Below are 102,902 nucleotides of genomic sequence, written 5' to 3'. Positions count from 1 at the left end.
GCATAGACATGAATTTTACACACACTCAACCAGACTGTTCAACAAACCGTACTGAGAGTGTCGAACATTGAAAGTGCAGTGACTCAGTTATCTGTTAAAGTAGATAACTGACTGGAGGGTAAACTTTATGACTGTCATCAGGAGATTGATTATCTGTATGGTAGACTACATTAAGCGTTTGATCAGAACTATTGAATAAAGGAGCAGTTACTTGAATTGCAGTGTAGAAATATGCAAATCAATCTGAAATTTATTGGAATAAAAGAGAAAGATGAGGAAAATGTTCAGGGGAAAGTACAAGATGAGATGGAGAATAATTTACAAATGAAAAAAAAAACAGTTGACTTTGAAAAAGTTCACAGAACAGGAAAGAAGAGGAATGATCAAACCAACTGTAGACCGATTCTTGTTGTGTTTAGCTCCAGATAAATTGTTAAAAGTAAATGTTATAAACTGAAAGGCACAGCAATGTCAATAAATGAACATTTTCCCTATGAAATTCAACAAAGGAGAAAACAGCTCTGGCATAGATGCAAGCAAGCTAAGAGTAATGGCCACAAAACCGTTTGTCAGAGATAGATTATACATTGATGAAAAGAGAATCTTCCCTGATTTCACCCCTGACATAGATCCTACCGGAGATTTCCCTCCCCCTACTTCTAACAGAGATCCCCTTCATCCCTCACCCCTACCAACAACGGACAACCAGAGAAGAAAGTAAGGTACAGTGACAATCCCCCCTCTCACTACGGGTGTCAAAGAAGATATACAGCTATGAACACCCTGACATTTTTCTTCATAAATGTCTGTGGGCTTTTAAGCAAACTCATACATCCTGACTTTCATGCTTTTGTCAACAATCATGATTTCATATTATTTGCAGAAACTTGGAGATGTTGAAGATATTGACATGCCAGGGTATGATGTACAGGTTCCACTACACTATATCAACATCACATGTTCCCTGAGCGAGGACCGTATGAAACAATTCAAACGGACAGAGGCCTGTGACAGCTGTGATTGGATGAAATAGTGTAAGATGTTTATGTGTTTTAAAAGCACATCCACCCTGTTATTAAAACTGACCACAATTTTAAGCATTTAGTGCTGTCATTTTTATGACCATGGGTTATGCTTATGTGTGTACATATATTTTGAAGTAGGTAACATTTGGTGCGGAGATGGGGCTTGATGTGTTCCGCTTCCTGTGCTTGGAAAATACGGCGGACAAGTTGGCCACAACTTGTGTTTTATTGTAGCTTAGAGGCCAGACTGTGCCCATGTGTACATGGAATGGCTGTTGATAGCCTGTATGATTTTTAAGAAAATATAACGTTACTGTAGAAGTCTATGGGAAAACATTTGGTGTCGTGTAACCAAATTCCAGAGTACGATCAGGAGGCATTTAGTTAAGTGCTCATTGAATAAATGTGTAAAAGTTATTCAAACAAATACATAATGTGTTCTGTGGATAAGAGTTTCACATCATGTATTGAATCTAGATAAGGATTTGTTCATAGGTGCAGTATATATTCCACCAGAGAGTGCCCACTATTTCAAATGTCCCATTTTATTCACATAGATATTGATATAAATAAATTTGCAAATGATTGTGAAATACTGCTACTGAGTGATTTTAATGCTAGAACAAAGACCCTTACTGATTTTATTCAACTTTCACGTTCTATATGTAACAACATTGGTATTCCAGAAGATGTAATAGATGTAATATATATATTGGTATTCCAGAAGATGTAATATCTAGGTTCTCTTCAAGTGGATTGGATATTAACAGATTTTCTACTGACACTGGTAGAATAAATAACCATGGGCATAAGCTAATTGATATTTGTAGAAATAATGATCTGTTTATTTTAAGGGCCGTTTTGGCGTTGATAAAGATATTGGTGAAACTACTTGTAAAGAATGCAGCTTAGTTGATTACTGTATCTGCTCATTTAATATGTTGAAAACAATAACACATTTCAGTGTACTGGATTTTGACCCTGTACTCTCAGATGCTCACTGTGCATTGAAACTGAGTATTAATACGTGTTATAATATATGTACGAACTGTCAATCACTACCGGAAATTGACAAGAACACAGACGCTACGTGCTCCCACCGCCGCTGGGACAAACCACAAGTCTCTCAATTTCATGGTGTAATTGACTCTCGTCAAGGTGAAATCGACAAGATTGTATCTGGCATTGATAACTGTGCAACAGATGATCATGTATCTTGTTTCTGACATCAACAATGTTTTTACTGACTGTGATAAGCATGGTTTTGGTCCTAGGAAACCTAACAACGTCACCCATACGCACAATAAGCGACGACACAGGCCTTGGTTTGGTCGCGATTGTAAAGTCAGTAGAGGAAAATATCACCAGGCTAAATCTACTTTTCGAAAACATAAAACTATGGAAAATAAAAGAAGACTTATCAACGCAAGTAAATCATACAAACCACATTGACAAAATTTCATAACCTTCACAGAAATAACGTGCAGGGCAAACTGTCAAAATTATGAAAATATGATTCAAAATCGTTTTGGAAACTATTGCGAATAATCAACAACGATAAAGACGTACCTGCACTTGAGAAACGTTATTCATATTTCAAAGAGTTAAATTCTGACTTGCCTACTGAAACACCTGATGATATAGCTGATGACTTTGATGTCAACACTGAAGAATGTAATTCATTTCTTAACAGTGCAATTTCATGTGAAGAAATTCTGTTTGCTATTTCCAATCTGAAAAATAATAAAGCCCGTGGTCACGATGATATAATTAACGAATACATTAAAACCACTCAAGGTGTATTATTACCTGTTTACGTCAAATTGTTTAATAAGATTTTAAATGATGGTGTCTACCCTGAGCAGTGGCTCAGTGGAATAATTCGCTAAATTCTATAAAGGTAAAGACGATAAAGATAATCCAGAAAATTACAGACCAATTAGTCTCATAAGTTGTCTTGGTAAATTATTTACAAGCATCCTTAGTAACAGAATTCAAAACATTATAGAAGATCAAAATATCTTATGACAGGCACAAGCTGGATTTCGAAAATCGTATTGGACAAATGATCATATATTTACTCGCTATTGTTTAATAGATTTATTTCGATATAGAAAGAAGAACTCTTTTGTTGTTTTATTGATTTTAAAAAGGCCTTCGACAGTGTATGGAGAGCAGCACTCTGGAGTAAATTACTTGATCCAGGTATTGACGGCAAATGTTTACAAATTATAAAATTTATGCACAATGTTATAAAATCATGCGTTAGTGTACAAGGTGCGGAATCGGATTTTTTCCATGTTTAGTTGGCGTTAGGCAGGGTGAAAATTTATCTCATGTTTTATTTTCATTGTTCCTAAATGATTTATGAGGTTTTTTCAATGTCCAGTGAATGCCCGAGTGTAATTATCAACTCAGAAACATTCAGTACCATGTTAGACTTCTCCCTCAAATGTTTTGTTCTTCTATTTGCCGTCGACACCGTCCTCCTAGCTTCTTCAAGGGATGATCTCCAAAAAGCTATTAATCATTTTGAAGTTTATTGCAAAACCAGGAAATGAACTATAAATATAAAAAATCTTGTATTTGGTGGTAATAAAAATGATACGCGTAAAGATATTTTTCTACACAAAGTACCTTTAGAATTTGTCAATGAATATAAATATCTTGGAGTTATTTTTGATAAAAACTGTTCTTTTAAATCAGCTATATCAAATCTCTGCCAACAAACTACTAAAGCCATGCATTGATTCGATGGTGAAACCAGTGTTAATGTACGGTTGTGAAATCTGGGGATATGTTAATTTAAAACAACTTCAAAATGTACACATATATTTCATGAGAAAACTACTACCTGTTAAAAAAACGTTCGCCATTGTTCATGCTTTACGGTGAATTAGGTAGAATCCCACTTTCTGCTGATGTTAAAACCCGCATGGAAACGTTTGGTCTAAATTATGTACAAACAATCCACCTAAGTTGTCTTCAACCCTATATTCTGTCGTGTATAATCTCCACAATGAAGGTACCCATGGTTATAGCTGGGTTTCATGTATAGAGAACATTTTAAATAACATTGGTTTGAGCTATGTATGACTCTCACAGTCTCCTATTTCATCTTCCTGGATCAAAAATACAGCTCACTCAATCTTAAGTGACAAAGCTATTCAACGTTGGAGCTCAGAGGTTGACAGTTCCCCCAAAGGCCAAACATACTCTCTCTTGAAATCTCAGTTTGAATTTGAAAGTTACCTTACGTCCCTGCCCTTTAACAAAGTTATCCCCTTACTCCACTTTCGTAGTTCTTACCACCATTTACCAGTTGAAAAGGGAAGGTGGAATAGGATTCCAAGAGACGAGAGAAAATGTAAATTATGTTGTTTAAATGACATTGGTGATGATTTTCATTATATCTTTAAATGTATACATTTTAGAAAAGAAAAATTAATGTATGTACCAAGTCACTTTGTAAAGAGACCAAATATGTTAAAATTTAGATCACTATTTACGTGTAAAAAGATCTGTCCTGCAAAATATCAGCAAATTCTGTAAATGTATCATGCAAACTGTAAAAACTTCTGGCTAACCACTATCCTGCTATATATTCACATCTAACTGCCATTTGCACCTCATATGCCGAGGATATCGGCCTAAGTGTAATAAAGTTCTGTTCTGTTCTATTATCAGCAAAAAAGTGAGCGAGTTCAAATATATTGTCACATCAGCAATATGTCAGCCATATCGTGGCGAAAGAATCGTATACAACAGCCGAAAAGTGTGCAATGCATTTAAAGGTTACAAAATCTGATCACCAAAGGACACTACAACAACTAGTGCAACACATTTAATTTATGACTAGTTAATGTTAAAGACATCACAATATCAACAGTAACTGAAGGTAGATCTCCATGTCAGGGACCATGGGGACTTTAAGTGCAAGAACATTAGTGTTTAATCGACAAGAATTCTACCACAAGCAGACAAGCAGACAGTTGGTGAGAGCATGACTAAATTAGCCTCTTAGTATAATCTAATGATCATTAAACAAAAATAGCAAAGATTGTCACATATAAGTTACCCGCTTAAAGTAATGCTAAAGCTTTTTGCATCATGATTGCAGATGAACTTTGAATGCAAGTTTCCATAATACAATCACAATAAGATAATTAGCAGAACTATATGGTTGTACTAATGCAGTGACCATACTCCGGAAAATGCATCTTCAATTACTTTAACTTCGTGTCCCCCGATGTGTTTCATATCGATATTACATTCTTGCATAGACAATCAGTTAACATTATGGAATTCTATCAGATGAGGTCAAGGTTCTCAATGGATATCAAAGTGCTATAATGACAAAATATAAGCTAACTTCTGTTTTCTAATTTCACTGTTCAGTTCAAAAGAGACGTGCAGTGGTGTTTGAGAATACTGGTCTGATACATCTGCGACATAACCATTACAAAAGTGCTATATCTTTCCAAAACATCATCTTTGTGAGATTGTAACCAGTTTCAGCACCATCACAGGGCAATTTTATCTTTCTGTCCTTATTTTACAAGCTTTTGAAGAAATATATACTGTTCAAAATAAGTAGGGGATATTGAAATATGATTTTGAATAACATCGTGGGAAAATGGTGACAAATATGAAGCTTCATCTTTATTGTGTGTGCTTATGTTTTAAGTCCACATGTCAGCTCATGTCACCTGTGCATGTCACATGACAGTGTGTTGCACATGGTAGGGGTGCAACTGGTGATTTTACACTTTACATTAGCATGCATTTCTTGAGTAATGTGACCCCAAGAAAAACATCCGATGACGATTGTTTGTCGTCTTTACAACACATTGTTGTCTTTGTTTAATTTTTGCGACACAATGCGACGTCTGCAGCGAGCGGAACGTCTAAGGGCCGTTGGCATGTTACAGATCGGAACAAAACAGAGAATAAATGTCTAAATGTCTAAATGTTTCCCAATCTGTCATCAGTAGATTGTGGGCACGGTATCGTCGAGCCCAAAATGTTGATGATCTTCCTCGTTCTGGTCGCCCAAGGTCAACAACTGCGGCACAAGACAGACTTGTCAGCACTTGTGCTCTTCGGAATCGAACCAAAACAGCTCGTCAGATCGCCTCCCATCTTGAAACTGCAGCTGGAGTTCGAGTCTCGGGTCAGAAAATTCGAAACAGATTACATGCACGTGGGATTAGGGCTCGTCGACCGTACGTTACGCCAGTATTGACGGCCAGACACATCAGAGACAGACGTCAACGGTGTGAACAACATCACCGCTGGGGGAATCGTCGATGGGCAAGGGTTATGTTCTCTGATGAGTCGAGGTTCACTATAGACTTCCGGGATAGGCGTTCTCGGGTCTGGCGGCGACAGGATGAGCGTTACGCTAATCCCAACGTTTATCAACATGACCGATTTGGTGGTGGTTCTGTTATGATGTGGGGAGGAATCACTGTGAATGGCAGAACAGCACTTCACATCTTCCAAGGGAGAGTCACAGGCCAGTACTATCGTGACAACATCCTTGACGCCATTGTTATCCCCTTTGCGCGCCAAGCTGGTCGACATTTTGTTTACCAAGATGACAACGCCCGAGCACATGGTGCCAGAATCGTCACTGACTACATGCAGAGGCAAAACATCCTTACCCTACCACGGCCGGCTCTCAGCCCCGACCTTTCCTCCATAGAACACGTTTGGGACATGCTCGGGGGACGTGGAAGACAGCGTCAACGTCATCCAGCTACGGTTCAAGAACTGGGCGCAGTGCTGCAAGAGGAATGGAATGCTATATCCCAATTCATGCTTGGTCGGCTGGTAAGGCATATGCCAAGGAGGATTCGTGTTTGTTTGGTCAATCGTGGAGGTTTCACACGTTTTTGACTTAACTGTAAAAAACGTCAAATTCAGTTTATGGACCCATCTAACCTCTTCATACCGTTTGTGGAAATGGCGCGTACATGAGACCGTTATTCACCCTGTCATCTAGTTCTAGACTTGTCTATTACTGGTCCCGACCTATTAGTAATAAAATATATTCGCCACAATTTTGGTTACTTCAATTTTTTTCCGAATATCCCCTACTTAATTTGAAGTAAAAGACATAATCATCATGCCCCCACTGAGTGCCCCCAATCGAAACATCGCCATAAGCCGCCTTGAAGCTGGGGAGTCACATTCTGCAGTGACCTGACATTTCAGCGTTCATAGGAGTAACACGTGTCGCCGCTTGAATCGTTTCCTGTAGATCAGTTCCACCCAATATCACCTGCGGCCGTCGACGAGTTACCAGCTAAGTTCCATCCGGGCTGCTTACATGCGTCATTATCTTGCCATGGCCTTGGACACGGCACAACGAACACCCGGTTTGAGAAGTAATTTCAGTTCAAAGCAGTAGGTCCTGGTCCATTTTGTGGGACTCTTTTGAAATGTCTCCAGTCCACCTTCATGACACAAAAGTGTTCCTCAAATGAATGGCTTCATGGGATGTGGTTAATGCACAGACACGAATGTCAACAATTAATAATAATGTATCTCACACAAGAGCTAAGTCAATATTGACTGATGGGCTTATCAGTGAGATATGAATAAAAAACCCAATATGCTCAAAACAACACTCTCTATACTTCGAAACGTACACATTTGTTTATTTGCGTCGGAAACTGTTGTTTTTTTATAACTTCATCCACCATTAATTCTGACAAATACGTTCGAACAGTGGTGTCATGTTATATATCTGTAGGATACGTATCGTGTACTTTTGTTTCTATATCAGTGCAAGTAATGATATATTTAAGATTCCCCAAACAATCAGACAATGCCAGATCCGGGTGAACACGAGGGTGATGTCATCTGAACACACGGGGAGTTTAAACTTGAATCCCTGACCGTTTGCCAACACAAAATAGCGAACTATGCAAAAATCCATGCCATTTGTGAGAAAGTACAAATGCGCGATATGTGTAGCAATGAATAACATGAATTGATTATAGTTGAGGAGACCTTTGTCCAAAGTACATGTCGATACAATCTTTTCAGTACTACGATGTTACTTGTTCCAAATCAATCGATAGCATTACTCTATGGTATCTTTCAAAATATTCAACTGTGTTTGTTGTCAAGTCTGATACTATTGTTATTCTTTTGTCAGAAGAATAAGAAATACTCGTAAAGCAAATCGCGACAAACGAAGTACTACCCACCAACACGCTTAGCTGAGAAAACACTCCAATCTGTGATAAAGGAAAACCACATTGTATAGATAGTTAACTTCTTTAATACAATGAGTGCAGCGTTTCTGTGTAGGTACCTACACCGTTATCAAGCATGTGATCACATAGTGTATGTAGGTAGAAGCAGGAAGTGTTGACTATCTATAGAATTTGGTTTCCCCATTCAATCACATGCTTGATATCGGTGTTATTTCCATATTCGTGACCCATGACGGTCCAAGGTAAAATATGCTTTCAGTAACCCATGCTTGCCATAAAAGGCGACTATGCTTGCCGTAAGAGGCGACTAACGGGATCGAGTGGTCAGACTTGCTGACTTGGTTGACACATGTTATCAGTTCCCAATTGCGCAGTTCGTTGCTCGTGCTGTTGATAACTGGATTGTCTTACAGACCGCCGCTTTATTGCTGGAATATTGTCGAGTGCGGCGTAAAACTAAACTCTCTCACTCACTCACTTGATAATGGTGCTATTACCTACACCGAAACGTCGCAATTAAGAAGTGCACAATCCACAGAACCTGATTTTCCTTCATTTTACACAACTTCTGAAGTACCTCTCAAAGAAACAATCTGAGATATATGAACCCTGTAATGGCAGCTGTTATGACAGTCAGTAGTAGTCTTTAATTAGCCACTCTTATCAACAGATAATGAATGATATGATTGACCTTTTACACTGTATACCGTGTGTTTTTATTACTTATCTTGAAGGCCTAGTAAATTACATATAACCAGAGCTAATAGTGAGTGAGTGAGTTACTATTTAGCGTCTTATCGGCAATATCTCAGCCATATCGTGACGAAAACAATTCATATGATAGAAATGAAAACATTTTGAATATTAAACCTCTCGACAATGGGCAGAACAAATACCAGAGGATCACAGATATGAACATAAAACTAGCATGAAACCTAAAACACTATAATTAAAGAAGACAATACGATATAAAACACGGGCCATAGATCACCAACAACTAAAGGTAGATCACTATACCTGTGTCCATCAGGAATTAATATCTGGAAACTCGTACATATAGATATAAATACACGTCCATTTGTCAGTGAACACTGAGAACCCTGAACACTGAACACAGCCCGGGGGACATATCTAAGGATTGTAATTCTTGTTTACTTCGTGATAAAAGAATCATACACATAGAACACCCGATAATCCATGTGTAGATAATGAATAAATAACAGTATTGTTTACATTCTCCAGCTTCAGAGTGATGTACGTATTAACAGTGCTGAGTATACCCCGTGGCATTTGTTCAGTCCCAGTTAAACATTGTGGTATAATTACGTACAACACATCCACTTCATCTGGAATCAATACATTAGAAACCGCCAGCCACACATACAAACCAAGATCATTACTGTATTTTCAATCTGATTAAATGAAACACGACTTGTTATGGCTGATAAACACGAATCATTGCGTTCAACCACCAAAGAGTTAAAAATAACGCATAAAGTCTTTTGTCTACGAAATGCATTTGAATGAATCTCATACGAATATTAAAATAGTTTCTTTTTAATTTTTAAAATAAAACACTTAGTGTGGGCAACACCAGCTCTTTGTTGATCCTAACATTGTAATGTTGTTTTGTTGTTTTGTTTTTTCTAATTTCCTGACTCCTGACTACATCGACTTTGCCTTATTGCAGTGTTGCAATGAAATGAGAATAATTTGCTGATAATGCACACAGACATGTGTGCTGTTTTTCTTTTATTCAGTCCGTGTCATAGTTAATTATTATTCATTTATTTCTTCATTTATAAACATTAAAATCGTTTCTGGATATTTTTGTACTTTTCTTAATGGACAACAACAGCCTTTTGAAGAACCTGACATTTTAGTGGTGTGGTTTTATGTTGTGCTATTGTAATTTACATGTATGTTTGTGTGTGTACACAATGAACTATGTTTGTAACCAAAGCGTATCATGTGTTAAGATATGTGACTGATCATATGACGTCTTACACGGACTGGGGCCGCTCATTATCAGATAGATACTGCTTTGTTAGAAGTGTTAACTGCCTTAAAATGTCAGACTGGACAATCGGTGTCTAAATATTCATTGGAAAGTGTATCATCTGAAGTGCATAGTCTGAAGTGTATCATCTGAACAGTGCATCATCTGAACAGTGTATCATCTGAACAGTGTATCATCTGAAGTGTATCATCTGAAGTGTATCATATGAACAGTGTATCATCTGAAGTGTATCATCTGAACAGTGTATCATCTGAAGTGTATCATCTACACAGCGTATCATCTGAAGTGTATCATCTGAACAGTGTATCAGCTGAAGCGTATCATCTGAACAGTGTACCATCTGAAGTGTATCATCTGAACAGTGTACCATCTGAAGTGTATCATCTGAATATGGATAGAGAATGAAGTACATAAGTCGTCATTAGGTATTTAATCAATATACAAACTGTGATGTGATCAAAATAGTAACTGTGAAGTGAATTGTTAAAGTAATTCGGATCGATTTTATTGAGCGGTCATACAAGAGTTTCCAATTAAGAGATGAATAAAATATGCATTGAGATTTGAAGTAGTGTAGCTGTAGATTACATTAAAACCTAATCTTGCGAACGCTCTACCTCGGGACAATGAGCACCATGACAGCACATTACCGCGTTTACCGCATAATACGTATGTACAAGGCGCACGTAAAACTTTGTGGCAAAAACTTTGTGTCATTATAGGTACAAAGTTCTTCCCTTCTAATCAGAACATACGCTGGAACTCGCAAAGTCAAAACAACCATTCTGGCTGAGAAAGGTACCGTAACTGAAACAAAATATCAATTGCTGATATCGTCTGACAACCATCAAGCAACCAGTTGCTTTCCACAGAAAGAAGGCCACTGAGGCCATAAGATATTTAAAACTAGTAGGGGATCATGGGGATATACCATTTTTGGGTGATAATATTTACGAACACAAGTGTAGAAACTTATTATTTATTCGCCCCGCTTCCTGAATTTCGAGCAAACGTTTGAATTATAATGTACATGTGAACATGGTTTCAATGTTTGAAATTTACAGGAAAAGTGTTACTGTACATCTCAGAGATAAAAGAGGCTGTGGGGTTCAAGTCCCCACATGGCCATAATGTGTGAAGCCAATTTCTGGTGTCCCCCGCCTTGATATTTCTGGAACATTGCTTAAACGGTGCAAAACTAAAAACTCACTCACTCACTCAGTGATAACATCAGACGGGAAATTGTTCTGATATGTCATTCAAATGTCTTAAATGTCTTAAGGCACCTCCACGCTTACTTCGAACACTCAGGAATCAAGGAGAATCAGCCAGAAAACCCCCCAAATTCCAACCGGATGCGGGGGAAAAAGTCAAACAAAACAATTTTTTCAAGCTTTGTAAGAATGCGACTCTCAAATGCTATGTGACGTTTCATTAACAGGTGGCCACGTTTTTATTAGATTCGTTGGTGTTTTGATGACGTGAGGGCTCATTTGAAGAGCATTCGGGACGTTCTGACTGTATTCGGGGTGCGTTTGAGGTACATTCAAGCTGTATTTCACTTTCGATCGAAATATTCCGATACATTTGAAGAATACCACCTGAAGTCCAGCAGTAATCGAGATACATTCCGACTCATTCGAGTCTCATTCGAGTAATCCTGACAGAAATTGAAGTGGTTTCTTTTCTATTCCCCTTCGTATATGATCAGAATACTTAGAATGCAGTAAGAATATTTAGAGTGCAGGAAAAAATACTTAGAATGCAGTTCGAATGGACCTCAAATTCGTTCTATATGTTTCAACTTCGAGTGAGTGAGTGAGTGAGTTTGGTTTTACGCCGCTTTTAGCAATATTTCAGCGATATCACGGCGGGGGACACCAGAAAATGGACCTCACACATTGTACCCATGTGGGGAATCGAACCCGGGTCTTCGGCGTGACGAGCGAACGCTGTAACCACTAGGCTACCCCACCGCCCCTTTCAACTTCGAATGAACCTACAAAGTTTTGTACATGTTCAAAACATTCGGACATGTTACAGTAATTGACTCGAATAGTTGGAATTCATTCGGAATGCAGGATGAAGTTTCAGAATTCAGTTAGAATGTCCAGGAATCGCCAGAAAATTTCATTCCGACAGCATTCTATTTACAACTAATTACTGACCGACATCGCCGAATATAGTTAAGTTTATCGTAAACAGTAAACAAACAAATACAACAGCACAAAACTGATTCATATGTGCATATGACATTAACACATCTGATTAGCACCATCCGGGACTCCAAACATCTCCAAACTTTCTGGGATCAGATGCGGGGTCAGGATCGGGGAAGTTGGCTGGCACCATCGTCTTCTTGTACTCTTCAAACCGGGCTCGCAGCTTTGCCACCATGTCTGGCATCTTCTGTGCAAGGTCGTTGTGCTCAGTCGGATCCACTGGAGGTTCATAAGATCATTTGTGAATATTTTGGGGAAATATGTTATCTTCACACATAATATACATCCACCGTGATGCTGCCTCTGTATTTACGTGCTATGTGGTTTAAAGTCATTACTAACAGTATTCAATGTGATGATTATGCAGCTAAACGTAGTCAAGTGTTGTCGGGGCCTGAAAACCTACATTATCCCGCATCAAAGACACCAGAATGGCTACAACTCAGGCTAAAAAAGTGAAATGTGAAATCGGTATCGGCGCATCAATTCTTATTGCCATACAAAAAAAAATAATTTGACTTGGCCGCGTCACGATCATCCATTTGTAAATTGTAAATTTGATTGTCCGTAAAAACAAGTGTGACTCAACTACAACTCATTGACACGTGCTAAGCCTCCCATGATGTATTTCTCAGAGAAAAAGAAAAAAACGTGTTCCTGCCTTGTCATTATCTTCTTTCAAAAATTAAAAAAAATATCCTACCATCCTCCTCAAGTTTTGAATAAAAATGTGCCCGAGAAACAGTTAATTTTTGTAGGCAGCCTAAAGGTTTTTACTGACAAGGAACGGCGGAAGTTGACGCGAGGAACATATGATCGAGATGGTACTGCAGCAGGGCATAACATAGCTGCTGTACCTGCAGCAGAATTTGGAAGGTTATGAAGGTAAATAAAAATAAGCAGGCCTGTGTACCTCGAATGTTGAAGAGGTGGACAGGGCTATCTCCTTTGAGGTAAACCGTCTGTTCATATGTTTCATAATGGGTTGAGTTCATGGGTCTGTGCCAGCCATCAGGACCTCCAGGGTACCCGAGAATCAGCTTGTAGTCTCCTACTCTGAAACACCAGGAGGCAGCCATGAAGCGGATAATGGTTGGTGTGATTATGAATGCATTCCGAGCAACTCTAATGCCATTGCGTAGGAACAAGGCCGCCCAATACGGAATAGGCCCAGGATAGGCTGGTTTGATGTTTTACGTCACAGATATATTTTCCAGCTGCGGTCTGTAAATAATCAAGTCGGGACGAGACAATCCAGTGAACAATTCAGCATGAACATCGATGTACGTAATTGGGATACGATGTGTCATCCAATCGCCAATTCTAACCTGGATGTTCCCGGGTTCAGAATAGGTGAGCAAACATTTACAGTTACACAACATGATTACGACAACCCATTAACCATGTCCTTCTAGATTTCGATATGCTTGGAATTGAAATAAAATACCTTATACCAGCATGTCCTTCGATTGGAACTTCAAAGTCGTCGATGTTGTAGATGAACTCTGTCCTTGATGAGGGAAGGCCGTTTCGAATAGAATCCCAGTGACTCATTCCATCAATGGTACTTTCTGGACTCAAGATACAATGCCACGCAGTGAGCATATTTTGTACTATACTACTTTTCAGTTGACTGTTTTACCTTTTAAAACAGTTTATCAAGTCAGAGCGTTAACAATCATCTGGCTATTGTTGTGGTCACGAAAATATTTCCTCGTTGGTGTAGAGCAAATATAGAAAACGTGATACCTGGAATTCCTCCGGCTGCAGATATTAAAGTGGGCTTCCAGTCGACAGCGTGGATCATCCTGTTTACACGTGGAAGTGATTTGCATTTATTATGCGTGACACTCTTAAACCACCTGACATTGACTACATCTTGACTACAGTTAGGTTAAATATATCTTCCATAAGATCGTTGATCGCCTTCTTTGATTGACATTCTGGGTCGTTGATCGCCTTCTTTGATTGACATTCTAGGTCATTGATCGGCATAACAAGAATTTCACTTTTGAATACCCTGTAGTGAAATCGGTGTCTTAAGATTACAGCAAGATTACAGTATCACAATGAACATGGCTATAGAAACATTAACGTCTATTTACTATTTTCTGGCATTCGAATCTCAATTCGAAAGTATATCGGACTCCTGTCTGACAGTGGGTTAATCACATATTTTTTGCGCACAGTTGGATCAATTATTCTATTTTGCAATAAGTATCAGAGAAACACGTGGAATTTCTGTTAGTATTTCATGATTTGGTGTTACCCATCGTATGTGGTCCTTGTTTTTTGGAGACCTACGCCGTGCATGAAGGATATCCCCCTGGTTCCCCCTTCCCAGATGGTGTGTTTTCCTCCCCTCAGGGGCCAGTTGTTAGCATACCCCTCAATAGGGCCTCCATTCTGAGTTAATGAACACGAATAACAGTTATATGAAACATAAATATTCTAAAAATTTGCTAGGTAACAACATGTATTTAAGAGTATATTCACTACAAAAATTCTGCACATATAGCAGTTCAAAGTATACTTGAATAACATTGCAGTTGAAAAGATAAAGTGTTCTTAATGCACAGATGACCTGGGTTTGGTGTGTACGGTAGTTTAGCCATGTAATTGCACCATCACTATCTGAACTCTTTACAAGAAATAAATATTTAATGTGCCACCTTCGGTTGCAGAATGAGATCAAGCCCTACTGTTACCGGTTGTAGGCAAGCTGTCTGTAGTGTTAATTAGTGAGATTGTGTACAAGATTGGCTGACAATTGCATTGGATGGCGAAAGTACCTACATCTGATGTGAATAGAATGAGAGTATTGTCAAACAAGCCTCGATCTCTCAGTGCCTGGGTAACATTCCCCACTGCTTCATCCAAGGCAGACACCATTCCTGTTGAGGATGAGAGAAGTGGGTCAGAGTCTTAAACAGTTTGAAAGATATGATATGGTGTATGTACTTGAAGCGGGTAGAGCAGACGCTTAATTATCAGGACTTCAAGACTCGAGAGGGTGAGTGAGTTTAGTCAGCAATATTCCAACTATATGGCGGCGGTTTGTAAATAATCGAGTCTGAAGCAGACAATCCAGTGATCAACAACATGAGCATCGATCTGCGCAAGTGGGAAACGATGACATGTGTCAACCAAGTCAGTGAGCCTGACCACCCGATCCCGTTAGTCGCCTTTTACGACAAGCACAGTCGCCTTTTATGGCAAGCATGGGTTGCTGAAGGCCTAATCTATCCCGGGACCTTCACATGTCTTCGAGACTCGAACTTCTGGTCAATGAACAAAAGGTGGCGTGACGTTTGTAATGCAGTTCAACAAAACTAGGTTAAATTCACTGGCGTTCCCATAAGCACGCTTTCCGAGAAACAGAATATACGGATTCTAGAATCAATGGTTTCAGTATAATACATGAAAGACTAATCAGTCCAGAGAGAGAGAGACTGGACCGGTAGGCATAACGTGACATACCACAATACGTCCTTCGCCCATTGTTGTTTACATTCGGGTACATGTCCTCATACCTCTTGGGCACCTGCAGTGTCGAATCATCACATTAATATCTCTGGGATTATACTCATACCATTCATTTTAATCCTCTATTCATTGCCATGAATCACTCATTCCTACAAAGAATAATGGGCCCCTTATTTAGGCTGTTTAAATTACAATGAGTTGAAGTTTGTGCTATGATACCCATAAGTATACATATACATATAAGTCATTCATATACAACCTCCAAAACATGAAAAAACACCTATTTTGAGCCAAAGTATACATTCTCGCCCATGGATTGGCTCATGAGCGAGATAGTTTAAATTTGGAGTTTTTAAGAATTATTTTGGTTTCACATTTTCACCCTTAGCATACATTCATGGTAACTGCACATTGTATTTTGGCAAATCATACATACTGGCCAAAGTGCGGAGAGTGTCTGGACCCTACTGGATACATAATCAGTCAGTATTAGACAGGTGGAAGTGCACATTCTCTCACTATTTATGATGTAACGTACCTGAATAGGAGCATGCACATTCTGATATGGTAGGTACATAAACAGCGGCTGGGATACGTTATGTCGATGGATAATGTCAACAGCTCTCTGAGCGAATGTGAACTGAAAAGATAGTAGGAATGCATGCTAAGATAGGGTCGCCACAAAAGGATCCTCGAAGATTTGGATAAACAAGAGAACACAGTATATTTCTTTGAACAAAAATCGTTAGTGGAATGAAAATTGTAACTAAAGTTAGAAACGAAGTATTTTAGAATGTCAGTAGGCACACTTACAGCAGAATATTCCCCAGAATAGTTTCTTGCCGGAAGCCGATTATCCCTGTAGTCTAGGTATTGACCTGATACAATATGGAACCTTTAGAATGAGTGAGTGAGTGAATTCAAACGTTTAGAATTATCTGGGATATTATAATGGGTATCAGCCAGTACAGGAACTCCCGATTTCTAATACAACCCAACTAGTAAAACATAAAAAAATAATAGAATAGAATAGTGAAATAATAAGCAAGTTTGAGAGCGGACAGTGCTCGAATGGCTGGCCGCTTGACTCCTGAGAGTTTTTAGGATTTAGTCCTGCCCCATAACGAAACACACGAGGCATGTGGTTTTGTCTTAGACAAGTGAATATGTTCAACATTGTCTCTCTTCACCAAGTAGAAAATGGTTATTCGGTGGGATAAGTCAAGTGACTGGGTCATTCGGGGTAATAATAATCAGACTGTATCACGAGAAGCCTACCCCTGTGGTATGGAATTGAGCACATTACAAATGCCATTAACATTAATGTGTTTTACAGATTACAAATAATATGCAGCAAAGAGGTTTCGAGGTGATCCTGACAGTCTGGTAAAGCTCATCATCAGCTCAGAGCCCTTGCGCCCTCTGCACGCAGCCCAAACAGTGAATGGGACCTCGCTAAGGAAACAATGCCCAGTCGAACCCACCAAGAATACGTAGAATCCCCAACATTGCAACCTTCTGCATTACCCAGAGTGTCAGAATGGCTGTGCTCCCAGTGGAGCTGGAACGGTAGATTAATACGCACCAGTTGAATGATTAAAGTGATCTTCAAAGGCAGTATAGTAACCAAAGAAAGTGTCAAAGCCTCGGTACGTTGGGGTGCACTCCCACTTGCAGAAACCTAGGTGCCATCTGAAAATGCACGTAATTCTGGTAAAACCGTGTCTTATAGCCAGTTATTTATCAGCATACCTGCATCTCGGATAATGGCTTCTGTTTCTGTTTTGTACAAAACAAGATTGAGCAAAGAGTTTAAGTCATGCCTGCAGTATATCAGCTGCGTTGTGACTAGAACAATCCCTGCTATATAACAATAAATTATAGGAACAAAACAAGTGAGGAACGAACAAGATAGTAGTGTCAAGGTCGAATGTATTTCCCTCGGTGTCTAAGAATGTCAACTGTTCATGAAAAAAAGGTATCGTTTTAACACTACAATATGAATTCTGTTAAGAACTTATGTGTCTTTGCTTCTTCAGTGTAAAATGTCACCTACTTTCCGATCATGTGTGTAGCGTAGCCGAGTTTCTTTAGTTCCTGGGGCATAAATGTATAGTTGAGGGGCACGCACACCGCTTGGTAAGGGTAAATTGTGCTGTGCTGAATGACAATGGTTCTTTGTGAGATGACCTTAGATACTTGTTCAAAAACTCATGTTACAGGTATGTCGTTATGGCTATGACTTCACGTATACAATTAAAAGTCCTTGAATTTCTCATACATTACAAATTAAACAACATATAGCTTTTGTCGTCCAAACCAAATGTATTTGTGAAATCAATGAAATACATCAGGTGTGAAATCGAACACCTCGAAAAACGAGACATATACAATCACGCAATGTGCTGTGTGTATATATAGAGGATACTAAACGACCTTCCGTGTAATACCATTTTTATTAAACGAGTTAATGATTTGGTAATACTATCAAACGCGCTTTCGCTCGTTTGATAGTAAATCTTTAACGATTTTAATGAAAATGATATTTCGCGGAAGCGAGTTTAGTATTCTGTTTATTACTCGCCAACATAAATTGACAGAAACTGCGGCGAAATTGCCTATAGTGTGAGGACTCTCAGCTGTCAAGTCAAGCAAGGTCTAGTGAAATCGCGACATCAACATTAGCATTGTGACGTCACAACTTTGAAACATTTTGACGTCATACGTCAAGCGGTATTACACTAGCGTAATATTGAAGTGAAAATATTACACTGCATTATCTTCAACGGGCGAGTAATAATTGGTAATAGAATACGCATGGGAAGAGTATCGACGGAAGATAACGAGGAAAGGGTATCGAGTCAAGATAACGAGAAAAGGATATCGAGCCAAGGGTATCGAGGGAAGAATACCGAGGGTAGGGTATCAAGGGGAGAGTATCGAGGGATGGATATCGAGGCAAGAGCTAGGGAACATAAAATAATATGCATCTGACGATTATGCACACCCAACCCATTTTAGCTTCCGTGTATTGTGTGACGCCATGACTATCTCAGATTCTACACTCCTGCTTACAGTTACATTTATAATACATCGTTCGTATCTATTTACACATTTCTCCACGCGAATAATTTCACTTTTGGTATCCTTTCTTTTGGGACTGGACGGGTGGCCAATCAACACAGGTTTCTGTAGTAATAATGGCACAGCACTTCAACACTTCATAGAAGGTTCTTCTGAAAAGGTCAGAAGGGTTGGTGTATATTTTCAGACAATAATATCAATTCATTTCTACATTCTGTTCGGATTACTGGGCACTAACCGTGGTGTAAAACAATTATGTAATTACCTGCATTCCTGTGTGGAATGGATACATTCCACTCATAAAGGCCGCACGGGATCTGAAATAATGAGTGTACTGACAGTTGTGTACTCGAATGACCTCCAGGTGTATTTAACACAAATCTTTTAAAAACTTATCAATACCATCGGCATGTGTTTATGATGAATTGAGAGTAAAGTCACTGGTCAGTGTGCATTTGTTTTGAATTATTAAGTATTGGACGAAAGTCGTAAAGCATGATCCTTGAAGATGCACTGAAATTATTTGTTAAGTCATATAAGTGCTGACATAGGACGGGTCGTGGTTAAAAAATTCCAAAACAGATTTGGTCTTCCATATGTTTGGCGGAGTCCGTTCAATGTAAATGAAACTGGATATTTGTCTGAATTTCAAGAGCGAACTCATTAAATATATACACATGTGAAGAAATCCTCTCACAATATCAGAGCAAATCCAGATTACACTTTTAATATGTATTAATTCCTCATGAGTCATGTGTCGAAATGCATCATAATCCATTGTTTCAATCCAACGTGTTCCAATTTCAGATGACCTGGACTTACGGGCTGCACAGAGGCTGTACATATGCATTCTCGAAGATAATTCCTTCTGTGGCGAGTTGGTCGATGTTTGGGGTCTTCATGTCAGGATTCCGAAATCCAAGATCATTCCAGCCTGAATTAACACACAGACGCAACTGAATACACAGCTATGGAGGATATACACTCCTGGTAACATATCCTAGTTGCAAATAGGGCATGTATAAAGTGACAGTATTTCACATCATATCAAACTGTCTACAATGTCTACACTTACCCAAGTCATCTGCCACAATGAACACGATGTTAGGACGCTGTGCTGAAGTCAGCGATAAGGAAATCACGAACAGAGCAAAGAACAGACGAATTTCCATCGCGTTTGCTTCTACGTCAGCGATAGAATTGTATTATCCCATCTGTCAATATAGAGAACTTTCACTGTCACAGACTAGGCTTGGAAAGATCCTTATCTCCACCTTTTACCCACATGTTAAGGTACATTTTGTGAGCTATGGACGTCTATTGAAAATACTCTAACAACACTGGGACATTTACAGTTGTTTCTGGAAAACTAGGGGTTTGTCGTGTAAATCCAACCATGTACTGTGACATCAGCAACAAACATACTACAATGTTATCAGTGTAGCAAAAGTACTGTAAGTCACCACGTTCCCTCTTATGGTGATCCATCTTCAGTTGCAAGCAATATATGAGCCATCGTTATAATGTGTTTATTGTTTTAAATTCTATCGAAAGGTTTGATAATCTAGTTAGTCTACTGTCCATCGATGACAGCTTTCTTATTTCTAATAAATTTGGTATTTATATTCCAATTCTTGTCACGAAATGATTGAAATATTGCCGATGTGACGCTATTATTTAAGTCAGTCTCATTCATGTATGAGTTCCCTGGGTTTGTCCCATAAAACATGCAACAAATAGGAACCTGTCTGTCTTAAACTTTGAAATAGAATTATGCTGACAGTAAACACGCCGATTCTTAAGACAGTCAGTGTATTTGGTTAATGCACCATGTCAACTTGTTGTTTGCTTATCTTAGCCACATTCAGTCTAGTACAAATGCAGCTGAAAATAAAATAACCAGATACTTCAGTTAATGGTATTATGTGCCAGCTCCCGGTAATCAGGACAAAAACCGAGTCTGGCTACTTAGAAATATGTCGATTCTTATCACAAACACGAGATTCTCCAGTAACCGAAGGGGATATATGTATCGTTTATTCAGCAGCTGTTTCATTTCAAGAGACTCCCGTATCTCCTATAAATAAACGCGACATATGTGTTCCAGTCAAACAACTGTATGGTTCCACTATTTTCATATACATATGTAAATGGAACACGACTGATGTGACCACTTGTCCACAAGAAGGTGAACATACCTTATCCTATCGGATCCCTTTGTCACATACACGTGGAAAACAAGCCTTACGTGTTGCAATGATCAATAATAAAAGTTGCAGGTGATCAAGATGAACTCTACAAAGTCAGCTGTCGTTAATTCCCCAAGGAACATGAATATGTTGCATGCTTACATTGTCAGTCGACAAGAGAACACTATTTGGGTAATTTCCAAAAATAACGCACCTTCGGTAGGTAGCGGCCACAACATTTCCGAGTCTCGTGCTGGGATTCGAACGACGGACCTTCTGATCCGAAGTCGGACACCTTGTCCACATGACGAAAGAGGTTAACCCCGTCAGTAAGTTGACAAGGTAAGGATGTCATCTTAGGGATGACTCCACGCCCTGCTACAGGTATCATCACATGACTTTTGAGACTGATCATGTATCTAGGAAGCGTCTATATGTAGTTTGATGTGATTGATGTACTTAACACATGACGTTCTCAAGAAGCATGGTCTCAAGAAAGGACGGTGGTCACTGACATTGGTCACTAAGAACCATACTATACCCTGGGTGCTATTCCAATTGCTCAGTGTACAGTTTGGAGATTTTAAGGGCGCTTAATTTAGTAATTTAAGGGAAGTTACTCTTATTGTCAGTACCCTACCAAATAGCATGGCCGGGACTTGGAATGGTGAATGAATTATGATTGATTGTTGAAGATGAAGGCTGTAGCGGACACTGTGGGCATACCAAATACTATGGTCTTTCATGCAATGGATCTTGAAGTGTGTGTGTACAGAATGTAACAGCTCTAGGTGGTTCATATTGCTTGTTTCATGGCTGGTGCCCCTCTTCAAACGCTAAAATTGCTTTACTGATGTTGGAGCGTTTCGAGTCAGAGGTCTGTAATTATCTGAGTCTGGACCAGACAATCTGCATCATGAGCACTGATCTACATAGGAGGATACGATGCCATTCATGAGGACTATACCTGAATTACCTGGAGGGTTTACTGAGAATGCCTGGACCATGGGATGTTCATTCAGTGGAGAACGGTCATCACAGCATAGCATAGGTCAAGCTAACAGACAACCATACACACGCCAAAGACAGACTAGAAACACTAAAAGTGAAACACATGAACCAGCCAAAGTCAGGCAAAATGTAAAGTTTTCTTGAGTAACTTGGTCAATACTAGATATGCGGTAATGGATTCTATTGATGATTTGAGATATTTGCAACGCTATGTTGCTTAAAACCATTACAGATCCATTGTGACTTCTATTTTACCCTTTTTTAGCATACGAAAGCATAATAATATACTGCTCTTGTGGGGACCAGAATTAATGGACTTAATGAACAAAACGGGCGAGGATACCTCGCAGTTATGTGGGATATCTGGAGCCATGTAACACGAGGTCTGTGAACGGTGAAGATGACGGATTTCTTTGGGTACAGCAGAGTCCTAGATCATCACCAAAATGCCCAAATGGTGACAGCTTCCTTTGTGCCACCTTAGATAAGACAGCATATATCCTTTTTGTTATCTTAAACTTAGCCAAGAGTCAGTGTTATCTCTGATGTCGCTAGTGAATGCACACTGCTGAACCAGGCGAAAGGTCTCCAACTGACATGCTCTGGATATATACACATGAACATAAATGTAGTACTGATCACCGCAATTCAAACATTGTTCTAAACAGGCGTTCATATCCCAGTGTAAGTGAACTGCATTTGAAAAGTATGCCCCCCCCCCTCCCCCCCCCCCCCCCACACACACACAATATCTTATTTACTTTGTTGTTTTAACGCCCTCATTTGTTTGGTTAGTTGTTGCTTAGTGCCACACGTTCAAAACATTCACATCCTGTTATAGAAAACAACATTTCCGACCTATACAGTCAGATTGATAGGAATGTTTGTATCATTGAAACCAACAAACTATGTATCTGCGAATGCGAAGGGCATATGATTTGTTTGATCATATCAGAGCACAGACAACACTGAAATCAATCTTCTGTCCAAGTCACCTACAGACCTTCAGGAATACCCGCAGGACTAATAAACAGCGAATTAGCCTTGACCTCACGCGATTATACTTCGTAGACAAAATGACAACACGAAACCAATAAAGTGGCGTATTCTCTGGATTTGTGTCCTTGACTTTATCTGAGGGTTTAAATGTCATATGCTCTGTCGAGAACTGGATAAATGGACCAAATAACGATGCAATACTTTCTGATGCAATAAGACCACCTATCATCCAAACAGGTATATTTGGATGGTAATGTTCGGTCGATATGGTGTAGATATAAAATGTAGAAGAAATGATGGGTGTGACAGCGAATGTTTGTAGAAAAAAGACAAACATTATCACATGGTCCATACAATGATATATTAATATAAAATTAACAGGTTAACACCATCCAGGAGTCCAAGCGCCTCCATGGTGTCTCGGGTCAGATGACGGATCTTCATCGGGGAAATTGGCTGGCACCATCGTCTTCTTGTAGTCCTCAAGCCGGGCACGCAACTTGGAAACCACGTCGGGCATCTTCTGTGCAAGGTCGTTGCGCTCTGTTGGATCCTCTGAAAGAGTATCAGAATACTGTAAATTTTGAGGGACCCTTTTGCTGCACAACCAATATTGATTTATCTTGATGATGCGTAGTTTTGAAAACATTTTGGGCCGTGTCATCTGGGTAAATCACTGAAGGTTTCCATTGTGTGGCTGATGGTGTTTGGGGCAGTCATTTTAGTTGTCGTAGCTTACATCATGTTGAAAACATAAGTACAAATGTATATTAACCCACGTCTTGGTAACCATATATAGAGGATCGTGCTGTTAAGTAATCTAATTACGGGGAAAAGTTCAAGTTACAACCACAGTTGGCCATTGCATATTAATAGGTGCTATATACCGTGTGTTTTAGATATATCACGCTCATACATATACACACATTTACACATGTCAATGTGTACCTCGAATGTTGAAGAGGTGAACTGGACGATCTCCTTTAAGATAAACTGTTCGTTCATAATTGTCCTCGGTCCTGTTCATGGGTCTGTGCCAGCCATCATAATCTCCTGGATACCCAAGGATCAGTTTGTAGTCCCCTACTCTGATACAGAAGGAGAGCGACATAGATACTTTGAGTTGGCACTTGCTTTTATGGCGATAACTACATTCGGTACAATTTTAATTGCGTGATACCTCATTGAACGAAGTTGTTATTTCAATATGCAAATCGCCCATCGACTGATTAAATGTTTACAATACCTTATACCAGCATGCCCTTCGTATGGAATTTGAAAGTCGTCAATGTTGTAGATGAACTCTGTCCTTGATGAGGGTTGGCCATTTCGAATAGAATCCCAGTGACTCATTCCATCGATGTCAGTTTCTGCGCCCAACATGCAATAAAGGCTGCACCACATTTCGTACTATTTTTCCGAAGATTTGTAATCATAACATGTATACCATGTTTTAGGGTTTCACCGGGGAAAGAAATACAATTATCAATCTCCTCACCTGGCGTCCCTCCAGCAGCAGATACTAAAGTAGGCTTCCAGTCAACAGCGTGGATCATCCTGTTTAGACAGGGAATAACATCGGAATTACTTTGAACCATTCTAAAATCCAAATAAGTTTGCAGTCATTGCTTGAAAATTTTGGATCATGCAATATTATTACTGGTTGAACCATGTAAATTAATATAGTTGAGTATAAAATGACTTCATCAAGAGATGAACTAAAATCACAAAGTGTGGTCTGCTTATATCCCGGAACACGTACCCGTCGTATGTGGCCCTTGTGTTCTGGAGCCCTGCGCCATACATAAAGGATGCACCCTTCGTTCCTCCCTCCCAGATTGTGTCCTTCCCTCCTCTCAGGGGCCAATTGTTGGCATAGTATTCAATAGGACCTCCATTCTGAATGAAAATATTTTTCTTGTTTCATAACATGGGAGAATGGCACGTCACTTTATGTACTCCGAATGGACTGTATGAAAACGTGGCTTTTTCATTGCTTGAATAGAAATATGGACACAGAGCGGTCCAACATAATTACGGTCGGACGTTCAAGATTAAGTGTTATATGTCTCATAGGTAAAATATCACATTGGGTAACATCGAACCTTGTGTGTATAAAATAATGATCAAGGTATTCAAAAGACGTGATTTTGCATTTTGAGCCAAATTCGACAAATTCACACAAATACCATAGCTTTAAGAAATGTTCATGGGGAGATACGCATTGGAAGCACTCAGTACCATATACCGTAGATGTGAACGTGAATTATCAAGCAAGTTGAAATGAAAAGCTTACATCTGCAGTGAATAGAATGAGAGTATTTTCGAACAAGCCCCGGTCCTTCAGGGCTTGGGTAACATTTCCGACCGCCTCATCGAGGATAGAAACCATTCCTGTTAGAATAATAGTAATAGATCAGGGCTTTAAAACCTTACTTCAGTTGCATTACAATGACCTGTATGGCTACAGCTAACGCTGATGCACTTTGCAGATGGTTTGTCATTTCAGTGAAACACGTTGAGAGCACGGTCAGGCAAACAAAGGGTAGAATCAGTACAGAGATCTAACGGAGGCAAGCCTCCATAACGAATTCCGTCGCTCCAGATAACTACATGTCTGCTGTCTTCGTTGATGTCAATAGTACATTGATATGATACGTTTTGGAACCAAAGATATATTTGTCAAAATGTGTTTTCCCCAGAAATAAATACACGGGTAGCAGATCGAAATTATAGAAAACAATGAATAGAACATAAAGTGATAAAGTGCTTACCACTATATATTCTTCGTCCTTTGTTGACCACGTTTGGATACATGTCCTCATACTTCTTGGGAACCTGTGATGCCAAATATTTGTGCACATTGTTAACAATCGGGACATCAGAATAATCTGTATATTTGATAGTGAAATCCCTCAAATTCCATACATAAATATTTCCTTTCCATTGATATTGTCATATCATGTAGGCCAATGCTGTGACTTGACACAGGTTAATACACGTATATGCATGCACCTCTCTGTCTCTCTGTCCATCTCTCTCTCTGTCTCTCTCTAATACTTGAGACGTATTTTCCCTTGACTATGCCACACGCTCAGCCAGCCTCTAGTCTAGGAGGTCTGAGATTAGCAGGTACAGGTTCTCAATTCTCTTCTCATTACCTGAATAGGTTCATGTACATTCTGATATGGAAGGTACATAAACAGAGGCTGTGAGGCGTCATGTTGATGGATGATGTCAACTGCTCTCTGGGCGAACGTGAACTGAAACGGTAATGGGAATGAATACAAAGAAACAGATGAATGTCAAAATGTTAGATTTGAAGAGAAAAAGGATGCATTTTGAATAAAAGCGCAATTGTAGATAGATAACTGAAACTAAATTGAATACCTACAGCAGAATATACACCAGAATAGGTCCGTGCGTGGAGCAGATTATCATTGTAGTCTAGAGAAGGAAACCACCCTGGTAAAATATGAAACATATGGATATTGAACTATTGTATTTCTTCATGGTTCAAACTGTACAACAATACACGCCACGCATTCACGTGTAAATTATGCTCCCTTAACCCCTAAAAGCGGAATTTTACTCACGAGTAGAATGATTGTAATAGTCTTCCGCCGCATTGTAGTAGCCAAAGTATGTGTCGAAGCCTCGGAATGTTGGTGTGCACTCCCACTTGCAGAAACCCAGGTGCCATCTGCGTAATTTTATACATAAAGCGTGTGTTGTTGCATGTTCATTTCTCCGGACATAAAAAAACCTATTGCCAACCAAGTCAATCATCAACACATTCTGTGATATTTCTTGGTATTAACATTTACATTACATGGTCCCATACTTTCCTTGAAAGGCTCTATGATGAATCTAACAATGACAACTTTATTGCAGTGACTGTCATGCCACGTCTTGACTCCAATTGGACCTGTGTATCTAGAATGACAAATGTTTACTGCCGCTCTAAAACGAAAACAATCTCAAACGATAATGCACATGGTGAATGTACATATCTTGATGCCGCTAGAACGAAATCTGGTCATCTTGAAGATTAAATGTAGGTTTAATTGTGTACGTATATCCTGCAATGTTTTTATTTAACCCATGTATGACAAAGTAGACATGTTTATTTCTGTTGCAAGCAGTTTACTTACTTTCCGATCATGTGTGTTGCGTAGCCGAGTTTTTTCAATTCCTGGGGCAGGAAGGTATAGTTGAGGGGCACACACACGGCTTGACCAGGGAGCAGTACCGCATGCTGAATATTAATGTATGTTTATGAGATGGCAGGAGACATTCAACGGAATGGAGATCATATCCTTACCATTTATATGTCACGTTTGATCAAAGTGACAAGAGGACCTAATTGAAGATGGCAAATGCTTATGAGAAACATAGGGATAATATCGACATATTTTGACCAAAACGCTGTACGATGCAAATTCCCATTTAGACTTTTAAGTACATATTTATATTAATCTTTAAACTAAAGATTTTATAAAGAAACAGAAAATAAGACAATGATAAGAAGAGAGTATTTCAAACCTACAAGATAGCCTAAAATTTAAAACACCCACGATCACAGCGCAGAATGTCTTCTTAGAAACATTAAAACTTCTGGAATTCTTCATGTGGAGATGAACATTTAAGAAATAAATGTTATACCACCTGTAGAGATATCCCACTTGAATCATAATCTGCAGGTGGAACACATTATTTTCCGTTCTTGTTTTGATATTTATGGGTTATATGCTGTATATTCATCATCGTGTTCATGGATTGTATTCTTCACTATTTTGTCAATAGCTGACAAGCCTCTAGAAAAAGTATAAGCTTTGTTTGTTTTCTTGTCACAAATTGTTTCATAATCACGACGGTTGATAGACACTGCTCGAGTAAGTAACATAGAGATTACCTGCATGCCTGCGTGGAATGGATACATTCCACTCATGAAGGCGGTGCGGGATCTGAAAAAAATGAGTGCGTTGTTGCTCTAGCCATATTGTAATGCAACTCTGTTTTCTGTATTTGAACAACTCCACATGATCCATGGACATAAGAAAAGATGGAAGTCATATGGTAATGTTTGTTTTGGCAGAATATTGTAACATTTGCATTTCAGCTTTGACAAACTGTTATTCATGACTAAGCTATTATTTAATGGCCTCGGTATTTCAGGTTTAAACCGTCATTGATCTTTCACGTCACATGCAGAACTGCGTGAGCGTTCATGAGTGATGGGAATCTTTAATATTTGTTTTCAGACAATTAGCTAAAGCAATGTGGATACATCCATATGGTTCATTCATTCTAATCAAGTTGAAGTAAGAAAGAACATATATTTACGGGCTGCACAATGGCTGGACGTATGCATTTTCGAAGATTATTCCTTCTGTGGCCAGTTTGTCGATATTTGGGGTCTTCATGTCTGGATTCCGGAAACCGACATCATTCCAGCCTGTATGCACAAACGCTATCGCCTCAGCGTTCGGATATGTGATCCATATACCTCTATGCAAGGCTCTTTTAGAAGTTTAGAATTAATTGTGAGATTGTATTTCACATTAGGTCACATATATCTACTCTTACCTAAGTCATCTGCTACAATGAACACAATGTTCGGACGCTGTGCTGATGACAATGATAGGAACAGAGCAAGGAACTTCAGACGCACCATCACTGCTGCATGTCCAGGTAAAATTTTGTTCTCGTGTCTGCCTACACGTAGATTTTACTGTGTTATAGACAAGACAGCTATAGCATATCTATGTCTCCAGCTTGACCTTGTTCTAGATTTTATGCGTTTGTTAAAGGTGCAGAAGTAATGACGGTTTACCAGTTTTGTGAATCATGCGATTTTTCATTTGGGAGTAGGACTGTATATGAAACAGTTATAAACATCAGTTCTCTGACCACAAGCCATGGAATATTACAGTATCTGAAACAAAACGTGCTGACACGAGCGCCGTCTGTAGACGTTCACACGAATAGAACACCACAACTAGCATGAAGGTCAAAGCGTGCACACCGTTGTTTAGAATGGCATTCTATACAGAACAGTACACTGGGACGTTACCACCTTTCGACACATTACATGGGAGAAAACATACCTTTTTATCTTAAACTTATACCTGGAGTCAATGTTATCTCAGATAAGTCGTTAGTAAATGCACACTGTGTTGAAACAGGCCAAATGTTGTTCCTATCATCAACCGACAGTGATTCAGAAGCACTTGCTCTTAATATATACATATGAATGTGTACACTGAATCCTAGGGCAATCCAAAGCAGTCTAAATAGTCGAACATGTTCTAGTCACACACCTAAGTGTATTGCACTTGAGTTGCGTAGGCCCTTTGGTGCATAAATGTCATTATGAATGCCAATCTTTTGCCCAAGTCACCTCCAGACCCGCCGGAGCAACCGCAGGGCTAATAAAGAACGCATACGCCTTGACACTTCTTCAAATATATGACAACACAAACAAATAAAGTGGTGCGTTATCTCGAATTGCGTCCTTGACTTAATCTGAAGGTTTAAAAGTGGTACTCTGTGAACGAAACCACACGAATGGTGTATGTCGAGAACTGAATTTTGGGACAAAACAATTATGCAACGACACTAGAATACGTTCAGATGCAAAGAGACTGTCATTCATTCAGACATGTATATCTGGATCGTAATGTTCAGTCAGTATGGTGTAGATAAACATGTGTAGAAGAAATGCAGGGTGTGATTGCTAAATTAATAAATGAAAAATAACAAACATCATCACTGGGTTCATGCATTTCTGTGTTGATATAAAATCATCAGGTTAGCACCATCCAGGAGTCCAAGCGCCTCCATACAATCTGGGGTCAGATGCAGCAGTGGAATCGGGGAAATTGGCTGGCACCATGGTCTTCTTGTAGTCCCCATAACGGGCATACAACTTGGCAACCATGTCAGGCATCTTCTGTACAAGGTCGTTGTGCTCAGTCGGATCCTCTGAATGGGAATCAAAATGCCCTTTTGAGGGATCGTTTTGCGTTATATACAATATACATTATGTTGCTTATTTTTGTAAGCATTTTGGGTCATGCCATCTGTGTACAGTGTGTGGCTGATGGTGTTGGAGCAGTCGTGCACTAAATGTCATGTCCTAATGCAGGTTGAAAACCTCAGTATAGTAACCCATGTCTTGGGAAACACGCATACACGAATCAGGAGGAAAGGTTCAAGGGAAAAATTAGGAACTTGACAGTGCATTATAAACATAGATATAGATCAAGTTGAGACATATTTGCATGTCAATGTGTACCCCGAATGTTGAAGAGGTGCATAGGGCGATCTCCTTTGGTGTAAGGTGTTTGTTCATATTTGTCGTCCTGTGTCCTGTTCATGGGTTTGTGCCAGCCATCAGGGCCTCCAGGGAACCCGAGGACCAGCTTGTAGTCTCCTACTCTGATACACAAGGAGAGACATGTACATACTTTGAACACTTGTTTACTTTTATGACGATAGCTATATTGAGTGCACTTTTAACTGTGTGATACCGCATTTGAACGAAGTTGTTATTTGAATATGCTAATCGCCCATGAACAGCATAATTCATTACGATCCAAATACGCATGCATGAATGAAAGATGGTCTCATTGCATCTAAAATTATTCCTTGATCGTTCTTTAGATTTTGCGTGCATGTGGTGCAATCGATTGATTAAATCTTTACAATACCTTATACCAGCATGCCCTTCGAGTGGAATTTGAAATTCGTCGATGTTGTAGATGAACTCTGTCCTTGATGAGGGTAGGCCACTTCGAATAGAATCCCAGTGACTCATTCCATCGATGTCAGTTTCTACGTCCAACATGCAATAAAGGTTGCAGAAGACGTCGTTTCCGATGATCTTTTAATGATAATATATTGAAACAAAAGGACAAATTCATCTTTCTCGTTTGTAACTTTGACCAACTCCTTATAAATTTTAATGAATCTCCTTACCCGGCGTCCCTCCAGCAGCGGATACTAAAGTAGATTTCCAATCAACAGCATGGATCATCCTGTTTAGACAGGGAATAACATCGCATTTAATCTGCACCATGCTTAAATGCTCGTGTTTGAAAGCAATCATGCGAACATGCGATATTATTACTGAACATTACTGGCTGAAAAGTATAAATTAAAGTAATTTCGTAAAAAGTGACTGGAAGACAATATTGAACTACAATCACAAAGTGTGGTCTGCTTATATCTGGAACAGCTACCCGTCGTATGTAGTCCTTGTCTTTTGGAGCCCCGCACCATACATAAAGGAAGTACCCTTCGTTCCTCCCTCCCAAACAGTGTGCTTTCCTCCTCTCAGTGGCCAGTTGTTGGCATACCATTCAATAGGACCTCCATTCTGAATGAAGATATTTTCGTGTATCATTACATGGAAGAATGGTATTACAGATCATCACCTTGTATGTACTCTAAATAGACTAAAATATGTTTTTGGCATTGCTTGAGCAGAAAATACACACAGGAGCGTTCAACATAATTATGTTAATCCAACATTTTCATGGTTGTGTAAGATATGTCATAGGTAATGTGAAGCTTGAGTGTATCAAATAATGATTAAGGTATTATTTGTGTGAGTGGACATTTTGAACCAGATTCGACAAATTAATACATATGATGGCACAAAGAGATATTCATGGGGATATGCTTAATGGAAAAATATACCATTCGTTATATATTAATTCTTTAAAGATGCTTCCCAATTCTGAAATGAAACAACTCACATCTGCAGTGAATAGAATGAGAGTGTTTTCAAACAAGCCCCGGTCCTTCAGGGCTTGGGTAACATTCCCGACCGCTTCATCGAGAATAGAAACCATTCCTGTTTGGAATAATACTTGTAGATCAGTGTCCCGTTGTTCAAAACAACCTTAGCTAAGATCATCCTTAAACACTAAGGTTAGAGTAACGACCACCTTAAGAAAAAAGATACGCCTGTTGCACAAAACAACCTTAGGGCAACCTTAACTCGGACTCCAACCTTAGCCGTAACCTTAACTAAGTCTGAACTCTTCAGCGCTGGAGTGATGGAAGCGTCCCTAGTTACCGCGTGAGTTAACTCCCCTGCTCGCCATATTCCCTTACCAATCTTAAAGACGCTAACTTGGGTCGGACCAGCCTTAGTTCTCAACCTTAACTTAAAGTTAACCTTAGTTAAGGTTGTTTCGTGCTACGGGAGGCTAACCTTAGTAAAGGTCTAAGGTTGAAATCTTAGAGATAAGGTTGACCTTAAGAGATAAGGTTGTTTTGAATAACGGAGCACTGCTGGTCTTTAAGAATTTATTTCAGATGTATTACAATCACATGCATGTTAAAAGCTTAGGTTGATGTACTTTGCAGATGTCTTCCCAATTCAATGAAACACACAACAAAACCAAACAAAGGAAATAATCAGTACAGGGACGCCAATCATGTGACCCTTGCACACCTAAGAGACAAGTCTGCATAGCAATTTCCACAATATCTGATGACTGCATGCTTGCTGCCTTCATTTATGGCAATAGTAAATTAATATAGAAATCCTTGGACCCTGGACCACGTGGAAGCTGTCTAAACCGGCCCTCATCGGGACTGAAAAAATAATTCAATTTAGACAAGACACCGGATAGTAGAGCTGATAATAAATGTACAACCCATAAACGGGATTTTATGCTGGTGTTGACAATTTGCCGGATTGGACAGATGCCGGTTTTGACAGCTTTCATTGTATACCGCTAGCAGACACAAATTAGGCAAAACAATGAATAGAACATAGAGAGTTAAAGTACATACCACTATATATTCTTCGTCCTTTGTTGACCACGTTTGGATACATATCCTCATACTTCTTGGGAACCTGTGGTATCAAATATTTGTTTACATAATTATTATGTTAACAAATGGATCGTCAGAATAACACTCATCTTTGATTACGAGTGAGTGAGTTTACTTTTTCTCCGTACTCAGCAATATCCCAGCTATATCGCCGCGGTCTGTAAATAATTCTGTCTGGACCAGACAGTCCAGTGATCAACAGCATGACCATCGATCTGCGCAATGGGGTACCGATGACATGTGTCAACCAAGTCAGCGAGCCTGACTTCCCGATCCCGTTAGTTGCCTCTTACGACAAGCATAGTCGTCTTTTATGGCAAGCAAGGGTTGCTGAAGGGCTGTTCTACCCCGAATATCCACGGGTCTTTGGCTATAAAATATCTGGATTACTGCTTTTAGAAACCATTCATTTTCACACATAATTATCTCCCTTCGACTGATACTGTTATAATTATCATGTCAGTAGCCACTAATGATATGACGTGGGGCAGAACAGCGCAAGCTAACTCGCCTGTTGGTAACTCTCCGATTAATGTCTCTCCACTACCCTCTTCTCTGAATCATTACATTTCCTGTATTTGCACATACCCAGCCTCTAATCTAGGTAGTTTGAATTTAACAGTCACACGTTCTAAATGCTGTTTTGATTACCTCAATAGGCTCATGCACACTCTGATATGGAAGGTACATGAACAGAGGCTGTGAAGCATTATGTTGATGGATGATGTCAACTGCTCTCTGGGCGAACGTCAACTGAAACGGTAATCGGAATGTGTATAATGAAACAGGTGAATGTGAGTTTTTGCGTTTGGTGTTTTAGATTCGATAAGAAAAAATGTGCATTTTGCTAAATATTCGTGTTAAAAATATTGAATTATCATTAAATACTTACAGTAGAATATACGCCAGCATAGTTTCGTGCCTGCAGCAGATTATCATGGTAGTCTAGTGAAGGATCCCACCCTAAAGAAATACCAGATGTATGTATTAACAACTATTATACACCTGTGTACCTATCTTCACGGTTCGAACAAGTAAACGTGTATAACATATGCTCACTTAGTCTACTTTGGTTGAATTTTACGCACCAGTAGAGTGATTGTAGTAGTCTTCAGCCGCATTGTAGTAGCCAAAGTATGTGTCGAAGCCTCGGTATGTTGGTGTGCACTCCCACTTGCAGAAACCCAGGTGCCATCTAAATAGTCATTATTAATGATATATTTTTTATAGTTTACATTTTGATAGTTAAACCGAATTTATAACTGGTTCATTAATTTTGTTACTGACATTTCTCGTGGATATATACTCTGAGGGACTAAACGTATTTTCCTCATGAGGAGTCTTATAAAACTTAGTCTTCAAAACATATTTAATCATTTCCGGGTATCAATGGTGGACTATGTTCACTAATAATTCGTCGCCAAATTTGTCATATTCACCAACGGTTGAACATATGTATAACCTGTTTGTATGTTGTACTATATTTTCACTTCTAAAAAACACTGTTTCAGATTTAAATGCTAGTTTTACATCTATGTTTTTATTGTTCTTCGTCCAGGGTTACTATTATCAAACTATATTCATTTGTGAAAAAGTGTTTTAGATTTACAGGCTAGTTTTACTTCTATATTTTTATTGTTCTTTGTCCAGGGTTATTATTATCTAACTTTATGTATCAGGGATGTCTTTCGTGTTTTAACTAATGTATGACTGAAGCTGCTCCGATATGACTAAAAGTCTTTTACTGTCAGACAGTGTTGTTCTTTAATGAAGCGTAATACCTACTTTCCGATCATGTGCGTAGCATAGCCGAGTTTCTTCAGTTCCTGGGGCAGGAAGGTATAGTTGAGGGGCACACACACGGCTTGACCAGGGAGCAGAACCTCATGCTGAATATGATATTATGTTTTTGAGAGATGGCATTATGCATTCAGTGTTCAGGACAACAGTTCTTCTCGTGTTCAAGTTACACCATGGCCTAAGTGAAGCTGTCGAAATGTTTATGATAGACCTTTTGAGGATGTCTACATACTTAACGCATCAGTGATCGAAATGATGTCCAATGCAGATCCTGAGTTAGACCTTTCACATAGAATTTTGAAGTAATGTTACGAAGAAGCAGAAATACGATAAAGATAAGAAGTTTTCAAATCTTTGAGATAGCCTCTCAGTTGGAACAACAACAGGACCGAATACCCCCGAGAAAGATTAAATATTTCAAACCATTCCACATTCAAAGAATAAGCGTGTATTCCACTTGTTGCGATGTCAGACTTGGATCGTACGCTGTAATGTGAATGCATTACTCACTGTTTTTTCGTTTACGCCTGGATGTTTACGGATTGTATGCTATATGTCACACATTCTCTGAGGTTGCGGGATTTTCTTGATCAAACTCAATATAACCGTTTAGATGAGAGGGAATTGGTCTTAGGAACAGATTACTCCCCGACTGGCGATTTCTGTCAGATTTCCCCCTATGTCTGACTGTATATGAATTGATACAATGATTATCGTGCAGGTATACGTCCATTTGGCATTTAGTAACATGCACTTTGTTTAATGAATGTTTTAGAATTATGACTTTACATTACATCAGTTTGCCAATCAATATTACAGTTGATATAATATTGAACCCGGCGATTTATAGACACTGATCGCATACGCCGATCGTGCAAGCTATATAGAAATTACCTGCATGCCTGTGTGGAATGGATACATTCCACTCATGAAAGCGGTACGGGATCTGAAACAATGAGTTTGAAGATGCTCTAGTAACATTGTAATGCAAGTTTGTTTCCTTTGTTTGAACACATCCACAGGGCATAAGAAAAGATGGAAGCCATATGTTAATGTTGGTTTGGGAAGAATATTGTAACATTTAAAATTCAGCTCTGACAAACTATTATTTACGGCCAGGCTCTTATCTAATCACCTCGGTATTATATGTTTAAACCGCAATGGAACCTTCAGGTACATCTACATAACTGTGTTAGTTTTAGTTATATATCTATATGGCCATTTGCATTGTAAACAACAGAACATATATTTACGGGCTGCACAGATTCATCTTTAAACCGTCATTGATCTTTCATGTCATCTGCAGAACTGGGAATCTTTCATATCTCTCTTCACACAATTAGCTAAAGCAGTGTGAATATATCAAATATTGTCCATTCATTCTAAACAAGGTGAGTTTGGAAACAGAACATATATTTACGGGCTGCACAAGGACTGGACGTATGCATTTTCGAAGATAATTCCTTCTGTGGCCAGTTTGTCGATGTTTGGTGTCTTCATGTCAGGATTCCGAAAACCAACATCATACCAACCTGTATAAACACACGATGACGGCTCAGCGGACGGATATGTACGCTATATATAGTCTGGTTCATAATTATTGAGAATTTTTCTTCTTACTTTGAGCTATCCTAACACCTCAACTGATTCACTGATACTTAAAACTAAGTAATGGTATAAGGGAGGTAACTCATTGTGGCCTACTGAGTATAGTACAATTAGAGTTACCTCCCCTGAATTTGTAGCAGACGTCATTTTCCTCAGCACTGTCAACAATGTCTGCTGAAGATAAAGGAAGGTTGATTTTTGAGTTGTGTAATCAAGGAATTGATGATGTAAATACATTGGCAGAGAGAACAGGAACTCCTCTTTCTACTGTGTATAGGATTAGGAAGAATTAGAAGAAATTTGATTGTTCTTGGATGGGAGAAAAAGACTGGAATTACTTCTCCTCTCATGAAACAAGAACATAAAGACAGGCGTGTTGAGTGGTGTTTGACACATGAAAACTTTGACTGGGAAAATGTGATTTTTACTGATGAAAGCTCAGTATGGGTATATCCCAATAATGTGAAAATATGGACAAAGTCTGCGTCAGCACCGTTGTATCGACGACCTAAATACAGCCCAAAGTTTCATGTATGGGGAGGGATATCCTTATTAGGAACGACCCCGCTGTGTGTGTTTGAGGGAAATCTGACAAGTCAGCGCTACACTAACATATTAGATAATTTTCTCCTTCCAAGTGCACATGTGTTTTATGGAAATGACTGGATTTTGCAGCAAGATAATGATCCTAAACACACCGCAATACATGCCAAGCATTGGTTTCAGGAGAAAAATGTGACTGCATTACCATTTCCTGCATATAGTCCTGACTTAAATCCCATTGAGAACATTTGGGGGATGATGAAGGAATGTGTGAATCAAAAGGGGTTGACAAAAATTGAAGACATGAAGAGAGAAGTGGTCCGATACTGGGACAGCATAACTCACGAGACACTAACCTCTCTGATAGGAAGTATGCCTACCCGTCTTAGACTGTGCCGTGAAGCTCAAGGAGACTTGATAAAATATTAAATTGTTACCTACACAACATGAAAAGGTCAGTTCACTATCACAATACATTCAATTTTATCTGATTTGTTCTCGTTTAATAATATGAAATGCTTTAGCTATTCTCAATAATTTTGAACCATACTGTATATGTAAGGCTCTTTTAGAATTTAAAAAAAAATGAGACTGTATTTGTTATTAACTGACACACTATCAGGAGTATATACAATGCCATGTATCTGCAACTTACCCAAGTCATCTGCTACAATGAACACGATGTTCGGACGCTGTGCTGATGACAATGATAACAAAGATAGGAACAGAGCAAGGATCTTCAGACACACCATCACTGCTGCATGTCCACAGAAAATGAGACTCTGGTGTCCTGTCTGCCTATATATAGATCTTTCAGTGTCACAGACAAGACAACTATAGCATATCTATGTCTCCACTTTGACCTATGTTTTATTTTTTATGTTCTCATGTGTTAATACATAACGGCGTTTTACCAGATTTGTGAATTTTGCAATCTTTCATTTGGGAGTAGCAATGTTTGTGAAACTGTTATAAACATCAGTTCTCTGACCACAAGCCATGTAATATGACAATATCTGATACACAAACATGCTGATGCTAGCACTTTAACCATCTGCAGACTTTCACAAGGATAGAAAACTAGCATGAAAACATGCACTCCATTGTTCAGCATTCCAGTTGGAACAAGTCCTGTGAGTCTCCAAGACTGCTCATGTGTATATGTGTGTCACCAATCTAGAGATATACCAGCGACATGTAAGTTGTCAGTCTGGACCAAACTAAATACTGATTGTTCTAGCAGCGAAAAGGCACTGCTGTTCCCTTAGAAACCAACATATGCTGTAGGTACAAACATTGTAACCCACCGCCCAACATCTGGAATCACCACCAAGGCACAACAGAAATGAAGCATATTTGACATCATAACCTAGATATGTTGTCTGGAGACTTTTTGGTTCCCTTTGGGCTTTCCCAGTTACTGCAAACTAGGAGTATGCCAGTTAAAAGGGGCAGCTAATTTTTAGCTCGTTGTCTCAATAGTTCTTTCTTACGCATTTCGACTAAAATATACCAGACACATCGTTATAATTGTAGATTACTGTTTAAGTACATCAAAGGAGCTTTGTTAACAAGGCACCTGACTCTTTGGTATGTGTTAATATGTTTCTTTCATTACTCGCGTATTAAATGTGAATATTAGCAGAATATGACTGCAGATTCAATGACAGGTGAACAGTTAGTATTTTGTCAGGTCACCATGGGCAACAATGCACACTTCAATGCGGCGGGGCATATTACTGATCAAAGAAGTTAGAAAGTCGGGGTCCATGCTGTCCCAATATCGGATAACCCTAACTTTCCCACGTAAGTCTCCAAACCTTTTCTGCTTGATTTAGGTCAGAGTCATAACTTGTCCAATCTAATAATGTCATATTTCGGGTCAGAAAGCAGTCCTGTGAATGCTTTGAACGATGTTGTCCGATGAACGGTCGTTGTCCTGCTGGAAAATCTAAAATAAAATCCATAGAACACGTGAGCAGATTAAGTAAATGTCCCTCGAGAATGTCTGTGTACTGCTCACTGTTTGTGTTCCCTTCAAGTACACAGATGGACGGTGCCCCTAACACAGATATGCATGTTAAATTTCGGACTGTTCTTTGGGCACTTTTTTCAGTTTGTTTGGTCCAGAATTTCAATGTATCAGGAAACAGCCACGCAGACCTTTCATCTGAGAAAATCACATGGTCCCAGTTAAAAGGACAAAGTATGATAAGGGTGGTTTTGGGCCCACTAACAGAATTGGCTGAAAACATGTTATTTGTTTAGAGACAAGTTAGCTTTGCATGAAACTGCTACATTTTTATATGTTCTGAGGTGTAATTTAACTGCAGAGGGGCCAAAATGGGTTATATTGGTTCCCATGAAAAGTAACAAGAAGAAATATCAGTGTGCCATAATGACTTATTTACAACTGTCATTTTATTTACATAAAAAATACATAAATTTTACAACAGGTAGTCATGCTAAAAAACATGTCAGCATCAATCACAACGTTTTCACTTGAAGGGGCCCAGTTAGGGTTGCAAAACATAGTTAACTCAATTACTTGCCAATTGTGTCCCCAAAACTCACTCATTATTCACAACATTCTTTGCAAATGTAATCCATGGGTCAATTTTACAACATGTAAGCATGATAACGAATCATGTTTGACTGAAAATCGCAGGGGCCTGTTTTGTGTAAAACTACATTTGGGGCAAAGCTTCATTTCAAGTAGGGAGTGTTAAAACTCAGTATTTACAACCAGTTTTAGCAAATATACAGTTAACATCTCATTCATCATATGTTATTACAATAACCAATCATGCTGCAATGGAAATCACAGGTCTTGACCTTAATGGGGCCCATTTTGGGTGAAATTACATTGTCGGCACAGCTCGATTTTAACACCATGTATGTGATAAAAGTCAGTAACCTGTTTTAGTACACAGTAAATATCTCATTCCTAATATGTTGTTTCATTATCCAACCATATGTTGCACTAAAAAGTACAGTTCGTGACCTCGAATGGGGCCATTTTGGGTGAAAATACATTCTTGGCACAGTTTCATTATAACACCAAGTTAGGGCGAAAAGACAGCATTCTCAACCATTCTTGCAAATAGACAGTAAATATCTCATTCGCAACCTGATATCGCAGTAAACAATCCTGTTGTGCTACAAATCACAAGTCTTGACCTCAAAGGGGTCCATTTTGGGTAATTTTACATTCTTGGCACAGTTTCATTTAAGTGTTAAAAGTCAGTATTTACAAGCATTCTTGCAAATATTCAGTACATACCTCATTCACAACATGTTAACACAATAATCAATCAAGTTGCACTAAAAATCACAGGTCTTGACTTCAAAGGGGTCCATTTTGGGTGACATTACATTGTCGGCACAGTTTGACTTTAACACCTTACATGTATGTGTTAAAAGTCAGTATTCATAACCAGTTTTAGTATACAGTAAATATCTCATTCCTAACATGTTCTTATAGTAACCATCCATATGTTGCACCAAAAAATACAGTTTGTGACCTCGAATGGGGCCATTTTTGGTGAAAATATTTCCTTGCCATAGCTCAATTTTACCTCCATGTAATGGTTAAAGTCAGTAGTCACAACTAGGTTAAGAATACAGTAAACATCTCATTCACAACACGTATCACAATAACCAATCTTGCTGCACAACAAATCACAAGTCTCATTGTGAAGGGGCCATTTTGGGTGAAAATACATTCTTGGCACAGTTTCATTGTAACACCAGTTTCGGACTGAAAGACAGTATTCTCAACAATTCTTGCAAATAGACAGTAAACATCTCATTCACAACATGATATCACAATAACCAATCATGTTGTGCTAAAAATAACAAGTCTTAACCCCAAAGGGGTCCATTTTGGGTAATTTTACATTTTTGGCACAGTTTCATTTTAACACCACGTAAATGTTAAAAGTCAGTATTTACTAGCATTCTTGCAAATATTCAGTACACATCTCATTCACAACATGTTAACACAATAAACAATCAAGTTGCAATCAAAATCACTGGTCTTGACCTGAAAGGGGTCCATTGTAGGTGAAATTACATTGTTGGCACAGCTCGATTTCAACACCTTGTATGTGTTAAAAGTCAGTATTTACAACCATTAATGCAAATATACAGTAAACTTTCCAATAACCAATTAAGTCGCACTAAAATCCACAGGTCTTGACCCCAAATGGTCCATTGTGGATGAAATCAGATTGTCGGCACAGGTCCATATTAACACCATGCAAGTGTTAAAAGTCAGTATTCAAAAGACTTCACACACTAATTATTCACAACGTATCCACTATAAAGATATAAAATATCATCAATCTCTGATTCACTGTCAAGAACTGCTGCATTCAAGAGTGCATCCCTACTGGAAATCGGCATCTTGGCTTGGTGTCAGCCATACCCAAGGTACCAAATGACACTTGCTATGTGTGCACAGCCTCCAACAACTCTAGCATCCACTTTGCAAGTGCAGTACCATCCCATCACCTTAACTGCAGTGAACTGAACCCACAAAGTGTGCAAGGGAGAGTCAACGTGACGTGACTGGATTTTTACCCGGATCAAATCATCCATTACCTTACAAAGGAAAAGTTGATATGTATTGTCACTATCGACATGATTTGCAACATATGCCGGTGCAAGCTTTAGTTGATAAACACCCATTGTTATTTCCCTAAGTTCATCCAGTGAAAGCACTGGAAAACTGACATCATCTGCTTCAGTGATTGGAATGTATACATTCCTCTTTCTAAGAAGGTTCTCTCTTTCAACCAGTTCTTTGACTGGGTTGTCCTGCCGACTTCTCTCTAGCATCAATGATGCAACTCTCTCACCTTCTGGATCCTGGGATGCCAATGCCGGCCTGTTCGTGTTGCATAGCGCACAAACAAAACGCATAAAATCACCGATATGGAGTACATAATGATTCGAAACAACTTTATCCAAAAATCGCCACTGCTTCATTCTTCCATTACATGATTCGACAAACCACCGCACTTTTGCAATCAGTCTTGATGCATTGGCATCTTCTACTTCATGTTGTCTTTCCCCTTTTCCAGGTATGCTGACATTTCTACATGGAAACCATGACTTTCAAGAAAGGTTATTGAGTCTCTAAAGCCTCTATCCACAATTAAAACATCATCTTCTTCCAACCAGTTAGTAATACCATCAGAATTCGTTGAAAGCATATGTTTAGTTATGGATGCATCATGATTCTTTCCATCAGCTGCATATGGACCAAGCACGCTAAGAATATATCCATCGGTGCCAACTACCATCATGGGTTTAACTAAAGGTCTATGCTTATACATGCTGTAGGATAGCTTCTGAAATTGGTGGTCAGACCCTTTCTGAACGTAGATATATGTTCTGATTGATCTGACACTTGAGCCACGTAAAGACTGTGTATGTAACACAACATCATCAAACTGATCTCTTGTGATGTCGGTAAGTTTAAAATAATCATCATCACTAAGAAATGCAGGGTCATAAAAATTCAAAGTTCCATATCCGATGAGGGTACTTCTGGCAGTAGCAAGGAGGTTAATAATTTCTGTTCTGTTTCCTTCAATCTGAACAAGTGCTTCCCTTGTAAAAAGTCTACATGATAAATGATTTACACAACAATGATTTCCAGCAGGAATAATGACACCTTGAAAGATAAAAACTCTATTTCTTTCATAATTTGGAATAACAATAAATGGATTACGCGATGAACTCACTTTCTTGCAAAAGGTACAAACTCGAAGAGTTCATGAAGTTATGATATTTTTAGTTCAATGTTCTTAGGATATCAATCCGCATCTGTTGATATTATTTTCCTTGTGACACATGTTCTACATTTATCACATATAATACAAGCATTAGTAAATGTCTGTTTCCGTTTTTTCTCTAAGAACTCTCTGAAACAGTCATCTCTTAATTTTCTTCTCACATGTGGCTTGATATTGCACTTTTTACACCAAAGACATTGGTAAAGTTTCATCTTCAGTCTGAAAAAACCCCAAAACAAAACAAATCTAAATGTCTCTCGACTTAACACAAGTTTGCGTCGGTAGAGCAGAATCACAAAGTCAGTGAACATTTTGGTATTTATCATATCATCAGCATATATTGTTTAGTCAATCATTTTCTTCAATTATAATCTACCCTGAGAGAAAAAAGAGATTGTCAAAGCAAATGAGTTTTAACCATACTGGTATTTTAACGATGTGTATGAGTGTACTTACTAGGAAAAACAGATCATTTTATTTCAGCAGAACGTTTTTTTAAAAACCAAAACAAAAAGCTGTGTGATAATTTATTTAAGAGTAAGATTACTAATGTCACTTGTCTAGATTTGAAGGTTTGTACAGCTTTAATAAACCAAGAGGAATTAGGTTTCTTTTCCTGAAATTCTGTCAGATTAAATTAGAAAATCATTTAAAACACCATTTAGAAAATATCTTTTAACTCATATTATACTTACCTTCAACCTGAGGTTCTAAGTTGTAATCTTCATGAAATGACACTGCTGAAAGCAATTCAACACCACTTTTCATATCTGAAACCAAATATTTGAAATTATAGATGAAGTACTTTTATGTGCCAAAAACTGGTGCTTTCTAATTTTTCTAAAGGTACATTATAACATTTATATAGGGATGGGAATTGATCTCCAAAAGCATAAACAATTATTGCGGCCACCTTTTGATCAATTACAGATATAAGATAAAAACTACTAAGGCCGGGCGGGACAACTTAGGAATGGCCAGCGAGTCCTAACTTGACACACAGAAGGGAGCAAGCTACAAAGACATATTTTATATCATTGGAAAGATCTCGAGGAGATGAACACGAAAAGTTATTAACCGCGGTGTCCACTCAAGGACAACCGAACCGAAACGATGACCGCTTACAGAGACAACCTGATAAACCACCAATTAACAGGTGTGAAAATTCGGTGGCCACTTCGGCATAAATCATTGTTTCAACGAGGCAATTACATTTTCGCGGGTATTGTCACTTTGAACACTGATGCATTGTTGCATAGGTATTGTTTATCATCTCATCTGGTACGCTGGTCTTTTCGGGCATGAAAAGATTTACATGATGTTGATTAAAGCTAGTTTCAACAGTGCTGTAGCATAGATTACCAAACGTAAGAAACATAAATACAATATTTGGATTTGATGTAGGTAGATCTAAGCAAGACATTGTAGACTTGATAAAAAAACAACAAACTTTGAAACCTGCATGTTTGATGACACAAAAACAACAGTCCACCATTGCAACCATTAGGCTACATGTTCTTCTGCCTTCCGATGTGAATTTAAGGTTATATACTGAACATCATTGAAAACGCACCACCCCTAAAATTGTGGATTTCTAAGAGCAGAAGTGAGCAATCTATGTAAATTTTACATATTTGTGTAGACCAATGTTTGATAAAGAAAAGAAGCAAAAAACAATCAAGCAAAACAGTGAAGATTTAATGCAGCTGACAATGAAATAAAGATGGGGTCAAAATGGAAAGTCAGTAGCGTGTATGACCCCCGTTAGCAGCAACACAAGCTGTGCAACGTCTCCTCATTGAACGGATAAGTCTCTGAATAAAGTCCTGAGGCACTGCATTCCACTCTTGCTGCAAGGCATTGTCGAGTTCCCCAAGGTTGTTGATCTGCGGACGACGTGCGAGGCGTTGGCCGATGTAATCCCACAAGTGTTCGATGGGTGACAAATCTGGTGACAATGCAGGCCAATGAAGTAGAGGAATGTTGTTGTTAGCCAGATACTGTATCGAAACACGTGCAGTGTGGGCTCGTGCATTGTCATGTTGAAATGTGTGCAGATCTTGATGCTGGTGAAAGAAGGGAACGACGTTGTTCTGAAGAATGTTGTCACGGTAGTAAACGGCATTCACTCTGCCACGACAAACAATCAGAGCGGTTCTGTGGTGATAACTTATCCCTCCCCACACCATAATGCTGCCTCCACCCCACCGATCGGTTTGCACAACACAATCCTGATGATAACGTTCACCCCGTCGACGCCATACCCGTAGACGCCCGTCAGCATTTCGCAAGTGAAAACGCGACTCGTCGGAGAACACCACACCATGCCAACGTCGTAACAACCACACACGATGCTGTTCAGCCCATTGTCGGCGTTCACGGCGATGCCTGTCAGTCAGGATGGGTCCAACGTAAGGGCGTCGACAACGTAACCCTGCCGCACGGAGACGGCGTCGGACGGTGGACAGCGCTGGCGGTTCTGGCAGCGGGCAAGGTTCGATCCCGAATATGGCGCCGTACAATGTCTCGATCTTGACGAGGGGTGGTAACACGTGCCTGACCTGGGCGTTGCCGGTCCCTGCTGGTTCCTGTTTGTTGGTATCTGTTAGCAAGCCTCAGAATGGTCGAATGATGACACCCAAATCGTCGTGCAATGTTTCTGCTTGAAGCGTCGACCTGCAACATACCCAAGGCCTGTTCTCGTTCCTCTGGTGACAATCTTGGCATGGCGAAAAAACTTTACTTACGAAGTACTGCGAAAATGAGAACGGTTTTGTGCCGAAGGTCATTTATACCCCTGAACAGCATGCTTTCTGCATGCAATTTGTGCCCTTCGTGTGTGATGTGCATGAATTTTGTTGTTTTCATGTGATGTGTTCGATGATGTGTTCGAACGATCCGTTTTTTACTGTAGAGCGTTATTTACGATCTAGTGTGTTATTATCAAAATTCCCACCATTAATTTTCCATTTCCAAAAGATTCTATTGCCTTATTTCAAAATTTACAGGTGGTGCGTTTTCAATGATGTTCAGTATATATTACACGTTACAACAATGTATCATTTGACGTCTGCTTGACGTTTGTTTGTGTTCATCATCTGCTAGAACTTGATACAATGTTCTTAGTCTACATATAGTTAAGTGTAGTCATTTTGGAAATTCATGTCATTGGAAACATCAAGGTACATAATTTCTTGGTAAATGTATATGCTTATACATGTCAATCCTGTTGAATGACAGTGTCATTTTGACAGTGACTGGTGACTCAAATGTGTTGATGATGGAACAACTATCATCAAATTCTGACATAATAAAACAGATTCTCACCTTTACAGTGCAGCTTGACCGTATTTAAAAATTCTTCAGATGTCTTCTTACCCTTCTAGCAGAAATCAACACGGTCTCCAAATGTCAATGTTTACTTCACAGAAATCAGCCTTACGAGTGCCTTATGATATTGAAAATTTTAATAAAGATGTTTGATATGTGTATTTTAGAGCACAAAACCATTCAAAATATAATGTGTGATAGCATGAATGTGTAAATGTGATGGATAGTATTTACAGATGTTATCTTATGTCAATGTTATTTTTTTAGATGTTATATGGGGCAATTTCATAAACAAGAAAAAAATCTACTCTTTAAAAGCGTGACCAACCACAATTTTTAGGTGTGCATTCTAATTTACAGCAAATGTAGGTTTTTAGAAGATTTTGTAAAGTTGTTAATTTTGAGGTCTTCAAGGAGGACAAATAACGACACTAAAGGCATTGGAGGTAACTTCAATTTTATGCTAAAATAATTTTAATTAATCATGTTGTAAAAGTTTGATAATCATGACGTGTTGTGGGCCAATAAGGGCCCCTATCACACCTTGTCCTTTCTATGCTGTAAGCACCAGTTCAACCTTTGCTTCTTTTGTTCAGTTTTCATGTTCGGTAATGGAATTCTTCGACTTTTCTGCTAACTCAGAGCCTGCAGCTCAGTTCTAATTGTCTCCTCACAAACCCCCGCAGTTCCCCTATGAATCATATCCAGCCTTAAGTTTTCTAAACTCCTTGGGCTTGTTTTTAGAAACAAGAATACCAAGCTGCTTCCTGTCACCGAGTGTAATTTTTTCTGGACTTACCTTCGCCTCCCTGGTGCCCAGTGCCATATCCATTTGCAGTATTCTTCAAAACACGATAAACAATGCACAAAGGGATTCCTGTTCTACTTGAAATCATTTTAGCTTGTCTGAAGGCCTTGTTATAATAATCTAAAATCAACCTCGTCTACATCATCCATACTGAAGATCACCGAAAATGTCGTCTGCTAGCAGTTAAACAAAGGGGGTACCTCTTCACAAACTAATGAAAATGGATTAACGGAATTGTCCCTCTTGAATGCAAACGAGCCCTTGATAACTGTTCCACGTTGTTTATACTAGAAAGCCAGTTAAACATATTCCTAAAATTCTCAGTAATATCTGGTCATGCTATGTGTATATTTGGATCGTAATGTTCGGTCGATATGGTGTAGATATACTGAAAGGTAGTAGAAATTCCTGGGTTTGATTGCAAATGTTGGTAGAAACATAACAAACATTATCACGTGTTCCATGTATTGCTATATTGACTTATAATCATCAAGTTAGCACCATCCAGGAGTCCAAGCGCCTCCAAACAGTCTGGGGTCAGATGCAGGATCTTCATCGGGGAAATTGGCTGGCACCATGGTCTTTTTGTAGTCCTCAAAACGGGCACGCAACTTGGCAACCATGTCAGGCATCTTCTGTGCAAGGTCGGTGTGCTCAGTCGGATCCTCTGAATGGGAATCAGAATACACGTTTGAGTGAGCCGTTTGCTTTACAAACTGTATAGAATCTTTATGTTGTATATTTTTGACAGCATTGTTGGCCATACCATTTGTGTACATGATTGACCGCCTACAGTGTGTGGTTGATGGTGTTAGAGCAGTTATTAATAAATGTCGTGTCTTATGCAGGTTGCAAACCTCAGTATAGTAACTCATTTCTTTATAAAACATAGTTATTATTAACTATTCTAATCAAGAGGAACTGTTCAAGTTCAAACCAGAAATGGCCATTCGACAGTGCATACTAAAAGGTACTACATACTGTGTGTTGCACACAGATTTTGGAAGATCATAAACTTCAAAAGTTCAGACATATTTGCATGTCAAAGTGTACCCCGAATATTGAAGAGGTGGACTGGACGATCTCCTTTTGTGTAAACTGTTTGTTCATATTTGTCGTCCTCGGTCTTGTTCATGGGTCTGTGCCAGCCATCAGGGCCTCCAGGGAACCCGAGGATCAGCTTGTAGTCTCCTACCCTGATACACAAAGGAGAGAGACATAGATACTATGAGCTGGCACTTCTTTGCCTTTATGACGATAACTATGTAATCGGTATTGTATGCAAAACGCCCACGAATTGAACACTACATTAAGATGACCTTTTCATGGATATTCTGTTAGACCTTCAGGTGCATGTGATGCAATAGATTGACTGAATGTTTACAATACCTTATACCAGCATGTCCTTCGACTGGAATTTGAAAGTCGACAATGTTGTAGATGAACTCTGTCCTTGATGAGGGTAGGCCATTTCGAATAGAATCCCAGTGACTCATTCCATCAATGTCAGTTTCTGCGCCCAACATGCAATAAAGATTGCAATACATTTCGTGCAACCTTTCTCATGACCGTTAGGAATAAAATGAAAACAAAAAGACTGATTATTTATAGCAACAAATTCATCTTTCTCGTGTTTAGATTTGACCAACTCCTTGGAAAGAAATACTAGTATATATGTGAATGTCCCTACCCGGCGTCCCTCCAGCCGCAGATACTAAAGTAGATTTCCAGTCAACAGCATGGATCATCCTGTTAAGACAGGGAATAACGTCTCATTTACTCAGAACCTTGCTTACATCCTTATGTTTGAAAGTAATCATGCAAACATGCGATATTATTACTGACCATTAATGGCTAAGAAAGTATAAATTAAAATAATTTTGTAAACTGTGACTGGAAGAGAATATTGAACTAAAATCACAAAGTGTGGTCTGCTTATATCCGGAACAGCTACCCGTCGTATGTAGTCCTTGTCTTTTGAATGGACAAAGAGAAAAATAAAGTTCAAATATAAATATATGGAATGTGGATTCAGCACTGCTTGAGTAGAAATATGCACACACAACAGTTCACCATAATTACGCTTACACAGTGTTTTGATGGTTGCGTGTAAGATATCTTATATGTGTATAAACCAATGACCAAGGTATTAAAAAAGACGTGATTTTACATTCTGAACCTAATTCGATACATTCACACAGATACAACCGCATAAAGACATCTTCATGTGGAGAAACTTAAAGGATGTATTCCATACCATACACCGTGAATGTGAACACGAATTTGTTTTTCAAGCCTCCCTATGTTGACATGAAACAACTCACATCTGCTGTGAATAGAATGAGAGTATTTTCAAACAAGCCTCGATCCTTCAAGGCCTTGGTAACATTTCCGACCGCCTCATCCAGGGCAGACACCATTCCTGTTTAGAACAATAGTAGTAGATCAGGGTTTTAAAACGTTATTTCGAATGTGTTACAGTCACATATCTTGCCATTTCAGGAAAATACATAGCAAAGCAGGTTGAGGCAATCAAAGGGTAGAATAAGTAAATGGACTGTAATCAGAAGATTCTTACACACCTAACGGAGATAACTCTCCACAGCATATTCCGTCGAATCAGATCACCGCATGCCTGGTATACAGAAAGCAGAAACAAATTATGCAAAGCAATGAATAGAACATAAAGTGATTAAGTGCATACCACTATATATTCTTCGTCCTTGGTTGACCACGTTTGGATACATATCCTCATACTTCTTGGGAACCTGTGATGCCAAATATTTGTGTACATATGTTAAGAAATGGATCATCATGTGGCTTTGCTTATGAAAATTCTGGAATAGTTATTAAGCACCATTTATTTTCACACATAATTATGTTCCTTCGATTGATACTGTTATATCATGTTAGTAGCCTGTATATATATTCCGTGAAGCAGAAAAATACAAGCCCAGTCGTCTGTTGTTAAGCTAAGTCCCCGAATCCTCTCTCTCCACTCACCCCTCTCTGAGTCAGTATATTTCATTTCTTTGCATACATCCAGCCTCTAATCTAGGTAATTTCAATTTGACAGGCACATATTCTAAATACTCATCTGATTACCTCAATAGGCGCATGCACATTCTGATATGGAAGGTACATAAACAGAGGCTGTGAAGCATTATGTTGATGGATGATGTCAACTGCTCTCTGGGCGAAAGTAAACTGAAACGGCAATGAGAAAGTGTATAATGAAATAGGGGAATGTGAGTCGTTGATGTTTTGCAAAAAATATACGTTACAAAAATATGTTTGGAGGTTGGTGTTTTAGTTTCGATGATGAAACGTATGTGTTTTGCTAAATATTCGTGTTATAAATGTTTCGTCATTGAATACTTACTGCAGAATATACACCAGAATAGTTTCGTGCCTGGAGTAGATTATCATGGTAGTCTAGTGAAGGATCCCACCCTGAAAAATGTTAAATATATGTATTAACAACTATTACAAACCTGCGTACATATCTTCATGGTTCGAACGGGTAAACATGTATAAAATATACTCCCTGAGTTTACCAAAGTTGAATTTTACGCACCAGTAGAGTGATTGTAGTAGTCTTCAGCCGCGTTGTAGTAGCCAAAGTATGTGTCAAAGCCTCGGTATGTTGGTGTGCACTCCCACTTGCAGAAACCCAGGTGCCATCTAAACAATAATTTTTATTGATATATATTTGTAGTTAAACCGAATTTATAACTGGTTCATTGACATTGTTACTGACATTCCTCCTGGCTGTATACTCTGAGGGACATACAGCATTCCAAATGAGGAGTCTCATAAAACTTCGCCTTTAATCATTCCAGGGTATCAATTGTGGAATATATTCACGATTAATTCGTGGCTAAATTTGTCATATTCACCAACGGCTGAACGGAAAGCATGTTTGTATATTGTACTGTATCTTCATTTGTTAAAAATGTTTTAGATTTAAATGCTAGTTTTACATCTATATTTTTTATTGTTCTTCGTTCAGGGTTATTATTATCTAACTTTATGTATCAGGGATGTCTTTCTTGTTTTATCTAATGTATGGCTGAAGCTGCTCCGTTATGACTAAAAGTCTTTTACTGTTAGACAGTGTTGTTCTTTTATGAAGCGTAATACCTACTTTCCGATTACTGTCAGACAGTGTTGTTCTTTAATGAAGCATAATACATACTTTCCGATCATGTGCGTGGCATAGCCGAGTTTCTTTAATTCCTGGGGCAGGAATGTATAGTTGAGGGGCACACACACGGCTTGACCAGGGAGCAGTACCTCATGCTGAATATGATTGTATGTTTTTGAGAGATGACATTATGCATTCAGTGTTCAAGACAACGAATGTTTCAGAACCATGAACTTTACATCAGTTTACAAATCAATGTTACGGTTGATTTGTTATTGGTTCATAGACACTGACCGAAAACGCCGATCGTGTAAGCGATATAGAAAGTACCTGCATGCCTGCGTGGAATGGATACATTCCACTCATGAAGGCGGTACGGGATCTGAAACAATGAGTTTAATGATGCTCTAGTAATATTGTAATGCAAGTTTAATTTGTTTCCTTTATTTGAACACTTCCACAGGGCATTAGAAAAGATGGAAGCCATATGGTAACGTTGGTTTTGGCAGAATATTGTAATATTTAAAATTCAGCTCTGACAAACTATTATTCACAGATAACCTCTTATGTAATCAACTCAATATTGTACGTTTAACCCGTTCCTTTAACATTTAGCCACATCTGCATAACTGTGTTAGTTTTAGTTAGATATCTATATGGTGATGAAGGTGAGTTTAACAACAGAACATATATTCACGGGCTGCACAGATTCTGTACATATGCATTCTCGAAGATGATTCCTTCTGTGGCCAGTTTGTCGATATTTGGTGTCTTCATGTCAGGATTCCGGAAACCAACATCATTCCAGCCTGTGTAATCACATAATGTTTGCTGAGCACTCGGATATGTACGCTATACACCGCTATGCAATCTACAAGACTCTCTTACAATGTTAAACTGTTTCAGACTGTATTTCAAATTAACCCATATTAACAGCCTTATGTATCTACACTTATCTAAGTCATCAGCGACAATGAACACGATGTTCGGACGCTGAGCTGATGACAATGATAACAACGATAGGAACAGAGCAAGGAACTTCAGACCCACCATCACTGCTGCATGTCCAGCGAAAATGAGACTCTGTTGTCCTGTCTGCCTATATATATAGCTTTCAGTGTCACAGACAAGACAGCTATAGCATATCTATGTCTCCACTTTGACCTATGCTATATTTTATGCTCGCATTTGTTAAATCACGATGTTCATTAAGCTCTATGTAGTTATCTACAAGATTCTCTTAGAATGATATACTATTTCAGACTATTTTTCACATTAACCCACATATTAACAGCTTTACACATCTACACTTATACCTAAGTCATCGGCCACAATGAACACGATGTTCGGACGCTGTGCTGATGACAATGATAAGAAAGATAGGAACAGAGCAAGGAACTTCAGACGCACCATCACTGCTGCATGTCCAGAGAAAATGAGATTCTAGTGTCCTGTCTGCCTATATATAGATCTTTCAGTGTCACAGATAAGACAGCTATAGCATATCTATGTCTCCACTTTGGCCTATGCTATATTTTTATGCTCGCATTTGTTAAAAACTGTTTTACCAGATCTGTGAATTTTGCAATCTTTCAGTTTATGAAACATTTATAAACATCAGTTCTGTGTCCACAAGCCTTGTAATATGATAATATCTGATACACAAATATGCTGACGTGAGCACTTAAACCATCTGCAGACTTTAACAAGGATAGAAGAACTAGCATGAAAACATGCACTCCATTGTTCAGAGTTCCAATTGGAACAAGTCCTGTGAGTCTCCATGTATGTTCATGTGCATAGATCTATCACCAATCTAGAGATGTACCAGCGACATGTAGGTTGTCAGTCTGGACCATACTAAATACTGATTGTTCTTGAAGCGAAAATGCACTGATGTAGTTCCCTTAGAAACAAAAATATCATGTAGGTACAAATATTGTAACCCACCACCCACCATCTGGAATCACCACCAAGGCACAACAGAAATGAAATAATGGTGATCCATGATTGTTTTATATAAACCGGAGGAGATCGCAATATATTAGCACGTTTCATGGTATAATATCGTCACCAACTCTCTGTATAATACTGAAATACGTTTAAGGCGAAGTTAGATAAACCACACTCACTCGCGGCATGTATAATTGCTCATAACTGTGATCATAGTTATCACAACTCCTGAATGAAAGCACATTTGATTATGTATCATTCACTTGGATGACATGACCGTCAAGATGCCTAACTCTGCAGTGAAAATACCATCGATAGTTTAACGGTACAGTACACTGTGACGTAATCACCGTTCGCCACCTTAGATAGGAAAACAAATTTTCTTTGTTATCTTACACTTAACCTGGAGTCAACGTTATCGCTAAGACATCGTTAGTAAATGGACAATGTGTTGAAACAGGCCAAATGTTTTTCCTATCATCACCTGACAGTGACTCAGAAGCTCTTAATATATACGCATGAACATAAACACAACCGGAATCTTAGGGCAATCAGAACTTTGTTCTAAACAGATTATCATATCCTAGCCACAGGTTGAAGTGAATTGCATATGTAAAGTATGGCGATCAAACAATATCTTAATTAGTGGCTCGCTTTTACGAGCATTTGGCACTAGGGTGTATAAATGTCATCACAGTAGTGTGCTCACTACAGTTTGTTGGGCATTGTTGTGTATCGCCTTCATTTGATGGTTAGTATTTGTTTAGTGCCATACGTTCATAACGTTCACATCTCTGTGACAGGAAAGAACATTGCCGACCCATTCAGTCCGATCCGTAGAAGGATCACTCAAGCTAGCAAACTAGTGTCTATGAATGGCATATTATTTGTTCGATCAGATCAGAGAGTCAGATGAGATTGAACTCGATCTTCTGACCGAGTCACCTACAGGACTAATAAAGAACGCATGTGCTTTGATTACACTTCGTCGAAGATATGACATTGCAAGCAAATAAAGTGGCGCATTCTCTCAGTTTGTGTCCTTGACTTAATCTGAAGGTTTAAACACGACACCACTATGGTGCTATGTGTCGAGAGTTGGATTTGTGGACAAAGTAGTCATTCAACGAATAAGTAAACCATGAAACCATCTTTCATTCATATATAGTATGATCAGAATATTATTGAAAATTTAAAGATTGCATTTAAAATTCCAGATTCAAAGACAGGTGAACGTTTAGTATTAAGTATTATCAAGTCACCATGGGCAGCAAGGCTTCACTGCGATGTGGCATACCACTGATCAAAGAAGTTTGAAAGTCGTGGTCCATGATGTCCCAATATCGGACCTCTTCTTTCATTTCAGCAGTATGTCTCATATTTTTCTTAATGACACTTTCCTTCATAAATCCCAAAACATTTTCTGTTGGATTTAGATCAGAGTTATAGCGTGGCCTATCTAATAATGTCATATTTTGGGTCAGAAATGCTTTGAACGATGTTTTGGGTCGTTGTCCTGCTGGAAAATCCTAAATTTTCCATAAACAGATGGAAGTAAATGTCCTTTGAGAATGTCTGTGTACTGCTCACCGTTCGTATTCCCTTCAAATACGCAGATGGACGGTGCCCCTAACACAGATATGCCACCCCACATGATAAATTTCGGATTGTACTTCGGACGCTGATACAAAGGGTTTTCAGTTTGTTTGGTTCAGAAACAGACATACAGAACTTTCATCATTGTCCCAGCTAAAATTTCTATGCTGTAAGCACCCGTTCAAACTTAGTACCTTTCGTTCAGGTTTCATGATCGGTGATGTAAGTCCTGCACTTTTCTACCAAATCACTGCATTCAGCTTAGTTCTACGTGTGTCCTTACAGACAGCCACAGTTCCTCTATCAATCACATTCAGACTCAAGTTTTCTAAACGCCCACGTTTGCTTTTAGAAACAAGAATGCCATCTGTCACTGACAGTCAGATTGCTGGGCCTACCTGCACCTCCCTGGTGCTCAATGCCATATCCATTTGCACTATTTTTCAAAACACGACAAACAGTGCACAAATGGATGCCCAGGTTGTTTGAAATCAGTTTGGCTGATCGCATGTCCTCGTTATAATACTCCGAAAAATCAACCCCCTCTTACCTAAATCAACAGTACTAAGGATCACTGAAAATGACGTCTTCTAGCTAATAAACAAAGGGGGTACCTCTTCACAAACTAATGAAAACGGCTTAACGGAATAATCTCTCTCGAATGAAACCAAACGCTTGATAGCTGGTCAAGGTTGTTTATACTAGAAGTCATATTAAACATGTTCCTAAACATGTTCCTAAACATGTTCTCAATTCCCGATCATAGTATGTGTATATTTGGATCGTAATGTTTGGTTGATATGGTGTAGATATACTGAAAGTTAGTAGAAATTCCTGGGTTTGATTGCAAATGTTGGTAGAAAAATAACAAACATTATCACATGTTCCATGTATTGCTATATTGACCTATAATCATCAAGTTAGCACCATCCAGGAGTCCAAGCGCCTCCAAATAATCTGGGGTCAGATGCAGGATCCTCAGCGGGGAAATTGGCTGGCACCATGGTCTTTTTGTAGTCCTCAAAACGGGCACGCAACTTGGCAACCATGTCAGGCATCTTCTGTGCAAGGTCGTTGTGCTCAGTCGGATCCTCTGAATGAGAATCAGAATACACGTTTGAGTGAGCATTTTGCTTTATAAACTGTATAGAATGTTTATGTTGCATATTTTTGACAGCATTTTTGGCCATACTATCTGTGTACATGATTGACCGCCTACAGTGTGTGGTTGATGGTGTTAGAGCAGTTATTAATAAATGTCGTGTCTTATGCAGGTTGCAAACCTCAGTATAGTAACTCATTTCTTTATAAAACATAGTTATTATTAACTATTCTAATCAAGAGGAATTGTTCAAGTTCAAACCACAAATGGCCATTCGACAGTGCATACTAAAAGGTACTACATACAGTGTGTTGCACAGATATTGGAAGATCATAAACTTCAAAAATTCAGACATATTTGCAAAGTGTACCCCGAATGTTGAAGAGGTGGATTGGAGTATCTCCTGTGGTGTAAGGTGTTTGTTCATATTTGTCGTCCTCGGTCTTGTTCATGGGTCTGTGCCAGCCATCAGGGCCTCCAGGGAACCCGAGGATCAGCTTGTAGTCTCCTACTCTGATACACAAAGGAGAGAGACATAGATACTTTGAGCTGGCACTTCTTTGCCTGTATGACGATAACTATATAATCGGTATTGTATGCCAAATATGCAAAACGCCCATGAACTGAACTCTACATTAAGATGACCTTTTCATGCATGTTCTGTTAGACTTTCCTGTGATGCAGTAGATTGACTGAATGTTTACTATACCTTATACCAGCATGTCCTTCAACTGGAATGTCAAAGTCGTCAATGTTGTAGATGAACTCTGTCCTTGATGAGGGTAGGCCATTTCGAATAGAATCCCAGTGACTCATTCCATCAATGTCAGTTTCTGCGCCCAACATGCAATAAAGATTGCAATACATTTCGTGCTACCTTTCTCGTGACATTTAGTGATAATATGAAAACTAAAAGATTATTTATAGCAACAAATTCATCTTTCTTGTGTCTGGCTTTGACCAACTCCTTACCCGGCGTTCCTCCAGCAGCAGATACTAAAGTAGATTTCCAGTCAACGGCATGGATCATCCTGTTTAGACAGAATAACATTACTCAGAGCCATGTTTACGTGCTTATGATTGAAAGCAGTCATGAGAACATGCGATATATTACTGAACATTACTGGCTGAATCTTATGGATTAAAATAATTTTGTTTACTGTGACTGAGAGAGAATATTGAACTAAAATCACAAAGTGTGGTCTTCTTATATCCGGAACAGCTACCCGTCGTATGTAGTCCTTGTCTTCTGGAGCCCCGCGCCATGCATAAAGGATGCACCCTTCGTTCCTCCCTCCCAAACTGTGTGCTTTCCTCCTCTCAATGGCCAGTTGCTGGCATAGTATTCAATAGGACCTCCATTCTGAATGAAGATATTTTCGTGTGTCATTACATGGGAGAATAGTGTTACAGAACATCACCTTGTATGTTTCTGAATTGACAAAAATTTGTATTTAACATTGCTTGAATACAACCTTTTATGCACCTTTGACCGTTCAACCTAATTGTGTTAAGACAAAGTTTCCATGGTAATTTGATTGTGGAGCTTGTGTTTATGAAATAATGATCAAGGTATTCAAAAAACGTGAGTGGACATTTTGAACCAAATTAACACAAATACCACGGCTTTAAGAAATCTTCATGGGGATATGCTTGGTGGAAAATTTTATACCATACACCATCGACGTGACCACTAATTCGTTAATAATGTCTCCCAGTGTTGAAATGAAACAACTCACATCTGCAGTGAATAGAATGAGAGTATTGTCAAACAAACCCCGATCCTTCAGGGCCTGAGTTACATTTCCCACCGCTTCATCGAGGACAGAAACCATTCCTGTTTGGAATAATACTTGTAGATCAGGACTCCGTTTCACGGAAGTCTCGTAAGCCTAAGATCTCGTGGCATCCGTAGCTCCTGTGTTACAGTATAGGAGGTACAATGGCTACGAAAAAACTTACGAGATCTTCGGCTACGAGAGTGTTGTGAAACGGGCCCCAGGACCTCGATCCTGAAAGCGAACGTAGCGTTACGGTAGTCGTAACTCCCACACCTTTTTTTTTTTTTTTATAGATTTGCCACTGTCGTAGCGTTCCGATCGCTTTGAGGAACGGGGCCTTGGGCTTTAAGATCGTATTTTAGATGCATTAGACTCACTTGCATGGGTAAAGCTGATGTACTTTGTAGTGAAAATACAGCAAAGGTAAACGTTGGGTATAATCAGTACAGGGACACTAATCATGAGATCCATGTACACCTGACAGAGACCACTGAATAGTCTAAATAGCGAAATTCACCGTGTCTGATAAATGCATGTCTGCTGCCTTCGTTGATGTCAATAGTGGAGTAATATCAAAATCCTTGGAACAATGAACGCGAGTATCAAAGGTAATTTCCCAGAAACAATATATACGGGAAACAGACACAAATTAAGGGAAACAGTAAACAGACCATAAAGTGATTAAGTGCATACCACTATATATTCTTCGTCCTTGGTTGACCACGTTTGGATACATATCCTCATACTTCTTGGGAACCTGTGAAGTCAAATATTTGTGCACATATGTTAACAAATGTATCATCAGAATAAAGTGTGCCTTTGGTCATGAAAATACTGGAATATTGCTTTTAGACACAATTCATATTCACACATAATTATGTTCCTTCGACTGATACTGTTATATCATGTTAGTAGCCAATATATATATTCCGTGAAGCAGAACAGCACAAGCCCAGTTGCCCGTTGTTAAGCTAAGTCCCCGATTCCACTCTCTTCACTCCCCTATTCTCTGAGTCAGTATATTTCCTTTATTTGCACACACCCAGCCTCTAATCTAGGTAGTTTGAATTGAACATGCACATGTTTTAAATGATGTTCTCTTTACCTCAATAGGCGCATGTACATTCTGATATGGAAGGTACATGAACAGAGGCTGTGAGGCATTATGTTGATGGATGATGTCAACTGCTCTCTGGGCGAACGTGAACTGAAACGGTAATAGGAAAGTGTGTAATGAAATAGGGGAATGTGAGTTTTTTAGGTTGGTGTTTTACTTTCGATGAGGAGAAGTATGTGTTTTGCTAAATATTCGGGTTAAAAAATATTGAAGTGTCATTGCATACTTACAGCAGAATATACGCCAGCATAGTTTCGTGCCTGGAGTAGATTATCATGATAGTCTAGTGAAGGATCCCACCCTGAAGAAATAGCAAATATATGCATTAACACTATTCTACACCTGCGCACATATCTTCAAGTAAACGTGTATAAAATATGCTCACTTAGTCTATTTAAGTTGAATTTTACGCACCAGTAGAGTGATTGTAGTAGTCTTCAGCCGCATTGTAGTAGCCAAAGTATGTGTCAAAGCCTCGGTATGTTGGTGTGCACTCCCACTTGCAGAAACCCAGATGCCATCTAAATTTTTTAGATGATATGTTTTTATTGTTTATATTTTTATAGTTAAACCGAATTTATAACTGGTTCATTAACTTTGTTACTGACATTTCTCGTGGCTATATACTCTGAGGGACATACAACATTCTAAACTTATTTTCCCCATGAGGAGTCTTATAAACCTTCGTCTTTAAAATGTACTTAATTATTCTAGGGTATCATTTGTGGAATATGTTCACGATTAATTCGTGGCTTCATTTGTCATATTCACCAACGGCTGAATACATACGAGAGGGGTTCAATAATTTTTTTTAACTTCGATATAAAACAGATTTACATGACCAGTTTTTTACTTCTACTTTCATTATAACATCCCTTCCTCTCAATACACTTATTCCATTTTCTTTAAGGCTTTTGACTTTTGTAGAGGCATTCAGGTTGCCCCAGTAACCACGTCTCTGATCTACCTTCAGTTTTTTGCAACCTATAGCTCATTTTTATATTGTATTGTCCTCTGTAGAACCATTTTTAGGTCTAATCTCTAGTTTTACATTCTACTCTGTGATATTCTAGGTAGTTTTACTGTTCTTCGTAGACAGGTTTTCACAATGTATGTGCTATTAACGCATTTGTATTTATATAATTGATCGTTCTCGTCACGATATGGCTGCAATATTGCCGATGTGACGTTAAACATTAACTCACTCACTAACCGCGCCGCTGTGACAGCTTTCACATCTTCGTCATCCAGGAAGTTCCTTCCACATAGGGCAGATTTCAGGTTCCTGAACAGAAAGTAGTCGCTGGGGGCTAGGTCTGGACTGTAGGCTGGATGAGTTAACTGTTCGATTCCACATTCATGTATTGTAGCCTGTACAGATCGAGACTTGTAAACTGGGGCATTGTCGTGCAAAAGCAGAACACCAAGTGACAACATTCCGCGACGTTTCTGTCGAATGGATTTTTGGCAGTTCTTGCATTAAGCTGGCATAATATTGACAATTCACTCTAGTTTTGTGTGCCAAGCAATCAATTAATAATATGCCTTTGACATCCCAAACGATAGTGACCATAACCTTGCCCGCAGATGGTTGAGACTTCTGTGGAGGTGGGGAACTGAGGTGCTTCCACTGCATGGATTCCAGTTTAGTTTCAGGGTCCCATTGGTGGATCCATGTTTCAGCGCGTTGCTCATGTTTAAGGGATCCATGATTATGGAGACCCCTCGGTCAATGAAGCATTTATATCTAAATTATTGTTGTGTATAGGAATTGTTATGACATGTGTCAACATTATGTTTTGACTAAGGTAACATCTGTTAATAGCTTACACTGTAAATGTAAACAAAATGCCCCGCTTGCAAAACTTATTGAACGCCCCTCGTATATATAACCCGTTTGTATATTGTACTGTGTCCTCACTTGTAAAAAAACTGTTTTAGATTTACATGCTAGTTTTACATCTATATTTATATTGTTCTTCGTCCAGGGTTATTATAATCGAACTTTATGTATCAGGGATTTCTTTTTTGTTTTAAGTAATGTATGGCTGAAGCTGCTCCAATATGACTAAAAGTCTTTTACTGTTAGAGTGTTGTTCTTTAATGAAGCATAATACCTACTTTCCGATCATGTGCGTTGCATAGCCGAGTTTCTTTAATTCCTGGGGCAGGAATGTATAGTTGAGGGGCACACACACGGCTTGACCAGGGAGCAGAACCTCATGCTGAATATGATTGTATGTTTTTGAGAGATGACATTATGCATTCAGTGTTCAAGACAACGAATGTTTCAGAATTATTACTTTACATCACTTTACAAATCAATGTTACGGTTGATATGTTATTGATTCATAGACACTGACCGAAAACGGCGATCGTGTAAGCGATATAGAAAGTACCTGCATGCCTGCGTGGAATGGATACATTCCACTCATGAAAGCGGTACGGGATCTGAAACGATGAGTTTGAAGATGCTCTAGTAACATTGTAATGCAAGTTTGTTTCCTTTGTTTGAGCACATCCACAGGGCATAAGAAAAGATGGAAGTCATATGGTAATGTTGGTTTTGGCAGAATATTGTAACATTTAAAATTCAGCTCTGACAAACTATTATTCACAGCTAGCCTCTTATCTAATCAACTCAGTATTGTACGTTTAATCCGTTACTTTAACATTTAGCCACATCTGCATAACTGTGTTAGTTTTAGTTAGATATCTATATTGTGATGGAGGTGAGGTTAACAACAGAACATATATTCACGGGCTGCACAGATTCTGTACATATGCATTCTCGAAGATGATTCCTTCTGTGGCCAGTTTGTCGATGTTTGGTGTCTTCATGTCAGGATTCCGGAAACCAACATCATACCAACCTGAATAAACACACGATGACGGCTCAGCTCATACACGTACGCTATACACCGTTATGTATATATACGTAAGACACCTTCAGATTTTAGAATATATTTTATGATTGTATTTGATATTAACTGACACATTATCAGGAGCATATACATGTATCTACACTCACCTAAGTCATCTGCTGTTATGATCACGATATTCATTAGCCCCTATGTAATTATCTACAAGATTCTCTTACAATGATATACTACTTCACATTAACTCACTTATTAACAGCTTTATATATCTACACTTACCTAAGTCATCTGCCACAATGAACACAATGTTCGGACGCTGTGCTGATGACAATGACAACAAAGATAGGAACAGAGCAAGGAACTTCAGACACACCATCACTGCTGCATGTCCAGGGAAAATGAAAGTCTGTTCTCCTGTCTGCCTACCTGTCCGCCTATATATAGAGCTTTCAGTGTCACAGACAAGACAGCTATAGCATATCTATATCTCAACTTTGACCTCTGTTTTATTTATGCTCGCATTTGTCAGAACTTATTAAGTAATGGTTACCAGATTTTGTAATTTTGCAATCTTTCAGCTGGGAGTAGCAGTGTTTGTGAAACACGTATAAAGAACTAGTTTTTAGCAGTAGGTACGAGTTTGGTGATCCATGATTGTTTTATATAAACCGGAGGAGATCGCAATATATTAGCACGTTTCATGGTATAATATCGTCACCAACTCTCTGTATAAGACTGAAATACGTTTAAGGCGAAGTTAGATAAACCACACTCACTCGCGGCATGTATAATTGCTCATAACAGTGATCATAGTTATCACAGCTTCTGAATGAAAGCACATTTGCCTATTTATCATTCACTTGAATGACATGACCGTCAAGATGCCTAACTCTGCAGCGAAAATACCATCGATAGTTTAAGAGTACAATACACTGTGCCGTTATCACCGTTCGCCACCTTAGATAGGACAACAAAATAATATTCTTTGTTTTCTTAAACTTAACCTGGAGTCAATGTCATCTCTAAGTAAATGCACAATGTGTTGAAACAGGCCAAATGTTGTTGTTATCATTACCTGACAGTGATTCAGAAGCTCTTAATATATACGCATGAACATAAACACAACCGGAATCTTAGGACAATCAAAACTTTGGTCTGAATAGATGATCATATCCTAGCCACATGTTAAAGTGAATTGCACATGTAAAGTATGTCCCTCAAACAATATCTTAAATGATGGGGTTCGCTTTATACATGAGTTACGCAGGCATTCTGGTGTATATAAAAGTCATAATAGTCGCGTGCGTACTACAGTTGGTTTGGCTTTGTTGTTTTGTTGTTTTATCGCCTTCATTTGTTTGGTTAGTAGTTGTATAGTGCCACATAGGAAACAACATTCCCGACGCATTCTGTCCGATCCATTGAAGGATCACTCAAGCCAGCAAACTAGTGTCTATGAAGGACATGTGATTTGTTCGATCAGGACAGATGAGACTGAACTCGATCTTCTGTCACCTACAGGAATAGCTGCAGGACTAATAAAGAACGCATGTGCTTTTGTTACACGTCTTGGAAGATATGACATCGCAAACAAATAAAGTGGTGCAGTCTTTCAGTTTGTGTCCTTTAATTTAGTGTGAAGGTTTTAAGTACACCACTAAGATGCTATATTGCTATATGTCGAGAACTGGATATGTGGACATGCAACGGAAAAGGAATACTTTTAGATGCAATGAAACCATCTTTAATTCGTGTTTAGTATTACCAGAAAGTATTGAAAATTTGAAGATTGCATTTTTTATTTTTTTCACTCATTACTCGCGTATTAAATGTGAATATTAGCAGAACATAACTCCAGAATTAAAGAATTTTAGTATTTTGTCATGTCACCATGGGCAGCAAGGCTTCAGTGCAACGGGGCCTACCACTGATCAAAGAAGTTGGAAAGTCGTGGTCCATGCTACCCCAATATCGGACCACCTCTTCTTTCATTTCAGCAGTATTTGTCAGACTTCTCTTATTGACACTTTCCTTCATAAGTCCCAAAACATGTTCTGTTGGATTTATGTCTGAGCTATATCTTGGCCTATCTAATAATGTCATATTTTGGGTGCGAAAACAGGCCTGTGAATGCTTTGAACGATATTTATGGGGTGCTGTCCTGCTGGAAAATCCAAAATTTCTGTAACAAACGTGAGCAGATGGAAGTAAATGTCCTTTAAGAATGTCTGTGTATTGTTCACTCTTTGTGTTCCCTTCAAATACACAGATGGACGGTGCCCCTAACACTGATATGCCACCCCGCATGTTAAATTTCAGACTGTACTTCGAACGCTGACACAAAGTTTTTCAGTCTGTTTGGTTCAGAATTGCAGTGTATCAGGAAACAGCCACACAGAACTTAAAGTTAAATGTTCTATGCTGTAAGCACCAGTTCAAACTTCGCTTCTTTTGTTCAGGTTTCATGATCGGTGATGGACGTCCTGGACTTTTTACCACACCATTGCATTCAGTTCAGTTCTAATTGTGTCCTTACAGACATATACAGTTCCTCTATCAGTCATATCTAGACTTAGGTGTTCTAAACGCCTTCGTTCGTTTTTAGAATACCAACTGTCACCGACAGTCAGATTTTTAGGCCTACCTGCACCTCCCTGGTGCTCAATGTCATATCCATGTGCACTATTTTTCAAAACACGAGAAACAGTGCACAAATGGATGCCCAGTCTATTTGAAATCACTTTAGCTGATGGTATGTCCTTGTTATAATACTCGAAAAAATCAACCTCCTCTTATCTAAATCATCTGTGCAGACGATCACTGAAAATGTCGTCTGCTAGCTAGTAAACAAAGGGGCATGACTCTCACACTCTAATGAAAAGGGATTGACGAAGTAGTCTCTCTCGAAAGAAACCAAGCGCTTGATAGCTGGTCAAGGTTGTTTATACTAGAAATCATATTAAATATATTCCTAAACTTCTCAATTCCAGGTCATACTATGTGTATATCTGGATCGTAATGTTTGGTCGATATGGTGTAGATATAATGAAATTCCTGGGTTTGATTGCAAATGTTGGTAGAAACATAACAAACATTTTCACATGTTCCATGCATTGCTATATTGACCTATAGTCATCAAGTTAGCACCATCCAGGAGTCCAAGCGCCTCCAAACAAATGCGGGTTAGATGCAGGATCCTCAGGGGGGAAATTGGCTGGCACCATGGTCTTTTTGTAGTCCTCAAAACGGGCACGCAACTTGGCAACCATGTCAGGCATCTTCTGTGCAAGGTCGTTGTGCTCGGTCGGATCCTCTGAATGAGAATCAGAATACACATTTGAATGAGCATTTTGCTTTATCAACTGTACAGAATCTTTATGTTGCATATTTTTGACAGCATTGTAGGCCATGCCATCTGTATACATGATTGGCCGCCTACAGTGTGTGGTTGATGGTGTTGGACCAGTTATTAATAAATGTCGTGTCTTATTGCAGATTGAAAACCACACTTTAGTAACCCATTTCTTTATGAAACATAGTTATTATTAACTTTTCTAGTAAAGATGGATTGGTTCAAGTTCAAACCACGAATGGCCATTTGACAGTGCATATTAACAGGTAGTACATACAGTGTGTTGCACAGATATTGGAAGATCATAAACTTCCTTCAAAAGTTCAGGCATATTTGTATGTCAAAGTGTACCTCGAATGTTGAAGAGGTGGATTGGAGTATCTCCTGAGGTGTAAGGTGTTTGTTCATATTTGTCGTCCTCGGTCTTGTTCATGGGTCTGTGCCAGCCATCAGGGCCTCCAGGGAACCCGAGGATCAGTTTGTAGTCTCCTACTCTGATACACAAGGAGAGAGACATAGATACTTTGAGCTGGCACTTCTTTGCCTTTATGACGATAACTATATAATCGGGTATTGTATGCCAAATATGCAAAACGTCCATGAACTGAACACTACATTAAGATGACCTTTTCATGGATAATCTATTAGACTTTCAGGTACATGTGATACAATCGATTGACTGAATGTTTACAATACCTTATACCAGCATGTCCCTCAACTGCAATTTGAAAGTCGTCAATGTGGTAGATGAACTCTGTCCTTGACGAGGGAAGGCCATTTCGAATAGAATCCCAGTGACTCATTCCATCAATGTCAGTTTCTGCGCCCAACATACAATAAAGATTGCAATACATTTTGTACTACATTTCCGATGATCTTTAGTGATAATATGATTATTTAGAGCAACCAAATTCATCTTTCTCGTCTGTAGCTTTGACCAAATCCTTGAAAAGAAATATATATGTGAATCTCCCTACCCGGCGTCCCTCCAGCAGCAGATACTAAAGTAGATTTCCAGTCAACGGCGTGGATCATCCTGTTTAGGCAGTACAAAATCGCATTTACTAAGAACCATGCTTAGGTGCTCGTGATTGAAAGCAGTCATGAGAACATGCGATATTATCACTGAACATTACTGGCTGAACCACATAATTTAAAATACTTTTGTATACTGTGACTAGAAGAGAATATTAAACTAAAATCAGAAATTGGTTTCTGCTTATGTCCGGATCAGCTACCCGTCGTATGTGGTCCTTGTCTTCTGGAGCCCAGCGCCATACATAAAGGATGCACCCCTCGTTCCTCCCTCCCAAACTGTGTGCTTTCCTCCTCTCAATGGCCAGTTGCTGGCATAGTATTCAATAGGACCTCCATTCTGAGAGAAGATATTTTATCATTACATGGGAGAATGGCATTACAGCACATCACTTATCTGTACTCTGCATGGAAAAAGAGACTGTTAAATATTTGGATTTAGCATTGCTAGAGTTCACGCAAGAGTTCAGCAGAGTTACTCTTAGACGATGTGTTCATGTATGCGTGTAAGATATCTTATATGTGTGTATAATATAATGACCAAGGTATAAAGAAAGGTCTGATTTTACATTCTGAACCTAATGATATACATTCACACAGATCCCATGTGCCACCGCATGAAGACATCTTCATGTGGAGAAACCATTCACAGTGAATGTGAACACGAAATTGTTTTTCAAGCCTCCCAATGTTGAACTGAAACAACTCACATCTGCAGTGAATAGAATGAGAGTATTTTCAAACAGGCCCCGATCCTTCAGGGCCTGGGTAACATTTCCCACCGCCTCATCCAGGGCAGACACCATTCCTGTTGGAAAAAAGAGTTTTAGATCAGGGTTTTAAAACGTTATTGGATTACAATCACATATCTTGACACTTCAGGGTAACACATAACAAAGCACGTTCACCCAATCAAAGGGTAGAAAAGTACATGGACAACTCGCCACAGCAAATTCCGTCGAATGAGATAAACGTATGCCTGGTGCCTTCTTTATTGCTAAGAGTAACTCGAAACCGTAATTACGATGAACGATGAGCAAGACTATCGAAAACAAACCAGAAACAAAATATACGGAAAATAGAAAAAAAAAACATGCAAAGCAATTAATAGAATCTAAATTGATAAAGTGCATACCACTATATATTCTTCGTCCTTGGTTGACCACGTTTGGATACATATCCTCATACTTCTTGGGAACCTGTGATGTCAAATAGCCGTGTGCATACGTTAAGAAACGGAATATCAGACTAACATGCACCTGTCACTGTGCCATCCCTGTAACCATCTTTTCAAGGACCACTCATCTCCATACATAATTAACTTTGCTATTGATGCCATTAATATTGTTGTATCACATTATACCCCAATGCTCTGGCGTGACACTTGAAAGCACAAGCATGGACAGAAAGTCGTTGCAAGAGTAAACAGTCGCCTGTTGGTGAGCTTACTCCACGGATGCCCTCCCTCAAGCCCCTTCCTCTCCGCACACCCCATACATTATATATCCTTGATTTACAACACACACAGTGTTTAGTTTGAATTTTCATAGGCACAGGTTCACAATGCTCGTCTCATTACCTCAATAGGCATATGCACATTCTGATATGGAAGGTACATAAACAGGGGCTGTGAAGTATTATGTTGATGGATGATGTCAACTGCTCTCTGGGCGAACGTGTACTGAAACGGTAATCGGAATGCGTATTATGAAACAGGTGAATGTGAGTCGTTGAGGTTTTACACTTGAAGACAAAAAATATGAATGTTGCAAAAAAAAAAAAGATTGTAAAGGTAAAACTAAAAATTGTTTCGTCATTGCATACTTACAGCAGAATATACACCAGCATAGCCTCGTGCGGGGAGTCGATTATCTTGATAGTCTAGAGAAGGACTCCACCCTGAAGAATATATGTATTAAGAACCATATTATACATGCGTACATATCTGCATTGTTCAAACACGAAAATATAAAACATGCACCTTAGGCCACCTAGTCGGAAAAGACTTAATTGAGAGGCATTCGACAAGTTGGTGGTATAGAGATGACAAAAGGTTATGTAGCTTTCTTTGATGCTTTGTTATCCCACCTTTGTTATTGTTGTCGCATTATCATATGTACATGTATCTTGTATAGAAACTGGTGTATCCCATCATTCCCTGAAGTGCTTGAATACGGTCTCTGCCGATACGTCATAATTGTCAAAAATAGAGACGAAGTTGTTTTGTCAACTCTAAAGCAGAATTTTACGCACAAGTAGAGTGATTGTAGTAGTCTTCCTTGGCAGTGTAGTAGCCAAAGTATGTGTCGAAGCCTCGGTATGTTGGTGTGCACTCCCACTTGCAGAAACCCAGGTGCCATCTAAACGATATTTATATTGATATATTTTATAATTTGTTAAATAGATTTTACAACTGGTTGATAAACATTTTTGCTGAGATTGTTCGTATCCGTTGAGGGCCTCGAATTATTGTAAAGGTATTTTGCCCACAAGAGGGCCTGTAAGATTTCGTCTTCAAAATGTACATAATCGTTCTGTGTTATCAATCTTGGAATGTGTGCTCGATAATTCATGGCTGTTTGTCATATTCACCAGCTGCTGAAAGATGGCGTAATCCGGCTAGGGTCCAAACAGGTAGCAAAATCTTTGCAAGTGCCCAAGATCTCTTTCTACTCTCAGTTGTTGGCAGTCTACAGCCTGTTTGTATATCGTATTATGTCTTCAGTTGTAAAATGTTTTACATGTACATGTACATGCGAGTTTACATCTATATCCTGTTTTACTGTTCTTTCTTCGATTTGTTACTATAATCTAACTTTATGTATATCAGGAACGTATTTCTTGTTTTAACTGAAGTATGGCTGCAACTAAAGTCTTTAACGTCAGACAGTATTGTTCTTTAGTGTAGTATAATACCTACTTTCCGACCATGTGCGTGGCATAGCCGAGTTTCTTTAGTTCCTGGGGCAGGAATGTATAGTTGAGGGGCACACACACGGGTTGACCACCGAGCAGTACCTCATGCTGAATATGATTGACATATTTGTGAGATGACATTATGCATTCGACGTAAAAGAAAACAATCCTTCTCATTTTCAAGGTCATAACGTGGCCTCGGTGAAGTTGTCAAAATACTTATGACAGACTTTTCAAGCATGTCCCCACACTTGACGCATCACTGACCGAAATGGTGTCCAATGCTAATCCTGATTTCGACCTTTGGCAAAGAATTTTAGATTTATGTTTAGAGCTCCAGTACCTGCTGAGCGGGCTAGGCGGCTGAGTTTGTGCGCTGGCGATTGTGGTGCCTGATTGTGAGGGTGAGGGTTCGAATCCCGGATGGGACTAAACCAAATAAATATTAGAATTTGTAACATTTAAATATTGCAAACACTGGAATGCCTCGTGATGGGATGAACATTCAAAGATAGAATATGCATTACACTTGTTTCGATGTCCTATTTGAATCACACTCTGAAGTGTGAACACATTGTTCCTTTCATTTTGTTTACGTCTAGATAATTATGGATTGTAGGATTTAGATTAATTTTACATACTGACAACGATATTCTCTTGCCGGACTGCGACGTCAAGAGTTTCTTTATCAAACTCAGTTTTACAAGTCAGACCTGGCCTTGGCGACATGTCACGTCCTAACTGACGAAGCATTTACACGCAATTTCCCCTCATATCTATTTGCATATGAGTTGAAACAAGGATTACCTTGCACGTGTAAGTTCATTTGGTCGTTAGTAATATCGACATTGTTTTGTTTTTACTGAGTCAGTGTACTGTTATTCTTCACCATTTTCTCCATTTTTAAAAAGTCTCTAGAAAATGCATTGGCTTTAATTTTCTCATGACGGTTGTTGTATTTAACCACCGGTGCATAGACACTGACAGTATAAGCAGTATAGAGATTACCTGCATGCCTGCGTGGAATGGATACATTCCACTCATGAAAGCAGTACGGGATCTGAAACATTGAATGTGTTGATGCAGGTGTAATATTGTAATGCAAGTTTGTTTCCTGTATCTCAACATTTCCAAAGAAACCATGGATAAAAAGATATCAAAGCCAAAATGATAATGCTGGCTTTGGCAGAATATTGTAACATTTGCAGGTCAGCCTATGGCAGACTTTCATTCACGGCTAGGCTCTTATCTAATCAACTCGGTATTGTATATACCAAACCTGAAAGGAACCTTCAGGTACATCTACATAACTGTGTTAGTTTTAGTTATATATCTATATGGTTATTTGCATTGTAAACAACAGAACATATATTCACGGGCTGCACAGATTCTGTACATATGCATTCTCGAAGATAATTCCTTCCGTGGCCAGTTTGTCGATGTTTGGTGTCTTAATGTCAGGATTCCGGAACCCAACATCATACCAACCTGTGTAATCACATAATGTCGGGTCACTACTCGGATATGTACGCTATACACCGTTACGGAAATATCTATAAGACACATTTAGAACTTTAAAATATATTCTGAGATTGTAGTTCACATTAACTCACACATTATCTGGAGTATGTACATGTATCTACACTCATCTAAGTCATCTGCTGCAATGACCACGATGTTCATTAACCGCTATGTAATTATCTACAAGATTCACTTAGAATGATATGCTGTTTCAGACTGTATTTCACATTAACCCACATATTAACAGCCTTATGTATCTACACTTACCTAAGTCATCAGCGACAATGAACACAATGTTCGGACGCTGCGTTGATGACAATGACAACAAAGATAGGAACAGAGCAAGGAACTTCAGACACACCATCACTGCTGCATGTCCAGGGAAAGTGAGACTCTGTTGTCCTGTCTGCCTATATATAGATCGTCTTGTGTCACAGACAAGACAACTAAAGCATATCTATGTCTCCACTTTGACATATGTTTCATTTTTTAAGCTCGCGTTTGTTGAAATTAAGGAATAACGTTAGAACGATTCGGGAAATGTTGCTATAGTTGTGCGTGAGAATTTGTGTTATAGACATCATCTTTCAGACCACGAACCATGGAATGGGAAAACAGCCATGTTGTGCATTCCTATGTGTTACAAAAACATGCTGACAAGAGCACTTTAACCATCTGTAGAGTTTCACAAGGACAGAAGAACAGAACTAAACTGAAGGTCCTAACATGCACGCCATTGGTCAGAATCACGTGAGGACAAGGTACAGTGAGTCTCCATGTATGTTGATATGTACATATCTACATGTATATATCTATCACCAATCGACAGATGTACCAGCGACATGTGGATTGTCAGTCTTGACCGAACTAAATAGCGATTGATCTTGGAGCAAAGGACAAGCACAAACCAAACTCACTGAGCCTAGTTCCCTGACAAAACAAACATAAGCTGTAGGCTGAAATAATCTTTTCAGGCATCAACACACAGCTCAATGGGACCGCTGATCTCAGTTCTTAAGAAGCATAGTTCGTTATAACCCCAATTTACTTTTCAGGTACATCCCTTGATCTTTGTACAGAAAGCATCTGACTCTTTGTCTCCAACACGTACATAAGCCTCCAACACGCCCTGGCATACACCATCAATTTATGACACCTGATGGCAAAATGAAGACATACTGAAAGGCCAGCTCAGTGTTAGAGATGTAAAGATGTCCACCCTTCTGAGATAAACAAGCAAAATTAGTATTGTTCATTTATAGCCGTACTCAAGGGGATGCTGCGCTTTGTTATTAGATGATCTTTATATTATAAAATATTAATGTTATATTATTAATTGAATGAGATCGCAACAAGTCATGTCTTATAGTATGATATCGTCACCCATCTGTCAGTACTACAGGTGACGTATCTGTAAACTGTTACTGTGAGCAGGGGAGTAAATGAGTTTTGGATTTACCCCACCTTTATCAATATTCCAGTAATCACGACGGGGTCACCAGAAATTGACTTCACACATTGTACCCCTGTGGGGAATCGAACCTGGATCTTCGGCGTAACAAGCGGACGCTTTAACCATTAGGCTACCCCATCGCCCTGTCAACAGGGAGGGACAGCTGAGATAAGAACACGTAGTTGTAAAGAATTGCAGTGGGGAGATTTGGGTTAGTTTTCTGAGGATATCATAAATGGAGAGTGAATACGCGGGGTTTCCTGGAGGGACTCATCACGATGTGGCTGAAACATTGCCAATGAGACGTTAAATATTAACTCATTCCAAGTGGGAACCATGAGCAATTTTATTTCACCGAACAAGACCCGAAATGGGTTTCGCACATTGAAACTATATGGTCAATCCAGCAAACAATGACAGATAGATTAACGTGTATGGATAGCTTTTGCACAGATGTGTGACACATATTTGAATTAATACTTTTCATTGTGTTGATGTTTATACATTAGGATGAATATTCCTTACATTTTTTCTAATATGTTACATAAAAGCAAGGTAAATATTTTTGTTCTTCACTTACATCTTATGTTGAACAGACGCTTTCAAGGTACACGATGGAATCATAAATGTCTCCCTTTGTCCTGGTTTTAGGTTCGTGCCAGCCATCAGGTGATCCTGGATAGCGCAATATCAGCTTGTAGTCTCCAATCCTGTGAGTATACACAACACAGGATCACTCCCTGCACTCTCTGGTAATTAGATACACTGTTTGGACATAATGGAATTAGTTATCTTAGGTCGTTGTGTGTCTAAATATACATGCAGGGGGCATTAGTTTCTGCAGTCACGTAGCTCAGTTGTATTCACCTCATTGCAGCATGTCCTTTAAGTGTATGTTCAAAGTTGTCAAGGTTGTATATATAGCTCGTCCTGGCTTATGCCCTAGATCGATATCAGTACAACAAGATGAATTGTGCTGACGTTCACGTAATCTCTTCTATAAATGTATCTATTCTGTGGAATTCCATCTACCCGAAAAGAAACGGATATGTACGTGCTGTAAATGTAGGTACATGCAGAGATGTCATCTTTCTGATTTTCAGAACAATAACCCATGGTTGCCATAAGAGATGATGAATGAGATCAAATGTCTTGATTTATGACAACACCCATCATCTTCCTCACAAGAAATAAACAATAAAATTTTGCCAGGAGTCCCGCTAGCTGCTGACGTAGGTGGACTTCCAGTGTACAGTATACACCAGTCTGTAATAACAGTAGTTATATCACGGGTCAGTGGTTACTTGATGTCTTCCTAAGATGTTCTTAAGATCTTCTTTACTAAGTCTGTCAAATCTGTTTAACGAGACACATTTTAGCTCAACAATAACTCATTCGCACAGATGTCCAGCATTAGTTTGATTGTATCTACGAAACTCTTTACAACTCGTTTTTGTTTTCTTCAGTCATGTAAGAATGAAAGAATGTACCCATTTATTGAATTAAGCATGTGTAACTTCGAATGTTCTTAGTCATTCCAAGACCAGTCACCCGTAATATAAACCAGTCAGCTCCCACAGAGCGCGTTTGCTCACCTCTGCGTACCAAGCTAAACGAATCTCGGAATATAACGTGGCCCTGGTCATATGCAACAGCTCCAGATTAAATGTAGATTGTCCGTCTAGCTCATCTACCTGTGCTGAGGCTATGATATGACATCACCACATTATAAAGTGATATGTATGTTATCTCTTGCTAACAGAGCCTGATACCACCGGATGACAACGAAATTCATAAGTGTTTTATGTGTATGACTCACTCTGTGCTCAAGGTGAAAATGTTATCCCTGGAAACCATAATTCTGACAATTAAAAGCTTGTTATGTCATGAAAGGACAAACATTTATCAAAATTCGTTAGCGCTTGATGTCTGCTGGTTACATACATAGAGTATTCACTTTAGAAAGGAGACGACATTAATAAAAGGCAAAAAGATTATACCCCTTTATCATCTTATTTACATTTAAGGTAGAATGAAGATTCTGAATTAAATAATCTTGCAAGATATTACTGAAATAATGTTCACAATGGAGTTCAAACCCTACTTACTCACTTACTTCTTGTATAGCTATCCATTATTGACAAAAGTGATTCTTTTAATTAAACATTTGACATAAATTAAAACACATTGTCTCATCTGTCCAACAAATTGATGACATGATCTTCGAAGTGCCCAACTCAACTCATCAGAACTCACATAACACAGCAATGTCACGGAACCATCTCTCCTCACCAGAAACTCATACAAATATTCTTGAGACTCATACAAATATTCTTGTTCTCATAACCATACCCTACTGACCTTGCTATCTCCGAGACATTGTTAGTGAATACACCCTATGTTGAACCTGATGAAGGGATGTGTAGCGTATCACCAACTGACAGTGATTCACAGGCACAGGCATTCAAAATATGAGATACATTCGAATCTGACAACAAACTCATATCTGTTACATATGTTTTATCACTGGTTAGGCTTTTGTGTCAGTGTGATTGTTCGTTTGTTTGATTTTGTGTTGTATTTCATGGTTTCGCAGAACACCAGCACTCAGTTTTACAAATTCAGCTGCCATAGTCAATCAAGCGATGGAAACGGTGTGGCATTACGAGATTCTGCCATTTCGTGGTTTAAAGTGCTACGGCTTATCACCTTCGTGTCAGAAACGCACCTTTACTTTTTCATTAGTTATTTTACAGCCCTTCGATGACAAATTATCTATCAATTAAAATTTACTGTGTAGCAAGATATTTTGAGCAAGGTGACGTCAAAGTTTGATTCACTCACTCATTCACTCATCAAAGTAATAAATGTATGCCATCAACACAATTAGTCAAGTATATCAGTTGAAAGAAAGACACGGGAAACAGCAATTATTTATTTGATATATCATATAGATTGAATTTCAAACAACACATTATTACGCATTATTTCAACGAAATGAGCTTCAGTCAGCATCATATTACTGCATAGGCTAGTTCATTCAAATCGCGTTCAGTCAACACTGCTTCCGCTTATTTCATATAAATACATGCAAGGTCAACACCATCCGGGGCTCCAGACGTTCCTGAAGTTTTTAGGGTTAGATGCAGGATCACCGGGAGGGTAAAGGGCGGGAACCATCTGCTTCCGGTAGTCCTCAATCCGGGCTCTTAGTTGGTCCACAACGTCCGGCTTCTTAGGTGCTAGATTGTAACGCTCAGTGGGATCCGCTGCAGACAGACACAGAGATATGAACATAATGACAGACACCTCAAGTATATGCAGGGGTAGAGTATGTGAACATATACCTTTTGAGAACGATAAAACCTGCTTACAATATACGTTGGGTCATTTCTGTTTTGGACTTACATCGTATATTGTACAGACGCGCTGGGTAATCGCCTTTCAGGTATATGATGGAGTCATAAATGTCATTCTTCGTCTTGTTCATAGGCTGGTGCCAGCCATCGGGTGTTCCTGGATAGCCCAATATCAGCTTGTAGTCTCCAACCCTACCAACAACCAATACAGCTCAGGATCACTTCATGCATCCTTTGATCTTCATTGCATGTATTGCTGAACATTTTGACTCATCAGGAACGACATTATGTCTGTTTTTGTACTCGCAAGGTGGGGTGGTACAGAATACAAACTTAAGTTAGTTGATCGTTATATGTGTATCTGTTATTACAATCATATCGTAACGTGGACAACATTGCTAATGGAAAGATTTAGACTAGTCTATGAAACCCTACTGACATCTGAACCAGCATGTTGTTATCAAAATATTAAAATAGAGAGCAATGATATGTAAACACAGGCTATAAGTCGCCAGCAACTGAAGGTAAATTACCATTTCAGGTTCGGCCACAATACACTACCATCTGCATCAACCGCAGATCAGTTTACATCATCACTTTAGGTCTTGGCGTTTATTTAGGTGCAACAGTTGCAACAAGATAATTTGTGTAATTCTATACATAACAGTATTTACCTTATTGCAGCATGACCTTCCATTGCAGGTTCGAAGTCGTCAAGGTTGTATATGAACTCGGTCCTTGACGATGGATTGCCATTCCTGATGGAATCCCAGTGACTTATGCCATCGATTGACGTCTCTGCAACCGTGGAAGCATAAAATACATGGATTTCATGGCGTTTTTCTTTTTAATAAATTAAAATGGATCAATCCAAAACAAAACAAAGAATAAAATAAAAAAGTAAAAAAACAAATTAAAGAATTAAAACTTAAGAATTTGTGCTAAGTGCAATGTGGCTATTACCTGGAGATCCACCGGCTGCTGACACCAAGGTGGGCTTCCAGTCTGCAGCATGCATCATTCTGTAATGAAACAGGTCTGTGATTACGGGACTGCTGAACATGCTCTACGGTCAGTTTGTCCAAGCTTTTAAACCTCTCATCATTAGCTCTAGAAATATCTCGAAATTTGCTGATGCGGTGAAAAGTAGTATTCTCCAGAATTAAGCTCTCCTTTCATGAGGTGTTGACATGATCGCTGTTATTGCATTTACTAACCCGCTATAAGTTGTCTTGGTTTTCTTCAGACCGGCTCCATACATGAAGGATGTCCCTCTCGTGCCGCCCTCCCAGATTGTGTGCTTCCCTCCTCTTAGGGGCCAGTTGCTGGCATATACCTCTACAGGACCGCCATTCTGAAGTGATATGAAACTCCTTAATTATTCAGTATAAAGCTCTTACTGTTCCTCGGTATAGTGAGTTTTAATTGATCTGTCAAATAAGACTATGTTGCATACACAATTACTGGCATACAAACATTTCGGGCATTTCCACGAATGTCAGTTATTGGCAATAGACTTTCAGGTGACCCGTTTCAACATAAGTAACTTTGTTAAGGATGTAAACTGTATACATGTTCTTGGCATTTGTTTCCTTACATATATAGATTTAGACATAACTGTAAATCACTGCTTTCATAGTTGTTGTTTCCTTACATCAGCTGTAAACAGGATGAGTGTGTTTTCAAACAACCCCTTCTCCTTGAGAGCACGTGTTACGTTCCCAACTGCTTCATCGAGGGCAGATACCATTCCTAAAAAGAGATCATTAACGTGTATCGTAATGCTATTTTTGTGTGATATATGACTTTAATGTATATCTCAACCAGTTATTTCCAACCATAAATTAGAATATGCTGGTCCCTTATCTAAAATTGTATTAAGCTAGAGAAATGATTTTTCCCACATTTCATCCAGATATATTTTACGCATACTTCTATATGACAAATAGCGAAATGATTAAGAAACTTTATGTTCACCCCAAATCCGTATCACATATTTTATCTATTCATTCTTTGGAGGAATTTTCTGTTATGATGCACAGAAGTGTATCTGTGTGATTGTTATGAGTAACTGGATGAACATGTCTTGGGGTCTTGGACGAGGTCCAGGATGCCCTGACTTTGCCTCCTTAATACAGAGACTCATACTGTACTACTCTTTAATCCCATTACAAATAACACAGCTGTGACAATCGATCTGTCCTGTGAAGACCATGAACACGGAACACATGCAGAAATGTATGTGTAATTCCATTTTGAAAAAGGTCGGATTACCTGAAAATGTTCTTCGGCCTTCGTTTAACACGTCAGGGTACATGTTGTAATACTTTTCGGGGACCTGAATATGCAACAATTAGTCGATAAGAATGTGAATCTTCATGACTGTGACCTGAAACGTCCGATGGATTTTAAAGCTCTCTCCATGAAAATATAAACACTAAGACACATTATAATATTTTATGCAGATACATTTTTTATGAAAGCGTAAATTAAATGTGCGAACATTTTGTAATATGTAGATGTGTTTGTTTCATTTTAAGTGTTATAAAACAGCTAAAAGTTCCGTACATACGCAAAGGGGCAAAAATGATAGGGAAAGAACACAGGTTATATTGTACTATGTGGATTTGTCGTATCAATTTTAGATTTTACACAATACATTCACGCCAAATGAAGACTGTCTGTAGTTCGAAAAGTAATCGCTTTATTCAATCAGCCTGTTCAAACCAACTGAAAGAGTATTCACCTCAATAGGGGCATGTACGTTCTGATACGGCAGGTACATAAACAGAGGCTGGGAGACGTTGTGTTGGTTGATAATGTCAATAGCTTTCTGGGCGAATGTATACTGAAACAGAGACAGAATGAGTACATCTGATACAATGTTGCATTTGTGTATGAGTTCTTTACTGCCGGTGATCAGGTCAGACATGTTGTCTGATACTGAATTAATACTGATAAAACCTATTCAGAATACACTGACAAGCAGTCATTTCATTCGAACAACCTGATCGAATTAGACACAAGTTAGTGGAACAAATGATATGCTTGTGAATAAACCTTCTTAGTGAAGTACAAATTCTATGATGCTTCTTCTTGAATCCCACTCAGAGAGCAAGACAGTAATCGGAATTACACGAAGGCAATGACCGATCACACACTCAGCTGCACAGACTTCCGCAAAATAGTAATCCCGGATGTGACGTAACCGGAAGTAGTTTTAGAATGTGTAATATACTTTGAAAGCGTCATCGTAAATCTAACACACACACACACACACGCACACACACACACATACACACACATATATGCATACAAGTCACGAGAGGCTATATGTCAGATGTAGACATGCTTGAGTGCAACGTTCTTAAACAGGTATCTCACCAAAGGATATCTACTCAGTCATTATCAGTGGCAAGAATAACGAACATTTCAGTTCTAAATGACACTAATTATCCAACTGGTTTGGTCACTTTTTAGCACGTTACTCACAGCTGAATACTCTCCTCTGTAATCCCAGGTGGGAACTTTGTTATCTCGGTAGTCCAAATAGGCACCTGCAAAATGTATGTGACACCAGATTGGGACAAAATGTATCCCTACTTCTCATCTGTTCTCTATTGGTCATGACACTGTTGACATGAAGCTGTTACAAACGCTTAATCACATTCACGATGTACCAGCATTGAATTGCAAATGAGTCGATGGCTTAAAATTATTGTTGTTAACACATTCCAGTTAAAAGGATTCACATTAATTATTCATTTATGCCATAAAATATTTTGTCAGTTCAAAGAATCTTGAAGAACTGCTACTGCAAGAGTTAGTGCAAGTAGAAATTTGATATAGGTATGCAGTCCATAGCGTCACGCTGAGGTCCACGAACATACTTTTCAAAAGCACGTGGGTCAGTTAAACGGGACAAATGCGATATATAAGAGTGACAATTAAAGCCTTATGTAAGCATAAGTGTTATGCTCAGGGCACAAAACACATCCAAGTGTTTTTCATAAAATCCCTTCCTACTATCCTAAAATCCATGATGTTCCAGTTGGTAAATATGTTCTCCTGTTTGTACATGGCTATTGGGTTCATAGTCATCCTGATGAGGATATTTCTTGGACGTAACTAACTGTTTAGAAAAAGGTGTTTGAAATGTGATTCAAAACTATGTGATTGACTATATTGACATATACTGATAGTGTGTTGTACTGATCGTCATCTACGTACCCTTGCTGTGATTGAAATAGCCCTCCGCTGCACTGTAGTAACCAAAGAAGGTATCGAACCCTCGGTACGTTGGTGTGCACTCCCATTTACAGAAACCCAGGTGCCATCTGGAAAACCAAAACAGTGGAAGGGTCCAGTGTGGTGCAGCATGATGACACCTGGAAATGCTTTAATCCTGATCATTTACTGATTAATACACTTGCATCTGCAGATGTTCACATTCATGTATATGTTAGGTATCTGTGATTCTGATCTTTCCTGGTCTTTGTTTGAACAACGCAATCAGAAATGCAACTTCGCTCAACAGATTTTGAGTTTGCTGGACATACTTGCCGACCATGTGTGTAGCATAGCCGAGTTTCTTCAACTCTTGTGGCAGGAAGGTATAGTTGAGAGGCACACAAGCGGCCTGGTTATCTCCAAGAACTTTGTGCTGCCAAATATATAACCAAGACCGTGATACATCATATTATCAATTTCGTGATTGACTTCTTTGATGAAGGATATGGACTATTTTTATGGATACACAACTTCTTTATTCTGTACAATTGACGTTTCAACATAGATTCTCATACAGAGAATTCTTGTCAACGACATTAGAATGTCGGAATGTCGCCTATACAGAATAATGAAGTTGTATATCCCTGAAAATCGACCTCAACGTTTAATTTCATCTTTACTTACAAAAGTCTCAATGGTTAAAACCCGAATTTATGGAAAGACGAAATGCGGAATCGTTCCATCATAATGAAAGTTTATGACGCTCAAATTAAATAATAAGCAAATATCTCCTTTCACTTACCTGCATGCCCACCTTGAATGGAAACATTCCACTCATGAAGGCCGTTCGAGACCTGTAAACAATCATAGGCGACTGAGGAGAACCATTATATATCTAACATTACACATACTGAAAACCACAGTAGGCATTTCCTTTATGATCTCATCTCGATAAAGCACTTATTGACGTTTATGGCGATTGGTATCATGAATGCATACATTAACGTTTGTTGAATTCATTACATATAGATGGAACTTGCAAGGTGCGATTATTGTGTTATACAAATTTAAGGCTGGGATAAAACGAATTATAATTACGGGCTGCAATACGGCTGGACATATGCGCTCTCAAAAATGATGCCCTCTGTTGCCAGTTTGTCAATGTTAGGAGTCTTCATGTTTGGGTTTCGAAACCCAACATCGTACCATCCTTTGTGCAACAGAAGTTGACATGATAAAATTAAGTATACATAAGCATCACAGAAGAGTAACATTTAACCTGGGCGTCAGTTTCTTTCCGAATAACAGCGGTGAAGCCCCGTGTTCTATATGATCTGACCATTTCTGGTATCCCCCGCCATGATACTGTTGGACTTTTTCAAAAGCGCTGTAAAACATTGGCCACACCTGCCTCCTGGCAGTTGGTGATCCTGCCTGTAGTCAGTTTTGGGATGATTCTGGTTTCAGTGTCGGAAACTGACATCGTATCTGATTGAAATTAAAGCTGGCACGATGTGTTGTAATGTTTATACTTGAATAATTAAATTTTTATTGGGTTCATTAAAATTCTGGCAGTCTGATTGGTTAACTGGGAACATTTCTTTTGAGTTCATTTCCCAATGAATCTAAAAAGCTAAGCCACGCCCACCGAACCGGACTACTTTCGGACCTGAGCAATGTCGGGGAATACCTTTACACGGCGAGGGAATTCCCTTCACTCAGGTACCCTGATGAACTTTGGATAAACATTGAAGGGATACATTGTGGTTAGCATAAACAAACAACTCAAAATTATCCGTGAACGTTAAATAACGTTGTAACGCCTCGACAAGAGCATGCACACGATGGAACATCAGTTCATGGCATCGCAATCCCAGTCACATCACAGCCTCTTTCCATTTTGCGCAAATACTGCTGCCCACTAACAATCTCAGTTCCACTAACTTCATGTCATCGGGCTTTCTATATCCAAATCTCACTTTTCAAACTGAGTCTTTCAGTTTGCTGGTAATAATTCAAATGTTTGAACTAGAAACTTTGCTGTTACCGGAACGCGTCACGTTGTGCTGTTCCGTTCTGATTCGCCACCCGACGTTTGCTTGGTTGATTGACAGCTGTTTTGGGGTGCTCTATGCTGATTGGCTAATGGTGTGATAGGCGTGTCATTTTGTGTAAATGAGTCGCCTGAGTCACGTCACGCCATTACCGAATTCTAACACCGAAATTGTTAATCGGAGGCAACAAAGATACCTGTTTCGATGAATTTGATTATGTTTAAAGAAATATTGTTGAAAGCCTATAGTATTTGTTGTTGAATTTAAATATAAGAATTGACTGTCTATTTCTTTCGTTGCATTGAGGTATGAAACTAAAACACAATGTGCAAACTTTTGTAAGAATCCGCGTAGCACATTGTTTGCACATTGTGTTTTAGTTTCATACCTCAATGCAACGAAAGAAATACACAGTCAATCCTTAATTGAAGTGTGAAATAGAATCGTTTTAACATGTTACATTCTCTATACGCTTGGCTGTACACTTGCCTTGGCATGTTGTTATTACCTAAATGATTCATAGAATACCACTCAACGAATGACACTGCATATCCTTGATAAAAACGATAAACAGTTATCTACACACACACACACACACACACACACACATATATATATATATACATATACACACATACATATATCTATGTGTGTGTGTCTGTTTGTCTGCCTGTCTGTCATATAACATCAGAATTAGAACGATAGGTGCACATATCCACTTTGTACATATCTACTCACCCAAATCATCTGCAACTATGAAGACAATATTAGGGGGTTGTGTTGCCGCACAAGACACAATAACCGAGAAGAACACAAGGATGAACTTCTCCATTTCCACTGTCATAGATAAATGAACACTCCGAAGAGGTTATTGTTATATTGTCAAGATGGCCTTCACTCACTTATCAGCCAGGTACATATACATGTGATATGTGACATGTTAAGTGTGTCAGTGCGTCCGTACTGAATTTGCTGACATTCCAGTAGACTTCATGTCTGATTCGCTGAACGTGATTGTTATGCATGTGTCATGCATTGTGACTATTTGTTTACACTCTGTTTAGAAAAAAACCAGGAAACCAAGCAGGGTTATCACTCCCAAATATTACTAAAAATGTTGGTGTCACAGTTCCATTTTTCTTAAGTTATGTTCAGAGAAAATAACACTCTATTATTTTCCCTGCCAATATACAGATCGTCCACGTACTGGATTGGTAAGGCATCTATTTCTCCAGTGTTACACACTTGAATTTGACACTCGCTATTGTTCAATAGCTAGGGACGCTTTACCCAATTCTGAATGAGTGTTTGCTGCTATCTAACTGAAAATAAATATAAGAAAATATTTGAAATAAGAAAGAAAGAAAAAAATATTTTGAAATATTATCAAACACCTGACCACTGACCACGAGCCGTGTAATATGATATGGGAGTTCTTCTCTGTTATGGCAACATGCTTTTGTGACTACTGTAGTCTTTCAGTACGATAGCATGCAATCCATTTCACAGAATGTCACAGCTCGTTCTAGCTGCTCGCCTCTTCAAGAAACAACAACAAAACAAACAAAACAAAACAAAAAACAAGAAAAAAACCCGAAACAAAAAAACCCAAAAGACCCCAAAAACCCAAAACAAATAAACAACCAGCATTTACTGTTGGAGTAATGTATTCTAACCCGAAAACCATCAGGTTCTGGGAGGAACAAAAAGGAAGCATATTTGACATGATGATGTGTATTGCATGAAGACTTGGTCTTTAACGTAGGTTAATACGCACACTGAAGAATGAAGACGCCTTGAACAGCCGACTCATGATATGTTCTCCTTTCCTAATCATTAGTAGATAATGTTGTCTCAAAGCTTATTGGGTGAGATCTGTACTGAAGGTATATCGCTCTGTAGGGTAATTGCAGTAAACCGCCACTCTCATTATGAGTGAGTGAGTAACGTGTTTGTTGCCATATCGTGACGGAAGTGCAGGGAAGAGCGGCAGCTGCGAGATCAGTTGTACGTAGTAATGAAGAGTGTCACAATAAATTCCTTGTGGATCTCATAAATGGAGAGTGAATACATTGATTCAAGTCGGAATCATGTGGAGTGAGTATTTCGTCACCTCGATGAACATCTTAAATGGGTTTCACACACTGAAAATACACGTTCAATCCAACATGTCAAGACTGATTTGCCCTATTGCGTATCATGATGGTGTGATTTGGCACGAAGCAACGTACCTTCGCCACACGAGAGCCTGTCAAAATTTACCTTACCAAATGACTCCGTACATCACACCTAAGGTTCCAAGTGGCTCTTAATACTGGGCCATTGTTTCAGTGAAACAAACACACAAGAGGAACTGACATCAACTTGTTTTAATCAGATATCAATATAAACTGTTCCATATTACTGCATCCGAAAAAACGTCATAAAGTAATGCTTACAGAAAAAATCAGTCATTTAGAGTTTATCATTGCTGAAGTGTATTTGAAAAATAGACATCGAAGGTCAACACCATCCGGGACTCCAGACATTTCCAAAGTTTGTAGGGTGAGATGCAGGATCAGGAGGTGGGTAGAGGGCGGGGACCATCTGCTTCCGGTAGTCCTCAATCCTTGCTCTTAGTTGGTCAACAATTTCCGGCTTCACTGGTGCCACGTCGTAACGCTCAGTGGGATCCGCTGCAAATGAACAAGGGGATGTTGATGAGAGACAACATATGTACTTGGAGGGAAACAGTGCACACAGATGAAAGTATTTAAATGATAACATTTTCTTATGTATATTGAGCATGGTGAATCGTCATTACAACCTTACCAGTAACAAGCATAAAGTATAGGCAGGCATTTCCTTCTGCACTTACATCGTACGTTGAACAGACGCGCTGGGTTATCGCCTTTAAAGTAGATGAAGGAATCATAAATGTAATCCTGTGTCTTGTTCATAGGCTGGTGCCAGCCATCGGGTGTTCCTGGATAGCCCAATATCAGCTTGTAATCTCCAACCCTTTGAACAAAGAAGACCACAGAAGATCACTTCGCTTCTTGATTTTACTGTTGAATATTTATGGCATGTTGGAAAAGACATGATGATTGTGCATTTCCGTGTCAATGTCTTGCTCCCGAATACTTCGCATGGAATGGATCGATACAGATTGGTACGTCTCTCGCGTGTCCGTTACGAGTGTTGAAATTTAAACTTCTGCAGTTTCTGAAATGTAATATCTGAAAGTATTAACCTTATTGCAGCATGTCCTTCAAGAGCAGGTTCAAAATCGTCAAGGTTGTATATGAACTCGGTCCTGTGAGAGGACCATTGATTGCCATTCCTGATAGATTCCCAGTGGCTAATACCATCGATCGATGTCTCTGCAACAGGTTGGATTGAGTTGAGGTTAACATAATCTCCTTTATCAGTAAACTTTAATGGATTATGTGACATTCTCTTTTCGTCGACTCAGTTCACACAGTTTCGTATTCTCGGGGAAATATAATCACCATTTCCAGACGCAAATGCAATGTATTGTGATATGGACAAGTGTACATGTGTTGTATGTTTATCACGAACGTACTGCTGTACATGGCTTATTCACTGTAGTAAATGAAATCAAATGTTTTTGGCAAATGTGAGACTGAGTTAAACTCGAAAATGCAAGCTGTAAGTGACATTGTTGCAACACTGTATATCGTGGATGCCTGAGGGACTATGACGAAAGTACACGTGCGTCCTGTTATTAACATATACAGTTCCAGACTGAAACTGACTATATAAGCCGGAATTCAAGGCCAGAACTGACTTTCAGCAATTTACGCTTGATGTAAAAGGTGATGATTAAGGATGAAGTGTCAGGAATGATTTGATTGATGTGCACGTTCTTCCACACACAAGCAATAAAAGCAAGTCATCATTACCAGGAGTCCCGCCAGCTGCTGACACCAATGTAGGCTTCCAGTCCACGGCATGCAGCAGTCTGAAATATGATTACCGGACCTAAGATTTTTATAAATGTATATTCTGTGACATCTAGACAGGAGTAATCAATCTCGAATGATTAATTTTTACAGTGACATTTTTCTCAAAGATGTCGAGCATTGTACTGATGGCATCTACAAACCCGTTATAAGTTATCCTGGTTTTCTTCAGACCGGCTCCATACATGAAGGATGTCCCCCTCGTGCCCCCCTCCCAGATTGTGTGCTTCCCTCCTCTCAAGGGCCAGTTGTTTGCATAATCTCGCACAGGACCTCCATTCTGAAATGGTATGAAACTCCACATTCAGTTTAGTACTGCTCTTACAGTTCCACTGTATACTGAGGTGATTTCTGAAAAAAAAGATCTTCATTGACACAAAACCAATTCCTTCGGGTATTTGTATGGTTGACGATGTACTCACATGCGACCCATTCATAGCCTTTTTAGACTTAAGCATATATAGATTTAGACATAACTGTAAATCACTGCTTTCATAGTTGTTGTTTCCTTACATCAGCTGTAAACAGAATGAGTGTGTTTTCAAACAACCCCTTCTCCTTGAGAGCACGTGTTACGTTCCCAACTGCTTCATCGAGGGCAGATACCATTCCTAGAAAGAAAACATATGGTCATGAGTAAATCGATGCCCAAACATCTGTGTATGAGATAATATATTCGTCAGTGCTTTGATCGCTGAAAGTATACAGTAAGTACACATAATATATCATCTGTCATATTCATTATAATGATCTACAAATGAAGTCTTACTTGTTGTTGTACCGTTACTTTGTTCATTGTGATTCTGATGCTTAGCTCAATTATCCAATATCGCAAAATCGTGAACCTTCCTTGGAGCTTTTTTCCCCCCAAATCCTCAAGTGCCATACGTGTAAGACAGACCACACATGTAACTCAATCGTCATTTCAACGTGAGGGTAACAGTAAGAAAGGGTTTCTAAATTTCATCATGATTTTCTTCAGTGAGACGAAATTCACATTCAAGATTGCTTAAAAATGTCAAATGGATGAACATGTCTGGTAGTACTGGTCCGGTAGGGACATTGCTTGATTGGGTGATGAACTCCATGCCGATATGTCGATATTTTCCCTCCTTAAAGCAGAGGGGCACACTGCTTTCAACAAGTACCATTCGTTCACAAAGCTTAGGAGTTGGAATAGCGAACAGGCAGAGAAATGTAGGAGTAATTACAGTTTGAAGAAGTTGGGATTACCTGAATATATCCTGCGGCCTTCGTTTACCACGTTAGGGTACATGTTGTAGTACTTTTCGGGGACCTGAATATTGAATGATCAGTCAATAAGAATATGTATCGTAAAGAATTTATGAAGAAGCTGACGCGTTTAATGATATTTTGCAGCTCTTTCCTTGAAAAATGAAACAACTTAATTTTTTATGATGTTCTTTGCAAACATGTTTTCAGTGAAATTCCTGCAAGTATGTTGTACTATTTGGCTTTGACCAATCAATTATAGATTTTATGTCCTAACACTTCAATGCTAGACTGCAGCTTTAGTCAGTCAGACTGCATGCAAAGAAGGAAAGGTGAAAGACTGCTTTACCTCAATAGGGGCATGTACGTTCTGATAGGGCAGGTACATAAACAGAGGCTGGGATGCATTGTGTTTGTTGATAATGTCAATAGCTTTCTGGGCGAATGTATACTGAAACAGAAAGATAGAATGAGTACATCTAGTGCAATGATTATTTTTCTCTCTTCCTTACCCTCAACAGCCCCAAAATACAAATGATTGGATTACTTATGTTTTGCATTCTGTGTGGGGAGCGATAAGGAGATTCCATCCATCCATCATCCATCCACCCATTCGTATCTAGGAAAGGCAAGTTAGTACTTTGTAATATGATACCAATGATACTGAGAGTCCCGTCAGTCCGACTTTCTAATCCAATTTGTCAACACTGCAGACAAATTTGAATGCAAATCAGTCTCATAACGATTTGAAACTATGTTCGACTCCCGGGTTGAACAAAACTCCAAACAGCACTAGAAATTTGACTGATTGCCAGATGAGACAGATTATTCCCAAGTATCCCAGTTGTTACATGGTTTTGGATAGTGGTGTCATATATCGGGGAATCTGCATATACGATGTCTCAAATTTTGCGCAGATGTCTCTTGTTCAAGAAACCAAACGTTCAACACAGATATCAAATAACATTCGCAGATTACTAGTATGTCGAAATGATCATTGACATAACCGTTCAATATTGACATATCTAACTGGTTTAGTCACTTGTTTCCATTGTACTCACAGCTGAATACTCTCCCCTGTAATCCCAAGCGGGAAGTTTGTTATCTCGGTAGTCCAAATAGGCACCTGTAAACAAATAAGTAAACACTGATCACTGTGATCAATAGATCACATGTTTTCTTCATTCGTTTTAAAACTGTCTTGCACTCATTCAAAAGTTAAACACATTCATGTTACCTGCATAAGAGGAAGCAGGCCAGCTCGTTAACATTGCAAGCCAGTCATATAGCAATGAAACATGTTGAATATTTGATCACACTCACATAGAATTAGCTGTACTCAGGCATAGATTTTCAGTTCAAAGAAACACGCTGAACAGTAATAAGAATAATCTTTCAGATTGCCTTGTGTATTAAAGAATCCATTGTTAGTAGATATTCGTATGTATTTTTAGGGCACATGTATTTTTAGGGCAAATGTATTTTTAGGGCAAATGTATTTTTAGGGCAAATGCAACCAGCACCTATCGGGAACGATATCAACGACAGAGAATTATAAAAAAACTACATTGCTACGTTCGTATTAGTTCACTTTCTTAATATTTTATCTTACCGACGTCGATTCTGCAGATGACATACTTGTTCCATATCTAAACTGAATTTATTCTTGTCTGCGTGAGAATGATGACCTGTGGCACTGCATATTTTCCAACTCTTCCAGTTGGCATAGTTCAATGTGCAGATTAGATGTAGAAAGTATTCGAAACCATTTTTTATTTTGACTGGCTTTGATAGCCCTTTGTTAGTATTTGTATACATGCCCATGGTATGGTTGAAGTAGTCCTCAGCTGCACTGTAGTAGCCAAAGAAAGTATCAAACCCGCGGTACGTTGGTGTGCATTCCCATTTACAGAAACCCAGGTGCCATCTGGAAAAAAAAATGGTAGACGGGTATTGCGTGGTGCAGTATTGTGAAACTATATCAGTTAAGATAGTTCTTTCAAGACATTAGACCCGTGAAGATCCGAGTTATTACTAGTCTTTAGGAAACCATGCTTGTCGTAAGAGACAGGTAACGGGGTCAGGCTCGCTGACTTGGTTGGTCAGTGCATCAAATAGATCGATGTTTATGCTCATAACATGATTACCTGTTTTAGGCTGACCACAGTCCACATTCAGATCCATGTCTCTGAAGTGTTTGGCATCCACGATTCACATCTAACATGACCAGCTGTCTACCTATACTGATTACGTCACAGGAGAAAATTGTAAAATCTGGTGACAACCAGAATAACAATATCAAACTAACCCTCCCCCACCCCACCCCCCAACCCCCACCCCAACCTCAAGCACACCCCACACACACCAAATAGCTGTACCGACATACTTCCCGATCATGTGCGTAGCGTAGCCGAGTTTCTTCAACTCTTGTGGCAGGAAAGTATAGTTGAGAGGCACACAGACATCCTGGTTATCGCTCAGAACTTTGTGCTGTCATGCAAAGCAAGACCTTTTCATTCCATATTATATAAAAATATTCAAACTCAATCAAAATACACAGCTCAAACATAAGAAACCCACAACATATAACATATAAATCAGAAAGCATTGCAAAAAACACATCCCTATCCATACACAAACTGTAGCCAAACGTTAGTAAACATTTGGCATCCTTGATAACGCGTTTGATATCAGTTAAAACATGTTCTGTCATCACTAGTAAGTGAAGTAACTTACATGAGACAGGAGGAACATCTCCTTTCACTCACCTGCATGCCCACCTTGAATGGAAACATTCCACTCATGAAGGCCGTTCGAGACCTGTGAACAATCATAAGCGACTGAGGAGAACCATTATATATCTAACATTAAACATAGTGAAAATCACAGTAGGCATTTCCTTTATGATCTCATCTCCATATTCCATGAAGGCCGTATCTAACATTACAAATACAAATGTCCACAGTGGACATGATATTTACAATGTCAGCTCAATAATCGTGTCATATAATGCTTCTAAATTCATATTTAACGCACACATTAACATGTGATGTTTTGATGACATGTAATTGGAATTCTCTAGCTAGGATATACAGGTTTAAGGACTGCGAAAAGATATTTACGGGCTGCAATACGGCTGGACATATGCACTCTCAAAGATGATGCCCTCTGTTGCCAGTTTGTCGATGTTGGGAGTCTTCATGTTTGGATTTCGGAAGCCCACATCGTTCCATCCTTATTGTGATGGAAAGTAACATGATGCTTAATAACACACACCCCAAATGAGATTTCACACCCCGCAGCTATAAACACGTAAAACAAATGCAACAGTGTACATAATCTGTCAAGTGAAAAAATCTCTTTATTGGTACATATACCTAAGACCGTGCGTTCACATTTATACTGTTTATTGTTATGATATGAATATTAAATACGACATACATTTGTATATCAAATCTCTTGGTGTGCTGAGAGCTTGAGAAACTGAAACTGCTGATGCATATATCTATGCCTGTCATATGACATCACAATAATACCCGTGAGGGTCCACCCGGGGTAGAATAGACCTTCAGTAACCCATGCTTGTAATAAAAGGCGACTATGAATGTCTTAACAGGCGACTAACGGGATCGGGTGGTCAGTCTCCCTGACTTTATTGGCACATGTCACCGGCTCCCAATGGCCTAGATCGATGCTCATGTTGTTTGTCACTGGATTGTCTGGTCCAGGCTCGATCATTTACAGACCGCCGCCATATAGCTGGAATATTGCTGAGTGCGGCGTACAATTAAACTCACTCACTCACATCACCGTAAAAACGAAAAGGTGTGGGCAGGCACTTTGTCCACAAAATATATCTACTCACCTAAATCATCTGCAACAATGAAGACAATGTTAGGGGGTTGTGTTGCCACACAAGATATAATGATCGCGAGGAACACAAGGATGAACTTCTCCATCACGACGGTCACAGATAAATGAATGCACCACAGGGGCTGTGGTTAAATTCGTAAGATGGCCTTCGCCTGCTTATCACAAAGATAGATATACATGCATATGATATGTGCGTACTAACGTGATGAGTGGCAGTCAATGTCTTATCGCAATGCTAACAATTCGAAGTGTTCATTTCAGCTGATATTTCCCCAGCCTTTAAATAGATTTTCTATATTTCAAATGATGTTATTCATAGTCAAGCGCGTTTGAACTGTTCATATGTCATTGATCGTGAACCTGAATTGGTAAGGTTTAAGATCACATCCAGTTGTCAGTTTTTCTTCATAATATGCGAGCTTATAAAGACTATTGTAACAGGTTTAGAGAATAATAACGCTTATATGTTGGGTATTGTGGATATTTTCTGAGCAATAACACATAATCTCACTCAGTCTTCCTTTTTCATACATGTGATTGTGGCATCGCTATCTCCACATTTTGTAGTCGGTATTATACACGAGCAACTTGTTTCTAGAGTTTGATTCCATGTAGTTCATGCCATGAGTTACAAAATGAAGTGAGTGAGTTAAAATTTAAAGTCACATCTTCCTAATTTCAGCCATTATCATAACTAGGAGAGTTGTAAATGCACACAAAGAACAATAAGGTAACAGGGCTATCACGGATAAAAACCTAAAACTAGCAATTTATAATAAAAATAAATAAACATGCAACAATACAATGTACACGTGGGCTCTAGATCACCAACAACTGAAGGTAGATCACCATGCTAGAGACCATTGGCAGTGTCGTACTTTTGGTACCTGCTTGGAGATATCAAATGTATCTGTCATGACAATATGTTAAAGAATATTCATGACATGCATATTTCATTTCCCATTCGATCTGAAGAAATGCAGACTGACCGTTCACACGTTAATGCTTGTCTCTATAAATATTAAATAACATATAACAAGACAAACTTTAGCCATGTGGGAAAAGGATTCAATCTCTTGCACTTTGTGAGGACGTGCAGCTGACTCTTTTTCAGCTTCGTCATACCTGAACACATGTTACCTGGATGAACATGACGGTGATTTCTTATCTGTACTAAAACACCGTCCCTTGAACTGCTATGACTCGAAAGTCTTCTAAACGTAACAGCGATAACCTTGTCTCGTCCAGATTGCGGTCAAAGGCGAATTCCTCACCTGGTGTCTACCAAAGAACCAACAAATTCGAATACTTTGGTATATGACCAGATGGTTGCCATATGAATAAGTGCATACACTTAGTTGCTGATACGGTGACGTGCAGTAAGTCATGGAGGAAGTCAGTCCGAGTTAATTAGCGATATTTTCATTGTAAATTACCTTGAAGGGGGGAGATTTCAGTCCGAAATCCGAGTTACACGAAGTCCGAATTAGTTAGCCTATATGTAATGATAGTTCGGTCGGGACCAACGAGTCAGTCAGAATTATATAGAAAACCAAGTTACTTAGGGTCCGAGTAATACAGCTTCCACTGTACTGTGACTATGTGTCCCAGCCAACACAGCTGTGAATGGGTACTCGTTAGGATGCGAAAGCTGTAATAGCTTGATGCTGGCTGCAAGGGTTGTATACACCCCGGGGAGTTGAGACTGACGTATAGTCACCGAAGGAAAAAGATTCCCTGCGCCTTGCGCAGGTAGTAGTTGCGTTCATGTGTGCGCTATATAGATATCTCATCCTACCCTAAGGTTTCTTGAAATATGTGCTTGTTATAGGTGTATCGATTGTACGAGGCTATGTCGTACATGGAACAAAGCTGCTTCATTTATGCGCCATGTTCATATAGACACTATCAGTTAGATCGTTCGTAGTCTTATTTCATGATTTAAGATTCAGATAGTTTGCATGTGGAAGTCACGGGTCCGTATTGTGTGGGCACTACGGGTTATTTAACATCTGTGAAATACACAGAGTTAATGCTCCTAATCCATCACTACGCTATTTATCTAAAGGTTGTAACAATAGAAGACGTGGTACGTGTTTGCATTGATAGGGTTGCCTTGTGAAACATTATATGAAGAGAAAACATTTGAAGAGGACGAAAACCAATACACCTGAACACACCCCTGGAATACGTGTGTGAGATATGTAAATGATGCATCGCATCAACAGAAGAGACACGTACAGGGCAGGTAAACATGAATCATGGTGACTATGACGTGATGATGGTGACTATAGTTCTCGGCGTTTTCACCAATGATAGATTCAGTCTATAAAACGGAAATTACGCATAAATAGTGTGAGTGAGTCAGTTTAGTTTTACGCCGCACTCAGCAATATTCCAGCTCTATGCCGGCGGTCTGTAAATAATCGAGTCTGGACCAGGCAATCCAGCGATCAACAACATGAGCATCGATCTGCGCAATTGGGAACCGATGACATGTGTCAACCAAGTCAGCGAGCCTGACCATCCGATCCCGATAGTCGCCTCTTACGACAAGCAGAGTCGCCCTTTTATGGCAAGCATGGGTTGCTGAAGGCCTATTCTACCCCGGGACCTTCACGGGTCTACGCGTAGATAAGATCAAGGGGCAATTATATGTCATTATATATCTAATGATCCAGTTGAATCTATTCATATGGGATTTTCGTTGTGCATCAAAATGCAACTCACCTATACAACCTAATGCAGACATGATATCATTATTGTTACAGATTACCAACAGTGGACCTCACGGGTTGACAGGCTCATGGTCCTTGACCTCTCTGCTGTGCATGTGATAAAAGATACAGATGGAATGTTTAATGCCTGGTCAACTCTTCAACTCTTTCATAGCTCTGAGCTTGCATCACCTCGTGATGTCATGTCGCATTCATTCAACCGACAGGCAGATAACAATGCACGTCAAGGTCACAGTCTCAGCACTAATTCATTTCGTCAAGTAGGAATTACACTTGAACATTCCCATAAATAAGACTGAGACGACGCCTCGCATCGCTGGAAAACACACCAGTTTGTCTTTCACAATTTAAAAAATAAATAAATAAAAAATAGATAATTAAAAAATATTAAAGAGCAACAACTCATCACAGCCACATCACTGGCATCTAACGTGCCAATATAACAGACATATTTACAATTCTTCTTCTAAGAACACAAATGCACTTTTTGTTGTAGATCATTCATGCAATCTATGTATTTGTTTCATTTATCATTGTTTGATGTGATTGCGCAGGTACGTATGTGGTATTGCTCTTCAATCACTAAGGAGATAATTAAAATTCAAAACAGAAAACGGTCACGTATTCACTGCACATGTTTGAATTTGGCGGGCGATTATCCGGCCTCTTCATGTCTTGTGTAAAGATTGCATAAAAGAGTCCCATTATGTTTTGTCAAAATGGCGTCAAATTCTTTATCACAAATTCAAACATGTCTTGCAATGAAGAAAACCTGGATGATACATGTGTATTTTCATAATTTGTCTTAAGATGGTGACTGTGATAAAAAAAACACGTGTGCAGAACAAGGAACTGTCAAACTCACATCAGGTTAGCTGCTTAATCACAAAGGAGACTTTTGCTAATATCTCGGCTTTTCCGTGTCCTTAACTGGGCTGATAAGATATATCGATAAATCTGCCTTGACCTACTTGCCCAGGTATTTGAAATAACCACATTTGCTCGGACATTTTAGTGTGTTTGCTTAGATTTTGAGAAACCGATGTCTATGCAAAGAATGTGACATACATTCCTATCAGATAAGGAAAACTGGCAACAGCGACCGACATACATTCCATGCCAGTTTGATAACGAAAATATGACATGTGCATTCTTTCGCAAGGATTACTTACAGAGATACATAGGTGAATACAGTATATAATCCAATATGCTATGGCAGATCTCCATTGACCTATGTGGCTTTGTTGGCATCCACACTCAGACATTGATCTATAGATTTTGACTGATCTTTGTAAACTAGGATTGAAAAACAATTTCCCGCAACGTGCTATCGCCACTCAAATATGGTTTTGCATTTGGGTGAATCTTCGTCAGCAGGAGCATTTGTAGCCTGATTTCATTAAGAACAATTAAAAAGGAATGCCACAGCGATATAAGAGTAACGGTTACGTTCACTAGAATCATTTAAAAGGATAATGTTGAAGGGGTCAATGATAATAATAAAGCATCAGGTTGAGAGCGAGGATCTCAGATCACATATATCCTTCGTGACAAATAAAGTCAAAATAATAATTTGACATAATGATCAGCTGGTCAGTGCTGTTTATGTAGTCAGAAGCTAGCCATGTGGCATAAATCACAGATATATTTGCAATTCACAATTACCTTAGAACAGAGGTAACATACGTCATATTTGGGATTAGCTTGTCAAAGTATAAATTCTAGTACTTCTTAGTTGAGTCCCATCCAGAAGTCGAACCCGCACTATCAGAGTCAGCACACAAAGTCAGCCACCTCATCCGCTCATCCACCGTGACGTCCACAAAAATGTGTACCCCTTTCATAAGTGTAAAATTTCACGGCTCCCACGGCCGAAACCAATCAGAAAGTGGTCAAATGTAACCTATGTCATATTTGTGATTATACTTTCAGATCAAAGTACAAATTCTAGTACTTTTTAGTTGAGTCTTATCCAGATTTAGAACCCGCACCAACAGGGTCAAACACCTTGCATGTGTTACATTCGATAACTTTCTAAATGCCATTGTGCAATCATCGTTAGATCAAAAGGTCAAAGCACTTCTTGATTCAGATTTGGGATTCCTCCAGATTTACATCGACACTACGTGCTGAAACCAATTTTTTTTTCAGATCTGTTTTGTACTGCCATATTGTTAGCCGTTCCTGTCAATATTCAACCCCCCAATGTCATAAATGGCAGGAACACACGTGTGTATTTCCCAGAGTACTCAAACAAATGGGCATCATATGACCGTTTATCTAATGGAATACAAGTTCAAAGCAAAAATACACACTAAGCGTCAACTTATATACTTTTATTTGTCATGCATACTGAACAACAAAGAAAATAAAAAAAATGAAATATAAAATTAAGCGTTCATGTTTATGTCTTCTACTTAAAAACAAAACACCGTTGCGTTTCTTCTGCTGTTCAGTATATAACAAACATAAAGAGAACAATCAAACACTGTTACGTATTATAAGAACAGAATAAAATAGATATGAAGTCATTGTTACCGATTACGCCAATGAAATAGTATTTGATAAAAATACATCAAAGGTCAACACCAGCCAGGGCTCCAGGCGTTCCCGAAGTTTTTCGGGTTACTTGCAGGATCATTTGGAGGGTAAAGGGCGGGGACCATCTGCTTCCGGTAGTCCTCAATCCGGGCTCTTAGTTTGTCAACAATGTCCGGCATCTGTGCTGCCAGGTCGTGATGCTCAGTAGGATCCTCTGTTGATGAGAAATGACAAACAGGACTGTCTATGAAAAGATTGACGTAATTGTGTATATATTGCCTTGAAGAAGGATGATTTATTGATTTCCCGAATCAAACGCAAAATAGCTGAAAAAGGATAATCCAACCCCCCCCCACTCCCGAAAAAACAAACGCAAACAGCCCCCAGCCCCCCCCCCCAATTAAAAAACCAAAAAAACAACACCCCCCCCAAAAAAAAACCCCCAAAACAACAACAAAAAACCAAAATGAAACAGAAAAAGCAAAAACGAAAAACAAACAAACAAAAAACCCCAACAACACCCACATAAAACAGGTATTAATATATTCTAATATTCTGTGTACATACCACGTATATTGTAGAGCTGCGCGGGACTATCGCCTTTAAAATATACAGCCTCCTCATAAACGTCCTTCTCCGTCCTGTTCATTGGCCTGTGCCAACCATCAGGTCCTCCAGGGTAGCCCATTATCAGCTTGTAGTCTCCAACCCTGTGAATAACAGACTTTAGTTTTCTGATCTACTGCGCACTAATTACAATTGATCGGTATGAAGCTCTGTTAGAAATACTTTGTAATTAATTCAGACGGTGAAGCCAATCTCGCCTACATCGCAGTCCTACATCGTACTCTGCTGTAACAGACAAATATCTAAGTACTGTTATCGTTCGTTGCTTGTGTTGATGTTTATTTGGCTATTGGCTGATGTCTAGGAACATTGAAAATGAAACCCGAAACCTTATTCCTGCATGTCCTTCCGTTGCAGGTTCAAAGTCGTCAAGATTGTATATGAACTCGGTCCGGGACGACGGGAGTCCATTCCTAATGGCTTCCCAGTGGCTTATACCATCGATAGACGTCTCTGTAACATGGGGTGGATTGAGTTGGCACTGACCCTTTTAACAGTAAATAGTTAACCATCGTTTAAACACTTTGTCATCATCTGGCACTATGTTACTGCTCCCCTTTATCCTTCCCCATAGAAGAAATAGAGGATACTAAACGACCTTCCGTGTAATACCATTTTTATTAAACGAGTTATTGATACTAAATCTTGAACGAGTTTAATAAAAATGATATTTCACGGAAGCCAGTTTAGTATTCTGTTTATTACTCGCCAGCGTAAATTGTCAGAAACTGCCGTGAAATTCCCCACAGTGTGATCACTCTCAGCTTTCCGCGAGTCAAGCAAGGGCTAGTAAAATTGCGACATCGGCATTAGCATTGTGACGTCACAACTTTGAACCATTTTGACGTCATACGTCAAGCGGTATTACACTAGTATAATATCGCCGTAAAATATTTCACTGCAGTATCTTCCACGGGCGAGTAATAATCTGATATATTTTATACATTTCCAACGAAGTGATTACGTAAAGTCATTATGCTTACTGTATTGCTATGCAAGGACTATCAAACACATTGATGACAATTTTTCACGTTATTGTGAACGCCTGTATAGCAGTGTACCAGCGTGCGGCTGACACAGGTATTGCTGTGGGAAGCTGTCTTGACCCAAGTGAAAATGCATGGGAGAATTATTCTACAATGGAACGGTAAACTACGAACTAAGGAAGATGTCCAGATTACCAGGGGATCCACCAGCTGCTGACACCAAGGTGGGCTTCCAATCTACAGCATGCATCATTCTGTAACAGAATGTGATTACTTCAGAGTTTGTATCTTGTATCCTTTCCATTCTCGTTAACATAGTACCTCCTACATGCGGATCTCTTTTAAAGTAATAACATTTCACTTATACAGAACTTTGATGGTGTCTTCGAACCCGTGGTAAGAAAGTGCCTAGATCTTGCACGCATATAATTTCTAAAACCAGTTAATTCCCTTGAAAAAAAATCTTACTACATATATCCAGCAATACACTGATGACGTCAACGAACCCATTGTAAGTTGTCTTTGTTTTCTTCAGCCCAGCACCGTACATGAAGGATGTCCCCCTCGTGCCCCCCTCCCAGATCGTGTGCTTCCCTCCTCTCAGAGGCCAGTTGCTGGCATAGCTTCCGATAGGACCTCCGTTCTGGAGAGATCAGCATATCCTCTTCAGTCAATAACACAGCATCATATCCGTTCGGGCAGGATTACCAATATTATTGACTATATATTTATAAACATGGTGGGTAGGAACTTTATATTTCTGTGCAGTTAGGTGGTATATAGGGAAGGCCTTTTATATTATAGGGAGACCAAATTTAGGCCTTCATTCCACGGTTGTTGTTTATAGTTTTGTAAACACTGCTCTCAGCAATATTCCAGCTATATGGTGGCAGTGCTCCCATATGGCAAACCGTTTTCACATTTATTAAGCAATTACAGATATCTTCAATTGTTTTAAAGATATCTGCATTGTATTTAAAGATATCAATAATGATTTAAAGATGTCTGAAAATAATTTTCCATGTCTTTTTCCACGGATGTACTCGATATTATTGCGGTGGATCAAAAAGAAACATGACTGTCCTTACATCGGCCGTGAACAGAATAAGTGTGTTGTCAAACAATCCTCTCTCTTTAAGTGCCTCCGTTACGTTTCCAACTGCCTCGTCAAGGGCAGACACCATTCCTGAAGATACAAAATATCAGCTTAAAATTCTGAATTCAAATTGTTACATGATAATATGTTCTTATTATGAAACGTCTATTCCAACATTTCAGACTCATTGTTGTATCTGGTTATCTGCAACAAGTGCAGCTATGCTATTTTAAAACCTAATTTGGTTGGTTACAGCCTGGAGATCGTCTCAGGCCTTCTGTGGTATTCAATACAAGTCAGAGTCTGAATATGGAATACGTGATATTACAGTTTGAAAAACAGCCCAAAGCTACAGTACCTGAATATGTGCGACGGCCTTCGTTTATCACATTAGGATACATGTTGAAGTACTTTTCAGGGACCTGAATATAACAGAACTGGCGAATTAGAATATGAATGTGCAGGAGTATCGCAGACGTGTCTGGTTAACTTTACAACTTTTAAAATGGCGTAATGGCATTGAAGCAGTTTTAACTATCTGAACTCAAATGTAGCTGATAAATACATTATACTGACTGGGCATGTTTAATTAAATTTTGTTGTTTTATCACCACTTACATTTCTGAAAATTACTACACATCTCAGCATTTCTTCATTCCTCTCTGAAGTAGTATGAACCTTTATAATTACCATGATTCTTTTGATTAGTACCGAATATACAATTTTACCTCAATAGGAGCATGCACATTCTGATAGGGTAGATACATAAACAGAGGCTGGGAGACATTGTGTTGATGGATGATGTCAACAGCTTTCTGGGCGAATGTATACTGAAACAGAAAGACTGTTCCATCTAGAACTGTTTCCCTTCTGCTTCTCCCGCAAAATCCTAGAACCAGTTATGAATTGGCAAGAAGGTACACACAGCTGTATTTGTTCATACGAGGAGGCCTGTACTAGTCTCAACCGCCATGATGTTGCTGGGATAATGTCAGAAGCGACGAAATCAACATCGAGGCTCCTGCTGTTTCAAATCCAATGGTAAATGAACCTATTATGAAATAGTACGATAATTGCATTGGTGAACATTGTACTCCTCCCTGACCCTGACTAGTGTGAGTGAAAGGTTTATATTTCAGCTATAATCCAATCTGGCCCAGACAGTCCCGTGATCAACAGCATGAGCATCGCTGTCCGCACTTGAGAACCTCTGATATGTGTCAACCAAGTTGGCCTGCCTGACCACCCGATCCCGTTAGTCGCCTCTTTTGACAAGGCGAATATTTACCTAGCTTTATTGTTTTTAAACTTTACTCACAGCTGAATACTCTCCTCTGTAATCCCAAGCGGGGAGTTTGTTATCTCGGTAGTCTAAATAGGCACCTGAAAATACATCAATGAATGCAAAATATGTTTAGGACATTTCCTCGTCTTCACTAACTGCCCCAGTTCCATGTATTGACATGGCGATTAGATAAAGGTTCACGTCGTCTGGTTTTAAGACTGTTATAGATAAATGATAGGTAGCCTAAATGAGTCACAAGGCGATCTACCATGAGAAAATAATCCTTACTGATTCCTAAATTGTGATTGGTGTAAATGGACACAGGCTACATGTAGTTGTCTACTTGCCCTTGCTGTGATTGAAGTAGTCTTCCTCGGCACTGTAGTAACCGAAGAAAGTATCGAACCCTCGGTACGTTGGTGTACACTCCCATTTGCAAAAGCCCAGGTGCCATCTGGAAAACATCATAAAATGTTTTGGAGGACGTCGCTTGGTCCAGCATTGTGAAACCGCTTCGAATCCGATAATATATTGGAGTCGTCCTTGGACTAAAGTCACAAGATCTAACCCACAAACGAAACGGTTGAAAAGATGCATAATGTGTCAGACAGTTAGCCTGCGTGATCACATTCAGACAAAGATGAACCAAAGGAGATTTGATGAATTATATATGTAACATTATCACATTCTCCCAGTCACACTGCCATTACTCTACAGAAACGGCTGTACAATAATGACTTTGCTGGACATACTTGCCGACCATATGTGTAGCATAGCCGAGTTTCTTCAACTCTTGTGGCAGGAAGGTATAGTTAAGAGGTACGCAAGCAGCCTGCCCAGCAATCAGAACTTTGTGCTGCAATGTGAGATATAAACCATTTCATTACATGAAACGTGAAACCAAACAACATCACATAAATCTATATTGTCCGTTATTATTGTTTTAAAGATACTCTGCTCGTTTCTCTATTTCAGTACAAGTGTGGGTTAGCGGCCCATGGTTTAACATTGATTGATCCACTACGCATAAGTATACTCTTAAAAAGGGGGATAATTAACTTTCAACTTGTATAAGAAGTGTAAACGTAACAAAAGTTTCCAGGGCAGACATCGTATGAAGGCACCACCAATTCCCTCTATTACCACCACTAAACACAACACATGATATGCACGTGCACAACGCAGTAGCCCCATACACGTGCATGGGGTCCCGTTCTTGATTTTGATGTTTTTTCAAGAAGGTGTCTAAGCCGCGAGGCATTGTAAACTAAACAAGTTAGATTTCTACACTATATGATTAGATGATATGAGCATAATACAATTATATACAGTAGGATATCCGTAATATCTCTGACAATGCACCGTTGGCGTAGTTTATCAAAGACTGTACACCACAACCACCACCAAACAAAAGCAAACACCAACAACAAAAGAACAAAAACAAAAATATGACACATTTACCTGCTTCTTCTGTCTTCTTCAGTCTCTGGATTGTGGTTATTGAAAGAACGCACGCTGCTTCAAAAAGACGTTTGTTAAGCTTACGTGAATTAATCTTAGACATGTTGAATAAAAACAAATAAAAAAATGCAAACAGGCGACATAAAAAGAGAACGAAAAAAGAATAAAAAGCCAATTTTCCTTTCACTCACCTGCATCCCCACCTTGAACGGAAACATTCCACTCATAAACGCCGTTCGAGACCTGTAAAGTATCGTAGGAACTTGAGGAAGACGATCATGTATCCAGTATTTCACATACGAACGACTAGAGTGGACATGTTCCAGTCTAAACAATCATTCCGTTATAGTATCATTAACTAAGCACTTGCAAATCCATACTATAATCGACCTTTGACAATTAATAAGTTTAAGATCATATTTTCTTACATTATACGCGTGTAATTTGTTTGAACACAACTGTATTATATTCAAATTTTTGTTTACACAACAAAACCCAAATAAATGGATATTTACGGGCTGCAGTACGGCTGGACATATGCGCTCTCAAAGATGATCCCTTCTGTTGCCAGTTTGTCGATGTTAGGAGTCTTCATGTTTGGGTTTCGGAAACCAACATCGTACCATCCTTATTGTGATAAAAATAACATGAAATTATGTGGTTACATAAGTGTCACTGATATTTAACATACAATCACTGCTAGTCATTATCATCACTTGACCTTTGAAGATCCGGATTAGAATTGATCTTCAGTAACCTAATAATAATATAGTATGCATGTTGTAAGAGGCGACTAATGGGATCAGAAGGTCGGGATCGCTGACTTGGTAGGCACATCTCATCGTATCCCAGTTGAGCAGATCGATGCTCATGCTGTTGATCACTGCATTAGCTTGTCCAGCTTCGATTATTTACAGATCCCTGCTAATTATTACTTGTGTATGTTAATCGTCAAGGAGGAATACATAACAGCTTTCCTGATCACATGCTCCATTGGCTGAAACACGTAAATCTATCTGTTTGTTTAATATATCATATGACCCGACATTACCTGATTATTGTACATAAAGAAAATGATTAGCACTGCTTTCATAATTCAGGGGAAAAAATATTCTCACCTAAATCATCTGCAACTATGAAGACAATATTCGGGGGTTGTGTTGCGGCATAAGACACAAGAACCGAGAGGAGCACAAGGATGAAGTTCATTTCCATGGTCATATTAGAGTGACTACTCCACCGAGGCTATGTTCACATTTTGCAGGTGGCCTTCGCTCGCTTATCACTTCGAAAGATAGGAACGTATATAGTATATGATATGTGGATATTGTGATGTACAGGTCCTCAAGTGTGTCAATACCTCAACCTGTAATCATTTGTGATGACGTGCATCTCCTTTTCTTCTTCATATCTTAACATATATGGGCTGGTTAAAAATGAAACGCTTTAGATATGAATCTATAGGACCCGTAAAGATCTTCACCAGACTGTGCCTGTCGTAAAAGGTCACTAATGGGATCGGGTGGTCAGGCTCGATGACAAGTCTGACATATAGCGTCCCCCACTGTATACCGAATGCGTATTCCGCA

At 39.0% G+C, this 102,902-nt stretch overlaps 8 protein-coding genes and 2 pseudogenes across 8 annotated transcripts; all 10 read right to left on the bottom strand.

The window, feature by feature from the left end:
• Window positions 1-11,239: 11,239 nt before the first annotated feature.
• On the bottom strand, window positions 11,240-20,338 carry LOC137267933 (arylsulfatase B-like). The gene is made up of 14 exons (XM_067802386.1): window positions 20,142-20,338; window positions 19,889-20,000; window positions 19,332-19,383; window positions 18,039-18,142; window positions 17,568-17,674; window positions 16,796-16,860; window positions 16,521-16,622; window positions 15,977-16,040; window positions 15,293-15,390; window positions 14,766-14,902; window positions 14,246-14,304; window positions 13,944-14,067; window positions 13,410-13,552; window positions 11,240-12,715 (listed from the first exon to the last, which is right to left on the bottom strand). Exons 1-14 carry the CDS (start codon window positions 20,236-20,238, stop codon window positions 12,543-12,545), a joined length of 1,437 nt encoding a protein of 478 aa, XP_067658487.1. The 5' UTR covers window positions 20,239-20,338; the 3' UTR covers window positions 11,240-12,542.
• Window positions 20,339-23,609: 3,271 nt separating this feature from the next.
• LOC137268071 (arylsulfatase B-like) lies at window positions 23,610-28,993 on the bottom strand. The gene is made up of 14 exons (XM_067802574.1): window positions 28,855-28,993; window positions 28,612-28,723; window positions 28,181-28,232; window positions 27,420-27,523; window positions 26,862-26,968; window positions 26,660-26,730; window positions 26,427-26,528; window positions 26,040-26,103; window positions 25,562-25,659; window positions 25,028-25,164; window positions 24,764-24,822; window positions 24,512-24,635; window positions 24,214-24,353; window positions 23,610-23,820 (listed from the first exon to the last, which is right to left on the bottom strand). Exons 1-14 carry the CDS (start codon window positions 28,940-28,942, stop codon window positions 23,648-23,650), a joined length of 1,431 nt encoding a protein of 476 aa, XP_067658675.1. The 5' UTR covers window positions 28,943-28,993; the 3' UTR covers window positions 23,610-23,647.
• Window positions 28,994-30,040: 1,047 nt separating this feature from the next.
• LOC137268110 (arylsulfatase B-like) lies at window positions 30,041-37,901 on the bottom strand. The gene is made up of 14 exons (XM_067802631.1): window positions 37,727-37,901; window positions 36,341-36,452; window positions 35,815-35,866; window positions 34,906-35,009; window positions 34,209-34,315; window positions 34,013-34,083; window positions 33,772-33,873; window positions 33,079-33,142; window positions 32,031-32,128; window positions 31,512-31,648; window positions 31,249-31,307; window positions 30,981-31,104; window positions 30,566-30,708; window positions 30,041-30,252 (listed from the first exon to the last, which is right to left on the bottom strand). Exons 1-14 carry the CDS (start codon window positions 37,821-37,823, stop codon window positions 30,080-30,082), a joined length of 1,443 nt encoding a protein of 480 aa, XP_067658732.1. The 5' UTR covers window positions 37,824-37,901; the 3' UTR covers window positions 30,041-30,079.
• A 3,589-nt stretch (window positions 37,902-41,490) lies between these two features.
• LOC137267785 (uncharacterized) lies at window positions 41,491-47,031 on the bottom strand (annotated as a pseudogene).
• Window positions 47,032-47,507: 476 nt separating this feature from the next.
• LOC137267934 (arylsulfatase J-like) lies at window positions 47,508-51,937 on the bottom strand (annotated as a pseudogene).
• A 3,654-nt stretch (window positions 51,938-55,591) lies between these two features.
• LOC137267968 (arylsulfatase B-like) lies at window positions 55,592-62,022 on the bottom strand. Its single transcript, XM_067802427.1, has 14 exons — window positions 61,868-62,022; window positions 61,471-61,582; window positions 61,109-61,160; window positions 60,831-60,934; window positions 59,124-59,230; window positions 58,940-59,010; window positions 58,698-58,799; window positions 58,286-58,349; window positions 57,551-57,648; window positions 57,038-57,174; window positions 56,784-56,842; window positions 56,521-56,644; window positions 56,182-56,324; window positions 55,592-55,802 (listed from the first exon to the last, which is right to left on the bottom strand). The coding sequence occupies exons 1-14, from the start codon at window positions 61,962-61,964 to the stop codon at window positions 55,630-55,632; spliced, it is 1,443 nt and encodes a 480-aa protein (XP_067658528.1). The 5' UTR covers window positions 61,965-62,022; the 3' UTR covers window positions 55,592-55,629.
• Window positions 62,023-64,688: 2,666 nt separating this feature from the next.
• LOC137268045 (arylsulfatase B-like) lies at window positions 64,689-70,848 on the bottom strand. The gene is made up of 14 exons (XM_067802546.1): window positions 70,680-70,848; window positions 70,268-70,379; window positions 69,900-69,951; window positions 68,896-68,999; window positions 68,229-68,335; window positions 67,804-67,874; window positions 67,555-67,656; window positions 67,111-67,174; window positions 66,686-66,783; window positions 66,179-66,315; window positions 65,918-65,976; window positions 65,637-65,760; window positions 65,292-65,434; window positions 64,689-64,901 (listed from the first exon to the last, which is right to left on the bottom strand). Exons 1-14 carry the CDS (start codon window positions 70,774-70,776, stop codon window positions 64,729-64,731), a joined length of 1,443 nt encoding a protein of 480 aa, XP_067658647.1. The 5' UTR covers window positions 70,777-70,848; the 3' UTR covers window positions 64,689-64,728.
• A 3,938-nt stretch (window positions 70,849-74,786) lies between these two features.
• Window positions 74,787-82,384, bottom strand: LOC137268171 (arylsulfatase B-like). Its single transcript, XM_067802703.1, has 14 exons — window positions 82,247-82,384; window positions 80,553-80,664; window positions 80,257-80,308; window positions 79,784-79,887; window positions 79,455-79,561; window positions 78,717-78,781; window positions 77,971-78,072; window positions 77,499-77,562; window positions 76,879-76,976; window positions 76,442-76,578; window positions 76,188-76,246; window positions 75,899-76,022; window positions 75,274-75,416; window positions 74,787-75,134 (listed from the first exon to the last, which is right to left on the bottom strand). Exons 1-14 carry the CDS (start codon window positions 82,350-82,352, stop codon window positions 74,962-74,964), a joined length of 1,446 nt encoding a protein of 481 aa, XP_067658804.1. The 5' UTR covers window positions 82,353-82,384; the 3' UTR covers window positions 74,787-74,961.
• A 1,478-nt stretch (window positions 82,385-83,862) lies between these two features.
• Window positions 83,863-90,737, bottom strand: LOC137267550 (arylsulfatase B-like). Its single transcript, XM_067802027.1, has 14 exons — window positions 90,572-90,737; window positions 89,829-89,940; window positions 89,475-89,526; window positions 89,093-89,196; window positions 88,527-88,633; window positions 87,768-87,832; window positions 87,056-87,157; window positions 86,707-86,770; window positions 85,987-86,084; window positions 85,617-85,753; window positions 85,414-85,472; window positions 84,741-84,870; window positions 84,366-84,508; window positions 83,863-84,183 (listed from the first exon to the last, which is right to left on the bottom strand). The coding sequence occupies exons 1-14, from the start codon at window positions 90,663-90,665 to the stop codon at window positions 84,011-84,013; spliced, it is 1,440 nt and encodes a 479-aa protein (XP_067658128.1). The 5' UTR covers window positions 90,666-90,737; the 3' UTR covers window positions 83,863-84,010.
• Window positions 90,738-95,899: 5,162 nt separating this feature from the next.
• LOC137267553 (arylsulfatase B-like) lies at window positions 95,900-102,534 on the bottom strand. The gene is made up of 14 exons (XM_067802029.1): window positions 102,432-102,534; window positions 101,829-101,940; window positions 101,505-101,556; window positions 100,605-100,708; window positions 100,200-100,306; window positions 99,886-99,950; window positions 99,296-99,397; window positions 98,926-98,989; window positions 98,560-98,657; window positions 97,978-98,114; window positions 97,667-97,725; window positions 96,815-96,938; window positions 96,426-96,568; window positions 95,900-96,072 (listed from the first exon to the last, which is right to left on the bottom strand). The coding sequence occupies exons 1-14, from the start codon at window positions 102,532-102,534 to the stop codon at window positions 95,900-95,902; spliced, it is 1,443 nt and encodes a 480-aa protein (XP_067658130.1).
• Between the last annotated feature and the right edge of the window lie 368 nt (window positions 102,535-102,902).

Source organism: Haliotis asinina, chromosome 16, assembly GCF_037392515.1.
Source record: "Haliotis asinina isolate JCU_RB_2024 chromosome 16, JCU_Hal_asi_v2, whole genome shotgun sequence".
Classification (NCBI taxonomy): Eukaryota; Metazoa; Mollusca; class Gastropoda; order Lepetellida; family Haliotidae; genus Haliotis; species Haliotis asinina.
Note: the sequence above shows the minus strand (reverse complement) of the source record. Positions and strands in the feature narration are given on the sequence as shown.

What these genes read in the sequence shown, in the direction of transcription:
- LOC137267933 (XM_067802386.1), bottom strand. Translation starts at nt 20,238, where the DNA reads ATGGAAATTCGTCTGTTCTTTGCTCTGTTCGTGATTTCCTTATCGCTG. An exon ending in CATTCCACACAGGAATGCAG is followed by an intron (nt 18,143 to 19,331) that starts GTAATTACATAA and finishes ATTGTCATTCAG; the next exon opens with CACAGCACAATTTACCCTTA. An exon ending in ACAAGGACCACATACGATGG is followed by an intron (nt 14,305 to 14,765) that starts GTAACACCAAAT and finishes ACGTGTAAACAG; the next exon opens with GATGATCCACGCTGTCGACT.
- LOC137268071 (XM_067802574.1), bottom strand. Translation starts at nt 28,942, where the DNA reads ATGGTGCGTCTGAAGTTCCTTGCTCTGTTCCTATCATTGTCATCAGCA. An exon ending in GTCCAGCCATTGTGCAGCCC is followed by an intron (nt 28,233 to 28,611) that starts GTAAATATATGT and finishes CATTTTTTTCAG; the next exon opens with ATCCCGCACCGCCTTCATGA. An exon ending in GAAGGGCATGCTGGTATAAG is followed by an intron (nt 24,354 to 24,511) that starts GTATTGTAAACA and finishes CTTCTGTATCAG; the next exon opens with AGTAGGGGACTACAAACTGA.
- LOC137267968 (XM_067802427.1), bottom strand. Translation starts at nt 61,964, where the DNA reads ATGGTGTGTCTGAAGTTCCTTGCTCTGTTCCTATCTTTGTTGTCATTG. An exon ending in TGCTGCTGGAGGAACGCCGG is followed by an intron (nt 56,645 to 56,783) that starts GTAAGGAGTTGG and finishes TGTTGGGCGCAG; the next exon opens with AAACTGACATTGATGGAATG. An exon ending in GAAGGACATGCTGGTATAAG is followed by an intron (nt 56,325 to 56,520) that starts GTATAGTAAACA and finishes TTTGTGTATCAG; the next exon opens with AGTAGGAGACTACAAGCTGA.
- LOC137267553 (XM_067802029.1), bottom strand. Translation starts at nt 102,534, where the DNA reads ATGACCATGGAAATGAACTTCATCCTTGTGCTCCTCTCGGTTCTTGTG. An exon ending in CTACTTCAATCACAGCAAGG is followed by an intron (nt 99,951 to 100,199) that starts GCAAGTAGACAA and finishes ATGTATTTTCAG; the next exon opens with GTGCCTATTTAGACTACCGA. An exon ending in ACAAAGACAACTTACAATGG is followed by an intron (nt 97,726 to 97,977) that starts GTTCGTTGACGT and finishes ATTCTGTTACAG; the next exon opens with AATGATGCATGCTGTAGATT.
- LOC137268171 (XM_067802703.1), bottom strand. Translation starts at nt 82,352, where the DNA reads ATGACAGTGGAAATGGAGAAGTTCATCCTTGTGTTCTTCTCGGTTATT. An exon ending in CTATTTCAATCACAGCAAGG is followed by an intron (nt 78,782 to 79,454) that starts GTACGTAGATGA and finishes TACATTTTGCAG; the next exon opens with GTGCCTATTTGGACTACCGA. An exon ending in ACAGAGGAGAGTATTCAGCT is followed by an intron (nt 78,073 to 78,716) that starts GTGAGTAACGTG and finishes TCTCTGTTTCAG; the next exon opens with TATACATTCGCCCAGAAAGC.
- LOC137267550 (XM_067802027.1), bottom strand. Translation starts at nt 90,665, where the DNA reads ATGGAGAAGTTCATCCTTGTGTTCCTCGCGATCATTATATCTTGTGTG. An exon ending in ACCAGGATAACTTATAACGG is followed by an intron (nt 85,473 to 85,616) that starts GTTTGTAGATGC and finishes ATCATATTTCAG; the next exon opens with ACTGCTGCATGCCGTGGACT. An exon ending in GCGTCTGTTCAACGTACGAT is followed by an intron (nt 84,184 to 84,365) that starts GTAAGTGCAGAA and finishes GTTCATTTGCAG; the next exon opens with CGGATCCCACTGAGCGTTAC.
- LOC137268045 (XM_067802546.1), bottom strand. Translation starts at nt 70,776, where the DNA reads ATGGTGTGTCTGAAGTTCCTTGCTCTGTTCCTATCTTTGTTGTCATTG. An exon ending in GCCACGCACATGGTCGGAAA is followed by an intron (nt 68,336 to 68,895) that starts GTAGGTATTATA and finishes AATATCGTTTAG; the next exon opens with ATGGCACCTGGGTTTCTGCA. An exon ending in CTACTACAATCACTCTACTT is followed by an intron (nt 67,875 to 68,228) that starts GTGCGTAAAATT and finishes TATATTCTTCAG; the next exon opens with GGTGGAGTCCTTCTCTAGAC.
- LOC137268110 (XM_067802631.1), bottom strand. Translation starts at nt 37,823, where the DNA reads ATGGTGTGTCTGAAGATCCTTGCTCTGTTCCTATCTTTGTTATCATTG. An exon ending in AGGACGAAGAATATATAGTG is followed by an intron (nt 32,129 to 33,078) that starts GTATGTACTTTA and finishes TATTCCAAACAG; the next exon opens with GAATGGTTTCTATTCTCGAT. An exon ending in GAAGGGCATGCTGGTATAAG is followed by an intron (nt 30,709 to 30,980) that starts GTATTGTAAAGA and finishes CTTGTGTATCAG; the next exon opens with AGTAGGAGACTACAAGCTGG.